Consider the following 144,179-nt stretch of genomic DNA (forward strand, 5'->3'; position numbering starts at 1 on the left):
TAAAAAACAAGCTAAGGCAATGCGGGGCGGGCGGGGACACAGAACCCTGGAAACTACTCTGCTCAAGGAGGCAGGGAACAACGGAAGCAGACCGCAGCCTCGAACCGCTACCTGTCTCAGATTGGACGGGGCACACGCGGCGAGGCTCAGTCGGCGGAGCTGCACGGGCGGGGACGTTGACTGTTCCCAGGCAGCCGCCCTCGTGCACGGATTCGCCCTGCCCCTTCCCGCCGCCCCAACACAATACCTTACGAGGCCTGACCGCCCCACGCCTCCTCCGTCGCTTACGGGCACCTGCGGCTAGTATTCCTCGGTGAACCGCAACCGGTGAAGCGACGCTCCGTGCCTGCTTCGCTTCTCTCGACGCGGCTGGCCCCCACGGGCTATTAGCAACCTCCGGAGCCTAAAAGGAAGCGAAAAAAAAAAAAAAAATTTATCGAACAATGGCGCTCTCTGCCCTCTCGACGACTCCCTCAGCACGGCTCTGGAAATGCCTGAAAAAGAAAGCAGGAGAATTAATAAAACAAAGAAGCCCCGAACGCGGGGCACAACGTTCAGCGAGGGAGCGTCCAGGGACAAGGGGGTCTCCTGGGCGCTCCCTACCTCTTATTCCCGAGGGGCCGGGTGGCCCCTCCTAACGCCCGCCCCCCCCGACCCGGAACCAGTCCATTGATTCCGGGTCAGGAGGGGCGCCAGCCAATCGGCGGTGGGCCGCGCCCCCAGGGCACGCCCCCACCGTCGAAGGACCCGCGGGGAGAGGGGGTGAGGCGGTCGCCGCGCCGCCATGCGTGCGGGGGGGCCGAGGGCCCCCCCTTTTCATGTGTGGAATTTCCACCTCACTGTTTGCCACTGGGATTTTGATTTTTTTAACTTATTTGGGTTTTGTTCCATGTTTCGATAAAGCTCAGCTTCCTAGCCTCAAACCCGTTGCGGTGTCCATTCTTCCACTTTGCCCTACTGGCAAATAAGCTAAAGTGCACACATATAGCAGCATTCACGAAATACCACAGTATTATGACTGACACCTTTGTTCATTTGACAGTAAACAGTCTTAGCAAAAACAGTTAAAACCCAAAAGTTTCCAACAATAGCTGAGAACTGCCATACCTTTACCACAGGAAAACTAGGTCCACAGGCTAGAGAGTTGTGAAACCCTATCAAATAGGGACATGAACCTGTTTGGGACTTTATGAGTGTCTCACACCCACTATCCCACCAGCTGCCATTTTTCACCCACCTTGCTGCACCAGACCTAGAGAAATAACCAGTACCCTAAGTTAATTCAAGCAATTCACCCATCATTTTTGTTCTTCAACAGACACTGTCAGCAGTTCTGACAAGTGGTGGAAAAGCAGCCGTTGTTGCCTGCCCCTGACAGAAGTTTCACCTTCTGGCCACTACCACTTTTCTAGGACTGCCTTGACAGCACAGCTATCGCCAAAACTTACCTTTTGTGCTCAACGAAAAAAGAGCTGTGAGAATACTACTGAAAGAGAGAGTCTTAGGCTCCACCCATATGTTGGCTTCCATGAATACAGCATTATGGGCCAGATATACAAAGGTTTTTTTCGGCATTTTCTGATGAGCCAAACTCTATTTCCGATTCAGTGTTCGGTAACCTACTATCGAATCGCAAATAGGGTTTGTGATTCGGTGTTAGGAAGGAGCATGTTTGGGGAGTCCCTTTCTAATATTAGTATGTAAGAATGATTTGGACTGGAAATACGGTTGCAAAACATTTGCAGTTATCATTCGCAAATGCAAAGGGGTCCCCAAGGGACCCCTTCCCCGTTGTGAATGTGGGTGACAACCTTTTTAAGAACAGGCAGAAGTCCCAAGGACCACTGCCTTCTCTTAAAAAATGAAAAGTTAGCTTTTCATTTTTATTTTTGAAATGCATCCAGTTTTTCTTTAAAGAAAACGGGTTGCATTACAAAAACAATATTGCTTTATTTAAAAAGCAATCACAGACATGGTGGTCTGTTGACCGAAGCAGGCCCCCATCCCTGTTATTGCAGCCATTCACAATGAGTCGCAAATTGCGACCTGCTTCATGAATATTGATGAGGCAGGTCCATTTGGGACTCACTGCGAATTGCTAACAGTGTCAAGCACACTATTGTACATCACAGATGCGATTTCCTAACAGCGAATCGCTAACATTTGCTATAAGGTAATCCCAAACACACAATTTCGTACATCTGGTCCTTGGTTAGTCAAAAATTGTGTGCCTCAGATGAAAAGAGTGCCTGCGTTGCAATTTTTGGCTTAACTATATGTTAAAGTCAAAAAGCATTTGAGGGTGGATTGTTATTACTCTGTACGAAAGCCTGCAGAGAAGGATTTTGTTGCATGGAATCTCACAAATTAATGTAGACGGCAAGGGTTTTTGTGTGGGTTACTCTCCATGACTAGCTGTTGATACAGAAGATTTGGTCTGTGAGAATCATTGCTAGGCTTTCTTAGGAGAGACAGTACTTTGATTAGCCAACTGTAATTTTGTATATCTTCATAATTTTATGACTGTGTGCCTGATGGCTGCCTTGAGGGAAACGGGCAGTTTGCTACATGTAATCCCACAGATTACTGTAGTAGTCAAGGATTTTGGTGTTGGTCACCCATTCCGATGAATCCTGGGAGTAGAAGATGTTCCTTGTGATGATTTCTGTTCGCCCCTATTGAGATGGGCTGTATATTGTTTTGACAACTGTAATTGTGCGCATATTTTTTATGTTATAACTGTATGCATGATAGTTGCCCTTTTATGAACACTTCAGTAGGCCTGTACTGGCTAAAGTGTTAAACTAGTAGTAAAGATTATAAGCATTATTTGTTCACTGGGAAAAGTCATGTCAAATTATGTAAGTATGGTCTATTTAGAACGAAAAGTTATGACAAAGCAAGTAGGCCTGATTTTCTTACACTGAAAAACATGTGTTAAAGGCAATATGCTCTCAAGAGTGGATTGTTAATACACTGTGCTATTACCTGTAGGCAGGCCTTTTGTTACACAGAATCTCTCAGATTACCACACTAGACAAGGGCTTTGATGGTGGTGGCACAAACGAACAAACCATTAGGCTCTATTAGGAGTGATCTCATATTGTGTTGACCACTGGCATAACGAAACTTGAGGGGCCCCCCTGCAAGGTACATGGAGAGGCCCACTCCTGACTCAATCAGGAACTATCTAGTCATAGTATTGTACTGAGGGGGCCCCCTGGAGCTTGGGCCCCCCACACTGTGGGGGCTGCAGGGGGCTGTGTTACGCCACTGGTGTTGACACCTGTCAATGGTATTGGAGGTGCCTTTGTATGAGAAGACGCTGCTCAGATGGAGAGGGGTCTAACTGCTTGTATTTTGTGTATGCAAATAAATACCTATTCCTTTTATGAAATAAAGCTCTGATTAGACATTAATTTCTTTGTATCTGCTTACAGTGTAATGCTACGTATGAATTCCTAAACTAATGACTCCACCTGGAGAATTTCTCAACATCTCGACCTTGCTATCCTTGGAAAGTCATATATATAAGGGGATAATATGGTCATCCAATGGGGGTGCAATAGTAGCTGACACCCAGGGATACTAGTGTTAGACAACAGTACACACTATGAAAATGACTCAGTAACCATTGATTGCCCCTGGTCCTAAGAGAAGACTCCTCACACTGATGTAGAGGTAGACTCTTGTGTATAGTAAAAGGTATAACTGGGGGCTGGTGCGTTTTTGCCCATGTGGAAGGAAACCCTATTACCTGTTCTGCAGAACAACCTTGGACCCTCAACGACCACTGCCAGTTATTGGTCAGCATCTGCATAACAAAATCATCCCTTTGAAAATCCAGACAATGATTCATCAGAAAAAGCTATAGCTTTTTTAGGCAATGTTTTACCAACCAGCAATAGAAAAAGATAGGCACATTAGAATGTACATTCACCTGAAAATCTGTGGTCACAACAAAAACCCTTTAGTTCAATATATTTCAGGAATGTATTTTATATCGTACAGAGCTTTGATGATGTCAAATGAGATATCTTTTGTGTGTATTTTTTAATAAAATGAGGTAATGATAAACGCCTCACACCAAGGAGCACATCAATCATACCATATTGTTTCAGAACGTGTTAACATGTTAGTATGCACTGTATATAAAAAATGTATATAATATATAGTGAAATCATAGGTCCTAAAGAAAGTTTCAGTGACCCTTAAAGGAAAAGAGGTGTCAGAAGAGCTTGCAGTATGAAAGTCGTGTGAATGTCACATCCAGTGAAGCATCTTTGTCATTTGAAAACTATCTCCAACATTTTATGTAGAACACTGGTTAAATCATGATCCTACAATTTGCTTGTTATATTCTCAGAGTATTTAATTAAAGAATTGATCGTGGGATCTCCTAAATCCACCTTTGTGTGCCTTGCTCTGTCATAATCCCTTGTAATCATCCAAGAATCCATTTATACTCCTGATCCTCCAAATCACTATCTGTTAATCAATTGTGTCATAGTTGCAAAACCCGCCCCAATGGAATTGCTTTAATTGGTGTTGGGACATTATTACCCTGCACTGTAACTGCATTTTCAGTGTAGGTTAACTTAATGTGTGCATCACTGTGCACGTTGCCCTTATCACAAATAAACTGACATCTCAAAACCCCTTCTTCACTGACCATTGTTTGAACAAACAGCAATTTGTCTACATGTCGTATAAAATTTAATTTAGCGATCTTTTAATGTAACCATTTCAGAGGTTACAATATTTCCATGATGCATCTGAATAAACAAAAGGACAGTGTTATCATGGCTTTGTGCTGGTGCACAGTAACAACAAGGAGCGACCTAAACCGGTGCAATGTCCGAATAATCTATTTACTTCTCAACGCAAATCTTTTTTTGCTTTGGAAAGTTGCCTTCACATCATTAAAATATTCCTTTGTGCTATTTTGCATTACTTTGCATCAAGGGTGCATTCCCTGGGTGGTACAATGGCATTCTCATACTACAACTCACGGCTTTTGATGAAAAGCCCTACATACAAACACTGGTAGATAGGTATTTCACAAGAAAATAACTTTGGCAGGTGTTAAGTTGGAGACATGTTTTAATGTTTTCATTTCTCTGACCTTTTCAAACTTGTTAAACAAATGTTTTAAAGGTATTAAAAATAGGTATAAGCATAGTTTTTCATACTGGGAGGGTAAACTTTTAGTACAAAACCTATGCTAGGCATCACACTCATACAGTTAAACCATAGTGTAAAAGTGTGTGGGTGGTGGTGGGCAGGCCAGCAATGGGGAAGGTAGCAGAAGCGACATATCTTTGTACATATGTGCTGCCCTCCTCTTACCTTCCAGCACAAAACAGTGCAGCAACACCATTGCACTATAAACTCTCCGCAGGGTATGTTAGAAAAAATGGATTTAAGTATATAATATAAAAGTAATCTGCGTCCCTAAAACTTTAGATAATGTGGATAAATAATTAACATAATGAAGTTGAAGGAAAAGGTGATGTCCTTTTTGAAGCATCTTTTTTCTCTTTTAAGATGAATTACTAAATAGCCATGTCTTACCCGGGTTCTTCCAAGATAGAACAGAATCTAAAAAAAGCAATCAAAGGCCTACAAACACTCTGGTACAGTTGTGTGACGGAACCACACATGTGATTGCCACGCATGCCAGTTCCATGCAAGTTTTAACCACTCATTTGCCTTTACCACGCATGCCTTTACAATGAAATATACTCAGTCTCGGGATCCAGCCCCCCCGTCCCCCCATCCTGGTTCTGATCATTCTTAACTAACCGTTCTCAATTAGTCTCCCTGCAGCCTTTTGTCTCCAGTGAAAAGCCGCTGAACTGCGGTGCCCCACTGGGCTCCGCACTTAGCCCTCTACTTTTTAACGTTTATCTATACCCCCTAGCTCAAGTAGTTGAAGCCTGCGGAGTCCATGTGATCTCCTATGCTGACGACACCCAGTTAGTGTTCTCATTCAGGGACCACTCTGAAGCTACCTTCTCTAATTTTCGTCGCTGCCTGCGCAACATCTCTTCCTGGATTGCCCTCAACACCCTCAAACTTAATTCGGATAAAACGGAGGTGCTATTCTTTAACCATACTAGCCCTCCCCTCTCTCCATTTGGTGGCCTCTAGAACTGTCCCCACCTCCTGAACCTGTGACATTGGCTAGGAACCTAGGGGTCGGATTCAACAGTGAACTTTCATGTAAAAATCAAATTGACCAAGTATCTGCAGCCTGTTTTGGAAAACTCCACATGATCTGAAAAATATTCCCCTTCCTCCCTCAGGACTCATGCCGTACTGTTATTCACGCACTCATCACTTCCCATTTAGACTACACAAAAAGCATGTAAGTAGGGGCTCCTGCCTACCTGATCAGATGCTTACAGATGGTCCAGAACACGGCAGCTAGGTTGATATACAATATTCCTTACCGACACTCGATATCCCCCTACCTGAAGAAGCTACACTGGCTCCCAGTGCCTAAAGGCATCCAATTTAAATCAATGATCTAAATCTTTAGCGCACTACGGAATACGGGCCCTACCTATGTGAGTGCTCGACTCACACTGGCCATATCTAACCGCGCTCTTAGATCCAACAACCTACGACTGCTCATCCGCCCGCTTTTGATGTGCTAGAATGGACGGCAGAGCCTTTGCGGTGGTTGCTGCCGAAATGTGGAATAGCCTACCCCTGGCTTTACGACTGACCAACTCAGAATCCATCTTCCGCCGAGACCTCAAGACTAAATCCGCATGCTTAGCCCTAAAAAGAACCCCGATCCCTGTCCCTGCCCTAAAACAGTTACCAACACACCACGCTGAGACCTAAAACTACCCCCTTCCTCCTGAAACCCAACCCCCTTCCCGAGCCCTAAAAACTACCTAACACCCCGGGCCCTAAAAACTACCTGACAACCAGCCCTAAAAACTACCCCAACCCCCGAGTTCTAAAAACGACCTGACCCTGAGCCCAAAAATCTTTGCTAACTCCCCATCCCTGAAAACAACCCCGAACCCCAAGCCCCGAAAATTAACCTGACCCCCGCAGCCATTAAAACGACCCCAACCCTTAAAAACCCAGCCCCACTTACTTCACAGCGGTCGCTTCTGATCCATCCTCTTCCTTCTTCTTACTCAGCCGGCCCATTCCAGCAGCTAGGCTGCTCACTGACTTAATCATGCATATGCGTTGCTAAGGCATATTTATTTATTTTTATTTAAACATATTTATAGAGCGCACAGCTACTCAGATGAGTGTCCCGGCGCTAGCGAAGGCAAAACGATAGGAGGGGGTGAGAGCATGGGGTGGAGCCCGAGTTACTGCTGAAACAGCCATGTCTTCAGTAGTCTTCTGAAGTGCAGAATATTTGGCGCTTGTCTGACTGTTATAGGGAGTTCATTCCAGAGGTGAGCGACCTGGACTTGGAAGGAACGTCCTCCCAAGCGGGCACGTTTGAATTTAGGCACACTCATCTTGTGTTGGTGAGATGATCTGAGGGCTCTACCGGGTATGTAGTAACTCACTCTTTTCCTAATATACGCCCCTATCTGTGTGGATGCGGTGTATATACGGGAAGGCAGACCGTCGGAGGAACACACAGGCTGAGGAAACGCCGGCGGTCTTTCTCCATACCGGTAAGGAGTAAGGGGTCCGGTTCTCGAGTTGGAGAATGGAACTTCCATCGATAACTTAAATACTGTTATTTTGGCCAGATCGGGGTCAGATTAAAGGAAAGGATGTTTTATTTAAGCTAAAAACTTAAACTTCGGGTATCGAGGGGGCAGTTCAGTGACTACTCGCAGTATTGAGCAGTTGGGTAATGAAAATAAAAGGGGATAACAAAGAAACGCTGCAACTAGAAGTATGAAAATTAAGCTGTTTCTGTGCCTCGAGATATTTGATAAAAAAGCATGTAATCATGTCATGTTTTACAAATCCCTGCAGTGAAAATACCGATGGGGAAGAAAGGGGACTCACAGTTGGACTCTGTTTAGAAGCACAAAAAGGTTTCTACCTCTCAGCTGGTATGCGACAAGATAGCTGACAGAGGGTAAATATATTGGAGCTATGTGCAATTTGGTCTTGCCACATTTCCAGCAATGCATTAGGCAGGGTGACAGCTAAATAAGTGTTGTATTTTATAATTTTTTACAGTTGTGAAGACGATGTATGTCCAAGGCAGTGGCTAAAAATACGTAGTGCCCTGAAGAAATTGCCAAAAAGTTAAGTGGCAATGAAACATGTCGGCAAATGGAGTATGGTTGGATAAGTAGTAACCACACTCATTTTTTTAATACTCCACAACCAACACTAAGGAGAAAGAATAAAATTGGAGATCTGTGTTGCTTGTGGTATTTATGTTGTTTTGACTTAAATTTTTGTCATTGTTGTTTGTTTACCCTGCATGTATTCACAAACACTACTTTTGTTTGTTGATTTGGACACATATTTCTGGGCTTGATGGCACCAATGATGAGAGCAGGGCAATCCTGGTGAGTACCTGCCAGGTTCCCGTTGGTGGTTCGCCCGTGAGGTGTCATCTCGCTCACACACACTTTTTTTCTTTTTGTCTGAACGTGACAACTTGGTGTGTGTTGTCTGTTGTCTCACAGCTGTTATTTTATGAATAGGGTCTGGGCAAATTTTATTCATGGCACAATGTGGATGTATCTCATACCCCATCAATTGAAAGAGGGGAGGCTAGTTGTAATGTTTTGCGACACATGATACACCAGTAAGTTATAAATGTAATTAGTGCCCAGGGTATAGGTTCTTTTTTTTTAAAGTTGTTGAGTGGAGGGCGACCTATGACCCTAATTCCCTCTTAGCTCCTTGTTGTTAGACCTAATATAGGTGGCCCCAAAACCATTTAGGGCCTTAAAAGCGATGGACAGGGCCTTAAACCTGATTCTGTGGCGGATGGGAAGCCAGTGCAGCTTCCTAAGGTGGGGCGATATATGGACTCTGGGTCCCAGCATAAGTATGGCTCTTGCGGCCGTATTCTGCACGACCTGGAGTTTCCTGAGAAGGCATTCCGGGAGACCCAGATAAAGGGCATTAGCGTAGTCCAGCCTGGAGGTGATAAGGGCCTGGACCACGGTCCTTCTGTGGGAAAGGGACAGGAGTGAAAGAAATCTCCGGAGCATTTTCAGGGTTTCATAACAGGTGCCGACCACAGATTGAACTTGGGTCTTCATGTTCAATGAGTTGTCCAGTTTGACCCCTAAGTTTTTGGCTACTCCCACGGAGGTCTGCGGGGGGGACATATCAGACGGCCACCACTGTCTCCAGACATCCTGGTCCGAAACTCCGAAAAGAATTACTTCTGATTTAGCTGAGTTGCACTGAAGCTGATTCTGGCAAAACCAGGAGAAGTTAATCCAAAGGGTGGATCCGCACACCAACGTTTCAATGTAAAGAGTCTGATAGTTCTACAAATTTAGATTTTTAGCGTGCTCTCTAGTTGTGAGGGGGCCTGCCCTGCTCCCTAACTATGTCAACTAATTAAATATGAGCCCGGGGGAAACCCGAGCTACTAGAGGCACAACTGCTGGGCCATGGGCCTTTACAATGTTATCACAAAGTTCCTCATATCTATATATTGTTGTTTGTAAGATTTTTATTATCTTGGTTTTAAACATTTGAAAAACGAAACAATGAACAGTGCAATCTATGCGCTACAATTTTTCATACAAAGTTTCCTATGTTTATGAAAAACATCAAAGGAAAACATATAAATCATTCAGCAAATTGAACAATTATATTTGGTGATCATGTTATATATCCACAAGATTCACATACAATATCCCAAAATCCAAATGCATATCGGGTTCATCCTGAACCCTTCATCAGGGGATAAGCTAGATAAATAGTCGAATCTTGAGTTAACAGCATCCTGTGGTGATGTTTTTTCAGGATCAGACGATAGTCCACTGTGGGCGCATGTCTATAAGCCAGTTTTATACAATATGACGATCAAGTTCCTCAATTTCAGATGACCGATATAACTAAAGGAAACACGAATTTTCAAATCACTCAATTCCACATATCTCTCCCTTCATCCGCCACCATGTGTAGCCAAACCCGAGTCCGCCCAACAGGTCCAGGAGAAGACCTGTCTTAAACAGTTCCTTATTTTGTCGCCATCCAGAGCCTCTCCCTTTTTACAGGTAAACAGAAGCTGGGTGTCATCAGCGTAAGATATAATCATGGCTCCAGCCGCTTCAGCCAGAAGGGCGAGAGGAGCCATGTAGAGGTTAAATAATAATGGGCTCAGGATGGAGCCCTGAGGGACACCAACCTCCGAAGGAGGCATGCAGGAGGAGAAAGGTGGGTTCCAAACTTCCTGCCTTCGGTCTTCTAAAAACGAAGAGAACCACTTCAACAACGTGCCCCCCACCCCACAGTCTCTCAGTCTCTGTAGGAGTCTCACATGGGGCACGGTGTCGAAAGCGGCAGATAAATCAAGTAGTATCAAAGCCGCACTCCTACCTAAATCGAGAGTCATTTTAATGGATTCCGATATTTCAAGGAGAGTTGATTCGGTACTAAAGCCAGCTCGGAATCCCGATTGGCTCGCGTGGAGACAGTTGTTCGACTCCATAAATTCGGTGGTAACAGAGTTTACATAGTTTTCAATGACCTTAGCAATGGAAGGCAGGAGTGAGATTGGTCTATTGTTAGACACTATTAGAGGATCTGCTGTAGGCTTTTTTAACAGTGGCAGGACTTTGGCATGTTTCCAAATGACTGGGACCTGGCCACTGCTCAGAGATAGGTTCAGTACCATATTGACCTCGTTATTAATCACCTCGGCCACCAATGCCAGTGTTTTAGATGGGCAGGGGTCTGATGGTGAGCCAGACTTTAAACTCTTCATGATTTTCAGAGATTGAGCTAACGTAATAGAAGGGAATTGGAGGAAGGTGGCAGTAGGTAATGGTTTGACGTGTGGAGGCAGTGTGTTAGTCAGTGTCAGAGGAAGGGTTGGGAGAAGTCTGTATATCGACTATCTTCCTATGGAAGAAGTCTGCTATTTGATGGGTCCAGGCTTCCAAAGCTTCGCAGTTGGAGGCTACTGCTGGAGGTGAGGTGAAGTGTTTTACGATTTTAAATATTTCCTTACTTTTATTGGATGATATCTCAATCTTAGTTTCAAAGAACCGTTTCTTTTCTTCGAGAATTTTCTGGTGGTACATTTTTAGTCCTTTTATGTAAAGAGATTTACTGTTGTCACTAAAGTTTTTCCTCCATGTCCTTACCAACTGCTTACAGACACTTTTACACTTGCGTAAGGTTTCATTAAACCATGGTGCAGAGCGGTGTATAGTCCGTTGGGACCTAAGGGTCTCGGGTGCTACGGTTTCTACACCCTGTTTTTTCCAGTTTTCCAAGCTGGGAGCATCCAGCGCTAATTTGTTACTGCTGACAAAGGGATGCGTCTGCAGTGCGGAGCTGAGGGCCTCCAGAGTTAGCTTATGGAGAGCTCTAGATTTGAGAAGGGGGGGTTTAGTGATGGTGTATGCTGGTTTCCTGATTTTAGCCATCTTAAGTCTTAGCAGGAAGTGATCGGTCCAAACAAGAGGAGTGGGCTCTTCGGTTTGGCACGGGGTGTTTGAGAAAATTTGGTCTAATATATGTCCCTTCTCATGAGTGGGTCTATTTATGAGAGTAAGCAGGTTCAGGGAGTTAAGGGTCTCATCTAATGTAATGTTCTCAGCACTCTCTAATTTGTCCATATGGACATTAAAGTCTCCTAGGACCAGAAATTGGTTATATTTTAGGGCAAGCGGTGCTAGGGTGTTGGTAATTGCTTTTAAGAAAGGTCCTGAGTGACCTGGAGGTCTGTATAGGAGGATACCCGCCAGGGATTGGTGGGCGGATAATGTACAGTAAAAACAAAGGCTCTCTGCACTCATGATTTCATCCATGGGGAGAATTTTGGCCGAGATGTCATTTTTAAAAATCATGGCAACTCCCCCACCCTTCCCAGTGGTGCGGTCCTTCCTAAGAATGGAATAGCCTATGGGTACTGCTATTGCCAAGGTGGGGTTGGAGGTGTCGGTGAGCCAGGTTTCGGTTAAGAAAAATATATCGGGTCTTAACTCAGAGATCAAGTCGGAGATATGCTGAGCATTTTTGTTTAAAGATCTCACATTGAGCAAGTAGACATAAAGTTTCTCCTGGCTCCTCTTATCACGTTCCAACGCTCTAGACAAGGGCCCGAGTGGCTTTGCTGGGTAACGGGAACTGGTCCAATTACACATGCTGCAATGCATGATTCGGTTGTCCCAACCTAACTCCACGTGGTTATAGCATTTATGGGGGGAGTATACTTTTTTTAGCGCAGCGCTATCATACCTTATATGATTGTCATGGTCTAGACTGGGATCGGTAGCGTTTCCTGTCCTGTCTGCCTCCGGGACGCGGACGGGCTTGCCTTTGGCGCGCCTTCGGCGCGTCCGCTGCACGGTCGAATCCTCTGTACCCCAATCCACTCGATGCTGATCCGCTGTATGCCACTCCACTGTACCACATTCCACTCTATGCCACTCCACTGTATTCTATTACACTCTACACCACTCCGTTCTATGACACTACACTGTACGCTGCTAAACTGTATGTTCATTTACTATATGCTATGCCACTGTACACTATTCAACTGTACAACACTACACTCTATGCTACTCCACATTAAGCCACTAAACTCTATGCCACTTCAGTATACACCAAACCACTGTATGGTACTACACTGTCCACCACTCCAGACTCAGCCACTCCACTCTACGCCACTCCAGAGTATGCCATTCCCCTGTATGCTACTGCAGTCTATGGTAATTCACTGCACAACATTCCACTCTATACCACTCCACCCTATGCTATTCCACTATATGGCACTCCACTCTCCATGCCACTGCCCTCATCGTTGTTCAATTCTACATCATTCTACTGTATGCTACTCCACTGTATGTCGCTCCCCTCTATGGCACTGCTCTACACCACTACAGTCTATGCTCTTTCGCTCTACGCCACTCCATTCTATGACACTCCAGTATACGCCACTCCACTGTACGGCACATCACTCTACACTGTTCCACTGTACACAACTCCACTCTATGACTCTATACTCTACATTATTCCACTTTATGACACTCCATTCTATGACACTCCACTTTATGATACTCTGATGTATTCAATCCCACTCTACACCAGTGCACTGTACCTCACTCCACTGTATGCCATTCGATTCTACCCAACTCTACTGTAAACTATTCAACACTACCCAACTCCATTTTACACCACTCCAGTCTACCCCATCCCACTGTATGTTATTGCACTATACGCCACTACACTCTACCACATGCTACTCTATGCCACTCCCCTCTACACCACTCCACTGTAAGCCACTCAACTGTACCCCACTCCAGTCTATGCTACTCTACGGCACTCTGCTGTCAGCTATTCCACTGTATGACACTCCACTCTACTCAATGCCACGCTACGCCACTCCACTTTATAGTATTTCACTGTACGCTACTGCACTGCTAAAGAGGCGAGTTGTAGTTAATGTAGTATGGCAAGTGCTGTGAGAAGGTTATGGACAAAGGTGTGCTAGGTATAGTAAATTGCAGGTTGTGTGTAAATTGTTATTGTAAGTTATAACTAGTGACGCGTAAATTAGAAATGTAAGTTTTAACTATAACTTTAGAATTTTTAAAGTTTGTAAAGTTTAAGTTGGGTTTGTATAGAAAGAATATATTAAGTTTCCCAAACTATTTGGAGCATTTATGGAAAATATTTGGTTGTTTCATATATGACATGGTGGTTTCACCTGTGATCTATCACTCATACAGGTTACTCAGGTTACTCACAGTGTCACTTTAAATAGCCTTATAGCCCGCCATAGAGGGCTATACCGGCTATTAAAGGCCCTCTTTAGCGTTAAAGGCCTTTATATATAATCCAATCCTGGTTCTGCAATCAATGAAAACAGGCACCGACTCCGTGGGTTGAGGATCAAAGATACTTTATTCCAAGAACGACCAGACGCGTTTCGGCGGACAAGTCCGCCTTGTTCACTACATCTATATATATGTATATATCCTCAACGTTTTAACAAAAGGTTAATACTCCTTTTGTTCTACACTTATCCCATTCAGAATCTTTCTTAGATTCCTATGGTGATACTCCCTTCTTGTTACATTTATGCTTTAGTCCAGGGGACTAGGAGTATATTCCTTTCACATATGTGAAAAAATCCCTCACTCTCTCCCTTGTTTATATATATCCTCAACGTGCCTGCTCATAAATACAAACAGGCTCCTGTAAGCTCTGACTCACTTAAAATAGCTTTATTGTGGCTACAAACATAGGTAAGGTGTTTCAACCGTAGCTGTGGTCTTTGTCAGATATATATATATATATATATATACATATATATATAAATATATATATATATATATATATATATATATATATATATATATACCGTTCCACTAATGGCTACCAAACTCTTACTAGGAGGGGGTCTCCATTCGTAAGGATGGAGCTCCCTATAAATTACAAAAATTTTCAACAGGAAAATAACGGGCACTCCTGGGTATGCACTGTTAGAAATGGGATTTTTGGCAGTCTAGGGCATTTGCCAAAGCCAGGCAGAAACCACCACTCTAGTCAGGATAAGGGAGTTACACTCCTAAAATAAGTCCTGCTCACCCCCTTGGTAGCTTGGCACTGACTCAGGCTTATCTTAGAGGCAGTGTGTAAAGCATTTGTACATACCAACAGTAATACAGTGTAAGCACTACAAAAGGACATCACACCAGTTTATAAAAATATTCAATAGGTGTATATACTTAAGACAAGACCAAAAACGAAAAAAATCCACAATTATCAAAATACGCTTTAAAAACAGTTCCTTGATGTCGATAGCTCCGTCCGGGGCAATCACGGCATCATGATCAAACAAATCCAAACAGTTCTGGCTGACCGCGGCGTTGCAGGCCAGCTACGGTGTCGGGAAGACCAGCAAACAGTAACTTTTAGTCACACGCGTTGCAGGTCGCTCTCTGTTGGAGTCAGGAGCGCTGGTGTCGGCAGGCATTGTGTGCTGCGGTGTGACGTGCAGCGATGCAGCATGCGGTGTCGTCAGCTTGCGGTCCGAGCAGTGGCTCGGTGGCGGCGTCAGATGGCATAGTCGGTGAGACCAGGGTCGCGGTGCGAGATGAAGGCGATGCTCGTCATGGTGCTGGAAGGTTACGGTGCAAGCAACGGCGTCGTCATTGCTGAAGCGCCCATGGAAGGTGGGTAGGAGAACAATGCAGGTGAGAGAGAGCAGCACAAGTAGGGGAAGAGAAAAGGATTCGAGACACAGCTGGAAACCACATGCACTTACATGGAGTGTTCAAACAAAAAGGAAAAAGTAACACCTGAAAAAGCAAGCAGTGTAAGGATGCAGTAAGGCATCTATGTTCCATTAGAGGGACAAACACAAGAAGAGGAAGGAAAGCCCTGATATGCTAATGAATATGAAGCAATCCAATGTGAGTGACAATAAAACCAAACAATGGTAAGCAATTGGGCAGCCTCTAAGCCCATTGTAAGCTAACAATATGTCTCACACCAGACTGCTCATGCACTGTCTAGTATGCAAGACCTAAAAATGAAAAAAAAGAGTAGGGGGAGAAGGTGAGGAACAGAGATACAGAGAGGTGTGTATTTCAAGGGGAAAATGTGCAAAGAGAACGATACAAGGAGTGGCAGAGCAGTATCCGAGAGACTTGATTCCATATTGTACTAATATTGGCCTTGCCATAGTGCCACTCCATTGACATCTCCCACCACCGAACCAGTCAGCGTCAGCGGTTGCCAACATTTGGCAGATTGCAAAACTTGTTTGGGGAACTCATGATCCAAGAGTCTAGGTGCTGCACCCTCCATGACCATTTCTAGCTGTGCTGAAGCGTTAACAACGTGGGGCCCAAGCAGAGCGAACAGCGTGGAGCCTTGTCCCCTTATGTATAATTTAATAAACCAATTACTTCTAATAAGAATTTTAATAAAATCGACTGTTTTGTACCTCAGGAGTCCTAAAGCTCATTTGATGAAAACAGGATGCAGCATAAACCATTTGTAACTAGTTAACTGGACTTTCCATTAAGTGCTTACTTTTACTAGTTTTAGTAGCTAGCAGTGCTTAGTAACAAGCTAAAAACACATTTTCATTTGTTTGCTTGAAAATAGCTGGTACTTCATTTATCAGTCAAACATCATCTGACGTCACTTTCTATGTGGTGTCTTGCAAGTACTCCTTTGTCTTTGTGCATAGGACCACTAGATCACTTATGATATCTACATAAACCGGGTTTGCATGGTTGTGCTGGGTATATTTTAAAATATATAAAGGAACAAGGGTACCTCATTAAAGAAATACAGACATATTGGCTGTGGGAATCTCAGATTAATATGTAGGTAATTACCCAAGTCCTATTGTTTTTCCCATGTCTGGGTCTCATGCACGTCTGGCCCTAGACACTTCATGCAAAGACTCCCTGTCTGGACGGATGGTCTACAATTCACTCCTACATATTATGGCAACTGTCTCTTCTTCCGTTTTGACCCGCCACACCCTTTTTTCCTCCCCCAACCTCATTTCTTTCATTTTAGTTGGAACTGGGTTACATATGACATAACCCAATCTTTTTCTCAGGCATGACTTTGTATGTCCTGATAATGATCCTAAAATGTCTCTATGGATCGAAACGTCATCGACTATGGTACTGGATTCATTGTTTAAATTGTTAATTCCTGTACACATGAGCATTGGTACTTATGGATTGTGACTACAACCATTGTGCTTTATCTGTCACAGTCATATGCCTGAGTTTGTAAGTCTTTTGTGACTCTTCTTTGTTTGGTTTCCCACACCATTGTTTCTTATTGTATCAAATAAATATTTATGATTGATCCATTTGGATAGCATACATGTATGTATGTCCATACATTCTATCTGTATGGTCATTCTAGTGTCTGTATTCCGTTAATAAGGGACCCTTGCTCCTTTATAAATACACATACCCCTGGTCCCTTATTCCCAGCGGTTTTCCTTGTTCTAGGAAAACACACTATATTTTAAAGGACATTAGCATATCTACCCAACAACATTTTTTAAAATACTTTTCTGGTGACTTACACGTTTCAATTTTTTTTGTCCAAGTGTGGTTCATTCATTCAAACTATTGCCATTTATTTATATGTGTGGTTTACTGAACCCCAGGTCTAGTGATTGTAATTGTATCCACATTGCTCCAAGCATATCAGCATGTGAACTTGTGACCCACGAGTTTACTCAGAGTTCACATTCATTCCACGCCTTAAAAAGCAGAATCATCTTTCTTCAAGTTTCTTTTTACTTTCACGGAGACATTCCTCCTAAAAAACTAATTGGAATTACAAGTACTTTTTTCTAAAACAACTTTTAATGCGAAGAGAAATAGGACAGCACACGACAAATCTATTAATGTGATGCTTTTCAGCGATCATGTGGAAATAATATATTGTGCTAAGGGCTTGCTCCTCCTTGACAGCAGCCAAAACCAAATACTGCCAAAATGATTGCGCCTCTGTCTGTGAGCTAGGCTAATTAATCTTCATAGTAGATTAACTTGATAAAATGTTGACCTAATTTAGGATTAAAAGATTACAAGTAACATTTCGGGCTGAAAGCTGCAACATGCCTCCTGTCAACGCAGCAATGACCGAATTAACTCTGAGCTCCGCAGAAGCCGGGCGGAGATGAATGTGTTGCTACTTGAACCGAGTTCATGGGACAATGGATGGCCTTTTAGAGTTGGACCTCACAGAAGGAAGCTTAAATGTAATTAAATATATCCATGACATAGCCCTCACGTACCTTTCTTCCCGGAAATATCCCTCCAAGCAATGATTTCAACCTGCTAAAATTTGCTCTGGGAAATTATTAGGTACATTTCAATGCATGCAGCATTCGGAATTCTTACTTTTCACGAAGATTACCTAGAATTGCAGGTATTTATTGCTCCTGGTAAATACTGCACAAAGCGGTGTTAATATTTATAGGATGAGGTTTATTCTCAAAGCCCATCTGTCCCACATCTTCTGACTTCACACCAAAATCTCCACTGCATTTCCACGACTATGGACTAAGACAACTTCGAGGGATTAGATCAAAAACACATGCATCAGTTTTAATGATAAATAGCGATTTACCATTCGACAAGCGAGGGAAATAGTAATTTCTTTAAAATCAGGTAAGGACAAATATCATACTGTCTTTGTTACTGACACTGCCACACTAAAAAATAAAGGTAAGGTCGTAGTAATAAAAAAAAACTTGGAACAAGTAAATTTGGGGGACTCATAACAAGTTATCCTATCTGGCAATCAGGTGTAACCTCAGATTGTGCAACTAAGGGCAGCCACTTTCCCTTACACATCTTTGATGAATAACAACCATATCATCAAAGTCCAAGCACGTGGACAGTTGCATGCAGAATCCTGAACATTTCCTTGGAACATGTCTGGGCACTATGGGTCATATTCTCAAGGATTTATCGCCGAGTTATCAGCACTTTATCGCAGCCAAAGTGGCGTTAAATTTATCGCCCCATTCACAAGCTGGTTCTAACAGCCGATATAACCAGTTACCTGCGATAGCAGCCGCCAAAAACATCGTCACAGATGACCCCGGCAACTATCGCTAATGAGATGCAGAGTAGGCGTTCCCGTGCAAAAAGCTGTGACAGCACCATTCCGCAACATTCTCAACGACCAGCCAGATCGGCGATAAGCTCCCAATAAGGTGCGTTAGCAGCAGAATTTAACCCCTGGTCTGACCTGGTGTAAAGTCGGACGACATCCTGCACCAGAAAAGGGAGCCCAGCCCAGAGTCACACCAGAAGAAGAACAGATGCCATGGAGCTAATGATCATGCTGCCCGGAGCCCCAAGAGGGCAACAACACCAACGGCCACCACACCCAGGCCTGCCACCCCCTCTCCCCCACCCACCACCCCCCTACCCCCAGACTACCAAAGAGGCAGCGCAGACCAAGACAGCGGACCTTCAGAAAACGCACCAGCCTCACAGACCCAACACAAGAGGATGTCATTGCCCACTACAGGCTCAAAAGGACAACCATCCTCCGCATCCTGAACATCATTGCCCACAGGCTGACGGTACCCACACAGCGGACAACCAACATACCTCCGCAGACAAAGCCGCTGACTGTGTTGCATCTGTTGGCCTCAGGTACCTTCTAACCAACAACTGCCAGAGTCGGAGGAGTCTCACAGTCAGACCTATCAAAGTTCATCACAACTGTCTTGGATGCTATCATCAGCTTGATACCCAAGCACCTTCACTTCCCCCACACTGCGCAGGAACAGCTGAAGACCAAGCAAGGCTTCTACGCCATAGCTGGCTTCCCACATGTGTTGGGGCAATTGACTGCACAAATGTCCTACTTGTGCACACTGCCGAGACTTACCGCAATAGAAAGCACACGCATTCCATCAATGTGAAGGTAAAAGTGGCCCACCGGGGGCTCTTCACCAATGTCGTTGCCAACTACCCATGCAGTGTGCATGATTCCTACATCTTCCGACAGTCCAACATCAACCGGCACATCCCGGATGGCACCTACCGAAATGCTCTGTCTGTTGGTAAGTACCAAATGAACACACCACACACCCCAACTACACAATCATGCAACTCACAACTTTGGGAATGCAGACATTACAAACTCACACACAACATGCCCACCCACCAGACACGACAGCACAACTTACTGTGGTAACCTGAGCTAGCCATGTACATGAGCCAACAACGGCATGGCACCCCAGCCACACTGTAGTAGAATGTGGGGAGAGGTGGGAACCAGGCATGTGCGAAGGAGGCAAGTGACCCATGAATGAGAATGTACACAATGCCTAGTATGGCGTGGATGTGCTGGACAGACTGCAGTATGCAGACCACATACATATCCATGTTGACATTCACTGCTGCTGTTTGGAGTGTAGTGGACAGTGGACGCAACCATGTCACCCCAGCCAGTGGGGAAGATCGCGGAAATGTAGCTTGTTACATCCTCCCCTGTAAGCATGAGTGAAGTGGGTTGGCCTGGTGTTCGCCAGGCTAGCGTAGGGGTTTGAATAAAAAGCATGTAGCACTGGGCGTGGTTCTCTCCCGGAATGCCCAACGTGTCTGCCAGGGCGGCGCCTCTCACCCCGCCACGAGGCCGATGCCGTGAGAGGTGTTGCCTGCGATCCTGTGCGCCTACTGCACTCCGGGCCACTGGTCCCCGATCCCGTCTTGGCCGCCCCTGCTCACCCAGGCCTCACTGCTCACCTGCCGACACCGGTGTGTGTTAAAGAGGGCCCACCACGTGCCGGTGAAGGCTCCACACTGTGGTCGAGTAGGTCACACATTTGGAACTGAGCCTTGATTTATTTATCAGAATGGCAAACCAATGAATAAATATAGACTCGATCAGTGCTATATTGATTGGACTTGTCCAGCCGGATAGAGGTCTAATATTAACTTATAAACAATTCTATTCAATGGTTACACACAAAAATACACAAAGTGGGACACAAGCCTGTGTCCTACTAAACCAACAAAATACAGAACAAGAAAGGGCTTAGGCAAAGCTCACGGTTTGTTACAAACAGGATTTTCTAAAATTGTTTATAAGTAAATATTAGACCTCTGGCCGGCTGGGCAAGTCCAATCAATATAGCACTGATCGAGACTATATTTATTGGTTTACCATTCCTAATTTCTCTAGGGACCACTGTTGTTTAAAATAAATGAAATCCCAAGGTCCCTGGTTGACTTAACTTGGGTCCCCTTGTTGCCTTAAAATATGTTTAGCGCAATCGCTTGATGGCAAGGGTTGAAACCTGATTCCCCTTTTTTCTGAAGTGGATCACTTTCCTAGCTCCCTCTATTCCCCTTTTTCTCCCCCCTCTGTATCTTTGAGTCCCTGTACCGCCGCGTTTACCTGCCATGTCAGACAATGCACCTTTATATTCTGATGATTACATCAAAAAGATCTTAGAAGGCCCTTCACTCTTTACCATTTCAGACGATACTCCGGGTAGCAACAGTACCAATCTCTAAGAAGAACTAGAGAAACAGAAGAAGAAATTTGTCCACCTTGAGTTAATGATACGCAAGCTCACTGAGTATCTTAAATCCAATACTATTCCTGGTGGTTTACAAGTTAGAAATATCCCTGGTGTGTTCACAGAAAACCCAAAATACATCACTAATTTCAGCTACATAGGCACCACAAGCTCCAGACACTGGATGGTGTTAGGCATTGACATTGCAACTGAAGAGCTGAGAAAACTCACTGATATAATCAACAACATTGAACAATAGATTAAGGACAGTAACACTGCACCTGAAGCTAAAAAACTAATAGAACAAATTGAGAAAACCATCGAAGAATTCCATTGATTAGAACAGAACAAGAAGTCCAATAAAGTCAAAGAGGATATAAAAGGCCTGCCCTTCACACAAGAACGTGTCTACCCCTACTTAAACAAGGACTTCTATACAAATAGGTGTTATAACAACCCCCAAAACTCCAGGCTGTAGTGACGTTTTAACTGACGTAACAACCTAGTTGGATTTTCAGGCACATCAGCCGAATCTTCAGACAATTCAGACGCAGTAGAAGGCAGTAGCACCTTGTCAAAACCTGATACCAAAATCCGAACCTTCCGCAGGAGCTGAATGGCTGAAGACACTCGATGAATATTTCCCAACTCCCCAATGCCTCTGCGCCAGAATAACTCTGATATCAGAATAAGGGGGGAAAAGGGAATGGGATTGAAAGAGAGACTGCCACACTGGTTTCGTCACTGGATTCCTTCCTGAGGGACCCCTGACTGCACCTGTAAAGAAGCACAGAACTAAGACACAAAACTCAAATACTCTAATTAATTTTTTTGCAAACTAACATTCTATCTGAACTATACCTTAGTGTATGTGGAATTTGCCTCTCTCTTATGCCAGTTGAAGAATTAAATAAAACATAGATAATTCTCAATGTATATATATTGCAACTAAAAAGACCTTGCAATCAGGAAAAATAAAGAATGTCTTTCTTGTCTTCTCTCACCAGGCATGGAAATCCAAAGAGACAACTGAAGCAACTGGTATGGAGGTAAGTACAAATATATATATATATTTCAGCTTACATGTAGACTGTAGAATAATTTCTGTACTCAGGCATTTAGTGTAATTTAGAGACTGTAGGAAATGCCACCGAAAAAACTGTCGAAGAAATTCAAAGACAAATTAGTAGAAGCAAGAATAAATGTTCAAAATGAAATAAACATTAATGCCTTCAAAATATGTCACCACCAGTTGACAATTTTAAGTGTGAGCAGATAGAGTCTGCTTCTTTAAATGAAAACGATAAAAAAAATTCAGGCATTTCACTGTGGCTCTGCTGAAATTTATACTTGCTTCACTTTTAAAAGATAGTTCGTAGTGCCGATGTTCCTTCTGGAAAGCAGCTGACAAGAAAATAATAAAACACCTCACCGGAAAGGTCGAGCTGAAGAATGCAAGCTAATTCACACTGACGCCGCATTCACCAAAGTCTCTTGAAGCCTGAAAAACGACGCTCTCTCGCTCCGAAGATTTTCTTTGGACATAAACAATAATTTCCTCAGGAACTCTGCATGCCATGTATAACCGGAGAGAAGCTTCAGTTGAAGTGCGCAGTTATTTAGTAGCACGAGCTACTTGCAGCTGAGCTGTCACTGAACGCTAACATTCACTGCCATGTTGAGTTAGGTGAGAATGATGAACAGACCTAACTATGAGTATGTAATCCCTGCGCAACCAGGTGACTCCGAATAGCTGGGACATGACAGAAAGAGCGACAATGTTTTAAATTGAAAGAGGGACTTTTACTTCTCAACTGGTGTGAATCTTGAACCATCCTGACACACCTCCACAAGAAACCCTAATACCCATTTTTTAGGGCGAGGCCAACCAGACCCCCCCAAAGAAAGAACATGTCAAACAACAACCACGTTGGTACAACCCCCAGGGGAACGCCAGACAAGCCAGAAGTTCTATCAATGGTAGCCTCTACGAAGGATACTAATCAGACTGATAATAGCCTGACTATTCTCATTTTTAATCTCTCTACACATTAACTGTCTAGTCATGAGGTCTCAATACTGAGCAAGGGTCTTTTGTCCCCACGACGTACCCCAACTTCTTGGACTTACAAACAGAACTATTACGTTTTTTCCGTAAGGTAAGATTACAATAACTTCTTACAGAATCCACGCCCTACCAACACATCCAACACGCCACTACGACCACCATCGACCTTCTCCCCCTTCTCAAGTATGATTCCTAGTGAAATTATCACTTTTTAGAAACTGGTCTTCAAAGAAGTAGCACGTTTGGCTGACTCACGTTATTACATGCCTTACAACATCACTAGAGAAGAGAAGTCAGCCATAACCACCTTGCACCAGAATGCTAACCTTGTGATCAAACCTACTGACAAGGGGGGAGGTATAGTGCTCCAAGAGATTAACATCTACAGAGAGGAAATTAACCGACAATTGGCTAACACCGACCATTATTGTAAATTACCTACAAACCCCACAAAGGAATTACAGACCATTATTCAGCAAATTACAGACGATGGTCCTGAGCAAGGGTTTCTCATTAAACACGAACATCAATTCCTTAATACCAAATCTCCACAAACATCTGTCATTTACACCTTGCCTAAGGTGCATAAAAGACTGGAAAATCCCCCTGGCCGACCCATTGTTTCTGGTTGTGGCTCAGTCTTAGAACCATTAGGACAATATGTCGAACACTTCGTCAAAGATTTTGTCCCACATACTGAATGCTATATCCGTGACAGTATGTCAATGATTAACTTCATTGAAAGCCATCTATTCGATCCCAGTTCTGACATTCTGTGTACTTTGGACGTGGAGTCCCTGTATACAAATATACCTCAAATTGACTCCCTAAGAGTGATGGAATTCTTCCTCAATAAAAGACCCCGGCCTCATACAGTCCCCACTAATTTTATACTCCAACTCTTAGAGGTTTGCTTAACCAGAAATTTCTTTTTATTTGAAGACCAGTTCTACCAACAAGTGAAAGGTACTTCAATGCAGGCTGTTTTTGTCCCCAATTGGGCCATTCTATTTATGGATTCATTTGAGACCAATCATATTCTGCCCCCCACCAAACCTTTCAGCACATGCATAGGCAAATGGAAGCGGTATATAGATTATATCTTCATGATTTGGCAGGACACTGATGTTACATTTGAATCATTTCTCCACTGGTTGAACAATAATTGTGGTGGGCTTAGATTTACATTGACACAATAAGGCCTCCATCTCTTTTCTTGACCTCAATATCAAACATAGAGACGGCAGACTCATAACCAGTCTATTTCGTAAACCAACTAAACGTAATACTTTACTTAGATATCACAGCCACCACCACCGGGCACTTCGAGAGTCTCTACCATACTGTCAGTTCTTCCGCATCAGGAGGAAAGGTTTCTTGAAGGAAGATTACTTCCATGAAGCCAAAACATTATGTACCAAGCTGACTAGTAGAGGATACCCACGCAGACTTGTTCGGAATGCTATGAAAAGAGCATGGTCCTGCCCTCGTGAGGTCCTACTAGAAGAGAAAATGTAACCATGTCTGAACTGTCCGGTATGCGTAACTACCTTCTCCCCAGTTTCCAATGCTGTACGTAAGACCATTATAAAAAATTGGTCTGTTTTAAGTGCTGGCACCCTAAATCTTGAGCACACAATATTTGTTTTAAAAAAAACCATCAAAGACCATTTGGTAGTGCAGCATTACCTAGTAAAAAATCTCCAAGTACTCTGAATGACCTTTGGTCGCTACCACCGCTAAAGGGTCACTCAAAATGTGGTAACTGTATAGTCTGTGATTTTACAATAGAATGCAAAGAATTCATGTTTGAAAATATTAAGACTGAACTTAAATCATTCACATATTGTAATACGTGCAATGTTATCTATGCAATTTTTTGCCCATGCAAGAAAATATACATTGGACAGAACACTCAAAAAATCTGTATGCGAATTTGTCAACCCCGAAGCAGAATTAGGTGCAAGACACCTAATGCCCCCCTTGTGGAACATTTTATTGAGACAGGACACTCGGAAGATGACATCCACTGGACTGTTATTACTGTGATCAAACTGCCCCCTAGAGGGGGAGACATTTCCAAATTACTAAACATAAAGAACTGAAATGGATTTTGAGAATCAACAGCCTTAATACAGGATTGATCCGCCAAGAAGATTGGACCACTCTCATTTAGGTTGCCAATTTCGAATATCATATAAGTTCTCTACTGTAAATATTTTTCTTTGCACAATTGTAATTACTTTTAATGAATTTAATACAACCTGTCTGTTACTGGTTGTACCCTGTCTCTTATTATTGCTTAGGTGTAATCGCGTCACTTCCATATAACACTGCTGCACCTGTTACCTTGCTCATCACACCTTCAAATATGGCCCCCACACTACCCACTACCTATCCTCACTTCACCTTTCCAATATGGCAGCGATTCTTAAATTGACTCCCTTTTCAGTTTCCATTGCCAGCGCGCTCTACCTGACCGATCGCTTCCAATCATCTTGTGTTTTTGGTCCATTTAATCTTAATATTCGGTATGCCGCCACTTCCGCACTGCTGGAGACAGACCCCCAGCTACAAAGCTTGTGGCCAATTCACTATGGTAAGGCACTTGTTCCAACTGCACTCGGCCATTAGGACGTAGCCTCTCTCGTTCCAGTATTTACACCCTCTTTTACTTTCAGTCCATCGCACCACAGGAGTACACAAACGTGGCTCCCACCGACCCCATCGTGGACTTTACCTCATTTTCCAAATTCGGTAAGTCCCCCGACCATCCGTCTTATAGCCCCTTTCAGTTCTTCAGTTCAATTACGACTTGGACTCTTAATACTGTCCTTATAGACACCTCCGAGAGCCCATTGCCGCTCCCGTATCAAGTCCCCTTATCAACGGATCTGCCAGTAAGCGAGCGTAACATCTCGCTCCCCCTTCCACACTTTTCTATCTTCGATCACCCTGCTCACAGCGTCCCCACTTTTCCACCATAGGAACGCCCTGCACAAGCCTAGGAACCACACGCACGTTTTACTTGCAATTGTGCCGGCCTTACTCCCAAGGGCTTTATTTACTCACGAAACCAACACTTTCAGGTCCGCACTGGCTGCCTTGCATGTCGCACGTCAGGTTTCCTATCCTGCCCCCGCACTCCACTCCGACATGCTAAACAATTGTAAACATGCAAGCCTTCCTTGATCGCCATGTCACTGCACTGAAATTCCTAATTACTGCAATTTTTCATGCTATGCATTGCCGAATTGTTGTTTCGATAACTACTATGTCACTATCATCCTTCTCACTCACAATGTGTTGAATCCAATGTCACTTTTGCACGGTACGCTGTAATTGTCTCAGATTAGCCCAAATGTTGTGGTTCTGCAATTTCCATCTTGCTGATTCCAAAGTCACACTTGCATGGTGTGCCGAAACCCTTTCCGATTAGCTTAAATGCGTTGGTATTGTAATCCTGAAGAAACTCTCCATAACTTTTTATTTCTGTGTTTTCCTCCCCTTTCTCTTTCTACCCAAAATGTAAATTATTCCAGGTAAACTAAGGCTCTACTATACGGGCATGTAATGAATATCCTGATGATGATCCACGCATTACCCCAATGGATCGAAACACCGTCGACACTATAAAACACCTTAAAAAGGTATTCCTTGCGTTTTGTCTTTTACACTGTGAAAATCCTGTTTGTAACAAACCGTGAGCTTTGCCTGAGCCCTTTGTTGTTCTGTATTTTGTTGGTTTAGTAGGACATAGGCTTGTGTCCCACTTTGTGTATTTTTGTGTGTAACCATTCTCAAAAATTGTTTATAAGTAAATATTAGACCTCTGTCCAGCTGGATAAGTCCAATCAATATAGCACTGATCGAGTCTATATTTATTTATTGGTTTGCCATTCCTAATTTCTCTAGGGACCACTGTTGCTTAAAATAATTTAATCCCAAGCAGAGTTTATATCATTGTACAGGCCTCATCGCAGACTGTATCCCCTTTCATCTCCGGTGCCACTAAGACTGTGCCCCGACATTCATGGACACTCTCTGGTTGAACTTTGGTGGCGTCTGAGTCTATGGACTGGGGGTTGTCTCCATCATCATGTCGGTGATACTATCTTGGTGATAAAAACAAGGCTGTAGCATTCCACTCCTCCATTTTCCGCTTCCTGCCGGCTTCTGCCCTCTGCATTATGCCCTGGAGGACACCTCCCACTGTCCCCCGTAACCTTCCGCTACATTCACCATCGACATCGATGCGGATCCGCTCAGCTCGCGTGGCCCTACCTCAGTGCACCGCAAGTCACCATCCCGTGGCGTTGTGCGTGTGCCAGCCACAGTGCATCCGGGGCCACTAACTCTGTGCAGCTCAAATCATGGACCCTGTCTGATAGAATATTGGATGGCCTCTGCGTCGATGGGCTGGGGGTCATCAACGCCATGTGTCTGTGGCAATGCACTGTCCGCTGACTCCGGCCTCAACTGCGGTCCACCTGGGCTCACACATCAAATCGAGTCCTGACCTGCCCGGACGTCGCATCACCGCAGGATACACGCGCCACAACCGCCAGGACCACCTCCAAACAACAAGTGCCAGAGTCGGAAGTGTCTTTCTGCCAGACTATCTCACACCTGTCGTGGGTGCCATCATCAGCTTGATACCCTGCTCAGCTCTTCAAGTGCCACTAACTCAGTGCTCCACAGCTCATGGACCATTTTTGATTGAGTTCTGTGCTGTGGACAGCTCTGCAGCAATGTCCCCTCAGGCAGTGTGGAAGACCTGGGACGATGATGAGGAAGATGATGCAGGTGTAACATATCCCGAAAGGACACAATGCTAGTCAATTTGTTCACATGAGCACGCTCAGCTCTGGTGCCCCAACCTCAGTGCACTGCAACTCACGGACCCTTCTGATTGCATATTGGGTGACCTCTGTACTTGTTCCGGCTACCACCATGATGCTTTGCAGTTGTTTCTGGTATGCTGGTGTTTTCTGTTTCCGCTTTCATTGTGATCACTGTTCAAGTTGTTGCCAGCACCAACCACTCCATGAGGGCTGGCTTACACTCACCCCACACACACCCAGCACAGGCATCAATGTACATGTGACCCTGGCAATAAAGGTGCCGGTCGCACGTGCCCATAGCCAGTTACACAAACTATCTGAGCGTGTCCGTTTGATCATGATGTATGCATGAGGGCCCGAGCCCTACAACATTACATTGTGCTGTGCACAGCGGACGCAAACATGTCACTGCAGGCAGCGGGTAAGACCTTCGACATGTAGCTTTGTCATCCCCCAATCAGTACGTAAGAGGAGAGGACTGGGCCAGCGTATGCAAGTCCAGCGTGGGGGTGTGTATGATTATCCCGGGGCTCAGGGCGTGATTCAGTACTGGAAATGTGCAAATGCCTGTGGCTCTGTCGCAGCGTGGGTCTCTGTTGGGGAGTGTGAGTGGTCCCTGATGGGACTTAGACACCCATGTATGTGATCTAGTTCGGGTTCCATGAGGTCGAACACCACCGCACCTGTTCGGCCACCTCCTTCTGGCAGTCTGACACCTGGTTTTGGAATGTGAAGTGTGCTTCGGTGGGGTGGTGGAAGCCAGCTGTGGTGGTGGGTGCTTCCAGCTGTGTGGTCTGTGCAGGGGGTGGGGTCTCCTCGATGCAGCTGAGCTGCCCTGCTCCTGGAGGTGAATTGCCTAAGATGTCCATGAACTATTGTAGGGGATCAGTGTCAAAGGTGTGGAGGTCCTCTTCAGCATCACAGATGAGTTGTCTGGTCTGCTCTGCTGGAGGTGTTGTTTGTCCCTCTGCAATGTGAAGGGGGGATGCATTTTGACATTGTGTTGACATGTATCTTGACGCATTGTTCACTTTTACATTCAGACTGCTTGACAATGTACATTGTGACTGTTTGGGAGGAGTGGACTATGTGATACGGGACAGTGGACATTTGGACTACATCACGGATGTGAGGTTGTACACGTACATTTTCATCTCACAGTTTCCTGCTATGTCAGGTGTGATTAGCCAGTTTCAACGCAGAAGCTGACCCAGTTGTGTCCACTGTTCTGCTGTATAAGTGTTGCACTTTGTACCACATTGTTGTCAATGTGGATGTGCTGTTATTGCTATGTGTGTGTGCTTCATTGTGGGGGATTCGCCCCAGCAGCAGTGATTTTGCTGCCCCTTATCCTTTTGAGGCAGTGTGCCTTTGACTTTTGTGCTTTTACGGTGCAGAGATGTTGGCGACTTGGGTCATTTGTGCTCTTAGACGGTTTTTGTTCTCTTGTGCATTGTTTGTCTGCAGATATATTGTTGACGTCAGGGGTTGTTTGTGCATGTGGATGTGTCAGAGTGTGACCTGCTCCTTTCCAGATGTGGTCCACCTCAGCCACCTCAGTGTTGTGGCGGGCACAATTTCATGATGATTATACTGCAGCCATGCGGATCGTCATGTAGTGTCACTTGCATTGTCAGTGTGGCTCACAAATACGCATCTTTCCTGTGTTACGCACGTGTGCATGTGTTGATTGTAAGATTGGTGATGTGTGGGGTGGGACCCCTTTGGGCACATGGTGGACGGGGGCCTACTTGGTGTTTGTTTGTATTCTGCAGTGTGCCATGGTGATCAGGGACATGATCCAGGGTCATTGTGGGTGTGCAGTGTGCTACACATGATTATGCATGTGTGCCATTGTGCCCATCTCCCCCTGTCCCCCCAGTCCCTGGTCATTACTCACCCTGTTGATGTTGTGTCAGATCATATAGAGCTGTGTCCGGACTCCCAACTCCTTGCACTGTCACCCCACTGATGACTGTGGCCACCATTTCCTCCAATTCCTCCTGTGGCGCAGTACTCCCACCTCCAGTCGCCGTGGCTGCCTTCCTGTTGGCAGCGGGTTTCTGCTTAGTTTGGCTTTTCACGTCATGCCAGCTCCTCTTGACCTCCTCGACACTCCGACTGCATTCACGTTGTTCACGATGGACTGGCATGTTTCCGTTTGTGTTGCCAATGACACAGAGGAGGTGACAAACAGCTGTTGTTAGTGTTCTATCTACTCCGTGACGAATATCCGGTTTTCCTGCGGATTGAACCCCAACTTCCTCTTCCTCTTCTCTTTGGCCCTCCCCGACCCCGGGGTTCCTTGCTGGTGGTCTGTGGAGCTTGTGGGGTTCGCGTTGGCCTCTGCATTAAGTCCGGATGCATCCATGGTGCTAAGCGGTTTCTTTTTTTCTCCCTTTTTTTTCTCTGCTTTTCTGGTGCATTTTTCTGCATGACGCATGGAAATTGCAGGTGTTATTGCAGATTTTTGTATCGCAGTTTAGGACATCCCTACTATTTTCGCGGTTGTGTTTCACGTTTTTGCGGTGTCGCGTTGATTTTAACGCGATCATTTGATGCGTTATCGTGAGACTATAGCATGGTACCGCCGTGTTGAGAATACCACGTTAACATGGCGTTATTTTCCCGGGATAGACTGCGATGTGAAGAGTTGCGTTAAGCTAATTTTGCGGTAATTATCGCACGTTCTTGAGAATATCCCCTCTGAATCTCATGATCTCCTTTCTAAGCCACATGAGTTCATTTCCAATCCTGTTTATAATCCCTTTGCACCCACCAATCCCTTCTTTGGTAAGCCCTCCCATCCGCGCTTGCCTTTACAGTGAAACATCGGGTGTGTCATGATCAGCACAAAGGTTTTAGCGATTTTTATACACAATTGTGCTCTTGCAGCATACAGCATCTATATGATCAATAATTTAGTTCATGCACAAAACCAAAGCTCCTTCTCCACCAGTGATGTATTTAAAGACTCTGGGCCATATGTAGGTAAATTATATTTACCGTTTCCTAAATACCGGTATTTAGGATTCAGTAAATGAGATGTAGATCACACCTAGTGTAGATCACACCTAGTGTTCCTAGACCTAAACATCATGGCAACTGGAGAGGCCTTGAAGACCACTACCCATTTTAAACCGACTGCGAGGAATTGCCTTTTAATCTATGATAGCTTCCACCCCAGACAGCTGAAAGAGAATTTGCCGTTTGGACAATTTTTAAGATTACGGCGTAATTGCACCAACAAAGAAGATTTCAACCAACAAGCAAACGACCTTACAAAAAAACTCATCAACAGACAGTATCCACGAAACCTGGTCAAAAAAGCTAAAAAGAGAGCTGCCAACAATAACAGAGAGGCACTACAAGAACCCAAAGTCAGACAAGAGGCAACTGGTGAAAAAAGACCTATCTGCATCACCACATTTAATATTTCCTCTGACAAAGTAACAAAAATCATTAAGAAACATTGGCGCACTTTAAACTGTGGCAGTCTCAATATTCCAACACCTATGTTCAGTCACAAGAAAGGTAAAAACCTGAGAGACTACCTAGTTCACACCCGCCCAAAACCTGCAAATAAAATCAACAGAGTACCATCACAACAATGCCCACAGGACACTACCCATGCAGCAACTGCAGTGTCTGTCACTTGACGAGCGCCACAAGAAAGATTGATTTCAACAACAAAATGACGTGGGAAATTCGAAATTTCACCAATTGTAACACTACAGGCGTAATATACATGATCACATGCATTTGTAATCTCCATTACATTGGTATGACCACAAGAAAGGGAAGTACAAGGATAGTGGTGCACAGAAGTAATATAAGATGCAAGAAGAATACAACAAAGATGAGATCTCACTTCATTGAAAAATACCACACACCCAATGACATGAAATGGGTGATACTTGAACACCTCAATGGTCATGAAAATCTTGAACAAAGCCTACTCCAAAAAGAACAACGCTGGGTGTACAAACTCAAAACTGACAGCAAAGGCTTAAATGATGCAATTCCATGGGGACAGCTGGCGAAACAACCATGATGTATCAACAAATAATGTCTTACATCCCCTCAGTGGAATAATCAAAGGCTTTTTTCTGTACTCTCTGCTTTTTCCTTCCTTTTTTCTTTCTTCCTCCCCCTTTTTTTCTGTTTTTCTGTCCTCGCTGTTTTTTGCAAAGTTTTTTGCAACCAATTGTTATTGAATTTTTGGTTTTTTACCAGATTTGGGTCTCATGTATCTAGAGCCTCAAATCATATATATTCCTTCATATGGAAAAATATTTTTAGGCATTTCTGCCACGCTCCAACCTGATGCAGACATAACAGTGTAACACCATTCTGATGACCAATACAAGTTCATTTAGGTTTGTTTTGTTTTATTTTACAAACATGTAATTTAAATGTACAACCTCCCATATGTAGTCTATTACAGGTCATTTCTTATTTTTATTATTATTTTTTAGTTCTTTTCTGGAACCTCTGGTTTACACACTAGAATTATCTACCAATTAAGATAATGATATAGTAATATTTTGGTATTGTCCCATCGTGTTTTAGTTTGTTTTTGTTGGGTTGTGTTTCGTTTGTTAGTTAATCACAGTCTTTTGTCCATTTACACTACTACATGTAACCTTAGCGTGTGCTCCGAGTTTTCCAAAATGGCCCCCTCATTGTTCCAATTGAGGGTGGCCATCTTGTGGAGGGCCCCGCTCTAGCCTTCCACTGAGAGCTGGGCGGGCACCCGTTTCCTTTATACTCGGCGTCCCCGAGCGAAACGGAATCCACCGGTCTAAGGGAGGCCGAGTAGGTTTACCGGCAGGGAGCTCCTCCGCACCAAGTAAGACTAACTTCTCCATCCCTATACAGGCACCACGGAGCAAGGGGGTGACTGTGTTTAAAATACACCGTACGCCCCTGCAACCCCGGTAAGATCCGCGTCTTACAGGAATGTAATTCAATCTTTTTTTCACTGACAGATGGACAACGCAGACCTCCTCTCACCCTTGTTTGACCTAGAGGCTTAATATAGCCTTTAAAAACGTATTTGTAATCCCGCATTTTTTTCGTTTTATGTCTGTTTCATGTACTTTTATATTTACATGTACGTGTGTCACCCTTTGCACTTAACTTCTTTTGGGTCTTTTTAATGTTTCCGCACACGTCTTCCTTATTACAGGGAATACGAAGCATGCGGTAGGCACGAGGGCAAATATGTATATATGGTGTTTTATTATAAAGTAGGGTTTTTCCTGATATAGGCACAATACTATGACATTTCCAGGAACCACATCACATGACAATGGAGCAACGAGGCTCAACAAATATTTCTTAATTTTTTAATCATTAATAGCTACCGTTAAGGAAAAGAGGAGACCCGGCAGACGGCGAGGCTCTGCACTCTAACCTTTGTTCTTCTCTTTTACCTACAGATACACGACTGAATTACTGAAGGGTCGTACGTATATGTTTAATCTCATTTAAATGCTCATTGTTAGGTATAACGTACACATTTTGGAGTGGCACTCACAGGGCTGGACCCTGTGACGTCCTGAAGAAGAGCTGAGGGGTACAGCTCGAAACTAGTTGGCACTCTACTAGGGTTCCGGTCTCATTATTTCACCGGATTCACCTAAAGTCCCACCCCACTTTTAATATATCTACTAGGAGCACGAATAAAAGTCATTTCCACCCACTAGTAAGATATTTTTAACTCGCACCACTCCACTCACATTTTCACACTGCACCACACATAGTCCTCACTTACCAGTGCTCCTACGTAGTTCGCAAGTCGCAGCACGCCTCAACCCACAGCGGGTTGGGATGGCCCCAATGATGAAGCATGTCACCGTGAGGAAACTCCGGTGAGTGAGGGGACTAAAGAAAAAGGGTATCCTTCCCCTTTTTCAAGGTCAAATCTATCCATGATAGTGATCTACCTCCACAGCTAGGTTCTCTATTCGATATTTCAGATTTTGTTGATACATACACTTACTTAGGAGGGTGAACCTAGCTACCATCCCTCTATCTCCCCCCTTGTTTTTGAATTTGGTAAAACGAAAAAATCGGTATTTACCGAATCGGTAAATACCGAATCGGTAAAACCAAATCAGAGATAAAAAAACAAGCAATTGAGGAATCAACCAATCTTGTGCATCCACCCCACCCCACAACCAGGAAGTGGCCACACCCATGCAAGTGCAGACAATCAGAACCTTCTGGAGAGTTGGGAGTGCAGAGGAGAGCAACTGAGCCACTGGCTGAACATTGCTGAGGAGAACTGCAGGATGGCATCCAATGAATCTGAGAGGGAAGGAGCAGAAAGGAAAAGGAAAATGAAGTTCAGTGCAAGTGAGCTTCTGGTCCTTGTGGAGGAGGTGGTGAAACACCACACACAGCTTTTTGGAAAGCAGTCCCTGAAGGTAGCAGAAGCAGTAAAAAAGAAGATCTGGCTGGCAATCCAGGCAAAGGTGAATGCTATTGGGGTGATCCCACGGGACATCGATGACCTCAAGAAAAGGTGGTATGACCTTCGGATCATCACAAAGAAGATGCTGGCTGCACAGAGGAAACAGACCAGTCTCACAGGGGGAGAAAGGAGAAGGGCACCTGCCCTCACTGACCCGGAGCTGCTGGTTGAGTCAACCCTGGAGCCCGAGAGTGTGTCTGGAATCGGGGGTGCAGACACCTCAGCCAGAGCTGCAACAGAACAAGGTAAGAAGCATGCACAGCAATCCTCCCCCTTCCCTATCCCCATTCCCCAATGTGGCTGTGTGACTCACACTCCAGTACAGGTTTTAGTATACACCAGCAATGCATTATGGGAGATGTAGTCAGTGAAATACCCATCATGACAGTCATCACACTAAACAACAAGGCATGCCACACACATCAGTTAGAAGCTTCAGAGGACATTGAAATAGTGTGACAGGAATGTAATTTAATATTGAAATGCAGGGCTGCAGGACCACTGAGCTAATGTCCATATCTGTCCACAGGAGAGTCATCGCGCAGGACTGCGCAGGAGAAGGAGGGAAGGGCACCCCGGAAGGAAAGAACAGAGGATGCCAGCACAAGTGCAGGTCATAGCACTCCACCACCACCGGAATCAACACCACAGGCAGCTGCACCAACAGTGCCAGCTGCAACACCAGAGCCAGCATCACCACTGCTGATTGACTCACCACCACAGCAAGCCTCAACACAACTCTCAGCCTCATCAGCAGAAACATCACCTGTAGCGGTAAGGCCCAGGAGGCATGCTGTTGCCACTCTCCATGTCATGGAGTCGTCCTCTGAGGACACAAGTGGAGGTGACACAGCAACTGGTCCTCTGGAGGAAACAAATGCTAGGCTGCAGTCCACCTCCGAGGGTGCACACACCGGTGCGAGACGCCGCAGGGCCCGGGAGCACAGCACAACTCAGCAGGGTGATGGGGTCTTCGGAGGGCTGGAGGCCAGTATGGTAAAGGTGCAGCGCCTGCAGGGGAATGCGATTCAATCAGTACAGAGACACATGCGGCACCTAAACCAGAACATGGTTAACATTGACAGGGGCATCAGCTCTATGGTGGAGGGCATCAAGGAGATGGCTGAGGGCATGCGGGACATGTCCCAGTCTGTGTTGGTGCTGTGTGACAAACTGGACGAGGACAGGGCAACAGGGCAAAAAGCCACAGGGAGAGGCAGAAAATGGAGCAGCACACCAGGGCAGTGAACCACCTGGCAACTGCCACTTCCCTGCTCTGCAGGCCCTCTGTGGCAATGCAAGAGGGGCTTGTGCACTGCTACACTGATGCCTCCAGGGGGATGGGGAAGGTGACATTCGTACTGGAAGTGCTGCTGACCACCCAGACAGCCAACGCTGGTGCTCTAGGTGTGGGGGAGAATGATGAGACCACCAGCAGGAGCAGCATTACCCCCTCTGTACCAGGCACCCAGAGGAGCAGCAGGCGGCATGCTGTGGGCCCTGGCTGAGCAGACAGTGAGGATAGCCAGCTGCAGGCATCCAGCACTGTTGTGCGTGGGCGCAGACGTTAATGCTGCCCACACATTTGTGAACATATTTAGGATGAAGTAACCCATGACTACCTATTAAGGTTGTCAACAATTGGACTGGCATGTTGTGCCATTTGTTCATTGTCGTAGTGCCCAGTTAATAAACTACGTCATGTACATGCAACGCCTGGCTGTGTCTCCTTACTTACTTAAAAATAGTTGCGTGTGATCTCTGCCCGTCTATGTCTCCCATCTGTTGCTGGCGCCACTCATGCTGTGTTGGGCTCAGGCTGTGCAAATTCATCATCATTATCCTCAATATCTGTTAATTCTACTGCTGTTCCTTTCCTAGTGGCAAGGTTGTGCAGCATTGCGCAAGTTGGAATGATTTTACAGCAGATGAGGGGTGAGTACTGACGTGCGCCTCTGCTTTTGTAGAGGCAGCAGAACCTGCTTTTTAACAGCCCAAAGGTGCGCTCCACGACGTTGCATGTAGATTTGTGTGCCACTTGTAACGTCTCTCACTCGGGGTTGATGGGTTCAGGTAGGGAGTGAGGATGAGCGGACGGCATATGCGCTTTTGCCTATGTGGAAAAGAGAGAGCCATTACTCACATGCACAACAACACCTACATCTGCAATATCTATCAGGGTGTGTCACAGTATTTTACCTGGCAGGTATCCTTCTCCGAATTCCCCCGCTGCCAGGCGTGTGTAGATCCCACTGTTCTGGAAGATGTAGGAGTCGTGGGTGCTTCCTGGGAATTTGGCCACGATGTCTGTGATTATGTTGGCAGCATCACAGATTACCTGCACATTTATGGAGTGGGTGGACTTTCTGTTCCTGTAGATGTACTCAGTGGCTGCAGGTGGGCAGATTGGGATGTGTGTGCCATCAATGCAGCCGATGACATGTGGGAACTGTGCCATTTGGTAAAAGTCAGTCTTGGTCTTTAGCAGTTCCACATGTGTGTCAGGGAAGCTGATGTAATGATGCATTCTCTGCATCATGGCCTCCAGGAACTTCCTGAAGAAATGGGGCAGGCAGCTCTGGGACACCCCACCTATCGCAGCTTTCACCCCCTGGTAACTGCCAGATGCAAGCAGGTGTAGGCTACAGAGCACCTGCACATGTGGTGGTATGGCGTGCGCCCTTGGTGTTGGGTGCTCCAGGAGTGGGTGCAGGTCCCTTATCAAGTCCAGGATGGTGTGGGGGTGTAGCCTGTACCTTTCATGGATCTCTGCCTCAGTAAGTTGGAAGAGTGTGATCTGCTGTATGTAAACTAGCTCCTCCCGTCTCCAGATCCTCTCTCCTGCTGCCTGTAGCCATAGCCGCCTTGCTATCACATAGAAAACCGCCATTCTGATCACACTGTTGCATTTTGGGGCTTGTTTTGTGGCCTGCACCTGGTTACCACCTGCTTTCAATCCATGGTAATTACCGACTCTTAAATACCGAATTTCATGAAATTCAGTATTTTCGAAGTTACCTACATCTCTATTCTCATTTTTACCGTTTCTTATTTACCGATTCGGTAAATAAGGATTTGGTCATTCAGATTCGGTAATTTAGAATTCGGTAATGATGAATCGGTATTTCCCGATTCATAATTACCAAATCCTTACTTTTGGCCTCCTACATCTCAAATGCCTAAATACCGGTCGGTAACGGCAAATTTACAGAATTTCGGCCGTTACCAACCGGTATTTAGCTACCTACATATGGCCCTCTATGACTTGTTGAAAGCCCTTGACTTATGTCTTCTCTCTTGCTTCAGCCTCCAGTCCTGATGTCCTCACCTTCTCTATGGCTCTTGCTGAAATGTCTTCTTTGCTTGTGCCTGGTCCTGCTGGAGTGCCTCTCTTGCTAATTTCCTTGTTGCCTTCTCTTCGGTGGCAATGCCTATTTGGACCCCCTTTGTGGTCACTACTTCTACCCCAGAAACTCTGAGGCCTATTAACACGCAGGCACAGCCTCCAAGTCGGTATCACATACTTGAAGCAACACTGTCCTTACAGTGGGGGTGTCTGTTTTGGTAAAGGCAGTCTTGCTTCAGCCAGAATTGCTCTCTCTGCAGTTTAGCAACTTCCTATCCCAAATCCCGCTGTGCTCCAATCCATCAAACACATTTTTGTGAGTTCTTGTGCTTTATATTCTTTCAGATTAGAACCTTAGGGTCTTACAGACTCTTGGCTTGAGGGCTTACCCTCGCCTTTCTCTGCAGAGCCTTCAGAGAGCCGGTCCTTAATCTGAAGCAATCCACTGCAGAACATTGGCATATAGAAGGTACCTTGCTTCAGTGCTCACTCCTTGAGAACGAGGTATAGAAGGTCTAACCACTTTTGAAAAATAAGCCTTATTGACAAAAATTTGGGTACCTGTCCCTCTGATAACTGTGGCAAGTTTGTCTGCCCTTACACATATGGGAGAATGCACTTGGTGGATGTGTGCAAATACCCAGGTTGTGTATCCCGTTTCCCCCTGTAAATCCCTCAGTGTTTGCTTGAGATCCCACCCACTATCAGTAGGCCTTTCCACAGGTATGGTTAAAGTGGACTGAGAGCCCACTGTTTATCACTGTCACTAACCTTGTCTGATGCATACATTTACCTTCCTTGTGATGGTTGAGAATGTGTGTGCGATCACGAGGACTTTCTCAAAGGGTTTTACTGTCCTTGTTGAGACTGTGTGCTTACTCCCCTCCACCCCTCTGGAGCCATTTTAGCATTCTAATTCTCTGTGTAATAGCTTGACAAATTTTATGCATTTACTGGTCCTTGAAAATATTGATGCATTGTCTAGTTCAAATTCTTCCTTTGATAGATTTAATTAAAAGTGTCCATAGTTGCTTTTCATGCATATATGCGATTTCTCACTTGTGCGTTTGTCCTACCTTTACAAATGACCACCATTTGTCATCCCTGACTCCGGTTTAGTAACAAAGATAGTCAACGTGTTCTCCTTTTTGTGCTGCCCATCTCTGTTTGTGTTCAGGTGATTGGACCACTATTTTGATAAGACAACAATACGAGGATGCTACCAGCAAATGCTGGTGTCTTCTGCAAGCAGAAGTATGGCCTCAGTTCCAAGGGAGGAGATGGCAGTATCTTACTTCACACAGGGAAGAGAAATATATTACCATCCATGATTGATGGAGAATTCGGACTGTTCCCTTGGTTCTCTGTACCTACCCTAGGGCATATTGCATCAATGTTCGCAGGAAGGGTAGTGAAAAGGGCAACCCTTGGTTGTTAGCTATACCCTTCGATGTATGCTACTTCCTAAACTCTTCCCTTGTGTCCTACCGTACTTTCTGGGGCTCATGTTTGTGCAAGTCCTCCAGGACTCCTTTGACGTAGTGTTTTATCCTCCAACATAATCTACCATTCGGTCTCTCTAAGTCATATTGCTTTTTTCTTCTGTCTCCTATACTTCCATCAACTGAGCAGACCTTTCATCAACCTTTCCTTATTCCTTTCACAGTAGTTTGTGTATCCCCACATATATGTTTGACTTTCATTGCCCCATTTGTGCACCACGTTTTTTCAACATCATTGCTACTTTTGTCTCAATCTCCCAAGGGACAACTCATTTGATTTGTATAACGTCAGCTGTCTGGTAACATCAGGCGGCATGTGTACCTGACTTTATTTCTCACCTTTCTTGATTAATCCAGCATTGCTGGAAACACTAGACGACTCTGCTCCTTTGTTGGCAACAATCATCCTGCATTTAACTGGCTCTTTGACTCCCTTTAATTATTTCAACTGATATATTGACTCTACTGCCTCTGGGATGAGTGCTAATTCCGTGCATTTCCTGTTGTGCTTGTGCCAGAAAGCAGGTGCCTGGACCCAGCACACACTTGGCACTGTTCCTCTTCTCTTTCTGCTTCTCTCTTTCAAGACACACTCTTCCCTCAACTAAAAGTGATTTTATGTAAGTTTGTTACATGTTAAGGACACAACCTTCTGCATCACCCACACTCAGCTCTAAACATTGAAAGGAGATTTTGCAAGATTTCTTTTGGGAGTAAAGATAAACTTCCTTCTGCATCCCCAACTGGTCTGACTCAGTCCAGCCTCTAAATGTCCCATGATCTCAAGAAGTGCACACAAGACATTTTCCCTATCAATCTTAGACACCTAAGACTGGATAACATTCCATCTGGCTTAAAGGTTGGCAACTCTTCCAACTTAGGACAACTGCTACTTAGAGGATGTTTCAAAGATGGTGACAGTAATTGTCTAGTCAACTTCATGGACTTTAACTTTATACATTGGGAGATCTCCATTGTCAAACTGTTGTAGATATGTTTATCTCAAATAGGGGTCAGTCTGTTCTTTGTGTTTCCTACTTAGGACCATAGCTATGTATAAGGTTCTTATATTCTATGCTGGGTTCTAGGACGGACAGTTGGAGCTTGGTCTGATGGTGGTTTGACCACTCGTATTCTGTGCTGCAATTAAATGCTACTTTCTATCTTTCTAACTTTCATTTACTACACAAACGTTGAACTTCTTTATTCTATAGATGACACTCCTGAGCTCATTTCCACCCTGCTCCTTTTCTGCTACCTGTCCTGCCATAGAATTGAACACTACCATTACTGTCTCATGACGACTTGGCACACTCTCTTGTTTTTCCTGCATCCATGTCTTGCCCTTTGACTAGTTCTACAGGGCCTTCTGTCTAGCTTACTTTTCTAAATGGCAGCCCTAAACCCTCTCCTCTGTCATCTATCTCTCATTTGGATGGTCTGTACTTGATCATTACTCAGAACCTCCTCTACTGAGGATCAAACAATATCTGTCCAAACTGCTTCTCTCATTTATACCTTGCGTCTTGCTATCTTCTGGCTCAATGACACGTTGTCTCTATGAAGGTGGGAGAGGCAGAGGCCAACACTGCTACCTAGATCACAGCCAGTGCCACTACCTTCATGGGGCACCTACATGTCAGGCTCTCATGTTTAAGAAAGGGTGCAGGGTCTTTGGTTTTCTGATGCTGGAGGGGTAATACTCATTTTTCTGTTACATTTGCAACATCACATAATTATTTTACTTCGTTTAATCAACTGAGAAATAATCTTCTTCAGAATACACAGCTTTTTTACAGATTTTCACATTAATTGGTGTACACACTGCTTCTAATTAATTGTTATACACACTGCTTCCTCTCCATCCCTTTGTAATACTGCTTTTTTACACAAACACCATCCTTTAAGTTGCTGGACCTAGCATTAATAAAGTACTCTGAGTTTAATGATTTACTGAGCATGTACAAGCCCATAAGCACTATAAAGTTGTTGGAAGGAATGGCTTGCAGTAGAAAAGCACTCTGTACAATATTTCTATTGCACTTTCAGTGTGTGAAACGCTCATATGTTCAAAGGAAGTAACACACATGGGAGCTATTTTTAGGTCTTTCCTAGTTTACACTATCTGTTGTCGAAAACCTATTGTGTGCCATATCAATACTTAGAGTGGGCTTTGGATTAGTCAGTTGCTTTATCATTCATTGGTTTACTGTCCATTTAATTTGCTAGTTCCTTAACTGATGGCTTTTCTTCCTCTGTTTGTGTTTGTCCCGCCCCTGAAGTATAGCTTCTTTACCATCCTTTTGACTCGATGACAACTTATATCCTTCGAGAACTCACATCAGGGAACTACTTGTACCTTTTCATTAGGACACTCAATGGAAGTGCATGTGTTTTCTTGCTCTCTCCCCATGTGCTGCTTCTCCCACACATCCCCACTCCACTCCCCCACCCTCTAACCTCCCATCTCGCCTGCAAAATCACATTAATAGGTGTATTTTGCCAGGTTATACTAAAGAAAACACATTATTGAGGTGTTTTTCTTTTGTCTCCTGACTTCAGTATTTTTCCAGAAACAACAGCAGCACTTATGGCGCTTGGGTAAAGGAAGGCTGCTGCACTCTCTCAGCCCACATTTGAGAGAGAAGGTGTACCTAGAGGGACTAAAGAAGTCTCTTCTACCAGAGAGAGTAGAAGCATTGACAAATCTTTCACTTGCATCATAAAAGGAGCAGCTATTAACTTTGCAATGCTTGTTGATGCACACATGACCTTGCAAGCTCAAGTCTCACCTGTTTTTTTTAAGAACTGTGTTTTTTGGTGGCCCAAATAGAGGAAGATCCTGCTGCTGCATCATAGGCCCATTGACTAAATCTTCATTAAATAATGTCTTTTATGGTGAGCAACCCAAAAACCTGAAAAACTGGAGGCTAAAGTTCATGTTATGGGGAACATCTTATTTGGGCTTATGGATGAATTATCATATTTCCATAGCCAAGAAGGCCATTCACTGCCAATAGAAGCTAGAGTGAAATTTAGGGTCCTGTATTTGTATTTCAATGAGTACGCAATCTAACTCAATAATACTATTCTAAATCTTCACAAATGTAACAGGGCAGACGTTGTATTCCTCTTACCCATGCCTTATCAGGGTCTCCATGTTCGTTGTTAGCTCCAAAGGGTCACAACTGATTTATACACTAATCATTTCTAGAGCATCTAGCTTCCACATCTGTGGGTTGAGTCTATGCTAGCTCTCTTTAAGAAATAACTAAAATACTTTCTTTTCTATAGCCCATATGGAGGCTGGCCACACTGAAGTAATCCATGTTTGAAACAGAACTGGCTAATTTTAGGGTTTGCTTAGCCATCCCATTCGCTGTCTTCAAGACATGCTGTTTACATATAGTGGGCTTACAGCCAGCCCAAAGTGCACCATTTTTGCCGGAGAAACTGTCCAGCAGATCAAGCAAGTGAGAAAGACTATTAAAGACAAAGCTAGGAAGACAATCATGGGTAATAAAAGCCAACCACAAAGATGGGTGGAACACTTTGAAGAATTGCTGAACCGGCCCATGCTGCAGTCTCCATCGGACACACAGCCAGCTGACCAGGACTTTCCAATCGACTGGAGCAGACCAACCAAGGAAGAAATACAGCAAGCTATCATACATCTGAGAAATGGTAAGACAGCAGGGCTGACAACATTCCTGCAGAGGTACTGAGGTCAGACATGGAAAAATCAGTAGACATGCTCTACCTTATATTTAGATGGATCTGGGACGAGGAAATGGTGCCATCAGATTAGAAGGAGGGATATCTCATCAAGACCCCAAGAAAGGTGACCTAAGTAACTGTGCAAACTACAGAGGGATAGCCCTTCTATCAAGCTTAGGCAAAGTGTTCACAAGAGTCATCCTGAACAGAATGAAGGGACCAGTCAATGCTGAGCTGTGATACCAACCAAGTGGCTTACTGAAAAGATAGATCCTGCACAGACCAGATTGCAACACTGCACATCATTATGTAATGAAACTTCCCCCTTGTTAGGTTTGAAAAACCCCATTCTCATTATATTCTTGTTTCGTGCCATTGTAGGTTAGCAGTGTGCGGCTAAATTAGATCTCATTTGTATTCACGTTATGCAACCCACTGAGTTATCCTTGTAATGCGCAAAGCTTCAGTTAGCGAGTGTGACTCCATTTTGTATTTCACAATCCCCATTAGGCTGTGTCTAAACTAGGCCCCCTTATTTCTTTTGTTTGCCTCTGCTGAACACTGTATTTAGTTATTATTTTCTTTTCTGTTCAAGGTTGTCTTCTGACTTACTAATGACTAGGCCATTCCGCCTTTGCATACCTATCCATGTGTGTAGCTCTGCTCCCACGTTAGGAGACGCTGAGACCCGGCACGACAACCTTGAAACTGTGAAAGCGTATACCCATCTAGCAGGTGGTAGCCCATCCTTCTGTGCCTTCTTTGTTCACGCTCGGCCTAAGCCAGTAACTTTCTACTGTTTGCGTGGTTGGGGGTTCTTGGAGGAATGGTTATGAGTTGCAGACTGCAGATATCTTAGGGTGCATGTCAGATTGGACTCCTCTGCAGAGTATTACTAATAAATGCTTGTTTGTATTCTGTACTGTCTGACTGACTCTTCATTTGGTAGAAGGCAAGTAGGAGGTTGTAAATAACCCGGGTGGCCCCTACCCGGTCCCGTATGTCATCTATGACATACGGGACCGGGTATAGGCTGTTTGTATGGCCCCCAATTAGGTTTTCAGTAATGTAACAACATTGGTGGGTTATCGGGCAGATTGCTCCAAAAGGTTTCGACGATAGGGACACAGCTCCCCATGAGGGAGGTCCATCCCATTTACTATCCAGAAATACCAGAACTGCGCAATGCAACAAATACAGTAATTAGGCCATAAGTCGATGCTTGGTTTCAGGAACAATGGATCTATACTCCTTGGAAGAGGAGTGATGTAATATCCCTTAAAGCTTGGTTGCCAGACCCACAGAAAAATCGGGCTGCGTACTACAAAGAGTTGACACAGGCGTCCTCCTCCACAGTGATGACGTTGGCTGATATTGAGTTGTTTTTTTGTCTATTGGTACCGGTAGACAAATGGAGGCAAGTGCATACACAATATCATGTAGTGGAATTGGGTGGAACATGGGATAAGATTAGGACATGGGACATGGAATCACGAGGCCTGAAACTTGTTGACCGCCAGAGTTGAGCATAGCTGAACTGAACCCTTATATCAGCAAGCTGCTACTCTTGTTCTGTTTTTAACCAGGTGGATAGCCAGCCTAAATAAAAGCCATTTTTGGACTATCCAACTTGTTTTAAACCACCATTTCTATCCTACATCTACACCACTAAGGCCCCTCACACGCACTGCACCATACGGCCAGGAACAAAAGATCTCCGCTAAAGAGCCCATTTATGGGTGCCCGTCAGGTCTGACTTATCTTTTGACAAGCTGTTTCTGTTCTCTCTTTGTCCTACCTGAGGAACTGCATACCCTCTTCTCCCACAGACCATCCTTCTGTGCCTTCTTTGTTCACGCTCGGCCTAAGCTGGTAACTTTCCACTGTGGGCATGGTTGGGAGTTCTTAGAGGGATGGTTCTGCATTGCAGACTGTTAGGGGGTCAGTCCCTTGCCAGACATCTTAGGGTGCAGGTCAGATTGGACTCCTCTGCAGAGTATTACTAAAAATGCTTGTTTGTATTCTCTACTGTCTGACCAACTCTTCATTTGGTAGAAGGCGAGTAGGAGGTTGTAAATAACCCGGCTGGCCCCTAAGGGCCACTTATCTTACCCTCCATGTCAACTTCATCGACTATGAGAAGGTATTCAAAACCATGCACAGGGAGACCCTTTGGAAACTCATCTGCCACTCCGGTGTGCCAGATAAAGTTGTTAGAATCATCAGGAACACTAGCAAGGTAATGACCGGCAAGATAGTTCATGGAAGACAGTTCATAGAAGCCTTTCAAGTGAGAACTGGAGTCCGCCATTGTTGTTTACTCTTGCCTTCTTTCTTCCTGCTGGTGATAGACTGGATCATGAAGACATCCACAGCAAGGAGAAGAAATCTGATCCAGTGAACACTTGGATGCAGTTTGATGACCTGAACTTTGCAGACTACATGACCCTACTCTGCCATACCCATCTGCAGATGCAAGAGAAGAACGATAATGTGGCATCCATATCAGCACAACTTGGCCTCAACATCATGAGGGTAAAAAACAAGATTCTGAAGGCTAACACATCCAGCACAACTACAGTCACTCTTGCAGGCGATGCACTGGAAGAGGTTAAGGCCTTAACCTCCCTGGGCAGTGTCATGAACAAGCAAGGCGGCACAGACACAGATGTCAACGCAAGAATCAGCAAAGCATGGGCTGCCTTCATTCAGCTAAAGAAGATCTGGAGCACCAAGGACCTAACGCTACAAACCAAGATCAGGGTTTTTACTACCAATATAAAATCGGTCCTTCTGCATGTAGCAGAAACTTTGAGGGCAACAGTGACCACAACCAACAAAGTACAGATCTTCATCAAGATCTGTCTGAGGAGAATCCTCAAAATTCCCTGGCCAAATACCATCAGCAACAATGTTGTGTTATGTTATAAGGGTTTTATATAGCGTGCTAATTCCAAAAAGGCACCTTGGCTCTAGCATCCTTACACCCTTGAGCACCGAACCAACCTAGATGAACAGAGTAAGGTAGAAGATCGCTATCATATGATAAAAGACAGTGCATTATGATCATCAATGTGAAGTTAGATTAAGGATTTAAACAACCAAGTTTTTCGATTTTCCTAAATTTCAGAAGGTTATCTTGGGTTCTTAGGGGGTCTGGAATCAGGTTCCACCATTTGGAAGCAGAGTAGGAGAACATTCTCCCCCTGATTAACTTTTTTATTCTGGGCACTTGCACCTTCTTGGCTGTGCTAGAGCATAGGGATCGAGGTGGGATGTACCACTTGAAGATGTCCGGAAGAAATATTAGACCTTCTTTGTGTAATTCTTTGTGTACCCAGCAGAGTGCTTTAATTTAAATGTGTGCTGGTATAGGGAGCCAATGTAACTCTTTTATAGTTTTAGTGACCGAGAATAATTTTGGAACATTTAGAAGAACTCTGACTGCTGCATTATGAAGCGTGTGAAGTTTATTGAAGACTCTTGATTGAGATCCTACAAACAATTCATTGCAGTAATCAAATATGGACGATATGGGAGAATTTTTCCCAAGATCCTCAACATAAACACGAGGCTGTAGCCTGATTAGAGTGTTCCACAAATGTTAATCGTCTATCGAACACAACACCTAGGTTTCCAACTTTGTCTACTGGTACTGGTAAGGGTCCTAAGTTAGGTGGCCACCAGGTCAAGTCCCAGAAGGTGTAATTGTTGCCAAACAACAAGACCTCCATCTTGTCGGAATTCCATTTTTAAAAGTTAAGGTTCATCCATTGGGCTACGTGGTTAATTCATGACTTAAACTGTGCAGCCACTTTGTCAGGCTCAGATGAGACGGATACCATTAATTAGGTATCATCTGCGTAGGAACACACCAAGAATCCAAAAAAGCAAATCAGTTGGATTAGGGGAGTTATATAAACATTAAAAAAAAGTTGGACTCACCGAAGATCCCTGAGGGACCCAACACAGGAGCTTAAAAGCTGAGAAAGTGAATTCCCCCAGAGAGACCACTTGTTTTCTATTCATGAGAAAAGATCAAATAAGATTGAGATTTTTGATCCCTTTTATGCCTAATCTTTCAAGGCGCTTAATGAGAGAGTGGTGGGCAAATGCAGCTGATAGGTTCAGTAAGACCAAGGCCGCACTGTTTCCTTTGTCCACAATTGACCTAATCACCTCTGTGGCTGCCAGAAGGGCAGATTCTGTACTGTGCCGGGGCCTAAACCCATGTTGAGTGGGTTCAAGGCAGTTGTTACTATCAAGAAAAATCATAATCTCTTGATTCATTACTCTTTCCAGAATTTTAGCTGGTAGTGGTAGGCGTGAGATAGAGCCTGTAATTTTTTTCTTCAGTAGGATCCAGGCTTGGCTGGTTTATTAGGGCTAATATTGGAGCTTTTTTCCAGAGTGCCGGAAAACAGCCAGTTTCCAAAATCTTGTTTATTAATAGAGTAAGCTGCAATGCAATAGTGTCTAAGGCCGAGTCGGCACCTCGGGAGGACAGATAAATCCTGATAGTTTTTAAACAAATAATTATTTGGTCTGCTGTAAGCTGCCTAAAAGTTGGGGAGAAGTCACTGTCATGTTTAACTAAGGGACCTATGGCAGCAGACTTTCCAACTCCCTGCTCATGAAGAAATCATAAGACGATGCTGGGGCTAGATAGGATACCCACCGCAAGCCCCCATCAAATACTAGCAGGCAAGCCTTGACCTGAAATCCTCAAGGGAAAAGGAAAGGAAGAAGGTCAAGAAACACCTGGTATCTTGGCCTTGAGTCTGACTTAAAGGAAATAGGTTACACCTGGATTCAGATTTTTAAAAAAGCACAGGCGAGAGATGGCTGGAGAGTACTGGTTGATGACCTATACCACAGGAGGGGTAGTAGGCATAAGTAAGTATAGCTTACCATTTGTTAGCTTCAGCATCACACTAATTTTCTTCTTCCCCATTTGTCACAGCATGCTGGCATCCTGTTCTCTTCTTCTGTTTTGGCCCTACCAGGGAGCATGAACCAAGTACTTATGCTTAGCCACTGCGCCCGTTTTTTGAGCTACTTTTTCCTTTGTGTTGAAGCACTCCATAGTAGTGCTTGTATTTTCAATCCGCCTCCCATATGCCCTTCCATGTAGCTTCTATTCCCTCCCACCTGTCACCCTTCCATATCGCTTCTTTTCCCTTCCTCTCCCTATACTGTACTCTATGCCACTGCACACTACGCCACTGCAATCTTCTCTGCACCGCTCTACTCTACACCACTATGCCATTGCACTCTAGTCCGGATCACTCTACTTTATGCCACTGCACTCTGTTCCACTGTACACCACTCTACGCTATGCTGCTGCACTCTACACCACTAAACTGTACATCGCTGTGCTCTTCACTGCACCACTCTACGCCACTGCACTCTAAGCCAGTGGTTCTTAACCTGTAGTGCGGGGACCCCTGGGGTGCATTACACCTAATATAACCGAAAATAAAAAGTATAAAATTGTATAAAGAAGCAAGATAGGCATTTGTTTGATGAATGCTTGTGCCTGCCCATAATCTTATTTATTGTTTTGCAGTTCAAATCATCGAAATTGCTTAGGCCTGGCTCCCCGAAATCCAAAAATGACTAAGTCGAGTCCCCTTTTTCGCACTAATGACTCAGTGGGTTCCCAGATTCCTGTAAAGATTAAATGAAGTCAAAAGGTTAAGAACCACTGCTATACGCCACTCCACTCTGCACCACTCTATGCCACTGCACTCTGTATCACTCTTTTCCACGCCCCTGCACTCTGCACCACTCTACTTTATGCCACTGCACTCTACACCGCTGTACTCTACTCTAGGCCCCTGCACTCTACACCACTCCGTTACTTTACTCTACTCTGCACCATTGCTCTTTACACTTCTGCACTCTACATCACTGAACTCTATGCCACTCTAATCTGCTCTAGACCACTCTACTCTATGTCACTGCACTGTATGCTACTCTACTCTATTTTGCACCACTCTACTCCATGCTACTGCACTCTACGCCACTGCACTCTACTCTGCACCACTCTACCCTACTGCACTCTGTACCACTGGACTCTACTTTCCACTGCTCTCCTCTACTTAACTGTACTCCGGTGCACTCTATGCCACTCTGCTCTGCACCAATCTAACCTATGATACTGCACTATACTCTGCGCCACTCTACTTTAGGTCGCTGCATTATGTGTCTCTGTACTCTACTCTATGCCACTGTACTCTACGCCACTGCACTCTATGCCACGGTACTCTACTCTCTAAAGCTGTGCTCTATGCCACTGCACACTATACCACTCAGCATCACTCTACTCTCGCTACAGCATTCTATGCCACTTTACTCAACTCTGCACTCTACACCACTTTACTCTACTCTACTCTGCGCCACTCTACTCTACACCACTGCACTCAATGCCATTGTACTCTACTCTATGCCACTGCACTCTCCGCCGCTCTACTATCTATCAGCAAAAATGTTAATCAAAGCAAATTGTTTGGGTGAGGTAATAATTTATGTATTTATGAATGAAAATGACCTATTGTAGTGCATGAGTTAAATATCTAGTTTGAGTAGACTTAAGCATCTGTCAGAATCTAATGTCTTTAAAGTGCAGAATTGTAATATAGAACAAAACTGAAAAGTAAAACAATATTCAGAATTAGAAAGTTTGCAAAACTAAATGTCATAAATGTGCAAGACACTTGTGCAATTTAAGTAAATATTGCACATCTGAATCTCAAACAGGTCATGTTGAAATCACTGATGTAGAACATTTCTGTGAAATATTGTGTAGAAGGCATCCTGTCTAACATTACTGTAAGGTATTTTTAAAGCATTCTGAACATGTACAGAAAATGCTGGTCGATGCTTCAAGTCACTCCTGGCAATAGAAACAAGCATTAGAAATGCAATCGGGCTAGGATTTTTTGAGTTTGAGCTAATGGCATTGTAAATGGTAATGTATTTTTGCTAAGTGTTATGGAGTGTGTTAATGTGGTGTGTAGTGGAATTATGTGTGTTAGATTGTAACTCTGCGCTCCCTATGCACTCTGCGCTCCCTATGCACTCTGCACTCCCTATGCACTCTGCACTCCCTATGCACTCTGCACTCCCTATGCACTCTGCGCTCCCTATGCACTCTGCACTCCCTATGCACTCTGCACTCCCTATGCACTCTGCACTCCCTATGCACTCTGCACTCCCTATGCACTCTGCACTCCCTATGCACTCTGCACTCCCTATGCACTCTGCACTCCCTATGTACTCTGCACTCTCTATGTACTCTGCACTCCCTATGCACTCTGCACTCTGCACTCCCTATGCACTCTGCACTCCCTATGCACTCTGCACTCCCTATGCACTCTGCACTCCCTATGCACTCTGCACTCCCTATGCACTCTGCACTCCCTATGCACTCTGCACTCTCTATGCACTGTTCACTCTGCACTCCCTATGCACTGTGCACTCTTCACTCCCTATGCACTGTGCACTCTTCACTCCCTATGCACTCTGCACTCCCTATGCACTATGCACTCCCTATGCACTCTGCACTATGCACTCCCTATGCACTCTGCACTCCCTATGCACTCTGCACTCCCTATGCACTCTGCACTCCTTATGCACTCTGCACTCCCTATGCACTCTGCACTCCCTATGCACTCTGCACTCCCTATGCACTCCCTATGCACTCTGCACTCCCTATGCACTCTGCACTCTGCACTCCCTATGCACTCTGCACTCTTCACTCCCTATGCACTGTGCACTCTTCCTATGCACTCTGCACTCCCTATGCACTGTGCACTCTGCACTCCCTATGCACTCTTCACTCCCTATGCACTGTGCACTCTTCACTCCCTATGCACTCTGCACGCCCTATGCACTCTGCACTCCCTATGCGCTCTGCACTCCCTATGTACTCTGCACTCCCTATGCACTCTGCACTCTGCACTCCCTATGCACTCTGCACTCCCTATGCACTCTGCACTCCCTATGCACTCTGCACTCCCTATGCACGCTGCACTCCCTATGCACTCTGCACTCCCTATACACTCTCTATGCACTCTGCACTCCCTATGCACTCTGCACTCCCTATGCACTCTGCACTCCCTATACACTCCCTATGCACTCTGCACTCCCTATGCACTCTGCACTCTGCACTCCCTATGCACTCTGCACTCCCTATGCACTCTACACTCCCTATGCACTCTGTACTCCCTATGCACTCTGCACTTCCTATGCACTCTGCACTCCCTATGCACTCTGCACTCCCTATGCACTCTGCACTGCCTATGCACTCTGCACTCCCTATACACTCCCCATGCACTCCCTATGCACGCTGCACTTCCTATGCACTCTGCACTCTGCACTCCCTATGCACTCTGCACTCTGCACTCCCTATGCACTCTGCACTCCCTATGCACTCTGCACTCCCTATGCACTCTGCACTCCCTATGCACTCTGCACTCTGCACTCCCTATGCACTCTGCACTCCCTATGCACTCTGCACTCTGCACTCCCTATGCACTCCCTATGCACTCTGCACTCCCTATGCACTCTGCACTCCCTATGCACTCTGCACTTTGCACTCCCTATGCACTCTGCACTCCCTATGCACTCTGCACTCCCTATGCACTCTGCACTCTGCACTCCCTATGCACTCTGCACTCTGCACTCCCTATGCACTCTGCACTCCCTATGCACTCTGCACCCCCTATGCCACTCTGCACTCCCTATGCACTCTGCACTCCCTATGCACTCTGCACTCCCTATCTACTCTGCACTCCCTATGCACTCTGCACTCCCTATGCACTCTGCACTCCCTATGCACTCTGCACTCCCTATGCACTCTGCACTCCCTATGCACTCTGCGTTCCCTATGCACTCTGGTGGTGGTAGTACTGGTTGTACTGATGGTGGTAGTACTGGTAGTACTGGTGGCGGTAGTGGTACTGGTAGTACTGGTAGTGGTAGTACTGGTAGTGGCAGTACTGGTGGTGATGGTACTGGTAGTACTGGTGGTGGTGGTAGTACTGTTGGTGGTGGTATTGGTAGTACTGGTGGCTGTAGTAATGGTAGTACTGGTGGCTGTAGTAGTGGTAGTACTGGTGGTGGTAGTACTGGTAGTACTGATGGTGATACTACTGGTAGTACTAGTGGTGGTGGTGGTGGTACTGGTAGTGTTAGTACTGGTGGTAGTGGTCTACTCACTACTCACTACTCTACTCACTACTCTACTCACTACTCACTACTCTACTCACTACTCTATTCACTACTCTACTCACTACTCACTACTCTACTCACTACTCTACTCAACTCACTACTCACTACTCTACTCACTACTCACTACTCTACTCACTACTCACTACTCTGCACTCACTACTCACTACTCTACTCACTACTCACTACTCACTACTCACTACTCTGCACTCACTACTCTACTCACTACTCACTACTCTACTCACTACTCTACTCACTACTCACTACTCTACTCACTACTCTACTCACTACTCACTACTCTACTCACTACTCACTACTCTGCACTCACTACTCACTACTCTACTCACTACTCACTACTCTACTCACTACTCACTACTCACTACTCACTACCCACTACTCTGCACTCACTACTCACTACTCTACTCACTACTCACTACTCTACTCACTACTCACTACTCTACTCACTACTCTACTCACTACTCTACTCACTACTCTACTCACTACTCTACACTCACTACTCTACACTCACTACTCACTACTCTACTCACTACTCACTACTCTGCACTCACTACTCTGCACTCACTACTCTGCACTCACTACTCTGCACTACTCTACTCACTACTCTACTCACTACTCTACTCACTACTCTACTTACTACTCACTACTCACTACTCTACTCACTACTCACTACTCTGCACTCACTACTCTACTCACTACTCACTACTCACAGTGCTGGTAGTACTGGTGGTGGTGGTGGTACTGGTAGTGGTAGTACTGGTGGTGGTGGTGGTACTGGTAGTACTGGTGTTGGTAGTACTGGTGGTGGTGGTACTGGTGGTGGTGGTAGTGGTACTGCTAGTACTGGTAGTGGTAGTACTGGTAGTGGTAGTACTGGTGGTGGTGGTACTGGTAGTACTGGTGGTGGTGGTAGTACTGGTGGTGGTGGTAGTGGTAGTACTGGTGGCTGTAGTAGTGGTAGTACTGGTGGTAGTACTGGTGGTGGTAGTACTGGTAGTATTGATGGTGGTAGTACTGGTAGTACTGGTGGTGGTGGTGGTACTGGTAGTGGCAGTACTGATGGTGGTGGTAGTGGTAGTACTGGTGGCAGATCTTGCCTTGCTTTAAATTATGCTTAGGTGCATATCAGGGTAAGCATTGCACCGCTTTGCATACAAACAAATGATACACTGCCGTACTAGAACATAAGCAACATGTTCCTTCCAACGGGATAAAAAGCAATTTTCCGACTCAAGTCCTTTTCCCTTGTCGTTCACACTGCTCTGACTTAGGGGTTTGCTCTTGTGTGGGTGGTGGTAAATTCAGGGGACGGGGTTGAGTGCTGGCTGTGTCCTGATACTCCCGTTATTTTCCTCTCCATCAACATATATGTGACCTTTGTGCTTCACTGAGCAATGCAAAATAGTTACCCTGAAGGACTGTTTACACCTGGAAATTATCTCGTCATGGTAGGTGGACTGCACAGGACGTTTGAATTTTTAACTAGTTGGTAACGGCAACTGCCTACTTGAGGCACCCCCTAATTTTCTTCCAACTAAACAGCTTCATGTTTTTTTGCTTTTAGTGGCAACGACGCGAGCTGCCGTTCTTTAATGTTCACCAGTATTGTGCGATTCATTTGCTGTGCACCAGATCCGGTGACCGATCCTTCTACCAATATGCACACCTAGCCTTTAATTACATAAAAACAAAAATGAACAGCATCATTTCCATCCTAGGAACAGGTCTCCGACTCTTAAGACATAACCAGGAGCTCTCCCCAACCTCTGGCAGAGGTGATGGAGCACACGCTGTTCCCTCGAAGTTGAAGTCTCAGTCCTTCGTCTCAATCATAGTCTGGATTATTTGCTTAGCACTGCTGAATGCCAGGGAAAGCTGCACTGCATGCGAGCTTCTATCTCACATGCACGGTGTCCTGGTGTGCAAGGTAAGCTTGCATTGCTGCTGCTTGCACGACCTCTCATCATCCTTCTTGGGTCTGCAGACTGCAAGAAGCCGCTGCCTGGCACTGAAGCCTAATCTGTGCTGTGGACGAGCACGTATGAGTCATCTTCTGTGAGCCTCGCCTGCTGCCTCTCCTCTCGTCATTTTACATTGGACGCGCTCACCGCTCAGACCATCTGGATTGCATTACACGGGCACTCTGACAGCTCCTAATTAAGATTAATAGTCTGCGGTGCGCGTAACCGCACAGAAAATGCCAACAATGGCGGACGCAAATTACATATAGCCTATCGCGTCACGGCTACTAAAAAGACAGCACAGCGAAGACGAATCACTATGCAGATGCTATAAAAAAAACTCGCGCACTAAGGAATGTTTCTGGCCCGAGCCCTAAAGAAACCTTTTTTTTTTTTCTTTCTTTAACAATAGGAGCTCGGAGCTCCGCCCCACTTCATGGTGACGTAGGCCGAGCCCTAAAAAGTGCTGGCAACGTTTTTGATAAATAAAGGGTGGTGTACATAATTATCTGGACACCTTCTCAGTATTACTAGTGTAGCCCAACGTAATTAAAAGAAATGTTTGTAATACTCTAGAAAAAAATTCAGAAACATATCCAGTACCCTGATTAGTGGACAATTTCATGAGTACTATTGTGAGGTTTTAAAGGACCCGCTTAATGTGAAGCGGTTGAAGTTAAAAGGGAACTGTTAAAGGAATGTTCAATTACAGGCAACGCAAATAGTATGAGCACTCGCTCAGTGAAAGACTTCTGAAGCATTCACAAAACATTCAATGCATTTGCAACAATATAGGAACACACAATTTAAACCTAACTAGACTGCACATAAGTGCTGTGACAGGTGAGATAAGGAGCACCATTCACAAATCATAATTCACAGAAGTTTGACTTATGTTTTTCCATTCCTGCGGTAAGTATTGGTGTACATTTGGACGTTTTTTCCAATATTTACCTATGTGGTTATATTTCCTGGCAATGTTATGCACTTAGGCAGTGTGATATGACTCAGACTGACGTTGGTATTGTGTATAGCCAGATATCACTATGATATAGTCCAGTTTAACATTCAGCAGCATAGCGTTATGTTGTGCTGCACAGTGATAGGTGCTGTGATCTGGTGTGATGTGCTGTAGTGTACAATGGATTCATGTAGCATGTTATACTGTTATACTGACACATGTGACATAGTTTTTATTTGTATTTAAAAAATAAAGTTGCATTCAACACAGATCTCGAACTATATTCTCATGGTCATTTTGCATTGAATGAATTAAGATGTATGATAGAAGGGAGGCTTACTCGTTACTAATATTGGAATCTTAGCTTGGTTCACAGTTACAAAATTGTATAACAAACACCAGAGCCGAGCACAAGCAAACTACTCGCTCAATAGACCACCATATCTCACAAGCATTGGCAAAGACAATAGGTCTCACCTATGCAAGATTTATTGGCTTTGCCTATGTGTTTTAGCCATGTTGTACGACTGCATGGGTGCTGTTTAGGATGGCTTAACGTTAGTGGCATAAGGAGAGTCCATGGAATGGAGTGGAGTGGTGTAGAGTGAAGAATGGTGTTATAGAGTGCAGTGGAGTGTCATACAGTGAAGTGGAGGGTTGTGGAGTGGCATAGAGTGGAGAGGAGTGTCCTGCTGTGTCGTAGAGTGTCATAGAGTAGAGTGCCTTGAATTAAAGTAGAGTGTAGTAAAGGTGAGTGTCATGAAGTAGAGTGGAGTGTCATGCAGTACAGTAGAGTACCATAGAATAATAGAGTGGAGTAGTGTGGTGTAGAGGGGAGTAGAGTGGAGTAGAGGGGTGTAGAGTAGAGTGGAGTGGTGTGCTGTAGATTAGAGTGGAGTGATTGTAGTTTGGATAGTGGAGTGAAACAATGAATCATAGAGCAGAGTGGCGTGGAGAGGCATATAGTGGAGGGGTGTAGAGTGGAGTAGAATAAAGTGCCAGAGTGGAGGGGCATCAAGCGGAGCAGAATGAAACAGAATGTTGTAGAGTGCAGTGGCGTAGAGTGGAGGGGTGTAGAGTGCCATAGAGTGGAGGGTCACAGAGCAGAGGAGAGTAGAGTGGTGTGGCATAGAGAGGTGTGAAGTGGCATGGAGTGACACTAGAGTTTCATAGAGTTGAGTGTTGTACAGTTGAGTGTCATAGAGTGGAATGTCATAGAGTGGAGTAGAGTCCTAGAGTGGAGTAGAGTGGGCAAGAGTTAAATGGAATATAGTTGTGTAGAGTAGAGTGTTGTAGAGTGGCACAAAGTGGAGTGGCATGGAGTAGAGTGGCATAGAGTGGAGTGGCATAGTGTGGAGTACGGTAGAGTGGAGTAAAATGGGATGGAGTACAGTAAGGTGAAGTGGCATAGTGTTGTGGAGTGGAGTGTCCTAGAGTGGAGCGTTATACAGAGGAGTAGAGTGTCCGAGAGGGAGGTGGCATAGAGTGTTGTAAAGTGGACTGGATATAGTGGAGTAGAGTGGTGTAGTGTGGAATGGTATAGAGTGATTAGAGTGTCCTACAGGTGAAGCGGTAAAGAGTGGAGTAGAGTGTCATAAAGTGGAGTAGTGTGGAACAGAGTAGTGTGGTATAGAGTGGAGTGACATAGAGTGGAGTGGAGTAGAGTGGTGCAGAGTGGACTAGAGAAGTGTACATTGGAGTAGAGTAGCATAGAGTGGAGTAGAGTAAAGTGGGGTAGAGTGGAGTAGATTGTGATAGAGTGGAGTGGCGCAGCATGGAGTGGTATAGAGTGGAGGGGGTAGAGTGGTACAGAGTGGAGTAGAGGAGCATAGAGTGGAGTATGCATGGTGTGGTGGTGCACTGTTGTTAGAGACAGCATATTTTCAATAGAAATTACCATTACATTTTCACACACACATTGTTTTACTAATAACACTATACAGCTCGCAAACAATAATGTATGGAAATGGCAACACCTAGTGTATTGATTTGTTTTGATCATATTCAACTATTGGTTTCTAGCACACTTCAGAATTACAAAAAAGTGTGCTTCGTTTGTGTTTTCCTAATTCTGAAATATTTGCACAATTCATTTGCAGAGAGTGTCACAGTGCTAACAAAATGAGAAAATCCCCAAAAGAATCAAAGAGAAAAAAACACCACCTTTCATACCCCCAGATTGTCAAATTAAAGTCTCTCACTTTGAAGTCAGAGAAAGAAAATTAAACACCAAGCTCCCTCAGAAGACAAAGCCTGCCATTTGACCTCTGTCTGAATGCACAGCAAATGTGACAAGATAAGAACAACATTTAAAGGTTTGTTTACAGAAAGGGAGCACTCATGGAAGACTACAGCAATAGGCTATGCTCCACGGGAGGGACAAATACATAGTGGATAGCTAAAAAACAAATAAAGCTGGAAAATAGAAAGAATGCAAATGTGAGTTACAAACCACAGAGAAAATACACAGAGAAAATAATAAGGAAGGAATGCATTCCATGGGAAGCTTTCCGAATGTCCCGAAGATGTCTTTAGCAAACTAGACAGCTGTGCTATCTGGTGAGGAAATTCGGTTCCGACTCCATTTTTGTGTTTCACTGCCATTTTGTGTTGCCCTCAATCAGGCAGCCTGGCGAACAGAAAACTCTTGCCCTTCGTACTGCCATGTATCAAATAACCCCTCTATCCTTGAGGTGAAGTCGATTTCAGGAATCAGTCCGACTCACTAATCCTTATCCAAACTGCCTGTTGGCCTCCAGTATTCTTGTCTCGACTCACTAATCCTTGTCTCAAACCATCTGTTGGTTTTCATTGTCCTTCTCCCCGTCTTACCCTACCTTGCAAATTGGCCTCTTTTGCAATACACAAACATGTCTACCACTGTTGATTAACTCAGGGACACCATTGTTAAATCACCTGTGGGGTTAGTCAAAACATGACCTAGGGGGCGGATAATTTAATCATGTGACGCTAGGCCCTTAAAGGCCTGGTTCTTCAATTGGCGCCCAACGTGGGGCTACTTCAAAGGTCGTGGTCAAGCCCGAGGGTCGTGAAGAGCTACGTGAGGAAATTACGGAGGAAGCGCACCTTATAAGTGACCCCTGCATGTCAAAAGTGGACCGAAGGTCTTTACAATGCGGCTTCTCCTTTCCGACGGCTGCTGATGACTGCTGCCCTGACCGCCGCCCTGCTTTGGTTCTCGTTGGTGATGACTGGCCTTTCGAGACGATAGACGGGCCTCTGTTGGTGTGAGAGAACAATTTGGTTAAGTAATTTTGGGTAGCTCCCACATCTTTGCTTTTGATTGTGCTTTGATTCGATTGTTGCAATAACCGAAGCCGAGGGGTGAGTACATTTGTACTATGCTAGTTGATTAACCCCTTGATGTTAGTAAGAGGCCAGTGAAATAACAATGCCTGGTTTCAGTAAGTTCAAGAGATGGTGTAGTTGTTGTTGTTTAAGAGATTCCCGACTAGAAGACACTTGTCCAGTGCCTTCAGTAGGGACTCCAAAATATGAAGTTTATTCCAAACATGGAACTGGTCCTATCATCTTTGTCGACCTTTGGGGAAAATACACTAAGAATGACGGAATTTTACAATGGCCGAAGGATGGTAGTTTTGAGCCATGTGTGTTGGATAATTTAGTGGAAAGACTATTTAAGAGAAAAGCCTGGCCGGCAATATTGACTCATTTCGCATTTGGCGAAAGGAATCAAAACAGAAAGAAATTAAACAAGCAAAAAGAGATAGAAAGGAAAAAGAAATGTCTGTTATACAGGCTACTCAGCAATTTAAAGACAATTAAACTGATCGTGCGATTGAGGTTTTAGATAAACAACATCGTATGACAGTAGATAAATGTTATCCAGCTTTGCCTACTTCTCCATCATTAGATGAGGAGAATGAAAAAGATCCTTTAATGTCCCTTATGTTGTCTGCTCCACCGCCTTATGTACCAGCCTTGGTTCCTCCACCAGTACCTGCTATATTACCTGTTATACCTCCACCTCCACCTCTGCCTGTGCCTCAACCTATGATCCCAGTTACTTCTGTGGGTCCTGTTGTAATACCTCCTGTAACGACGCTTGTTTCTACCCCTGTGACTGTGACACAAGCCTCTACTCCACAATCGGTTAGAAGGAAAGATAGTGGGTTCTTTTCAGCCGTTGCTCCTTTCATGAATAAAGTACGTAATTCTCCTATCATGAAGAGAACTCTTAGAAGTCAGAGCTATCTTGAACTTCATGAGTTAGCAGTACTCCAATCTCAGGCCCGAAAATGGATGACAAATGGTAATATGTATGGGTCATCTGATATCCAAGATTTAGCTACACAATGGTCTACACCCACTCAGCGTTATGTGTTTGATCTCATGTGTGAGATATTGACTCAAATGTGGGAGAGTGAAATTCAGAATGGCCCACCTAGGGGATTAATAGAATTAAGAAGGGAAGTAGCTTCTGGAGCAGTGATAGGACAAGATTATAAAGATGCGATATCGAATTTAGTAACGTATAGAGATCTTCTATCTTGTAAAAACTCAGGGGCAGGAGGAATTGTTACAACAGACAAATTATATCCTATGTGAGAGGTACAACCACTATGGCGTGAAGCTGTTGCAGGAGCTCATCCTGTGACTGCTCATTTCCAGCAACGCCTTCGGGAATTTTGACGGTGGTTCAATACTATGAGAATAGGGATTTAGAGGAGAAAGAGAAGACGGAAAAGAAAAATAAAGACCTCAAAACGAAGGTTCTTTTACAACAAGCTTATCCTCCTCGTTCTGCTCAGCATCCGTATCAGCCACTTCCCCAATTTCAGAGGCTGTTACAGAAACCTGAACCCTTTGTTCCAAGGTCTCCATTGGGTCCTAATCAATGTGCTTATTGTAAGGAGGGAGATCACTTCAAGAATAGTTGCCCGGTTTTGTTACACCGTACTGGTAATATGTCTGGGTCACGTAGCCGAGGTGGCTATCAGTCAACACCTAGGTTAGGGGACGAGGTAGATCATCTTATGATCAGCATCAGCGTTCTTTTTCCCCTCAAACTTCCATGAATTATTTTGACCAGCAAAATAATCAATCTGCTCAATACTACAATGATAATTATTATAACGAGAATGAGAGTCAAGATTTTCATACTAGCTAGGACAGCCATAGACAAAGTGAGGGAGTCATATCAGTTCCAGTGGATCAGAATGGGCCTTATGTTGAGGTAGTTACATTAGGTGTTTCAGAGCCATTTCTATTGGACACTGGTGCAACAAAGAGTTCTATCATCCACTCTAAACTCACTTGGGCACCTTTGTCTGGCTTAACAAATATTTCTGTAGGATTTTCTGGCGCCCCAGTTAAAAACCCAATTTCTCAACCTTTGCCCATCTCGATAGGTCCTTATGATCTAGAGGCTCCACTTATTTTAACAACTGGTTGTGGTGAAAATCTGTTGGGTCTGGATTTATTAAAAAGATTATATGCAACCCTACATTGTTCTCCTTCTGTTGTACACCTCACTTTAGGTAGGGAGTTGATTTCCCAGTGTATCTGTCTAAAGACAAACTTCCCCCTGAATTGCATTCTCTTCCTACTACTCTTTGGGCTACAGGTCCTAATGATGTTGGCCTTTTGCAAATTCCACCTTACGTTGTCACCCTCAAACCCAATATTAAGTTACCACGCATAACCCAGTACAAAGTTTCCAGCGATGGTGAAAAAGCTCTTTTGGCTAATATTTATGATTTGGTTAGAAATGTGTGATTGAAGAGACTAGAGAAAATATATGCAATAGTCCTGTTATACCTATTCTTAAACGTACTGATTCTTCCCAACCTCCCGTTTATCGCTTTGTGATCGATCTCCGGGAGGTCAACAAGATTGTTGTATCCCAATTTCCCGTTGTCCCAGATATCACTGCCCTATTGACAATGGTACCTGCTTCTGCTACTTGGTTTTCTGTTGTTGACTTGAAGAACGCATTCTTCAGTATTCCCATTGCCGAAGAAAGTAGAGATATTTTTGGCTTCTCTTCAGGAGGCCGAAGCTTCCGATTCACACGTGCTCCTCAAGGCTATTGTGAGAGTCCCTCCATTTATAGTCAAGCTTTAAAAACACAGCTCGATACTCTCACTTTACCTCCAGGTGCCACCCTTATTCAGTATGTAGATGATTTGTTGATTTCTGCTGATTCTGAGGAAATTTGTAAACAGGCTACTATTACACTGTTACGACACTTGGCTGATCTTGACAACAAGGTTTCACCCTCTAAGATGCAATATTGCCGCCAGAAAGTTACCTATCTAGGTCATCTCTTGTCAAAGGAGGGAAGACAATTAACACCAGAACGTATCCAAGCAATTGCTCAAATGTCTGTACCAGATACACAAAAGGAGGTACGTGCCTTCCTGGGCATTACCTCTTATTGTAGACAATGGATTCTGAATTTTTCTTTGTTAGCGAAACCTCTGTTAGCACTCACTCTTAAAGATATACCCCAACCTCTCCCTTGGACTGCAGAATGTCAGAAAAGTTTTAATGATTTACGTACTGCCCTGTGTTCTGCTCCTGTATTAGGTAATCCTGATTACAGTAAGCCCTTTACACTTTACGTCCATGAGAGAGAAGGTTGTGCATTGTCTGTTTTAACGCAACAATTTGAGGACAAACAACGCCCATGTGCATATTTTTCAGACCGAGTGGCCAAGGCGTTACCCAGTTGTTTGAGAGCCACAGCAGCAACGGCAGTTTCCATTCGACAGTCTGCTGGATTGGTGTTAAATAATGCTCTTATTGTCATGGTGCCACATGCAGTAGATATACTCCTAAATAGGACAAAGACCCAGAATCTTACGAGTGCCCGCTTGTCCGGGTACGAACTGACACTTTTGGCTAGTCATGTGCATATTAAACGATGCAATACCCTAAACCCAGCCACACTGTTACCGATCCCAGCAGAAGCAAATACTCAAGAACAACATGATTGTTTCTTCCGTACAGAGGAGGAGACAAAAGGCAGAGTTGATCTAAAAGATACTCCACTCTTGAATCCAGATGGAATCTTATGGGTTGATGGCTCTTGTTTTAAACTCCCCAATGGTGAGACGACCTCAGCTTATGCAGTTACGACTTTGTATACAATTGTAGAAACCACACGTATTAGACAGAATTCAGCTCAGGCAGCTGAATTGATAGCTCTAACTAGAGCTTGTGTATTGGCTAAAGGAAAAAGAGTGAATGTGTTTACCGATAGTCAATATGTGTTTGGAGTGGCCCATAGTTTTGGCCGCTTATGGAGGGAGAGAGGATTCCTCACCTCCCATGGTGCTAGGATACAACATGGCGAGTTGGTGAATGACCTTCTTGAATCACTTACCTTGCCTACTCAGACAGCAATTATCAAGTGTAGTGTGCATAAGAAGATTAATGATGATGTGGGTCAAGGAAATGCGTTTGCAGATCAGACAGCGAAAGAAACAGCCAGAGACGTTACAAGCCGCATGTGTGTTGCAGGCCCTGCTAGATTGGTCAGACAAGGAGGGATGTGTGAGGACACAATAGAAAGTGTGAAAATGATTCAGGAAGAAGCTACAGAGAAATAATTGAGTGAGTGGAGAGAGACTACAGGAATATTAGACGTAACAGGGTGTTGGACAGAATTGTCTGAACATCAGCGCTGGCTGCTACCAGATGCCTATGTGCTTCCGGTTGTTACCATGGCACATGGTCCAGCTCACATCAGTGCTAAAGGAAAATGCAAACTTCTGGCTCCTGTATGGCAGAATTAGGGTATTCCAAAATGTGCAGACAATCTAGTTAGACACTGTATTGTTTGTTTGATGCATAACCAAGGAAAAGGAACACCAATCCCAGCAGGTCATTTTGCTCCTCCAACATATCCTTTTGAGGTGTTGCAAATAGATTATTGTTGGACAGGCCCCACGAAGGGCTCGCTCCCTCCCCGCATGACAGGGCCCAGACACCGGCTCTCCGGGGGCTACCCGCAGAAGCAACCCGCAACCCGTCCCCCCCGGGACGCCTGCTCCCAGATATCTCTGTGTCACGGGCCCGGGCCCCCGGCAGCCCCATTGCCCGGCCCAGCCGCCATCTTGGACACTGCACCACGCGGCCGCGTGGCCTCAGCTCGACCCCAACCCTGGGCCCGGCCAGGCCCCGCCATCCCGGTACCACCATCCATCCAGGAGGTGAACGGACCACTTGGCAGGCTAATGGGAGAAAGAAGTGTCGATGGCTCTCCCCCGCCAGGTGCCGATCGCCCCCAGCCTCCCCGGGTGCTGGCTCCACCCCCCTGCTGGGTGTCTGGACTCCCTCATCCCGGACCTCCCGACCTCCCAGTGCGAGGGTCCGGACATCAAAGGGCGCCAGACCTATAACCGAGGAGCCCCAGAGCAGGAAGGGAGTTGTATCCTGGAGTCGAGAGACACCGAGAAGAACTCATCCTTGACGGACTGCTGGCGCTGCCGCAGCCCTGCCTTGTGAACTATCGTCCTGCCTGCTGGCGCTGCCGCGGCCTTCTGCAACCTTCATCCTCGTGGGACCTGCTGGTGCTGCCGCGGCCCGTTGTAACTTCCATCTTCGTTGGGACCTGCTGGCGCTGCCGCGGCCCGTTGCCACCTACGATCTCTTCGGGACCTGCTGGCGCTGCCGCGGTCCGACCCGTCCGACCGCCGAGCTCGAGGATTGTGAGCTACCGCCGTTTCACCTCAGTACCCGTAGGTACCAAGACTGTCCCGCTACCCCCTTTCCCTACTAGAGACTAGAATTGAGAGGATCATCGTGTCCTGATCTCCTTGTATCGTACTACCTTACTTCAAGAACTGCCTATAAAAGGTGTTACTCTGATCTTCGTGTGGTGTCCATCTGTGGGGGGGGGGAAGTTACTTGTCTGTACGATCGCTGGAGACGGCCCTCACCGGAGGCCTCTCCCCTTGTGCTCGGCCGACCCTCCAGGTCCCCGTCTAACATTGGTGGCCAGCGGCGCGATCCGAACCAACGCGTAACCGTACAGAGAGTAACTCACCCTACAACTAATCCACAATGACGACCAGAGAGAGCGGATCTGCAGAGAAATTCCAGATGGAAAAACTGGAAGAGTACAACCACCGAGAGCTAAAACAATTTTGCATAGAACTAGGCATTGCCACCACCGGTCTGAGCACGAAAGAGGACTTCAAACACGCCCTAGAATCCTGGGCAGAGACAAATATCGCCGGACCCCGGGACCCCGAAGCCCCGGAGACAAACACCACTCTGACAGAAGAAAGGAGAACGGATCTCTCCCGGGAAGAGATCCGAGAACGAGAGAAAAATAGACTACACGAGTTAGAGTTGGCACGGCTCAAATTAGACGGAGAATTGAAACTGGCAGAACAAAAGATGAACTTAGAACACTTACGGCTCCAAGAAGAGCGAGAGGAAAAGCAGAGACAGAGAGAACTCGAAGAAAAAAGACTGGCATACGAACACGAGTGCAAGCTAGCGGAGATAGAAATGCGCAAACAGAACAAAGACCTAGGGGTGCCCGAGCAACCGCGCCCCCCAGGTACTACCGAACAGAAGGTCCACATCCCCAAGGATGTGGTCCGTGAATACTATCGGAACGACGACATACAGCAGTGGTTCAAGGCCTACGAGATCGCCATGACTGCCCACCGGATTGCTCGAAGTGACTGGGGAGCCGGTCTATGGGGGAGATTCGTCAATGAAGGCCGGGATGCCCTGCTGCAGCTTCCGGACCATCAAATGACGTCCTATGACCACATGAAGGCCGCCCTCCTCAGTCGATATGGGCTGACGCCCGAGATGTACCGCCAGAGGTTCCGCAACTGCACCCGGATCCCGGGTACAACCTGGATAGAATATGTGAACTATTTCAGCCGAGCCTTCGAGGGATGGATCAAGGGTAGCAACGTAACAACCTACGAACAGCTCTTCAACCTCATTGTGTGGGAGCACCTCTCCAACAACTGCTTCGTCGAGCTCAGGCAGCACCTCCTCGACAGTAAATTGACTGACCCACGGCAGCTCGCCGCCGAGGCTGACCGATGGGAGAGCACCCGAGTGACCCGGAGTGGGCCAAACGAGCAGAACAGAACCAACCAAGGTCATCATCGTCCCCGAGGAGGAGGAGGAGGACAGGGCCGGGGCAGAGACGCCGTCCCGGCCGCTCCCGCCAACAACACCCCGCCCCCGGCCGGCCGGGGCAACCCCCCGATGCGCCCGGGGTTCCGAGCCAACGTTACGTGTCATCGATGCCAGCGAGTCGGCCACTATGCCAGTGACCCGACCTGCCCAAAGAACCAGACCCCCGGACCCCGCCAGGTGGCTGCCGCCGCCCTAGGAGAAGAGCAAGTCTCCGAAGAGCCTGAAGAGTATGAGCAGGAGCAGCCCGAGTGGGAACCTGCCGCCATGACCCTGGCCTGCCTAGGGGGAAGAGACCTGATCCCGCGGGCTCCCCTACCAGCCAACACAAGGAAATACAGCCAGTGGGTGAACATAAATGGGCGTAAGGCCGAAGCCCTGCGTGACACAGGGGCCAGTGTGACGGCCGTCCGTTGTCACCTGGTGACCCCAGAACAAATTCTGCCAAACGTTCTTTGCCCCGTCCGATCGGCCGACAATTCGGAGAGCCTGTGTCGGATGGCCTGCGTCCCCTTCGAATGGGGAGGAGTCTCCGGTATGTTAAAAGTGACTGTCAGCGACGATGCCCCCGTGGACTGCCTCCTGGGGAACGATCTCGAGAGTTCCCCGTGGGCAGCCGTTGACAGAAGAGAGCACCTGGGGATGTTAGGCCTCCCGGGCTGGGCGTGCGTAACAACCCGGTCCATGGCTGCCGACACCATCCCTAGATCTGAAGAACCCGAATGGCCAGCACCTCCTCCCCCGATCGCTCCAGAGGGAGACTCCATCCCTACCGACACCCCGGAACAAACCCACGAAGAGCCCGCTCAGCCCCAAGACCTTCCGAACCTGGCTCAGTGGCGTCAGGAAGGGGGGCCCACCCAAGAACAATTCCGGCAAGAGCAAAAGACATGTCCCTCCCTCGAGGGACTGCGACAGCAAGCGCTCGCCCAGGGCGCAGGAGACACCGCCGGGGCCCACTGGATCTATTGGGACAATGACCTACTGTACAGCGAACAAAGAATAGCGGAGCTGGGGGCCAGTCGAGTGCTGGTGGTGCCCCTCCGTTTCAGAGACTTCCTTCTGAACTTGGCCCATGATGTCCCCCTGGCTGGACACTTGGGGCAAGACAAAACATACAACCGCCTGGTGACTCACTTTTACTGGCCGAAAATGAGAAATGACGTCTCCACCCACTGCCGGTCCTGCCCGACCTGCCAGGCCAGCGGGAAGAGCGGCCGCAAACTCAAGGCACCTCTGCAACCATTCCCCGTTGTGACCACCCCGTTCGAAAGGGTGGGAATAGACATTGTGGGGCCCCTGGACCCCCAAACAGCACAAGGGCATCGATTCATCCTGGTCCTGGTGGACCACGCCACCCGCTATCCTGAGGCGGTTCCCCTTCGAACTGTAACAGCACCAGTGGTAGGTCGAGCCTTAATGGGGGTCTTCTCTCGAGTGGGCTTCCCCCGGGAAGTCGTCAGCGACAGGGGCACGAACTTTATTTCAAAATATATGAAATCCCTATGGCAACAGTGCGGAGTCACCTACCAATTCACAACCCCCTATCACCCGCAAGGAAACGGACTGGTCGAGCGATTCAACCGCACTCTCAAGGGGATGATCATGGGGCTGGAAGAACCCCTACGCCGCCAGTGGGACGTGCTACTACCGTGCCTCCTCTTCGCCTACCGAGAAGTCCCCCAGAAGTCCCTCGGCTTCAGCCCTTTCGAACTCCTGTACGGACACCCTGTTCGCGGGCCTCTCAGCCTAGTTAAAGAAGAGTGGGAAATGGCCCCCCTGAAGACCCCTCCAGACGTCTACAAGTACCTCCTGACCCTCCGTAATCAGACCCGGCGATTCAGAGAGCTCGCCAAAGCCAATCTTGAAGCCAGTCAGGAGGACATGAAGAAGTGGTACGATCAACATGCCTCCTCCATCGAATTCGAGCCTGGCCAGCAGGTATGGGTGATGTCCCCCATCGAACCTTGTGCCTTACAGGACAAATGGACGGGGCCCTTCAAGGTGATCGAGCGTAAGAGCCCCGTCACCTACCTCATCGACATGGAATCCCCCCGGAACCCCCTCCGGGTCCTCCACGCCAACAGACTCAAACCCCACTTCGTGCGCTCGGAGCTCAGCCTGCTGATGGCTACAGACAGTGGGGCGGAAGAGGACTCCGAGCCCCTCCCTGACCTACTGGGGGCCGGGGAAAAAGATGGTTCAGTGGACGGGGTCCAACTCTCCGAGGCTCTGACCCCGGAGCAGCGCCAAGACTGTCGGGCCCTCCTGCTGCAATTTGCAAACCTATTCTCCCTCACACCCGGGGTCACCCCCTGGTGTCTGCACGACGTGGACACTGGCGACAGTCCTCCTATCCGACACCGGCCGTACCGAGTACCAGATCGGGTACGCACCTGCATCCAAGAAGAAGTCTCCAAGATGCTCGCACTCGGAGTCATCGAACCCTCGGACAGCCCCTGGGCCAGCCCGGTTGTACTGGTCCCCAAAGCTGCGGCCCCGGGCACCACACCCGAGCTCCGGTTCTGCGTCGACTATCGGGGTCTGAACGCTGTCACCCGAACCGACGCTCACCCCATCCCCCGAGCCGACGAACTAGTTGACCGCATGGGGGCGGCCCGCTACCTAAGCATCTTCGACCTGACGGCGGGCTACTGGCAGATCGGCCTCACCCCCAGGGCACAAGAACGATCCGCTTTCTCCACCCCGGATGGACACTACCATTTCAGAGTGATGCCATTCGGCATGAAAAACGCTCCAGCCACGTTTCAACGACTTGTTAACCAGGTATTGGCGGGCCTCGAAGAGTTCAGCGCCGCATACCTGGACGACATCGCGGTGTATAGCCGCCACTGGTCAGACCACCTCCGCCACCTCCGAGGGGTCCTGCAGGCCCTCCAACGGGCCGGCCTCACAATCAAGGCCAGCAAGTGCCAAATCGGCCAGGGGTCCGTGACCTACCTCGGACACCAAATGGGGAGCGGTCTGGTGGCCCCCCTCCAGCTCAAGATCGCTGCCATCCAGTCCTGGCACCCCCCCGTAACCCAAACCGAGGTCCGAGCCTTCTTGGGGCTCACCGGATACTATCGGCGGTTCGTAAAGGACTATGGCAGCATTGTGGGGCCCCTCACGGAACTCACATCCAAGACCAACCCAAAAACAGTCAACTGGACTCCCGACTGTCAAGCGGCCTTCGAGAGGCTGAAGGCCGCCATGTGCACCGCTCCTGTGCTCCAGGCCCCCGACTACAGCCGTGAGTTCATCGTCCAGACTGATGCCTCAGACCATGGCATCGGGGCCGTCCTCTCCCAACTGAACCCCGAGGGAGTCGACCAACCAGTGGCCTTCATCAGCAGACGCCTCCTGCCCCGAGAACAGCGCTGGAGCACCATTGAGCGAGAGGCCTTCGCAGTAGTATGGGCCCTCAAGAAGCTCCGGCCTTACCTCTTCGGAACCCACTTCCGGGTACAAACAGATCATCGGCCCCTGCAATGGCTAATGCAAATGCGGGGGGAGAACCCCAAACTATTGCGATGGTCCATCTCCCTGCAGGGGATGGACTTCACTGTGGAGCATCGCCCTGGCCAAGACCACGACAACGCGGATGGCCTGTCCCGCTTTTTCCGCCTCGACGAGGAGAGTCCCCAAGAGGATGGGTGACTCTCCCCGCCTTCAGCTGGGGGGGACGCATGTTGGACAGGCCCCACGAAGGGCTCGCTCCCTCCCCGCATGACAGGGCCCAGACACCGGCTCTCCGGGGGCTACCCGCAGAAGCAACCCGCAACCCGTCCCCCCCGGGACGCCTGCTCCCGGATATCTCTGTGTCACGGACCCGGGCCCCCGGCAGCCCCATTGCCCGGCCCAGCCGCCATCTTGGACACTGCACCACGCGGCCGCGTGGCCTCAGCTCGACCCCAACCCTGGGCCCGGCCAGGCCCCGCCATCCCGGCACCACCATCCATCCAGGAGGTGAACGGACCACTTGGCAGGCTAATGGGAGAAAGAAGTGTCGATGGCTCTCCCCCGCCAGGTGCCGATTGCCCCCAGCCTCCCCGGGTGCTGGCTCCACCCCCCTGCTGGGTGTCTGGACTCCCTCATCCCGGACCTCCCGACCTCCCAGTGCGAGGGTCCGGACATCAAAGGGCGCCAGACCTATAACCGAGGAGCCCCAGAGCAGGAAGGGAGTTGTATCCTGGAGTCGAGAGACACCGAGAAGAACTCATCCTTGACGGACTGCTGGCGCTGCCGCAGCCCTGCCTTGTGAACTATCGTCCTGCCTGCTGGCGCTGCCGCGGCCTTCTGCAACCTTCATCCTCGTGGGACCTGCTGGCGCTGCCGCGGCCCGTTGTAACTTCCATCTTCGTTGGGACCTGCTGGCGCTGCCGCGGCCCGTTGCCACCTACGATCTCTTCGGGACCTGCTGGCGCTGCCGCGGTCCGACCCGTCCGACCGCCGAGCTCGAGGATTGTGAGCTACCGCCGTTTCACCTCAGTACCCGTAGGTACCAAGACTGTCCCGCTACCCCCTTTCCCTACTAGAGACTAGAATTGAGAGGATCATCGTGTCCTGATCTCCTTGTATCGTACTACCTTACTTCAAGAACTGCCTATAAAAGGTGTTACTCTGATCTTCGTGTGGTGTCCATCTGTGGGGGGGGGAAGTTACTTGTCTGTACGATCGCTGGAGACGGCCCTCACCGGAGGCCTCTCCCCTTGTGCTCGGCCGACCCTCCAGGTCCCCGTCTAACAATTATATTCACATAGAGTGATGTAATAATCTCAAGTATGTCCTTGTGGTGGTGTGCGCCTTTCCTAGATGGATAGAGGCCTACCCCCTAAAGGATAATACTGCTCTATTTACAGCCAAAGTCCTTTTGAAAGAGTTTTTCCCGAGGTTCGACCTGCCTCGAATCCTCTTGAGCGATAATGGAAGTGAATTCATAGGTCAGATAATGCAGAAAGTATGTGCAGGTCTTGGAATAAGACAGAAATTTCATGCAGCGAATCACCCTCAGTCAGCAGTCTTAGTGGAATGCTATAATGGTACTCTTAAACTCAAACTAGCAAAAATACAGGCCAGCACGGGTCTTGCCTGGCCCGATGCTTTACCTTTAGCACTATTGTCCACTCGAACAACTGTTCATTCCCGTATGGGACTCAGTCCCTACGAGGTTGTGTTTGGACGCCCAGCAAATGTTTGGGGAGTCCAAAGGCCAAAGAAATATCCCGAAATCGAGTACCCATTGTTATTTGATTATTTACATGACCTCACCACTAAATTGCGTGTCCTTCACCAACAGGTACAAGACGCCTTGCCCCAGGCTTCAACTGATCCTGGACATGGCATACACCCAGAGGACTGGGTGTGTGTGACACATTTTCAGCGATCAAAGAATTTGGGACCTCGCTGGAGAAGGCCTTGCCAAGTCTTGCTGACAACACGAACAGCTGTAAAGGAGGTTGGCAAGAAGAACTGCATCCATGGAGTGCATTGCAAAAAGGTACCCTTGCCTTTGCCTTATGACCTGTGGGCCCGCGAAGGTATTGGCGATTCTGAAGGTGAAAGGATCCCCCGATTTGTACCTTTTAGCGATGCACACCTGTATTGGACTCATTCTGAAAAAGAAGATGATGACGTCTTGCAGGAAGCTGTCCTACCACATCTGAGGTTGAACACAACTAATCCAGAGACACTTTTTCAGAATCAGACCGTGCCGAACAAAACTAGATACAATTTGAGATCTAGAGTAACTAAGGACAAATAAGAAACTTTTTTTGTGCTTTTTGTGACATTGACCATCTAATTAGGTTGCAGGGTCATGGTAAGAGCCTTAGTTAGTGACCCGAGTCGTGGCAATAGGTCTGCGGGACTTGCAGTGTCATAGGACGGCTGATAATCACGGCTAAGTGAAGGAGGAAGCCTGCCACGAGCAACATCTAGAAGATGGATTCTGCTATGTTAGAGATAAATGATGAAAAGAATATAATGAAAAAATATTGCAAATTATTATATACCAGATATAGTATAACATTGTGTGTTTTAATCTCTTTATGTATTATATTACCATGTGTGGGTTGGATTGTTCACACTGTACAGCACAAACATATATCTATCTCCCAGCCCATACCTTTCTGCACTACCTCTTCCCTACACCAATTTCGTACACTAACAGAGCATGAGCAAATTAGGAGAATGGAGTATCTCAACAATTCCTTCATTCAATTGTTACGCCAGCATCAATTGGTGATCAATACCACCGATTGCTGGGTTTGTGGACTTATCCCATAATACAGATAAAGGAATGCCATATTTAGCTCTACCCTTCTCCCTAAAAGGATATGCTTGGGCTTACACCTCTATGTTTGCCAATGCCTATGAGAACCAACATGGACATCCTGTTGGTCCGTATAGGGATGGAGTTGACGTTAGTCATAACGCGCTAATAAAAGGAATAGTGGCTATGTCAAAACACTACAACAAACTTAATGAATTCCCTACTGACGAATGACAAGCATACATTGATTGGAATGTGACACATTACGTCACTAGTCTTACAGACAGAGCCAAAAGGAAAAGATCCCCACCTATATATACTGTACCCCACCAAGGTCACCTATGTCTCCAAGGAAATGGTCAGAGTCTTAAGGCCCAATTGGGAAAGAGCACTTGTAACATTACATATACCTATGCATCCCAAACTTCTCCACCGCTGGTAGCATCTCAGGGAACATATTTTGTTTGCCATGATAGGGCCTATACATGGCTACCAGCCGATGTCTCAGGAACTTGTTATATACTTTTCTCCTCCCTCCGACATATACCGCTCCTTCAGGACATCATAGAAATAAGTACAAGGGAGGTTTCTTTGATCAAAAAGACACAGCAGGACAAGAGGAAGGCAACTTCCTCAAAGGATTCCTCCCATTTTGGGGCCCTATGGCCAATAGCAGAAACATCAGGCATCTCATTCGAGTAGTTGAAGCAACAATAAATGAAACTGTCGGAGCGCTGAGTAACATCACCGCCGAGCTTCAGGCGGATCGCCTTATGACATATCAGAACAGAATGGTGTTAGACATCATTCTTGCAGACCGCGGTGGAGTCTGTAAATTGATCGGTTCCAGTTGTTGTGTTTACATACCTGATAATGCACCTACAGTATACCAGGCCATCTCTAAATTACACCACATTGCTGAGTCCATCCACCAGGACGAAGGAAGTTGGTCTCTGATGGGATGGTTTTAGGGATTACTGTCCATATGGGGATGGAAGGTACTGACTTTTATTGGAATGATTTTAGCCATTGTCTTTTCATGTTGCCTCTGCCTACAATGTGTCCCCGCCATTTGTGGCCTTTGTGCCACCATGTGTGTGCCAAGACCTAGTCCGCAGAAAACAGAAAACATACAAATGATGTTGCAACAACAGCTTAAAGACATTATGGCTATTGAAATAGACTCAGATTAACGTGAGTTTATGTATTGCCTGCATAATGGCAAAAAAAGGGTCTGAGGAAATTCGGTTCCGACTCCATTTTTGTGTTTCACCGCCATTTTGTGTTGCCCTCACTCAGGCAGCCTGGCGAACAGAAAACTCTTGCCCTTCGTACTGCCACGTATCAAATAACCCCTATACCCTTGAGGTGAAGTCGATTTCAGGAATCAGTCCGACTCACTAATCCTTATCCAAACTGCCTGTTGGCCTCCAGTATTCTTGTCTCGACTCACTAATCCTGGTCTCAAACCATCTGTTGGTTTTCATTGTCCTTCTCCCCGCCTTATCCTACCTTGCAAATTGGCCTCTTTTGCAATACACAAACATGTCTACCACTGTTGATTAACTCAGGGACACCATTGTTAAATCACCTGTGGGGTTAGTCAACACATGACCTAGGGGGTGGATAATTTAATCATGTGACGTCTTGTTTTTCCAAAAAAACATATCTTTTCATTGGTTTAAATTTTGCGCATTGGGAGTGTTCTTATGCAGGTGTAAAAGAATATAAAAGACTGTGAGCCCCGGAGTAAAGGGGCAGTCTCCTGAGAACATATCATTGGTGTACTTCTAGGATCACTGTACATAGCTGCAGCTAATAAATCCTGTTGTCTACGCTAAACAGAGTGTCCCGTGTCTCTGTACAACAAAGCAGGTGAACTCGGAGTTTTAGGCGTGCCCTGCGCCGCTAGGCCCTTAAAGGCCTGGTTCTTCACTGACACTGAATGGGGCAGGGCTAGCAGCTGGGCTGATTACTAGAGGGATGTTGAAAGACGGGGTTTTGACTTTAGGCATAATGGCATAAAGGTTTTTGGGGAAATTTATATGATTTGAAATAACAATATTTCTAGATAACCAAGTAGTAGAACAGCTTAAAATACCACAGGTAGGGTTTAGACTAATTGCTATGGGATGTGTGATGATCTGGGTTTATCTAGAATTCATCCTGTTGTCCACACTGAGTTGTTTTTATAGTAATCAGTCTTACTCACATGATTTTTAGAAGACCAGCACATAATTATACAGAAATATTAGTATACAATAAAATACCAACGCATGTGTGCATGTTGTTGGTGGGTGTGTGTGTGTGTGTGTGTGTGCTGATTTCAGCATTAGAGCGTAACTATATATTATCATTAGCCAATTTTCATTGTCTCCAAAAAAGGTCATTGTTTACTTTTGAGCTCAAGAAGTCTACTGGATATGGCTTAAATATTTTCTGGGAAAACAACAGTACGGTGTCATGTGTTGGTATGTGGCAATGTATTGTGCATCATAGAGTTGGCTATAAGTTGTAGGCCATGATAATGTGCTGTGCATTGCATGGCATGACATGGTATGGAACACTGCATTCTCTTATTGTTTGATGTGTTTTTTTTTAAAAAGATGTCAGATGGCTTGATGGTACTGGCTGTTACTTGGACTGTGTAATTTGCTGTTGAGCTGATCGGTGTTTTATTGTGTGGCTTGTCCACCGCCTCCTTCTGGACTTTCAAAACAGATCTTAAAACTCTTCTTCTTCAAAGGCACTTCCAGGAATAACTCAACCCATTTCATGACCCTCACGGTAACCTGGCACTCACATGAGCTCAACCTTTTAAATATGTATTCCATACCTGTATTAACCCTTCATTTTTACAATCCTGATTGTATATGTAACTTGTTAGTGTGTTAATTCTATCATGTGTGCCTTCAGTAACTATCATGGTTCTTTTGTAAAGCGCTCTGACACCTTTGGGTAAAGTTTGCACTATATAAAATTGCATTAAATAAATAAATAAAATAAATAAATAAATGTTAGTAGAGGTACTGTACTATGTAGTATAGTGTGATGCATTGTATTTCATTATGATGGAATGTGTTGAAGACAGTGGAGGTATAATGGAGTATCATTTGGTTGTTTATGTTGTCTAATCTAATCAGCTTATTGTGGTGAAATTTGATTAGAAATGATGCTGTGCAGAATGAAATAGTACATTGGCATATGAAAAGATGTGTTGAATGTCTTAGGATAAAGTAAAATACTATATAACTTGGTATATTTGACTTGTTGGAGTACATTGTGGCGAAGTGGTGTTTTGGTATGCAGTGGTGTTGTATGGTGTGAGGTGGTGTTTGATCAAATGGTGGAGTGATATGATTGTGTCATGCTGCTATATTAATTTGGAATAGCAAAATATGATTACAAATGGTGTGATTAGGGGAGCTTAAATGTGATATGGTGAAGTGTGATGATGTTGGTGGGTTTGAGTTTCCATTTTCCGGCATTTGTTGATATCCCTCTAAACAACTGTAATTGTTGTGACATAGGAAATATTCTTATAAAAAAACAGCAGGGGAGGCAATCCTTCAGCAGCCCTGGTACCATCTTGACAGGAATATTAGGAATGGATGACCAACTGGGGTATGGGTAGGTTGCTATGGGCTTGCCACAGGTTTCGGGTACGACCATGTGTCGAAGGGTCAAAGCATAATTATCCTTAGGCCCTTTGGACATTTTCTTAAATGTCAGAGCAAGTATGCCTTTATGTAGGTTGTCATAAAAGAATTGTCTGAGACACTACTTGGGCACTATGATCCTGCTGTTCCTTTGAAGAATGTGTTTGGTCGGCTTAAGTTTCCAGATGGACTCAAATGGAAAAGGAGAAAAGAGGGAGCAAACCCACAATGAGGGTTTGTGGGTAAGGTGAGAAAGAGGGACACCCGAAGGAGAGGAAGGAGGCAAGATCAATATGAGGGTTAGAAACTGCGAGATACCAGGATATTTGAAAGAGAGACAAGGAATGAAAATGTCTGCAAGAGTTTAGGAATGAGGGAAATAAATACATGGCAACGAGGGAAAATGATTCAAAATCGTATGAAGGGTTTAGGTTTGAAGAGGAAAGAAAGGGTAAACAGTCATAATATCGATTCCAAAATATAGAATGGACATAATATCGAAGTAAAAATATAGAATGGACAAAATATCGAATGGACACAATATAGTGGTTAAAAATATAGAATTTAAGGTAAGTAATATCGATTTTCAAAATATAGAAGTCAAAATATCGAAGTATACAATATAGGCATTAAATATATCGATTTTTTAATAATATCAATTTTTTAAAGTGTTTTGTATGTTAGTATATGTGTGAAAAGTGTATATTAATTTTTGTAATGTATGTTTAATGTATTTTAAGTAATGAATTATATGTTATTTAATTTTTGCGTAATTTAATTCTGTAGCGGGTTGTGGGTTTATAGGGGAATAGGGTGGGAAGTAATTTAATTATATTTAATTAAATATTAATTTTTAGCAATTATTATTCATTTTTAATTAAATTTTGCTTTTTAGTTCTGTAGCAGGTTGTGGGTTTATAGGGGAATAGGGTAGGAAGTAATTTAATTGTAATTAATTAAATATTTTTATTTATTTATTGGTATTCATTTTGAATTTATTGTTATTTTTTAATTGGTAATTAATTTTTATTAATTGCCAATTAATTTGTATTAATTGATTAATTGTTAATTATGTTAGTTTTCTAAATTTATTTTCTGTAGCGGGTTGTGGGTTTATAGGGGAATAGGGTGGGAAGTAATTTAATTGTAATTAAGTAAATAATTTTTTTCATTTATTGGTATTGATTTTAAATTTATTGTTAATTAATTTTTAATTGGTAATTAATTTCTAATAATTGGCAATTAATTTGTATTAATTGGTAATTATTTTGTATTATTAAATATTTGATAATTATGATAATTGTATTAATGTATTTTCTGCAGTGGGGTATGGGTTTATAGGGGAATAGGGTAGGAAGTAATGTAATTGTAATTAATTACATATTAAAAATACTTTTTGTGTATTGATAATTAATTTACTGTTAATTTTTAATTGGTATTAATTATTATTATTAATTAGTTTTTGTTATTGAAAATTAATTAGTTGTTAAATAATTATGAATAGGTTATTAATTTTTAATAACTAATATGTAGTTGTATTTCTAATTAATTATTACATAATATTAAATTGGTTATTAATTTCAATTAATGTTTTATTGGTATTGATATTTAATTTATTTTTAATAATATATTAAATCATTACTTTCCCTACTGTTAAACTCACTGGAGTGGGAATAGTAATTTTCACCCTCCCGCTATCCAACGCTTTCCCTACTGTTGCACTCTCTGGAGTGGGAATAGTATTTTTTACCCCTACGCTATCCAACGCTTTCCCTACTGTTGCACTCTCTGGAGTGGGAATAGTAATTTTTACCCCTACGCTATCCAAAGCTTTCCCTACTGTTGCACTATCTGGAGTGGGAATAGTAATTTTCACACTCCCGCTATCCAACGCTTTCCCTACTGTTGCACTCTCTGGAATGGGAATAGTATTTTTTATCCCTACGCTATCCAACGCTTTCCCTACTGTTGCACTCTCTGGAGTGGGAATAGTAATTTTTACCCCTACGCTATCCAATGCTTTCCCTACTGTTGTACTGTCTGGAGTGGAAATAGTCATTTTTACCCTCCCGCTATCCAACGCTTTCCCTACTGTTGCACTCTCTGGAGTGGAAATAGTAATTTTTACCCTTACGCTATCCGACGCTTTCCCTACTGTTGCACTCTCTGAAGTGGGAATAGTATTTTTTACCCCTACGCTATCCAACGCTTTCCCTACTGTTGCACTCACTGGAGTGGGAATAGTATTTTTTACCCCTACGCTATCCAACGCTTTCCCTACTGTTGCACTCACTGGAGTGGTAATGTTAAATGTTACCCTCCTGCTATCCTACGGTAAAATATTGTACATTTTTTATTAATAACTTAAATTACATATATCTTAATTTTAAGGTTATTTGAGTATTTTTAAGTATGTTTTAGTTAATTATATTTATTATTTCATTAATGTTAAATTACTTTTAAGACATTTAAAAAAAATTGATATTTTGACTGACTATATTTTTTACAGACTATATTTTGGATTCGATATTTTTGTACTTACCTGTTTGTAGATAGGAATTCGATATTTTGGCATTCTATATTTTGGTGACTATATTTTGGTAAGTCTATATTTTGTCATTCTATATTATGTCAGTGATCCGAAAGAAAGGCATGGCAAGAAGAGAGGGTAAAGAGGGTTGAGAGAAATAGGGCCAGGCGAAGGTTGTAGATTGGGGGGGACAAAAGCATATTTTAAGGGAGTAGTAGAACACGTAGCCATAACAAGGGGCTAGGGATTAGCAGACAGAGGGATATTGATAGTGGGAGGGTTGAAGCACTAATATAACAACAGACAGTGAATCATTAGAGTGATATTGAAAATGGGGAGGAGTTAGCATAGACACAAAGGAGCTGGGAATGGGGGACCGGGATGCTGCATATGTGACTGGCAAGCAGGACTCAGCGGCTTGCAATGATGATCAAAGGGACATTGTATGTGGCAATTGAAAGCAATTATGAGACGTTCCAAGGGAGGACTGAGGCCCAACAGTAGTTTAGTGGTAAACAGGAGTAATGGACATTGGGGGTGGGGAGTAAGAGTGATGCCTTTGGAGCTAAGGGGAAAAGAATATCATTGCATGGGGTAAACATGACTCAAATATGGGGTTAGATTTGTGGGACAGATGGCTGATGTAAGGAGCAAGGAGGAAGTATGCCACAATAAGGGGCAGAAATTGTGGGGGACAGACAGTGTTTGCATTGGGAATGGGGTACATGGGGCCTTAAAAATTGGCAGTTTCATAGACAGATGAATATTGCAAGTGGAGTAAGGAAGCAGGAAAAATACATTGATCTGTGAATCAGAGGAGCAGATGAACGTTTCAAGGATGAAAGAAGGGAGAGAAGGCCATAATCAAGTATTTGGAATTAGATGATAGTGTAGCAAGCACATCAATGGTGAGATGGAAACTATGGCCATAATGGGGTGCTGGAGATTGGTTTATAGAGAAATTTCACAAAAACAGAAGACTGCTGTTAATGTAGTGTCTGAGCATTGGTGGGAAGAGCAAAGGATGAGGAGGAAGCCAAGTTATTATAGTGGAATGGAGACTGTGGGTCCAAAAGTAATTTTAATGGAAAGAGAAGCAGAACATAACAACAAGAGAGGGGTTATCCTGTGAATGAAGAGACATTGCAAGGGGAAAGCTGGACTTAAATGGGAATCAGGAGATGGGGTGGGGGAAGAAGAAAATAATAAGTGTTTGGAGACGAATGGGACGGAGGTACCTTACAATGGTGAGAGATAACAGCACGTCTATTGTGGAACACGATCTGTGTGACAGGGTCATTGGAAGAGGGAAGGAGAACCAGGGCCATAACAAGGTTTTAGAACTAAGGATGGACATGGTATGTGCAGTGGCATAAAATAGCCAAAATTAAATTTTGGGGTAAGGAGAAAACTGCTACAAGACAAAGAAAAGAGAAGGAGAAGGGTCACAATTATGGTCCAGAAATTAGGAGGAAAGATCATGGCAGTGGGGTGGGGAAATCAGAGCCACAATATTGAGGAACTGTTCAGGTGCCAGGACTGTCCAAGCAAGGGTATGGGTGAACATGGCATGGTTATGAGGATCAGCGGTAGGAGAGGGATGATAAGGTTATATATTGGTTTCATACACATCTTTCATGTGTTGACATATAATATTTTGCGGTATCATTGCAATCCCAAAGGCAGACCTATAACCACAGGAGCAAATCCAGAAGCATGAGTAACTCTTATATTTGAATCATTATTTTAAAGATTGTGTGACATTTTGAATTAATGATATGTCTTGATTGAGCTAAACTGCACATACTCATTTTGACAAGCTGTCATGAAATAACATAGGCATTTGAAAAGAAATTTAACTTCTGAATCAATTAATATTGCAACATATTTGTCAACCATAATGAAATTAAAATATGTGTTATGCTTTAAAAAAAGGTTTTTTGTGATCAAAACCTCTGGGTAAAGACTAGCTATTACAACTCAATATGACATTGATGCTTTCCTCATTTTAACTTATAGGTTGAAAAGTTCATAAATATGGTGAAATACTATATTCATATCTTATTTTTTCTGTAAGGAACAATAACTTTGATAAGTAGAATATTCAACCACTTAATAACTCATGATTATCCTGCCAACTGGTCATGGAACACCAATAGATATGAGGTTGTTTTAGTACCTCTCTTTGAAACATCTTTAAGCAGAGAAGAAGTAAGATCAGATAAATTATTTTATAAATACTTTAATCCCTCTGAAGAACATTCTTCCAAGACACTTTTCTCTCTCATTTGAGTCACATGTCATTGAAGATTAACTCATTGACCTAAAATCTTCTGGATTAAAAAACATAACTTCTTGCTGGAAAATAGTGAGTACAATGGAATATTTCATAATCATAGACTAAGCAGGTCAGACAATTTGCATCTTACATGTTGCCTTTCAAAAAAAAGGGGCCCAACCTCCCTGAGCAAAACTTGAATATGCTCCCACAGCTAAACCAATAAGCTGTAAGCCCTGTAAATCTTGCTGACTGTGTGATTTAACTGAGATGATCTGATCCCTTGACATGCTGAGACTCTAATTTAAAGGTTATAACTCTAATGTATGTAAATCTGCTGCACTAATGAACCGTTAATAATTTGGTTGCCATCTCTTAAAAGCCCAAATACCTCAACCATCAGAAGATAAAATCAAACTTCAGTGTAATGATCATAGCAATTTATCTCAAAGCATTAAAAAATGATGGCCTACCTCCCACCTCATCCTCCCTCTTTAGTTATTTGTGTGTTGAGGTAGATGTTGAGGTCCCCAAAGGTGCATTCTCCATCACTCCTATATTTGTACTTCTTTTAATCAGCACGTTATTCTATTAGAAACGCTTTGCGTATTATATGACAATAAACCACAGAGAGAAAAGGAAGTGTGATGTTGCTATGAACTTGTTTGTAAACATTAATAAAGTAAAATATAAGTCTGGCTATTTTATATTAGTTACAAGATAAATCTACCTTCAAAATAGAATGTTAAAAGTCTTATTGATCTTTTTTCTCCTTCTTTCGAGAGATAGGTAAAGCTTTATTAACCAACAATGAACATTTCTAGGCCTTTTCTTTTTGATCCTCCCAGGTTTCCTTCCTTCGGAAATTGTTATTGTTTTTTTTCATCAGGCCTCCTTTTTTCGTCAAAATGATTTTCATTTGTGTTTCTTCTTTTCTCCATTTTTGTGATTGTTTTGCTTTTTGTTTCTGTGTCCATCACTTCTCCTTCTTGCTGCAGAAATAACCCTCAACATGGCTACTAATGAAAACCACACAATTACACGCATTGTATTTCTTTACATGAAAAACAAAATACATGGCCCCTCTTTCATGACTGCAGCACCAGGATCTTGACTACTGGGAAGTATTTGAATAATTTACATCGATTTTATGGTGCATGTTAGCTTGCATCAAATCATGAAATAATAGTTAAATGGCCCTTGTACTAAGGCTTATTAGAACATTGGAATGTGGAGCACTTCATTGAAGACAATGGAGTGCTCCGTGCTTCTATGGGCCTGTAAAGGCCCATAAAAAAACATTCCAATGTTGTTTTCACAAAGGCCTCTTGGAGCCCGAGGGGATTTAAAACCCATCGAACTCCGAGGCCTTTGTTTAATTTGTTAGAACATTCTGCCCTGTAGTGGCAGAATGTTCTAATAGCCTTATAGCCCTTCGTGCTGGGCTATACCGGCTATTAAAGTCCCGCTCCCTTGTTAAAGACCCTCGCCTTCGACTCAGGCCTTTAATAGCCAGTGTAGCCCGCTACGGCAGGCTATAAGGTTATATTAAATCTTAGTTTCATTAGATGTAGTCTTTGAAATGATAACTACCAAAGTATTTGAAGATAAAATATGCAAAGGTGCCAGGGGGATGGGGGTAGTTCTTCATTAGAAACAGGGAATTATGTCTCCTTTGAACCTCACTTTTAAGGTTGTAGTCCTGGGGGTCAGGGTCTTTTTCTCAAGCAGCTTTCCACTCTTTGTGTGTTATTTAGATTTTCTCGTAGAAATATCTGTTTCAAAGGTCGCCAGTCTGTAAATAAAAAAGAAACAATAATTTTTCTATTTAAAATAGGAAATGTTTTAAAGCATTACATTTATTTGAAATATATTCTAACAAACTGTTTCAATTTTATATAAATGCCTTACTTGTTTTTAATGGATTTCAGTTGACATTTCCAATTTGTACCTCAAAATGACCTTTTCAATGTTACTGTATGCTATGTATGAGTGTCTGAATTTTCTTAAAATGTAAAGGATTAAGGAGATATGACTGTTTAGAATATCGAATAATTATTTGAATGTGCACAAGATTATTTTCTATTTCTTTTACGGAACTCCGAAACGATCCACATAAAACATTAGCGGACATACATAAGACATAAAAGAACAAATAGTCGATAGGTTCCTCGCAGAACATTAAAAGCCAAAACACCATAAAAACCAAAATACTATCCCCCAGATTCATCAAAGTCCCGTTTTGCGAGTCCTTAATAGCGATTATTAAGGAATCGCTATTAAAGACTCGCAAAACGGGATTCATGTAGAAATCGCAAAAATTATAGCGATTTCTACTGCCTCCTTATTTGCGATTCGCAAATTGCGAATCGCAAATAAGGAATGGCCTCCCCATTCATTCCTATGGGCCTTTGAATGAGGAGTCATTCCTTATTTGCGACCAGCAATTAGCGAATCGCAAATAAGGATGCGATTTCAAGGGTGCCAGGGTGTCCAAAGGACACCCTGTAGCACCCCTGAAATGCTCATGTACACTGGTGTTGCGCACACACATGTCCAAAGAATTAGCGATTACAAAACTATCAATGCTTGGCTAGCTACTGCTGTACAGACTATAGCTCCTCTTACACTAAGCAAACGCACTTCCTGTAATCCCCCTGCCCCATGGTACACTAAAAAGTTAAGTGATGAAAAAAGCAATTGTAAAAAACTAGAGAGGCTGTGGAGAAGAGATTACAGTCCTACTAATAAGGAAACCTATAAGCAAGCGCTCAATGCCTACCATCTGTCCTGTAAAATAGCTAAGGGTAACCATATTAAAGATACTATTCTAGCGGCACAGAGCAACTCCGGCACTCTTTTTAAAGTTTTAAAGAATTTGGCAGGAACTGCCCTTCAGCCAGAACCGCCGATTTTATCTACTAGGCAATGTAACCAGATAGCCAACTTTTTTAATGAGAAAATGACAAATATTTACTCTCAGTTTAGCGAAAAAGAGAAGGATACAGTCCCTGCAACTAACACCTCTCTCCCTGGCGAGAAAGCTAACAGGGTAATCTCCAAGGAGAATGTACTAACAAGCTGGCAATCTATGGACATGGTGACCTTTGTAGATATCCTTAACAGCATTAGGTCTGGCTCTCCTCAGGACCCTATCCCTGCGTCCATTCTAAAACAGTTGGATTCCTCTATTCTGGGCGTAATTAGATCTTTATTAAACGCTTCGTTAGAGGAGGCTGTGATACCCGATGACTGGAAGCATGCTATGGTTGTCCCTCTGCTGAAAAAGGCAGAGGGGGACCCAGAGATCTTTTCAAACTTTCGACCAATATCATTACTACCTATTTGTTCGAAGGTTTTGGAAAAGCATGTCAATAACCAGTTATCCAAATTTGTCAATGATAACAATCTGTTGCATTTCTCACAGTCGGGGTTCAGAAAGGGACACTCCACGGAGTCAACCTTACTAGGGGTCACTGAAGCCATCCGAAAGGAATTAGATGAAGGGGGCACGGCGGCACTCATTCTTTTAGGTTTGAGTGCCGTCTTTGACACCATCTCCCACCATACCCTGATTCGGACGCTGGAGGACATAGGAATACAAGGGAAAGCCTTGAGATGGCTGGAACAATTTCTTTTACACCGAACCTTCCAAGTCTTTTCCAAAAGTAATTCCTCTGACTTTCAGAAATCATTGTATGGGGTACCTCAGGGCTCTATATTGAGCCCACTTCTATTTAATATATATGTTACCCCATTAGCTAAGGTTGTGGAAGAAATGGGCCTCACTATTTATTCCTATGCGGATGACACGCAATTAGTTTTCTCCCTTGCATCCACAGACAAATCTGATTTTTCCCCTCTCTGCTCTGGACTTCTGAGAATGGCTGACTGGCTCTATGATAATAAATTAAAATTGAATGCGGAAAAAACAGAGCTACTCATTTTTGGTAATCACAAGGATCTTTGGGGCCCCATTCATTGGCCGGTTGAAATGGGCCCGTCCCCGGTTGCGGTCCAATCAGCCCGCAACTTAGGAATAATAATTGACAACAAATTATCAATGCGTGCACATGCCACAAAAACGGCCGCAACTTGCTTTGCCATCCTTAAATGGTTAAAGAAAATACTTTGGCAACTTCCTGAGGGGGCACAAAGGACAGTAATACAGGCCTTAGTAGGGTCCCGATTGGACTATGGAAACATTCTCCTCCTAGGAACCAATAATGACACTATTAACCGTCTGCAGATTGTACAGAACGCCGCAGCTAGGGTGCTTCTCCATCTCCCAGGGCACGCAAGCATCTCAGAACATCTGAAGAAATTGCATTGGCTGAAAATCGCCAACAGAGTGAAATTTAAAGCACTCTGCTACATGTTTAGGATCAGTGTGAATGAGGCACTTTCCTGTCTATGTAGATTGGCCCAGAAATATGTACCATCACGCGCTCTTCGATCCATGACACAAGCTAAATTTGTTGTCCCTAGATTTAAGCGAGCACGTCTGGGTGGATGCTCATTCTCTTACTTGGCCCCTGTCCTATGGAATGCCCTTCCACTTAAACTACGGTTAGTACCAAACGACCTCCAATTTCCCAGGGGAGTGAAAACTTGGCTTTTTAATCAGTAACTCTCCCTCTTCTAATTTTCAGTTCCCTCCAACAGATCCAAGGCGCCGGGAAACCCTCAGGGTAGCTGTCGCGCCATACAAATGCACAAAATAAATAAATAAATAAATAAATGTGTGTGTGTAACTTACAACTTAGAAAAATGCACTGAAGTGAATTTTTCTAAGTTTTCGCTATTTACCACGAAGTCAGACTTCGCGGTAAATAGCGGCCCCCAGATTTCGAATTCGCAATTTTTAAATGGTTCATGAATTGCATTTAAGGAATCTCCAATTGAGATTCCTTAAATGCAATTCTTCGCAAATTTGTGATTTCTACAAATGCGATTTTTGCATTTGGGATGATGAATCCCAAATGCAAAAATAGCGCTCGCAAAGGGCCAGATTCGCAGAATCTGGCCCTTTGCGAGCCGATTTACCTGTGATGAATCTGGCTGCATGTGTACAATAAGATTAATACAGATAAGCACTTAGAAAAGTTACAAATTCTGTATCAAAACATTTCATTAGGGGTACATAAAGTGACTAGTACATCTGAGGCAGAAAGTATGGATAACTGCAGACCAATGGGTGTCAACCATTTTCAACAGTATAATAAAAGTGTTCAGCAGACAAAGAGAATGTTGTTCAAGTCTTGGAGGTCATTTCAACATAAATTACATTCAGCTGGGATTCCATACCATTTGGCCAAAAGTGGAATACGCGGGAGCATGCCCTGTCTCAACAGAATCCAAAAGCTTCTCAACCCATGCGGCAAATTCCAACTAATATAAGGCTGATTTTTGTTTACTGAGAGGGAGTCTATTATATTCTGAAAGCCCCTTTAACCCTTTGGCTGCGGGGGTTATTCCCCCGCTGTGCTGAGGGGCCGGGGGGCGCGTACAGCGCCCCGGTGCTGATGACTAGCTCAGCTCATCATGAGCCATGGTCCTCGTGTGCTCATGCTGAGCTGAGCTCGTCACGGCCACACCCGTTTCCTTAGAACGCTCAGCACAGTGGGGGAATTATCCCCGCGTGTGAGCGTTCTAATGGCCATGACGAGCTCAGCTCGTCATCAACACACGAGCACCATGGCTGATGACGAGCTGAGCTCGTCATCAGCATGGGAGGGGTTAATGAGGCACGCCTCTCTGTCCAAATGAAAGCTTAAGGTCCATGTGGCTTGTTTTAAACTGGCTTTTAATTGAGGCATTGTTGTTAGTATGGGAACCTGGTTGGGATCTAATTGAAGCATATCAACAGCATAACAAAAGTTTCTACAAATTATTGATTTATCCTTATTGTCAACCAAGATTTTTTTCTTTATAATAGACTTTAGTGTATCATCTTTGCTCCACGCTAAACTGGCAACCCAGCATACCACCCCCTTCAGGCCCGAACAAAAGCACTTCTCAAGCCCATTTCCAACTGTAAGGCTGCCACTGGAGTTGCTGAATTAATAGAAGATACATTTCTGAGGAGTTGTCCTTTCTTCATATCTAAGAAGCCTCATTTAGTTACTTCAATCTGCTCCAGTCCATAGAGCAGAGAAGCAGGGATTTCAGCTCGACAGACCTCTAAAAGATGAGAGATGTGCCTTCTATCAGTCACACTATATAGAGCACCCAAACCTTTACCTTGCGACTGGGCTTTGCACATATTATTTCCTCTCCCTCACGAGGCAACACAACACCACCAAACTCAGCTTCCAGGAAGGAATAAGAGACGTTGCATCCTGGATGAGCATCCGCTGTCTCAAGCTCAACTCGGAGAAGACAGAAGTTATCGTCCTCTGACCCACCCCCTCACCATGGGACAACACCTGGTGGCCCTGTGCCCTTGGCAGCCCCCCTATTCCCATGGACCACACCCGGAACCTCAGCATCATAGTTTACTCCTACCTCACCATGACCCGACAGATCAACACCGTCTCCTCGTCGTGCTTCAACACTATCCTTTGCAAGACTTTCATGTGGATCCCCCCGAATACAGAAAAACAATCACCCACGCACTCATAACCAGCAGACTGGACTGCAGAAATGCCCTCTACGCTGGAACCAACAAATCCCTGCTCCCGAAAGTCCAGACCATCCAGAACTCAGCCGCCCAACTCATCCTCGCCATCCCACGACACAAACAAATCACCCAGCACCTACAAGACCTCCACTGGCTCCCCGTCGAGAAGAGAGTCACCTTCAAGCTACTCACTCTCGCCTAAAAATCCCACCACAGCACTGGACTCCCAATACTTCAATGAAAGAGTCTCCTTCCACGCACCCAAGAGAAAACACCGGTCCGCCGACCTTGCCCTTGCCAAAACCCCACGCATCCGAAGAGCCATAACAGGTGGAAAAGCCTACTCCTACATTGCGGCTCAGACCTGGAATGAACTCCCACTTAACATCAGACGTTCCCCCACTCTCTTTGGCTGATTCAGTGCTATAAGACCTTCCTCCCCCCAGCGCCTTGAGACCCTCACGGGTGAGTAGTGCACTCCATAAATTCCAAATTGATCCAAAATGATTATGTCGTCCATATATAATAAGCAAACTATTGATTTTATGGCAAGCCCCGGAGGCTAATATTATGCAATATTTCCTTTATTGCCACCACCCAGTAGCATATTCAAAGCTTCTAGACTTTAGAACTTAGAACATACAAAACATTCCAAAATGCATAAAACCCCCCAGCAACCAGTCCGCTTCCTTCTTTATTGCTGCTGCTCACTGAGATATTTACAGTTCTTTGATTTATAAGATTATTTTGATGAATGGTGTTTAAATTGTGCCTTTTGGGGAGGCTGTTATTTATAGTCTGTTTGGGTTCGTTTGGTGAACGTTTTGAGAGTTTTTATGGGGAATTTATTGCTCAATTTTTTTCTCCGTTTTTAAAAATACGTATGATATTTTGTTTTTATATCTTCCCTTATCTCTGGGCTTTTGTTGTGATTAATTTGAGGTGCTTGTGTCTGTTGTTAATTATTGAACCAATACTCTTGCTCTGAGATAGATGGTCTGAGTTAGGAGGTCTGAGATATATTGACAAAAAGTAGCGGGCAGCCTTGTTTTAGACCATTTAGGGTGGGTATTTCTTGAGAAAGGCCCCTGTCACTACCTAGCAGTACTCTGCACCAGGTGGAGGAGTGGAGGGTAATAAATAGATCTAATAGGGTACCTGGCATACCCAATCTTGAGAGCTTTCTCCACAGCAAAGACCGATCTACTTTATCAAATGCTGTAGAGAAGTCTATAGAAGCTGCATAAGTCACACCTCCTCTTGCATATTTCTCATTAATCACCTGGAGAGCCACTGTTATCAAAAGTTCCATGTTTTCTACTGAACCCGGTTTGCTCCATTGGTATATATTTTTTTCTTCCACCTACTCGCTTATCTGAGTCAATAAACATTCAAAAAAGACTTTGCCCGCCGCGTCTAAGACGGTGATCTGACGATAATTTCCTGGTAATTTTTTATCTCCCTTCTTGAATAATGGGTTTATAATGCTTCCCATCCAAGGGGGGGATTTTTGTATTCTCATAACAGCTTTAAAAAACCAGGAACAATATTTTAGTCCACAGGGGTGCTTCTTGTTTTATTACTGAGATTGAAATTACATCTGGCCCCAGCGCGGCCGAGGGGTGCTTTCCTTGAATGGCTAACTCAATCTCTTTTTCAGATTGAGGGTCATGGGAGGGTCTACCCCACTCTGAAATAGACCAATCAACCTCTGCACCTTTTGCCGCATATAGATTAGAGATGCAATTATTCCAGCTAGCTTCCTCAATGGCCGAAGGGAAGGATCTAACTCTTGACCCACATCTCTCAACAACCAGTTTCCAAAGGGACCTTGTCTGACCCTTTATTGAAGTTTCCCTTAGGTCGACTCAAAGTCTATCACAAGCCACTCTTTTTATGCGGACCTTCAGTCGACTGCTTCTCCTTTTTAATAGTAACACCCTAGTATTCCTCTCAGGGGTGTATACCATATATTGTTATTTAACTAGGGCATTTATTTCTCTGTGTAATAAGATAATTGGGTGGGGAATCGACTTAAACTTGCCCGCTGGAGTTTTTTAACTAGCACTTACTAATAGCTGCTTCATAAACATACTAAAACTTTCCAAATTATCTCCCACTCAGGCTTCAACGTTTTAAGTGTAGTCTCTTGTTTACTATTTAAAGCCTATGATCATGCGTCCCACTGTGTTTTCCCTGCTATTATCAAAATGTGGTTGAGGACCCTTCCAACCTCCACAAACCAATAGAAGACATATTTATTTAAGTCCAGGGAAAAAAACAACAGACAATGGTCATTGATGGGGGTATCTATTACGTTTAGGTTGCCCAACAGAAAAAAAGAGGTACAACCTACCACCATATAATCCAAAATTGCCCCTCCGCTTGGAGATTTATGTGTGTATAATGCTGGGGAATCTGAGGGTAGTCTTCCATTAGCTATACTACAATCATTGTTTTTCAAATGATCAAAATTGGAGCTTCCCACTCCTGTCAGGTATTATGTTTGGGGGAATGTGCAATGCTTCCTCTTTTTCATCATCACATAGTTGGTGCAAGCCATATTCGGATATTTTGCAATTTAGATCCCCTATCAATACTACATCGGGAACCCGCTCCTTGTCAAGAGATTGTTTTAATAAAAGAGAAAACCTTATGTAAAAGTACATTATAGGTTACATCAGGTGGAATGTAAGCATTTACAAGTAAAAGGGGGATAAACACAGCTACCCTCCTGAATTGAACAGAGTTACTGCTATAAAATAATTGCTGGGGTCTCTATAACATGCATACTTCCATTTAAGCCTTTTGGACAACAGGAATGCCACTTCCCCCTTTGTATGACCCCTCCTGGAGGACCTAGTTTTAAAATCCAACATGAAGCAATCTTCGCACAAAAACACCCCATCACACCATGCCTCCTGGAGTCAAGTCACGTCTTTAGCGAACTCAGGAAGTACAATTTCTCCCTGATGTTCTTTATTCCTGCTGCCCTCCAGGAAACTACCTTAAGTCCATTGCTAATTCTAAGGCTGCAGATAAATACTGGTCAAGCAGGCATTTTTAGAACACCAGGTAACCAGTTTCATCTAGATATTTCATCATTTATACCTTAAACTGTGGAGTTTGTAGGTTGCCTGAGTGACACCCATCTGTCATTTTTCCCTAGGTGAACTTTCAACCCCTGATAATCAACTTCGGAACCACCCCTGGGGGACAGAGGAAAAAAGGAGACCACCCACTACCCCTCTTGCCACTCTGTTTCAAAAGACCATACCTACATCGTGTCTTCCCTTCTCCTCTGGTTTTGGAAAGACATCAATACCCCAGCATTGCAAACATTCAGAATTTTGTAATATCACATTGGCAAGGAGTTTAGAATAAAAGGTCACCCTTGGTTTAGATCCCAACCCTGAGTGCAATAAAGAAACCAAATAATATCATTACTTCGGGTTAAAATAAAAGTCTCACTGTCCAAGAAGAATTTAAGCAGAGAAGACCTACTCAAAATTAAGTCTGCATCAAAGAAGGGGTTAAAGTCTAATATGCAGGCATCCACATTACATCGCATGGAGCTTTTGCTTCTGGTTTCCATGAATCCGATGGACGCGAGGGACCCTTCTTCGTGCTTGAGTCCACAAACGGGGTAGCCATTGGATTTAGAGAAGAAGGCTTGGAAGGTGGTTGGACAGTAGAGGCCTTTACCTCTGTCACCTCTAAGATCCACTCATTTGTCACGTAATGCACTCAAATAAAATCCAACCAGTGAGAGCGCTAATATCCCACCTTACAGAGTTGAAATCTTTCCACTCTTACTACATGCATCACACCCCTTATTTCTAAGTAACTCATCTCCAATTGGCCAACACCATCTTTTCCCTTTAGACTCTTTTACCTCACAAGAAATCAAACTCGAGCCCTTAGACACCTATTCATCTATTCAACAAAGTTGTCGTCATGGACACTATATAATTTGATTTATAGAATGGTCCTAGTTATACACATAAACAAGAATCCTTTATTCTCCAACAACCCTGCCTTATTTTTAATATTACTATGGGCTCTTTATTTTTTTCCAAAAAACACCTATAAGAGTCAGATCATTTCTACATATTCTTATCACCTGTTTGCTAAAAATAAATCCCTGTCGCCTTCACCATCATCACCAACATATTCTAATCTCAATTGACTGACATCCTTCTCTGTCAGTATATACTCAATGGGCAACTTCCATTTGATTATCATCTCTGCTAATTTTGAAAACATCTTTTTCTCATTTTCTACACCCAAAAACATTTGAACCCTATTTGGCTTCCCAGTGATGGCATGCTTTATTTTCGGCTACCCCACAATATCAGCATCCTTTTTACCAGTGAACTAAAACTTTCTGCATTTACCACCCACCCACCTTCTCCACCCATTACCCAAACTAAACGGCTACAGAATCTATCTACCCATCAACGTTCACTCTGCCAAATCCCTATGTAGTGCCACATACCTCATGAAGCTTATTAGTAGGAAGGTTTCCTAACTGGACTGCATCACTTCTCCTTCACAAACATTTCACCTTGTACTCCGCCCCCCCCCCTCCCCAGCCACCCACCCCCGAACCCACTGAAGTGCACAGCATTAAAGATCCTGTTATTTTTGCATAACGATGTTTCCTCCGGGGTGAACAAGTGCTTCATAAAAAAGTATGGTTTATACATTTAGGATTAGATTTTTTTCAGAAGGCTTTCCGGAGACAACCTTTGCTTTTAGTCTGGAATGGTATTATCTGTACATGATATATAGAATCTTATAATTAATGTATGCCTTAAACTATCAATTATCTCAATGTAACGATATTTGCAGAATTTAAAAGTGCCAGTGTTCACTAGTATAAAACTACTCCTAATCTATGCAGGACTGGTATGAGATCATATGCAAATTGCTTCAAAAATGCTAAGTGTGGGAGCCAATGCCTCTTGTTGGGGGCATAGATTCACTGAAATATTGGGCCAGATCTACCTTAGAAGCTGCCACTGGCACAGGTCAGAAAGAGCAGCAGCCATCTGATCCTCACAATACATAACACTGGGACATGGGAAGAAGAGTAAGCATGGGCGGATTTTGCGGATTGGCAATCCGCGAACTTGCGTATTTACGGATTCGCAATCCGCGAAGATCCGCGAACTCTAGCGGATTTGCGGATTTTTCCGTTTTTTGTGTTGGCGCGTGTTCGCGCCGATTTTGGGACAAGTTCGCAATTGCGAACTTACTTTTCGGCTTGCAACGGCCGCGACTATGTTGTTTCTACGTCTGGTTTATCATCACAGGTTCACAGCACCCTCTGTTTCACCACTGCCACCCTCTGGGACACCCATGCCACCCTCTAGTACATCCTCACAGGCACCTATTAGGTTTATTTATTACTGTAGATTATGGTGGTTGAAAAAAGCTAGCACACCTGCCCTTCTTCAACTGCCATCAATTAATTTGTGTTTCATTAATGTGTCAGTAATTTTGAAAGTTCCAGTCTGGCTGGCACCTGCTTCCTTCCTTATCTGTAATTTGCTTTTTGTTGCAGTGAAATTTTTTTTTTACAGGACCTTTATGGTGCTATTCTATGAGCCTGCTGTTTGGGTCATAGCAGGGTCATAGAATTGTTGCAAACTCTGGAGGGGCCCATCAGGAAGCACTACCTTGAATGTTACTAATGTTAAGTTTGAACTTTTGCACCTGCTCATTGCTTTCATTTTAGCTAAAATCGTTTTTTTTGCAATTTCGCGCGTTATTTGGGGCGCGAATCCGTGCGAGATCGATTTCGGAAGCCGCGAATACGTGCGAATACAAAATTGTTTTTGTTGCGACGTGTATGTTCGCGTGATCTTGCGCGTGTTCGCGAGGCGCTTCTAGCTATTCGTTTGCCAAGTTACCCTATCGGTCGTACACGGGCGCGGCCATCTTGTTGGCGTGACGTAATTCTGTTTCCGCCCGCTATGTGTAATCTCGCAAAGTGTGCTGCTCGCTAGTACAATTTCGCGCGTACTCGCAAGGAAAATCTCGCGCGAACTTACCCACGCGGTCGTGAACGGGCGCGGCCATCTTGTTTCTCATTCATTGCTATGGTTCTGGGCATGCTTTCTGTATCCTCTCTCAATCTCTGCCATCCTTTGCTTGTTTGAAGTTTTTTTGATCTAATTTTACTTATTATCTAACCCTCTATTTTTCTAGCTCTATATTTTTGTGTTTTCTGCAGCTTTTATTTACTTTTAAACTACTTTTTTAAACTCTTTTCTTTTCTTCTTCACTATTCTATTTCTTCTTTATCATTTAAGTTTATTTCTGCCCAGACCATGGTAAAGGGAGCCGGGAAGCACCCTGAGAAGGGGAAGGGTCCCGCACCCCGTGCCCGGCTCCCGTGCGGGCGTTTAAGGGGGGAGCAAGTGGTCCCGAGGGAGATCTTCAGCGCGGAGGAAGTGGCGGCACTGATCTTCCATGTCCAGCGCCGCCTCCCCAAGACGATCCTGGGAGGCGGCAAGATCGCGACCGGCTATGGCATCCGGGAGCGCCGCCAGCGGTGGGAGAAGGTGTGCCGGGCCATGTACAAGATCTCTGGGGTCCGGCGCACATATAACCAGGCCACCCACCGCTGGACCGATGTCATGGACCGGGAGCGGGACTTGCTGGACGCGCTCGGCGTAGAGGTCCCCGGGCTTGGTGAGTAGTAGTAGTAGTACATTTACTACTCTGTTTTATCCTGCTCTGTTATTTGCAAATCTTTGTTCTTTACCAAGAGCAATAATGCTGCCGATTACATTGAGGTAAATTATATTTCAAAATCTTCTATGCATTTCATTTTCAGGTGCACTGCTCTCCTTCTCAGTAGCCTTGCTTGCTACTATGCTTCTTTGTTTTGTATGTTGTGTTCAGAAGCATTTCATTGGCCTGAGAAATTATGTATGAGTGTACTGTAAAGAAAAGAACTGCGTAATGCTAGACAGTAAGGGTCATATTTTCAATTACCGGCGCATCCCTGCAAAGTAGCAGGGATGCGGCAGTAATTGTGTGCCATGCCACCACCACCCATTGGCCCAAAACGTCACAGAAGCCTTACGCATCTGTGCCGTAAAGGCAGCGCATTGCTGGAGTTGCGTGCCAACGATGGCGCAGCTCCAGCAATGCTCTGGGGTACCCTATCTCCCCAATGCTGCATCAAGCCGTACGTCGGCTTCAAGCGCGCAGGGTTTGAGTCATGCATCATTGTCCTAAAAATGACTGATTGACATCTTGTAGATTTCCCTCAGCCACTTTTAGGATTCGTTCCTGCGCAGGTACGCCCTCCCTTGCGCCGGAACGCCCCCTGATGGCGCAGGGCTTTACAACGTGATGCATCGCCCATATGCCCATATGTGTTTTTTTTTTTAATAGGCACGCAACAATGGAGGAAAATCAGTCGCAACTTCCGCAAGGGACTTATAAATCAGCCCCAACAGACTGAAGTCCAGTCCTTCCTTTAGACAGTCACATGGCTATCAGAAGAAATAGTGGCGGTGGTGGCGGGTGGATTGATAGTTTGAGTATTCACTGATCTGCAAGCAGGATGGACTTTGTCTGTCACGTGTTGCGCACTGCTGCCTGCAGTGCCAGGCCTAGGCAAACCTCTTTAGTAGTCTGTTTATTGAGTTACATAGGAACTTTCTAAGTCAACGTTCCGCAAATCAGGCAATACGAATAACGTAGTATACCACATGAGATAGATCCCGTGGAATAGTTGTCTATCTATTTGCTATTTTTCCAAAATATGTTGTTATTGTTCTTTTGAAATGTTTGATTTGGTTGAAAAATCTCATCCATGTTTTATGGTTTTTCTTTCTTTCATGTTGTACATCAGCTCCCCCCAAGGGCAAGAGGACACAGGAGGAGGGTGCTGAGGATGCAGGCCAGGATCGGGCAGGCGAGGGCTCCTTTGCTGGCCCCAGTAAGTTTACATTTTAATAAACAGTACCTATTTTTTCCTAGCGTTCCTCATTCGATTTTTTCTAAATCGTCTTTGATCTTCTTGTAGACTGGATATAAATTCTTATCCTGCCTCGAATATGACTCCCTGTGGTATTACTAGACTATTCTTATTAGTCTGTCTGTGTAGCTAACTAAGATTGGACATTTGGCAATTCCATTGGACTCCCATTATATTCAGCAATACCTCTATGCACTGTCTCCTTACTGACTAGATAGTGTGGCAGAGTCATTCAGCTCCCGAAGTCACCGATTATAGATCCCCAATGATCTCTAGATTATCGTACGCAGGACAAGAGAGTAGTACGGAGTCACAGCACAGTCAAGAAGTGTCAGAGGCACTCATGCTTGCAAAAATTCCAAAACCTTTAGCTCATCCACTCTAGTCTAGAGGAACAAAAACCACAGAGTCTATTTAAGTGTAAAAGCTTTATTAAAAGTAAACACATTTATTAAAATCTACTTTGTCATAAAACTATTTAACTGTAAACGGAAAAGTGGTTAGTGCTGACGATTAATTGGACACATTTCTTGTGGTCGAGCCGAACTCTCACCTAGTTTGAACTTGATCCTGGTCGTGTTCTTAGGACTCAGGAGTCAAGCTTCTGTCTGTTAGGAGAAAAAGTGGTGCGTGTTAAAAATCAAAAGCAAGCATTCATCAGTTGTGCATAAAAGTGCAGCAAGACAACAGCCTTCCCTGGAAAATGGGACATTTTTACTATGGAGTAGACAGTCACAAATTATTACATTGTATTCTGTTTTTTTAACATTTCTCCTAGACCAAATATTATATAGTAGTGAGTGGTGTATTCTAACTTTCTTAAATGTACTTTGTCGGTGTAACATCTGGTGACGGGGCCAGCGCGGAGGTGGCTGTGTTGGACTTGGACTCGGAGGCCTCTGGGGAGGAGGCGGCGTTAGAAGAGCTGGTGGCCGTTCCTGTGGGGGATCAAACGGTGGTGGCGGAAACAGGTAAGCTATATATTCCTTACTTATTGAGATTGAAGACTGCATAGTGTGCTTTCTGCACGGGTGTATTACAATTACAAATCAACCAGGTAGTAGCCTCCTCGAAATGTACTTCGACTTAGCTGTGAAGTTTTTGGTGAGAAGAATCCCAATAAGTTCTTAGACGAACGTGATGGATGGGATGAACGAAAAGCGAAAGAAGGGTGTAAGTAAGTGGGACGCAAACTTGTATGATGGCTGGCAAAGAAGAACGATATGTGTTTGCTTGGACCCAGAGGTGGCTGGGAAGGAAAGAATATGGTATGGTGCATGGCTGGGTCAATGATGAAGCAAGGATGGGTGGAAGGACAGCAGCCTGGGTGGGTGAAACAGAAACTGTATGTGTGCGTATACTTTGACTGAATGGATGCCTGGAGCATGGTATTCTCTGACTCTTACATAGCACATGTGTATCTAGAGAGAGTAGATGGTCGCCAGGTGAAGTAAGTGTTACCTTGAAGAGCATGTACCACCGCACCCGCACGTCCGTCCCAGTGCAGGGAAGGCAAGGAAAAGAAATTGTAAATGTGTCCAATACTACCATGAATAGTAGCAGTACTTTGTATTGCGTTTGCATTCACAGCATATATCTGGTTATTACGGTGGACACTCCGTACCTCTCTTAATAACTTTAGTTTACTTGTAGTACGTCATTCATGTGTGGGTGTATCACTGTTCACTCAATATTAAGCAAAGCACCTAAAGTCATCTCATCTGTCATTAAATACGTCCCATGTGAAGTGATAGATAATCAAATTAGTTAGCTTCTTCAGTTTCCTTTTCTAGTACTCATTTGCACTGTAGGGTGAAAGGTAAATTAATTAAGCAGTAGCCCTTGTAACAGAGTATTCTCAGTGCCACCCGTAATAGAAAAGTAATAGCTTCACCACCTGCATGTACTGGACCGGTACAGTAACGCAAGTCTGTCTCCATCATCATGGTGTGCAACTTTTTTTCTCGGGTGCAACTTCACTGTGCTGTGTCCATGTCATTCTGCCGGCTTGCATAAGATAACGTACCCATTTCCCTAAACAAGAGAGAAGAAGAAGAATAAGACTGGTGTACTGTCATAGTCGACTGTAATGGAAGTCCATAGTGGTCGTAGGATTAGTTCATTAAACTACCACTACTGTTAGAGCAAGGATGCAGAAGTGGGAGGTTACATAGATACTGTCCTCAATAGTTATGTACTGTGCTTTCAATTTGCTACTTGTACTCTGTGACCCAACTTTCGGCTCAATCACTTTGTGTTATTAATAAGGAGCATTGGTTACAGACTATGTCTTTCTTTCTTCATATAGTTGCTCCTTCCAAATCAACAACAAGGAGGGAGCAGGCTAGATTGGCCCGGCAACGGAGGCTGGAGGCCACAGTCGCCGAGTATCGGCGGCTGGTGGCCCTGGAGGAGGAGGAGGACACGCAGTCGAGCGGGGCAACATCTTCGACTGTGACCACTGCATCCTCCTCCGTGACTAAGCCAGCGGGACCGAGCCGGGCTAAGAAAGCCGACCGCCACCGCCAAGCAACCGAAATACCAGCTGCCCCCCACAGGAGCTGCAAGGAACGCCAACGCCGCCTACGAGTCCGCATGTCCAACCTGGAGCAGGAGGTCCTGAGGTATAAGACCTTGGTTAAGGGCCTCCGCTCCGAGCTTGCCACCCTCCGCAAGGAGTATGATGCCCATGCCGCATCATGCACCAGCACCAGCACCCTCCAGTAGTGGAGTGTCCCTTGCCCTTTTTTTATAGACTTTTGGGGGGTGGGATTTGGGAGTTGGGATCGTTTTGGGACGTTTCAGAGACAATCGTTGGGGTTAGGGTGGGTGAGGGAGATTATTTTGTTAGGGATAAATAAATATATTTTTCAACTTTATCTGACCATACCTGTTTTTTACTGCTTTTCAGTCTGGTGGGTGGGGGGCGGGGGTGTAACAGTAACTTTGTTTTCCTGAACAGTCGTAGGACTTTAGTAGTACAACCGTCAATCTCTTGTCTACTCCGAAATAATACTCCATTATACTACCTCCCACCAAACGCTTATCTTACCTGTAATTTGTGTTAGAAATTAGGGCTAGGCCCAGGGCTGGCTCCAGGTGAAATGGGGATTAACGTTGTCATTCCTGGGCGGGTGACATTTCCTCATTGCGGTGGTACTAGTGGTGTGACACAGTGGCAGTTGCATGCCTATGGAAAAAAAGAAAACGAAACCTTGTTTGTACTCCTTACTGTAGCATTACAACGGTTACGGTACGATCGAGAAAATAGCAGGTGACAGTACACTAGAACAGTGCCATAATGTAGCCTAACAAATGGTAAAGTATTGCAAGTATAACTAGTACTTGCGTTGAATTTATTTGACATTGGCTACTACTACTAGAAGATATAGTACTGAAGCTGAGTAAGTCTAGAAGATATCCTCGTATTCCTTCACCAGCCTGTTGCTGCTATCACCTTATCCTCCCCAGCAAGTGTGTGGAATTATTGATGTCATTTTAGTCAGACATCAAGCAAAACAACACAGCCCGGGGGAAGAGGGTTAGGGTTTGTAAAATGGATGGGAATGGGGGTTTCTTTTTGGGTAGGTTTTGTTGAGAGAAGAAAAAAAAAGCAGAGCATGGACAAACAATAATTGAAGATACAGAGTTTACAGACAATCTTTGGTTACAAACTAAAGGTAAGCACATGCAGTCACACTCATAGAATAAAAGACAACAATGGATACTGTATCTGTATTGCGTATGTTGTTGGAGTTGTCCTGTTGAAATTGGTAAGTAAGTTGCATGCAGCAAACAATTCCTCTTATTGGCGGCACTCCTCCATTCCAGCTGACGCTTCGTCCATCAATGTGGTGGTGACCACTGACAGAAGAGACACCCTGTCCACTGCCTGCCTGGCGGATGTTGACTGAAACCCGGCCTGTAATTATTGAACGGAAAACAGGAAGTTCTATTACAATACCACTGATAAATAAATAAAAGGTATGTACGCTGTGTGGTTCAAAAAGTGACACTTTGATTTCCCTAATAGACAGTACAATATTTTTGAAATTGCGTGCTCTGTCTGAGTCACCTTTTTAAGGATCAATAAGTATGGCCAAAATATTATAGCGGATCTTTCCCCTCAAGGTGGGTGTACTACTGTGTTTTAGAACAAAATTTGACCTTCCCAGCAATGCTCCCACCAAGACCCTTACTAAAGCCAGTCGCAAAAATGTAGAAGAACCCAATCATATCTCCAAAAACGATGCCTAGCAGAAAAATGGTTACAAAACGTACTTTGAAAGTAACAGTAGACCCAAATACAGACCGTGGATTGTATTCAAACCACTTGCCTGCAAGCAAAAGTATCCATAGCCAGCATCGCTCCAACAGTGCTCTACAACAACAGAACCGCGTTGCAATAGAACCCCCCTAAACACATGCAATCCTGCTGCTAGGGCTAACCCTAACGAACCCTAACTTACAAAAAGTGCCAAAACTGGTGTTTCCTTATGGATTTTGTCCAACAAACTTCTAGCCGGTATTAGACCTTCCCAGGAATGCCCCAGCCAAGACCCGCCAACCCACCCGCAAAAAAACACGCGGCAACACCCCCAAACAGCGAAAAAGCTAAATCTCATACTTACAATATCTCTCGGCCTTCGGTCCAAAGTAACGCGCTGTGCAGCTAGGTCATCATCAATCATCATAACTCCTGTTTTCCACCACGGATTTCCTGAAAAGCAAATGCAATCAAGATTAGACTGTCGCAGCAGTGCTTCGACAGAGACCCCGGCCGCAACCCACCCACGAACAGCAGGAAGCCCCCCAAAACGCTACATTGAGCAAGATGTCTGAAGAAATGGCAAAAAAAAGGCTTTTCCTTAAGGATTTTGTCCAAAACACTTCTATCCGGCATTAGACCTTCCCAGGAATGCCCCAGCCAAGACCCGCCAACCCACCCGCAAAAAAACACGCGGCAACACCCCCAAACAGCGAAAAAGCTAAATCTCATACTTACAATATCTCTCGGCCTTCGGTCCAAAGTAACGCGCTGTGCAGCTAGGTCATCATCAATCATCATAACTCCTGTTTTCCACCACGGATTTCCTGAAAAGCAAATGCAATCAAGATTAGACTGTCGCAGCAGTGCTTCGACAGAGACCCCGGCCGCAACCCACCCACGAACAGCAGGAAGCCCCCCAAAACGCTACATTGAGCAAGATGTCTGAAGAAATGGCAAAAAAAAGGCTGTTCCTTATGGATTTTGTCCAAAACACTTGTATCCGGTATTAGACCTTCCCAGGAATGCCCCAGGCAAGACCCGCCAACCCACCCGCAAAAAAAACCCCGACACAACACCCCCAAACAGCGGAAAAGCTAAATCTCATACTTACAATGTCTCTCGGCCTTCGGTCCAAACGCGGCGCTGTGCAGCTAGGTCGTCATCATCATCAATCATCATAACTCCTGTTTTCCACCACGGATTTCCTGAAAAGCAAATGCAATCAAGATTAGACTGTCGCAGCAGTGCTTCGACAGACACCAAAAATTACACACAAACCCCCGGAACCCCGCCAAAGAGCACCTCAAAGGCAAGCAAGTCAGCAAAAACGGCAAGAAATTTCCACCTCATATTTGGTCCAAAACACTTTTGTCCATTATTAGAGCTTCACAGCAATGGGCCCAAAACCGTCAACTCACCCGCAAAGAAGTACAACACCCCCACAAGTGCTGAGTTTTTCTTCATTGTGCGTAATCCAGCACTCTGCTTGGAGGGAAATCGCAGTCTGGAGGAGGAGGATAGAGGAGCATGTTCTTCAGAACTTGTGAACCTGAGGAATGTAGACTGCGGCACCTTCAAATCAATAAGCAAACAAGTGAAGACAGTTCTGATGATGGTCTTGTTTTTGGGATTAGGTGATTAAAGTTTGAATTAAATTAACTGTGCAAAACAAAGAAAGAGAGACACAAAGCACACCGGAATAAAAGTGAATAAGGACGAAAAAGAAAGTTCTTGATTGATTGTCTCATTTTCAGGGCTCGGTGTCAGGGAATAAGAACAAGATTTCGTCATCATACTCTGCGAATTCAGGCTGGATGAGGTCAGTGGCACCGAACAGAGAAAAAATCCCCTCATCTACGTTGCTGTCCTCCTCGTCTTCATGCGGCGTGCTTTCTCGTACTTTGTAATCTGGTGGTATGAGGTGCTGATTCATCTTGATCATTGTCAGCCGCTCCACATTTTTGGGCGAGAGGCGGCTCCGTTTGGGAGTTACAATGCCACCAGCAGCACTGAAAACACGTTCAGAAGACACACTTGCGAGTGGGCAAGACAAATAGTTTATAGCCAGGTTGTAGAGCTGTGGCCACAATTGTTTTTTGCCATGCCAATACTGCAATGGCTCCTCATTAAGAAAGACCACTGTTGAGTCATTCAGATAGTCCTGCACCATCGACTCAAGGTCATCAACTGTTCCTCCACTTTGCTTACTTTTTGCTGTGCTGGCTGTGACATTTTTTCGAGAACCATACCCCATCAAACTTAGCCAATCCTCCTCCCCAGCCACTGTTAGTGTTGTCATTGTGTGTGGTGCAGATTATCCAGTTGCCGGTGTCTTTAACGGCTGAGAGGTCACTTGTGCCCCAGCCACAGGTGCAGAAGTGGATTCTTGTGACTGCGGATGGCCTGCTGATGCTGATGCTGATGTACTGGCTTCTCCTTCAATAACCTGCCGTTCTTTTTCAAACCTCTTGGCTGACCAGGCTAACCAATGTTTGTACTTTTGAACATCTGCATCAGCGAAAGGAAAGAATGCGTTGTCTGCCAGCGCCTTTTTGTAGCGTGGATCCAGAATAGTAGCACAAATGTAATGCTGATCTGAGTTGATGTTTTTAAGACGTTCATCACCACGTAGGCGATGTAATAATTTCTCAGACAAAATGAAATGGGTTTTTTTTTTTTCATCTTTTTGAAACTCAGAAGAAACCGCCATCAGTTGGTGCTCCAGTATGCACAACAATGGGATAGCTTTTCCCAAATTACAGTCCTCCTGGCTGACTGCACGCGTGAAGAACTCAAAAGGACGAAGCATGTCTGTCAGGCTTTTAACTATGGCCCATTGCACCTTACTCATCCGCAGGTCCTCCTTCTGAGATGTAGCCTCTGTCAAGAAATAGTAATCGAGTACCGTATACTGCTCATACAGACGCTCAAGCATGTAGAAGGTTGAGTTCCAACGTGTTGCCACCTCCTGGATGAGTGCTTTCACTGGCATTCCACGTTCAAGTAGCAGTCTCCGCAGATGCTTCCGGGCCTTAAAAGAATGGCTGAAATGGTTGCACATTTTGCGGCAGGTGGCCATTACCTCGAACGCTGGACTCTCTTTATCACTCAAGAATTTTTGAACTACCAGGTTGATACAGTGCGCCAAACACGGCACTCTAACATGGTCACCCTTCGACATGGCCTTAACTACATTGGCGCCATTATCCGTGGAAACATAACCAATCTTGCGTTTTAGGGGGGATAGCATTGTCAAGACCTTTTTGTTAAACTCTTCCAAAAGGTTTTCTGCTGTGTGACTTTTCTCCAAGCCAAACATGGCTAGTGTTGCATGTTTCCGAGCAGCTTTGAAAACTTGGTCCGGGTCAACACCTGCGTTTAGCTTTGCTATAACACCTGAAAAAGAGACCCAGTGTGCAGTGATGCACATGTAATCATCGCCTGGGCCACTGGTCCACATGTCTGTTGTCAGATGTATTGTGTGAACAGCACTCTTCTGCAAAGCTGCCCCAATCGCCTGCAGCACATCTTCATGTAGTGCTGGAACCGCAACTCGGGCAAAATAGAACCGGCTCGGAACCTTCCATTTAGGGCAGAGCGTTGCAACTAATTCAAGAAAACCTACCGCTTCTACAAAAGAAAAAGGTAGAAGGTCCACAGCTAGCATTTTAGCCAGCTTAGTGTTATACAGACGCGTCAGTGGGTGGTTGCGTTCATATGGCACGTCTGAAGTAAGCATTGTTCTAATGTTGGCCTGGACCAAGCATTTACGGGCTGATAATGACTTCGTTGACCCAATTTTGCTCGCTGGTGAACTTTTGTGCGTTGGTGTCTCACTCGCTCCAACACTCTTAGTGTGCCTCACATTGGGTGTGCTGCTGACAGGGGTACTGGGTGTAAGGGAAGTGTTTGACACGTCTTCTTCCTGCTCGTCAACATCAGATGAAACATCAACGTTTCCTTGATTTTGGCCTTTCTTGATCGCAGCTAGGTGCGCAAACCATTGGACAGCGTGCTTTCTCTCAAGATGACCACTCTGGCCGCCGGTACCATAGTTGGTACCTGACTTACCACGACTAACTGCAAGCTTACAAAGGGTACAAATGGCAAACTTTGGATTTTTGGGACAAACAGTAAAGAAGTCCCAAACTGGGGACTTGAAGTGTCTGTGGGACCTGGAGGAGGCGGCGATACTGGTGGTGGTGGTCATGAAGCTAATGCCAGATGAAGTGGAGGATCTGGATTGCCCAACTTTTGTACGTTTTCCACTTTCACCGCCACTAATTAAGGTCGAGGTTGACGCAGGTCTCTTCTTGCCAGAAAGAAATATGGAAGCGGGACGAGTTGGTGTACTACTTAACTCCAATGATTGTGGTGTTTCCACTGCCTCCTCATCGACAACATCATCATCATCATCATCACGCGCAGCAGCTCTTCGGGCTAGGGTCAAAATGTCTGTTTGCTGCATGCCCGCTGGGGCTGCAGTGACCTTTATGATGACTGGGTCGTCGTTGGCAGAGTCTTCATCAGCAGCAGTATCCGCCACTTCTTGTTGAGCCTCATCACACTCCATAAGTCTGAGACTTTGGACGAGCTTCCTTTTACGCTTAAGTACCTTTGTTGGATCATGGTGTGCCTCACTCTCAGACGGCTGTGGTGCTGGTTCCCAAGTTTGATCCGTATCATCAGAAGGAGGTGTGCTTGAAGAGGATGTAGACACCACCCTTGATCTCTTCCTTGCTAGGGTTGTGGAAGACAATGAAGGATCAGCAGGAGGAGTGGCTTCCTCAAATGATACCTCGCCTTGATTGTCGATTTCCTGATGTGCCCCTACTTCGGGAGGAACAACTATTGTGGGCACTTGTGACCCTCCATGCACCTCTGCTTGCGCATCTCCTTGCGCTGCCTCTCCTTCCACATGTACTTGGGCTTGTACTTGCACATGTGATTGTTGTTGCGGCTGTGGTTGTTCAACACTCGTCAGATGAGCTACAACAACCTGTGTTGATTGAGGGACATTGCTGCTGCTTTCTTGCGATGAGCCAACATCACTGGTCGATGGTGATTGAACAACTATACTGGCTGCCTCTGCAGCACTCAAGGGCTTGGACTTAAGTTGGCGTGGTGGTGGTGGTGGCACTGAGCCCAATGGAGCGGGGGTGCTGCTGCCAGCTTGGTCCCCAGCAGATCCCGCTGCTGCTGCTGCAGGCATACTTTTTTTTTTACTCCCAAAAAAAGGGGCGGGCGGCACACCAGTCTCCTTGGTAACTTGCTTCTTCTGCTCCTTACTGGCACCTTTCTTGCTAGAGGAGCTACGGGTTACTTTTTTTGGGGCCATCCTCTTCAGAGCAGGTCAGCAGGCAGCAGTTGCACGAGTTGCAGAGGGTTCTGTGTCCAGACGTGACGTCGCGTGACGTTATGCTGCACACACCGCTGCAGGACTTCTTCCTGGCACTGGTGGTTCTCTTGAGTCTTCTTGTGCACCTAAAAGCAATGGAAGACAGAGGAACATCAGTTCAGTTATACACCCCAAAAATTCGACAAAACACAGAAAAATGAGCACAATCCCATGCCATCCTTGATGTTTACATTGAAGACACCCCACAGAAAGACTACGGACATGCAAGTATGCAACACTCACTACCCCTGGGCATAATGGATGAAAAGTAGGCAAAATAAGTGCAGGCCTCAGACACTGCCTCTCCTCAAAATGGCCCCTTACACCCCAGGCACATGTTGCCTGTACCAGCCAGCACTCAAGATGGCCACCACCACCACCACCCACATGGCCAGTCCACATCAACAGTACACCCCCAAAAAACAGAAAAACAGCCAGAAATCACCACAATCCAACGCCATCCATGATGTTTACATTAAAGAGAGTGAGACCACACCACAGGCACACTCAGTCCATGCACCACCCACCACCCCTGGGCAAAAGGCCACACCAGCAGCCCCCCAAAAACGACAAAAAACAATAAAATAAGCCCAATCCCAGCCCATCCATGGCCTCAATTATGTTTAAATTCAAGAAGACACCCCACAGAAAGACTAGGCCCATGCAACACTCACCACCCCTGGGCAAAGGGCCCCACCAGCAGGCCCAAAAAAACGACAAAAAACAATAAAATCAGCACAATCCCAGCCCATCCATGGCCTCAATGGTGTTTAAATTCAAGAAGACACCCCTCAGAAACACTAGGCCCATGCAACACTCACTACCCCTGGGCATAATGGATGAAAAGTAGGCAAAATAAGTGCAGGCCTCAGACACTGCCTCTCCTCAAAATGGCCCCTTACACCCCAGGCACATGTTGCCTGTACCAGCCAGCACTCAAGATGGCCACCACCACCACCACCCACATGGCCAGTCCACATCAACAGTACACCCCCAAAAAACAGAAAAACAGCCAGAAATCACCACAATCCAACGCCATCCATGATGTTTACATTAAAGAGAGTGAGACCACACCACAGGCACACTCAGTCCATGCACCACCCACCACCCCTGGGCAAAAGGCCACACCAGCAGCCCCCCAAAAACGACAAAAAACAATAAAATAAGCACAATCCCAGCCCATCCATGGCCTCAATTATGTTTAAATTCAAGAAGACACCCCACAGAAAGACTAGGCCCATGCAACACTCACCACCCCTGGGCAAAGGGCCCCACCAGCAGGCCCAAAAAAACGACAAAAAACAATAAAATCAGCACAATCCCAGCCCATCCATGGCCTCAATGGTGTTTAAATTCAAGAAGACACCCCTCAGAAACACTAGGCCCATGCAACACTCACTACCCCTGGGCATAATGGATGAAAAGTAGGCAAAATAAGTGCAGGCCTCAGACACTGCCTCTCCTCAAAATGGCCCCTTACACCCCAGGCACATGTTGCCTGTACCAGCCAGCACTCAAGATGGCCACCACCACCACCCACATGACCAGTCCACATCAACAGTACACCCCCAAAAAACAGAAAAACAGCCAGAAATCACCACAATCCAATGCCATCCATGATGTTTACATTAAAGAGAGTGAGACCACACCACAGGCACACTCAGTCCATGCACCACCACCCCTGGGCAAAAGGCCACACCAGCAGCCCCCCAAAAAAGACAAAAAACAATAAAATAAGCACAATCCCAGCCCATCCATGGCCTCAATTATGTTTACATTTAAGAAGACACCCCACAGAAAGACTAGGCCCATGCAACACTCACCACCCCTGGGCAAAGGGCCCCACCAGCAGTCCTAAAAAAAAGACAAAAATCAGCACAATCCCAGCCCATCCATGGCCTAAATGGTGTTTAAATTCAACAAAACAGTTGTATCATGCACCCCTAACCAACCCTGGTCCTACTGGATACTGTGGCTACCCACAATATAATTTATTTAATGTTCTGAAAAAGTTCCAAAATTTTACTTGCAGCAACTGTAATGCCCCAAACAAACTTACTTGTGAAAGTTGATTTCTAATCCAAAAGTGATCCAAAGACAGTCAAAAAGGCCTCAAATCCAAATATCCAGCAGCACCCACAAAAAGTAATCCTTCCAGCTCCAGATCCAAATGAAAGTGACCAGGAGATGGACAAAGCACTGGGAGGAGCCTGCTGGACAGGAACAGGAAGTTGGAGACTGTGGGGCACTTCCTTCCTCCCCCCCCCCAAAATGGACTCCTTGCAAAAAAAAAAGGCCATGCAAATGTCAACCTGAGGAGTGATTCTGATAAAAATCATAATTTTCTGAAGGTTTATCCTGTTTGCTGGTGATTTTCTTGTGCGAAATTGCAAAATCTCTATTTCGCAAGTGCGAGATTGTTCCTTTCCGCCGCAACTACGTGTTCGCAATTGCGAACTCTCGCGAGGTGTGCTGTGCAAGGTGGCAAGCCGCGAGTACGTATTCGCGGGCGACAAACTCCCGCGGGAACACGCAGCAAGATCTAAAATGGCGCGTCACTCGCAAAGAAAAACAACTCGGCAAACGCTAATATGACGGAAAGTGAACGCCGTGCACCACGCCGCGCGCCGCAACCAAGCAAAAAATCCGCCGCGAGCGGATTCACGGATTTTCGACAAATTCGCGAGCGTTCGCGGATTGCGGATTTGCCGAAAATCCGAAAAATCCGCGAGCGGAGCGGATTTTACGCCCATGCTTAAAGAAGAGCAACACCCTCTGGTACACACCTCTCAAACCTTGATCTAGCAACTTCAACACAAAGCATAGAAGGGATTCATGATCATGGACATAAGGGAAGGACAGCAGTGACTGACTGGCACCAATCTCCACCTACTACAGCAGCTTTCTCACCTATTGCCACTGACTCCAGAGAGGACAAACAAGATTTGTGGCTCGTTATCTACCCCTGACAACATGGGGCCCAATGGTGCCCATTGACCCACCGACATTTTCTCATTACAAGCAAATTAAAGAAGTAAATGATCCATATTACCCAGTTACCTTCACTACCATTAATCCTGCTGGAGACATATAAAATCAGGATTAATTGAATTATTATTTCACTGATTGGTTACACAGCTGTAGTGTTACAACATCTTGGCGCTGGATAGACTCCGGGCAGACCCAGGAGTGAAAGTGCTTAGTCAGCCAGCTCCACTTGCAGGTGCATCCAAATTAAAAGGGGGCTGTTTGAAGGCAGCTATTTAGGACCATCAATTTCAAGTGAATTTTTTATGAAGTGCAGTCTTGAATAGGATCTATACAAAAAAGTATCTTCCAAATCTAGGACTATCAAATAACAGGCTCTGATGTGAAAAGGAGGTAGTCAGACATCCACCTGGGTGTTACAGACATCAAAAATCTCAAAGACTTCCAAGGTCCAGGTTGTGATAGCCAATGACAGGGGCTGTTGAGCTTGTTGGAATTGCTTACAGGTCTGTAGCGCGTTCATCAGTGCAAGTTTACCTTCTAAGTAAGGGAGTACATATTATGGTTCCAGTAAAAGCAAAGCCGATCTAGGCCTCTATATATTTTTGAAGGTTATAGACTCCACTGCAGAAGGGATAAGAAGGATGTGACCGTGTCACAAATCTGGGAACCCAGCCCTTCCATGCTGCCTTGAAGTAATCTGTGCTCTCTGAGGTTCAGGACTGTTTTCTCAACTGTGCTCTGAAGACTGATGTAGGGACTCTTGTATCCAAATTAAACTTGTGTAAAATGTTGCTGATATATATTTAACTGAAATGCAACTGTTAGTCAAATAGTCAAATAATCCCCAAGAAGTGCATTATTAGATGAAAATGAAAAAAGAAATGCTTTAAACTGCACCTAAATATCCAGTAATCTTCTCCCCGGGAGAAAGCACTTTCGTGTTAAACGATTCGGCAGGTTATTTTTTAGGGGGGGGGGAGCACAAAAATGACTGCAATGATATTTGTCATTTGAAAAAAAACCTTGGCAGATGATTTTTTGTGGGATGTCTAGAATTTATAAACGCAAGCTTCTCAACTGAGTATAATGATGCCTCATTTTTGGACTGATTTAAGAGTTTGCAGGTCAGTATCGAGCCCTTTGAAGAAAGAGTAGTTAGCTGTTCATTACAAAATAATATAGAGCCCCACCTGCATAATGTTTCTGATTTCTGCATACGGAGACAAGGAGAAAAGGTGTATCCCGGCAGGGCTTTAAGTGTGATGGGAAAACTGGGGGGTCTCTCATAGGGGGTGGCCGATGTAATTAAGGGCGTGGCTTAAAACACAAGCTAAAAATCTGTACTTAGGATAGCGTGCTACCCCACTGGTATTTTTCTGCTTCTGTCCATTCATCCAGATATATAACACAACAAGTAACATTACACCTTCAACAAGCCAGGACTATTGGCTTAGTCTATGGTTGTAAATTGCATTAGATATATAGGCAGCAACTATGACTTTGTTGTATATAATTTTGAAAATGCTTTCATTCTTGTGGGCGAGGTTGTGGCTAAGGTTAGAGCTGCCGACTTTCAAACTGAGAGAGCCTGTTCGAGCCTCACATCAGCTCAACATTAAGCCTGGGCAGAGTTCCGCTACGCAGAACTCAGCGAATTGGAAAAAAAACCTGTGCCGCGCTCCGCAAGCGGCGGAGTTTCTTTAGATAAATGCTGTTCACAGTGCTTTTCAGTGCCAGGTGCATGTCTGCACTGTGCATTCATCGCAAACAGCACCATGCACAGCAGACTCTGCTTCCTTTCTGCCGCTTGAGTAGATTTTTTCTCGAGCAGCAGCTTTCTCAACGAGAATGGATGGCTTTTCAGCATGAGCTGTCGCGAGCATAAGCGACCACTCGCAATGAGAAATCTGACCGCCCGTGTTGAGAAATCTTGCAGGGAGGTTGATTTTCACGCTCGCGCTCGCCAACTTGATGTTGACGATCCTGAATGAGGAAAAATCTCGCCGGGAGGTGGATTATACTCGCTTGCACTCGCCAACTTGACGTGATGAACGCGAGCGAGGGGAGCGGAGTTTTTCGGAACCTCGAGAGCTAAGAGTAATGCGGAGTGCGGAAAACTCCACAAAGTCCACGAGCGGAGCAGAGTTCACTCCCAGAATTACTCAACATCCTGTGAATCAAAACATGAATATGTCCTTGTATAATATAACTTGTTTGCTCCAGGTTTGCGGTATATAAAACTGAAAAACAAGTCTTTTTGAAGTTACATCAAAATCAGTGACTGATAGTACTATTGCAGAGTTACGTTTTTTTTTCACCCACCCTGAAGGTAAAAACGGAGATCCCAATAGAGACCCGTCTTGGCACCTGCTTTTAAGAACTGCCGGTGCTCAGCACCGGCAGGACCCAGCCCACTTAAAGCTTGTGTCCCGGACATAATTGCCCACGATGTAGAAGGCACATAGAGCTGACTCTTCATTAGTTGTGGGGACTGGGACTTCTCTTTCGTTATCTGACTATGACAGGGATCAAGAGAGAGAAAGGCAGAAAATTGAGACAGGAGGAGGAAGAGAAAGACAAAAAAACTATGGCAAAGGGAGAGCGCAGGGATTAACAAGAACGGGCGAGATAAATAAAAAGAAAGTGTAGGGTTGTGAAGAAAGAAACATAAAGTAGAATTAAACTAGGCAGCCTTTTTGTCCCGAACCATGGTATTTGGCAGTACGGTGGCCTTGAAGACATTGAGTCCCTACTCTTACAAACAAATGTTACGATACATACTTTATTGCATAAGTGTATGGAATCACCGTCAGGTTGGACGACACAAATACCAACTAAAATAAAACATTTCCCAAAAATTAGGCATATGATGTGACTTATTGCAACTCATCAAATATGGCTGCCTGCATTCTTGCTATGTTTGGAAGAAAGGAGTAACAGTACCTCTCTTCATAGACTCTGCTCTTGTATCCCTTGCTCGTCCGTTTTGAAGAGATCAGCAGAGGGCCTTCTCCTGTTTGCGCCTGATTCAGGCCACGAGTAAAGCCAGGTGCAAAGCCCTTGAAAGGACTGGGACTACACGAGCCTAAGGAATCCTTTGATAGCTTGACCTGTGACCCGTTGGCAATGGACAAAGACCTTAGTTTGCACAACATGCATGCCTGCTTCTGCTGACTGTACCAGTGGGAGCAGGACATGATGAGTTGACCTCGACGTGTTACATGCCTCTCAAAACCCTTAGCTGCAATAACTGTCTGCATTGGTAAGCCCTAGTGATAAAATATGTACTAGAGCTGTTATTTATTAGCCCTATATTACAAGTAGGCTAATAAACCCGATTGGGGAGAAAGCTGGAGTTTGACCCAAATCGATATTATGAGGCATGCAGTAATTCGTCATGTAGTATTACCACATGTGAAATTACCACTGGTAATCCAAGGAACAAATTAGGCAGGGCAAACCTGATGGAATTTATCAGCACACAAAAGGCCTGGAATTACAGAATAAAATGCGAACTGTGTGTACATTCCTCGTCATTTGAATCTCAGAACTATACACAGAGTATTGCTGAATCTAGGTGCAAAATTACCACACAGGTGCCACAACCGTACATATTATGCTGCGTGATGAGAGTACCCACCCTGAACACGTGAAAGAAATTGGAAACGCCCACTAGGGGAGCTTCCATTGATGCAGCAGGTGCCGTCATACCTGGGCCAACGGCCTGAAGAGGCCCAACGAACCCTGATTAATGCTGCATTCTAAAATTCAAACAGCAGCCTGGGGACTCATTTTCTCCCTTGCCCTAGGGTCCATGACACACAGGCTACGCTGCTGCACCCCATTGGCTTATGTTGCGGCCACTTTAGTGTTATAACCACTTTGAAGCAAACTTACGTTTTGCTGGGTAAGATGGCTCACGTAAAATATGGGGGCAGCGCTGCGTCAATGGGAGACAGTGGCGTAGCTGGGTGAGGTGAGGGGGGGACAGTCCGCCCTGGGCAGCCGAGCTTTGGGGACAGCTCTTATCTGCCGACTTGGGGGGTTCATTGCAAACAACCCCCCTCAAAGTGAATGCTGCAGGGAGGCAAACTAAGAAAACTCGCCATCATCCCCCCCGCAGTTCACGGCGGCCGCCACAGGTCAGCAAACGCAGGGACAACCATGGACAGCCAGTGGGCTACCTAAGCCACTGCAGGGAGAGTACACCAGAGTGCCATATCTACAGAGACTACCCTGCTCTCTCCCTACTTCTGGCGCAGAATTTTGCTGTTGAGTGCCACGCACATACATGTGCACCATAGTGCAAGGGTGTTTGCATGAGTCTAGCATAGGAGTTGTGCTGGAAGGGTTTCCTTCCAGAACAAAATACTATGTTTAGACAAGTTTGAATACTTTTCCTACTTTGTATGTGTGGTGTACAGTGCGACACATTTGCAAAGTTAGAAAAGAAAGGAGAAATGAAAATATTTCTCCCTGTAATGCCTGCTTTCCAGCAGTGTTAAGTTTTTGCTGAAAACCCAGCCTACTAATGTTAATAAATAGGATTGTGTGTCAAAAAGCATGGGTGGTTGCATGTACCCCACATGGAATGACTTTAGTGCTAAGTAATGCAAAGAAGTGCTTCGCACTGGTTTGCGTTACTTTTCCTTACAAACTAACCTTACAAAGAGACGCATACATCAATTTGTGTTGGTTTGTAAATCTCCAGGATGGTTTTGCATCTGGTTTACATTAAACAAGTAACATAAATCTGATGCAAAACTTTTGTAAATATTGGCCTAGGTTTCTTCTCCGCACCTACAAGTAGATTACAAACCATTTATAAACTTCCGCAGCAGGGCGGATTAACGTTCAGCAGCTTCAACACAATGGCAGTCAATGTGTCCAGCACTGAAGTTCCTACAGAGTTGTCTTAGCAACCATTCTAAATAAGACTTTCTTAATTCTACCATCTCTAAGAAAGACCATATTAAGTCCCAATGTAGACAAGGCACTGTGCTTCATTTTTCATTAACTAGTTTGGAATCCCAGTTGACTGTGATGTTCATAAAAGTAAAATATGTTTCTCTGAATGTGGCAAAAAGACACTTTCTATGAAAGAAACTTGATAATGATAGTAATGTAAATTATTTAAATTTTTTGTTTTATTTTAGTTAATATCTAAAGGTGGCAAAAGGTAGCAAGAAATGTTTAGTGACTAGATAAACTTAATTAAACACGGGCTTTAGATTGCTGACATTAAATTTGGATCTTCTTTCATTAAAGGAAACTTGGCTCCTGGATCTGCTGTTTATATGTTTTATTATCGGTTTCCTCTCCATTATAACATTTATAGGGGTGAGTGCCAGAACAGGGTGGTGGGAGGAGTGTCTATTATAAGAATATAAGCGTCTTTTTAATTTACTAGACACCTCAAATGTTGCCACTTCATCTTAAGTTATATCTGAATTAATTGGTGATTTCTCTTTGAATAATGACATTATTATTACCTTGGGTAAACGTGATTATCATCTGGAATTTCTTGAAGGACCTGCTCTAGGGTTCCTTAAGAGAGAAGAGATCTGTAACCTCACTTTAATTATTAAGGAACCCGCACACAAGGCGAGCCACAGTATTGCACTAATTGTCAGTTCCCCACACATCCAGTGTATTTCTGAACTCCTTTTCCCTCTGGCTTGGACTTGTGGTTCTGAAAATCTGGATTCATATTATAGTACTGGACTCGAGAATAAAAACTTCGTCGAAATAAGACCGAGAATGACGAGTACATCAAGTACATGTATTTTCGGCATATTCGAGTGACGATTTCACCTCGAAATCGTCATTTGCCTTCTGAACCCTTAGTTGCATGTTGCCCTCTACATAGGCCTTAATCCAGTCGAATTTGATTCCACAAGGACACATACTCCTTAATCGACTTCTCTCTGACCCCAGTACAAGTTAGAACCATTGCCCCAGGCCGAGCTCGTTAGGTCAGTTCCCTCCCAGTGGCCGAACAAGATAGCATCTAGGCTCAACCAGCCATAAAACCATTTCAGCACGCACACCTGCCATATCTCGCTCACATCTTTCTTCACTCCTTTCCTTCATTTGCTTTATGATGGGGAGGTGACCATTTTTATTAGGGGTCCAGCGATATCTGATGAAATGTTGGGCCTTGCCGGATGATTTGTTATGGGCAGCACGACGTGAAATATGTACATGTCATCATGACTCTGCTTTCTTTTGTAATCAGTAACCATAAATGAAATACCGCGAATCCAAGGAATGTTTCGCCCAAGGGAGAATATTGTGTATAAGAAGAGAAGCCTAACTTTGTGAAAGTGTGCAGTCTCCTGAATATACTTGTATCGTACTTCTAGGACCCTGTCACCTTGGTTGCAGCCAATAAACGAATCTTTGACTTCACCTGAAAGACTCTGAAGTTTCTGTCGGTCTGACTCAGGAGAACCCGAGGTCTCTGGTGTGTTGATCCCCTGGCACCGCTGGGTTACCGGTTCTGTACCGGTTCTTAAAAACCCAGTACCTCATTTGGCGCCCAGCGTTTGGGGCGATTCCAGTGGTACCAATCAGCTTGAAGATCGTGAGGAGCTTCGTGTGAAAATTCCGGAGGAGGGCCCACCACCTCATCGACCCCTGCATGTCGACGTGGTCCGAAGGTCTTTACTGCGAGGTTCCCCGCTTCCCGACGGCTACAAGGTCTGCTGCCCTGGTTATCGCCCTGATGTTGGACCCTTGAAATTTTCGGTAGAGCGAAACGCTGAGACGAGTCTTCTGGTGAAGCCATCGATATTTTTCAGTTAAGTATAAGTGGAGCGTCTCCCAGTCCTTAGTTGGACTTACTTTGTGGTATCTTGGAGATACATAAAGGTTTTTATTGGTTCTTGCAAGCACCATAACCGAAGGACTCGTGTTTTCACGAGAAATATCGTAGTCGATCAATCCTTTGAAGTTTTGGAACTAGACTAGAGAGAAAGGATGCCTAGTCTTAGACTCGGGAATTGGTTTTGTCTTGGTAGTAATAAAAGGGACTCCCGATTGGAGGACTCATGTCCGGTCCCTCCAGTTGGAACTCCGACTTACGAGCTATACGTTAAACATGGGGTAGGCCCCATCGTTTACAACGAGGTATGGATTAAATACACTAGGAAAGATGGTGTTTTAAAATGGCCCCAATATGGTAGCTTTGATTCTGAAATCTTAGACAACCTTGAAGTTAAACTCTTCAAAAAGAAAGCCCGGCCGGCGATGTTTGACTCTTTCCGCATATGGCGCAAAGAAGCCAAACAAAAAGAAATTAAATTAGCTAAGAAAAATAAGAGAGAAGGGGGACTTTCAGTCATGCAAGCTGCCGTGCAGTTTAAAGATAATGAGGAAGAGCAGATAAATGAGCAATTGCACAGGCAACGTAAAATGGCAATAGATAAGTGTTATCCAGTTTTGCCGTCTCTTCAGCAAGGGACCGCAAAAGAGCGTGAAAAAGACCAATTAATGTCGCAATTATTAACTTCGCCGCCCCCCTATGCGCAGAATGCTACAGCACCCCCGCAACCTTTAGTTGCACAAACTGCGCCTCTGGCTCTTCCACAGCACTCACCAGCTGTTCTTCAGCTGGCTCCTACTTCTTCGGTGCAGCCTCCTCCAGGCCCACCGACAACTTCTGTTTCACCTGTGTTTTCTACGATGTTGCCTACTGTACTTTTAACGTCTCCTAATGCTCCCTCTACGATTCTGCCTAGTACCCCCTCTATTATTCCTCATACCTCTTCTGCCATCTCTACCCCCGCCTTATCTCACCCCGTTTTTTCCTCTGTTTGTTCTTCCATTTCACCTTCCCTTCGGCAGAAAATGGCTAGCACTGTTACTAATCTTCTTTTACCCCTTTTCGGGTCGCCTGCTACGACCCCTAACATAAGTAGAAGACAGTTGCGAAGCCAACTGCCTGATTATCAAGAGAGAGATTCCCTGAATAGTTTAGCTCGGAAATGGGTCTTGGACACTGCAAAATATGATTTACAGTCTGTCATGGAAGTTTTTCATCAATGGGAAACAGCGACACAGAGATATGTGTTCGAACAGATGTGTGTTTTTCTTTGCGAGGATTTAGAAGACAATGATCAGGATTGCCTCCCACAAGAGATGTGTCGTATAAGGTTTAAATTTAGTCTAGGTATGATTGTAGGTCCCGATGTGGAAAAAGCAGTTGAAATGCTATTATCATATCGAAGTAAGGGAAGCAGTTCTGGGTCACCATCAGAATCTAGTACATCTAGTAAGAAAAAGGCACGACAATACCCTATGAGAGAAGTTCCCCCACAGTGGAGAGAGGGTGACGCGACAGCTGTCCCACCTGTCCTGCCCCACTTTCACCGCGTATGGGTACATGTCCCATGGAAGCGAGCTGAAGTTTTAGCACTCAAACAAACACTACCAGATCCGCGTAAAAATCCTGCAGGGTACTATAAAGAATTGTCGCAAACTGCTGGGTCATGTATAATGAATTTGGCCGATATCGATATGTTATTCGGGAACGTTGTTCCACAGCCCTTATGGGGAAAAATTCGCCATGTCGATCATGACCAGGAATTAGGTGACACGTGGGCTAATATCACTGCTGCAGACGCACGACAAGTTGGTGGTGCCAAGCCTGAGCCTCTGATAGCGGAACTACCTGGTAGAATAGTAGATTACATGAAAACGATAATGCCTGCGATACGCGTAAATTGGGATAAGTTATCTGCATGCAAGCAAAAGAAAGAAGAAACTGTTTCAGATTTCTTCACCAGATTTGAAGAAACATTCATTGACCACAGCGGTCAAGATATGACCACAGAAGGTGGTCAGAGATTGTTTGTCGATAAGTTTGTGCACAATCTACTTCCAGACTTGTGTAGGAAATTAAAAGATTCGGAAAGTTCTTGGGCAGTCTCATCTTCAGCCCAGATATTAGCTACCGCACAGTACTACGAGAATAGAGACAAGGATGAGAAAGATAAAATAGAAACGAAAACTAGAGAACTCAAAACGAAGGTTTTGCTACAGCAAGCCTATCCTCCACGTGGTGGTGGTAATAAAAATAATAATGGTCCGAATCACTACCAGAACACTTTCCAGCAGCCTCAGAGAAACTTGCAGAGATTTGATTACAATCAAAACCGCGTAGGTCCCAACCAGTGTTTATACTGCAAACAAGAGGGTCATTACAAATATGACTGTCCTGCCCTGCCACAACGTACAAATGAATTCCCTGGCGTAAGAGGTCGTGGTAGCCAGCAAGCGCCTAGAGGTAGAGGGCGTGGAAACGCCCCTCAGGACGCACGTCCCCTTCCACCACAAAACTCTATGAACAGGTTTGACCAGCAAAATAACGTATCTGACAGGACAGCTCAGTACTACGTTGACGAGTATTACACGGAAAATGAGCAGTGGGAGAGTAATGATTGCTAGGACAGCCTTAGACAAGGAGAGGGAGTTGTTTCAGTTCCAGTAGATCAGAGTGGACCATACGTTGAGGTGATTACATCGGGTGTGTCAGAACCTTTTCTGTTGGATACTGGTGCTACAAAGAGTTCTATTATGCACTCCAAACTCCCTGGCGCACCTTTGTCTGGCGAAATGAACGTTTCCGTAGGTTTTTCTGGCGCCCCGGTTAGAAATCCGATTTCTGACCCTTTATCTCTTTCTGTTGGTCCTTGTGAATTCGAAGCACCCCTTATTTTGACAACAGGTTGTGGTGAAAATTTGCTAGGATTAGATTTGCTAAAAAGATTGTATGCGACTTTGTACTGTTCTCCTTCAGGAGTACAACTGACTTTAGGTAAGAAAGTGGTTTCTCCCATGTATTTGTCGAGGAATACGCTTCCAGCAGAATTGGTACTTCTTCCAGATATTCTTTGGGCTACTGGTCCGAATGATGTAGGTCTTTTAGAAATTCCACCATATGTTGTAACATTGAAGCCGAATGTCAAAATGCCACGAATTCCCCAATACAGAATATCCAATGAGGGCGAAAAAGCTTTGCTAGCGATTGTTTACGAGTTGATTGAGAAAGACGTAATTGAAGAAACACGGGGAAATGTTTGCAATAGTCCTGTTCTGCCTGTTTTAAAACGAACTGACCCTTCTCAGCCACCTGTGTATAGATTCGTGATTGATCTTAGGGAAGTGAATAAGATAGTGGTGCCACAATTCCCAGTTGTCCCCGACATTACAACATTATTGACTATGATTCCAGCCTCTGCCTCCTGGTTTTCGGTGATTGACCTGAAGAATGCCTTCTTCAGTATCCCGATTGCTGAGGAAAGCAGGGATATTTTTTCCTTTAGTTTAGGTGGTCGCAGCTTCCGTTTTAAACGCGCTCCTCAAGGCTACTGTGAAAGCCCCTCAATATACAGTCAAGCTCTGAAAAGTCAGCTCGACGCAATGGTTTTGCCAAAAGGTTCCACTCTCGTACAGTACGTGGACGATTTGCTCATCGCTGCGGATACTGAGAAAATATGTAAAATGGCCACGTTGGAATTACTGCGTCATCTATGTGATCTGCATCACAAGGTGTCACTTTCCAAGCTTCAATATTGCCGACAAGAAGTGACCTACTTAGGTCATCTCTTATCGAAGGAGGGAAGGAAACTGACCCCAGAAAGAATTCAGGCAATAGCTAAATTGAATGTGCCAAGAACGCAGAGAGAAGTACGCGCTTTCTTGGGCATTACATCGTACTGTAGACAGTGGATTCCAAATTTTTCGTTATTAGCCAAACCCTTATTGGCACTAACGTGTGCAAATACACCCAATCCCATTCCTTGGTCTGATGAGTGTCAGAAAAGTTTTCTCGAATTACGCACAGCATTATGTTCGGCCCCTGTGTTAGGTAACCCCAACTACAGTAAACCTTTCACATTATATGTCCACGAGAAGGAGGGTTGTGCATTGTCCGTGCTGACTCAGTTATACGGAGATAGACAGCGGCCATGCGCCTATTTTTCGTCAACTTTAGATCCGGTAGCACCAGCATTGCCAAGTTGTCTAAGGGCCACAGCAGCAGCAGCTGTTTCTATTCGACAGTCTGCAGGACTAGTAATGAATAATACACTAATCGTGATGGTCCCGCATGCAGTAGACACGTTGTTAAATAGGACCAAGACACAGTATTTAACTAGTGCTCGACTGTCCAGTTATGAATTGACGCTACTAGCGAGCCATGTGCACATCAAAAGGTGCAGTACCCTGAACATAGCCACATTGTTACCAATTGCTGAGGAATCGGATGCTTCAGAACAGCACGATTGTTTCCTCAGAACGGAGGAAGAGACAAAAGGAAGAGTTGATTTATTCGACACTCCTCTTGCTGAATGTGATGGTACATTATGGGTGGATGGTTCCTGCTTTAAACTCCCAAATGGTAACGTGACTACAGCATATGCTGTCACAACTTTGCACACAATCGTTGAAACCGCGCGAATACCACATGGTTCAGCTCAAGCCGCTGAACTCGTGGCATTAACAAGAGCATGTGTGTTATCCAAAGGAATGAAAGTGACTGTCTATACCGACAGTCAGTATGCTTTTGGAGTGGCTCACAGTTTTGGACGATTGTGGAGAGAACGTGGGTTCCTGACTTCGCATGGAGCTAAGATTCAGCATGGTCAGTTGGTGAATGAGCTTCTTGAATCACTGACGTTGCCCCTGAAAGTAGCGATCGTGAAATGTAGTGCACACAAGAGAGTGATTGATGATGTTGGTCGTGGAAATGCATTTGCTGATGAAACTGCTAAGGATACTGCAAGGAATATGATGAGCCGAATGTATGTTGCGAGCCCAGAAAGATGGACTGGTGATGTTGGAATATGTGAAGACACGATAGAAAGTGTGAAGTCCATCCAAGCTGAGGCCACGGAGAAAGAGTTAAGCATGTGGAGAGAAAGTACAGGGAGAGTGGATGCAAATGGTTGTTGGATTGAATCGACAGAGCAACAGAGATGGTTGTTACCCGATGCATATGTGCCTGCAGTGGTTACAATGGCTCATGGGATGGCCCATATCAGCGCGAAAGGGATTTGCGAGTTGGTGGCCCCAGTGTGGAAGAATTCAGGGATTCCCAAGTGTGCAGAGAATATTGTCAAGAATTGCATGGTATGTCTGAAGCACAATCCTGGTAGGGGAACCCCAACTCCAGCTGGTCATTTTGCACCTCCTACGTATCCGTTCGAGGTTTTGCAGCTAGATTTCATACACATGGAGAGGTGCAACAACTTAAAATATGTGCTCGTGGTTGTTTGTGCCTTCTCAAGATGGGTAGAAGCCTATCCCCTAAGAGACAATACGGCCTTGTCCACAGCGAAAGCCCTTGTGAAAGAGTTCTTCCCCAGGTTCGGAATGCCTAGAATGGTCTGGTCGGACAACGGAAGTGAATTTGTGGGTTGTGTGATGAAAAGAGTGTGTGAAGGGCTAGGCATCAGCCAGAAGTTCCACGCTGCAAATCACCCCCAATCAGCTGGATTAGTGGAATGTTACAATGGCACGCTTAAACTTAAATTGGCCAAAATCCAGGCGAGCACAGGTCTTAAATGGCCTGACGCTCTACCCTTAGCACTCCTATCCACCAGAATGACTGTGCATTCGCGAATGAAACTCAGCCCCTATGAAATAATCTTTGGTCGGCCAGCCAACATATGGGGAGTGCCTAGGCCCATGAAGTTTAGCGAGCTGCAACACCCAATTTTGCTTGACTATTTGTATGAATTGACGGCTAAATTGCGTGTTTTATATCAACAGGTCCACAACACCTTGCCTCCGGTCTCTGAGACACCGGGTCACTCCATTGACCCTGGTTCCTGGGTACTTATCAAGAATTTTCAGAGGACAAGAAACGACCAGCCCAGATGGACCGGGCCACACCTCGTCCTCCTGTCTACAAGGTCGACCGTTAAAGTGGAGGGGAAGGCCAATTGGGTCCACGGGATCCATTGTAAGAAGATACCCTTCCCTCTGCCACATGACCAATGGGTCCGACAAGGAGGCACTGACTCAAAGCGCACAACTGATGAACGCGTAAAAGAAGCTGAACGTGATTGTGAAAGTGGGAACATTTCTCAAGAAACTACGCCGCCATCAGAACAATTGAACTCTGTGGAACCTGAGCTACTATTTCTGGACCAGACAGTACCCGGGAAAAGACGCTATAATTTACGACCAAGAAAAAGAGACTAAAAATAAAAGTGATTTATTTTATGATCCGAGAGAAAAATGGGGACTAATGTAAAATGTGTTTTCTTTCCCAAAAATCCTATTTTTGAAAGTGCAGATTCTCCCATCTAGGTAACTTGCTTATTTTTGTTTTTTCTTGAACCGCCATCCGGGTTCCGCTGCTAGGGTCGCGGTTGATTAAAGACTTTTGGGTGCAGCTGACGGCAATAGGTCGCTGGTTCCAGTCGGTCAAAGGGAGCCACCCTAGACTGACGGAAGCATCCTTTAGCAGAAACAACCTACCGCCGCGGGCAGCACCTTAGAGAGGATGGAGTTTCCTGATGTGGAGAGAACTGCCAAACAAATGAACTTTAAGCAGAGACTTTTGAAAACAATAAGGAAGAGAATTTTTATAATAATGTGTATTTTTATGCTATTTAGCGTAATGGTCTTTTTGATAAGCTATGTTTTATTCTCTTTCCATGTGGCATTCACGCCCACTACATCACCCATACCTCCCCCTACTGTTTCCTCTCATTCTTTCCACTCCTTACCTGACCACGAATCAAATAGGAGATTAGAGTTCATTAATAATTCCTTCGTTCAGCTATTACACCAACACCAACTTATAATGAACACAACCAACTGTTGGGTGTGTGGTCTCATGCCCCACACCACGGATAGAGGTATCCCCTATTTGGTCCTGCCATTTAGTCACAATGGGTCAGTATGGGCATATAGGACAATGTTCATATATGCACGAGAAATCCAACCCCTACGTTCTGTAAAAGACAACCTCAAGACTAGCGCCCTAGTCAAGGGTATAGTTGACATGATCAAGGAAGTAACTTCTTACGAAGATACCCCGGATGATGAGATACTTGCATATGTAGGTTGGAATGTGACCGGATATGGCACTACAGTAAGTGAGAAACAGCAAGCCAAGAGATCGTCCCCTATCTGGATCGTACCCCATCAAGGTCACCTGTGTCTGCAAGGTATTGGTAGGAATCCCAGAGCTCTGCTAGGGAAGAGTGTCTGTACAGAAACGTACGTTTTTGGATCTCAGACCTCCCCTGCCTTTTTAGCCGCTAAGGGTACTTATTTCATCTGCCATGATAGAGCCTATACATGGTTGCCCCCTGACTTCTCGGGCTCATGTTTTGTTTCATTTCTGTTACCTCCCACCTACACTGCAGTGGCGGATTACCACCGGACAAGGGTAGTTAGAGGTGTTTTGAGTAAAGAAGACACTGCAGGTCAAGAATTCGGTGACTTTGCAATGGGTGTTCTGCCGTTCTGGGGAGCCATGATTAACAGCAGAAACATAAGGCAATTGACAAGGGTAGTTGAATCCACCGTGATCGAAACTGCTGGTGCCCTTAGTAACCTGACTGCTGAGCTCCAGTCGGATCGACTGATGACCCTTCAAAACCGGGTCGCTTTGGATGTGATACTGGCGGACCGAGGTGGAGTATGCAAATTGATCCAGTCCAGTTGTTGCATTTTTATTCCTGATAATGCTCCAACAGTGTACGGGGCCATCTCCAAACTACATAAGATTTCCGAATCTATTCATGTGGATAAAGGAGATTGGTCATTAATGGGATGGTTCTGGGGACTGATATCTGGCTGGGGATGGAAAATTCTGATGGTCATTGGGATGGTCTTAGCCATTCTCTTCCTGTTCTGTCTATGCATACAGTGTGCTCCTGCAATATGTGGCCTCTGTGCTACATCGTGTGTAAGGAAGCCTGTGTCAAGACATGAGCTCAGCACTAGAATGATGTTGCATCAACATCTCAATGACTTTAGGAATATAGATCTGGACTCAGATTAACATGAGGATAGATTAATTGCCTATGTAAGGGCAAAAGGAGGGTCTGTGGTTCTGAAAATCTGGATTCATATTATAGTACTGGACTCGAGAATAAAAACTTCGTCGAAATAGGACGAATTTGGTATCAAAAGACCGAGAATGACGAGTACATCAAGTACATGTATTTTTGGCATATTCGAGTGACGATTTCACCTCGAAATCGTCATTTGCCTTCTGAACCCTTAGTTGCATGTTGCCCTCTACATAGGCCTTAATCCAGTCGAATTTGATTCCACAAGGACACATACTCCTTAATCGACTTCTCTCTGACCCCAGTACAAGTTAGAACCATTGCCCCAGGCCGAGCTCGTTAGGTCAGTTCCCTCCCAGTGGCCGAACAAGATAGCATCTAGGCTCAACCAGCCATAAAACCATTTCAGCACGCACACCTGCCATATCTCGCTCACATCTTTCTTCACTCCTTTCCTTCATTTGCTTTATGATGGGGAGGTGACCATTTTTATTAGGGGTCCAGCGATATCTGATGAAATGTTGGGCCTTGCCGGATGATTTGTTATGGGCAGCACGACGTGAAATATGTACATGTCATCATGACTCTGCTTTCTTTTGTAATCAGTAACCATAAATGAAATACCGCGAATCCAAGGAATGTTTCGCCCAAGGGAGAATATTGTGTATAAGAAGAGAAGCCTAACTTTGTGAAAGTGTGCAGTCTCCTGAATATACTTGTATCGTACTTCTAGGACCCTGTCACCTTGGTTGCAGCCAATAAACGAATCTTTGACTTCACCTGAAAGACTCTGAAGTTTTTGTCGGTCTGACTCAGGAGAACCCGAGGTCTCTGGTGTGTTGATCCCCTGGCACCGCTGGGTTACCGGTTCTGTACCGGTTCTTAAAAACCCAGTACCTCAGACTGACCATTTCAGAGCCTCTTTGTAGGTGTGACTTGCGACGACGCACGTGCTGCATGCACTTTCGCTTGTAAGAGATATTGTATATGGGGGGCTTGCATCCCACCCATTGCAAAACATTTGTTGGCTTCATTTTGACTCTTATTTGTTACCTTCCAATTAGCCAGCTCGTGCTGACTTGACTTCCTCTTCTTTCGGCTGGAGTATGGGACAAGTAATGATTGCTGCAGCTTGATTGCTGTCCTTCCACTGATCACGCTGTGGTTGAGGTACTGCTTTTATTTTTTCTTCTTCCTAGTTGTCATTGTTAAACCACTTGCAATTTGTAGCTATGTTTTACTATGCCACACTGACTTCAAAGAAGCCCTTTTCTCCTTTGAAATCGATGTTTATTGTGACAACGGATGTCATCAGCTTTTATTGTGACAGCAGATGTTAGCTTCTAAATGCATTTTTCACTAAGATATTGAATTAGGCACAATTGCTTTCTTCATGTGATACGCTTTTGGACAAAAGCCTTTTTTTTTCACGCATGGGGAGTTTAACTGATTTGCTCAAAAGAACAGGGGTGTTGTGCCAAGAACTAACAAGGATTCACAAAGCCAATTAGTTTCCCCTTTGAGATTATTGGCTCTGATATAGCCTTTTGCTCCTGCTGGTCGCTATGGTCATTGTCAACTTTGACGATCATTTTTAGCCATTTAAAAAAGCATTTACATCCAGCGCTAATGCTCTTTTTTTAAAGTGCATCAACCTTGGGTGCTTCATAGCGCTTTTTAAGTTACAGCCTGCTAGGCAGCACAGCTGTCTGTTATGCAAAAGACATATTGTGGAGTTTCCGAAAGTAGACCTGGGAATGCATTCCGCCCACCGCTTGCCATTGGTTTTGTGGTTTGTAACTTATGTTTTCTTGCTTCTCATTTGCTGGCTTTATTTGCTTTAGGCTGCCCAGCTTGAGTTCGAACCTCCTCATGCGAAAGCTGTGCTTACAGTATTCTTCCATGGACTTGTTTCCTGTAGTAAACAGGCCTGTAAATCTTGTTCTTATCTCGTCACATTTGCTGGGCATTCAAAGACTGAGGTCAAAGTCAGGCGCTGTCTTCCGAGGGAACTTGTTTTTCTTGTTACTGAAGCCTACCCTCCTCCTCTTGTTGCTATGGTACCTTCGTGTCTGTAGGAAATCCTTTGAATTTTTGGTACAGTGTACAACTATTTATGGTTTCCTTTCGCCACAGAAGCATAGGAAATATGACAGTTTGTGTTAATGCTGCGTTCGCTTCATTGCATGTTTTGACAAAAAATGTTGTCATTGCTTAATTTAAATTGTGAGTTCATATTGGAATGTATGCCAAGATTGCAGTATTTTTTTAATTACCCCATTTGGTTGTTGGTGAATGAGGAAAATACAGATATAATCATATGCTGTACATTCAAAGAGAAGGTGGCATAATGGCAAACTAGTCAGTTTATCAGCTAGGCTGGTGCCTCTAAAAGGCCGCTAGGTGTCCTATGTCAGACTCAATACATATGACTGACTCAGTCCAGCCTGTTTGGGCTTTCCACAAGTCACAGATCAGTTTATGTGCCAGTGTGGCTGTGAGTACATCTATGCAGACTGCTGCTGAGCTGCTGGGTTTACCACATGATGATGGAGCATATCACAGAAAGCTGTCTTAAAGTAGCATATCAGTGTCTCCACAAAAGGTGTTCCTCGCCATAAAGGAGTTCGTTGAGAGACAGTGAGTTGTTTGTGAGCTGTCAACAAAGATGCCTTAATTCACCCATTTCCTTCAACTCCCCTTGCAGTGATGAAGCTACATCGCTTTTGGCAACCGCCATCGCATATGCCATAGACCTCTCACATTTAAGCAAAGGTGATGGATGGTGGGGGATTTATACAGATTAACAGATCATTTTTAGATCAATACAGATGTGCAGGAACCCCAAAAGGAATCCTAAAGAGCTGTGTGCAGTATGCTGTGATTAAAAGACATCTCCTGTAAAATGTCAAATATATGCCTTTATTTATTTATCACGGACAGTGCTTTGCATTTTGAATGTAAGCATCACCCTGTAGTTACGTACCACTTAGTGACGGCCCTTTCTATAGTTTGTATATAGCCAACCAGTAATCCTTGAAAGATTTATTAGAAGAACACAGAGATCAACCTCTAATGCTATTTTGAGCAAAGTACCCAGCAAAAACCTCACCAAAGCCTGCATGTCTAAGCACTATTCGTTTACATGTTGGTAGCCTGTTCAATGGCGTAGATGTGTTCGCTCAATGAAAACAGCATTGGCAAAGCCAACAGTTCACATCTATGCAAGAACTATTGGCTTTGTCAATGTTTTTCTTGACCATATTGTACAGCAGCGCTGGCTTCAGTGCAGCATGACTGAAAGTCAACTAAAAAAAGCGATATGACGTGGTCAGCGCAAGCTGTGTCATAAAGCTATTTTTTCTTTACTTTCAGTCATGTTGCAATATAGCTAAGAAACATTGGCAAAGCCAATTGATTTCACATAGGCGCAACCCATTGGCTTTGCAAATGCTTGTTTAAATTAGTTTTAGCCACACTGAAAAGCTTCTGCGCTGCTGTAAAGCATGGCTACAAAACATTGCCAAAACCAATAGTTCTCACAGGTGAGACTTTTTGGCTTTGCCAATGCATGTTATTATTGGAATCCTAACTTTAAAACAATTAGATAAAAAAAAAAACTCACTTACCAATACGGGCTGGATAGCCTTCTCCATATAATATTCCATCAGTGCGATTCTGCTCGCCTTTACTACTGCCCATTGCCAGATTGGTGTAAACAATATTGAAAGTTCGTATGAATTCATTAACCTGTTAAGTGCACCCGTCGGCCAACGACAGTTGCGAGCACTACCTCGGTAGTGCTGCACACGTCCATTGGCCGACGCGGCCCCGCCCACTCGATAGAATGCCCCGCGGACGAATTTGTGCCGGGTTAATCATATACTAACCAAATTTGTAAACATTATTTTCCTGAAAGAACCCCGCTCAAAACTAGGGAATCCTCCCCACATACAAAAACCTAGATGTTCACCAAAGCTTTAAACCCTGAAATTGAAATCACAGAGAGCCAAAAGACAATGGTACCATAAATGAAGAGACAAAAAACTATCTTGTCGCCCTCACAAATTACAAGTCAGAAAAACCAAAATAAATGTCAATACTGCTCCTATCTAACAAGCTCGAAACATGCAAAAGAATAACTTTAAGATCAAGAAAAACTATTGGTTCCATTGGTACGACCAACCAAGTTGAGCCTTTCCGAAACGTTTGAGAGAAACTTGTAAAGTTTTTTTTCTGTTAAAAACTAAGCAGATTCGTTCTCAGATCGACTTCGATTATGGAACATTTATGATACCCCAACCATAAGTATCATTCAGGCAAAATCAGAATAAGAGAACTCTCTTCTCAGAAATTACTGAATTTCTGTTGGCCATCCCTACTTCAAACCTTAATGTTTTCCCTCATTATTTGCCCCGTGAACATAATGAAACTTTTATTCCCATGGTCATTTCTGACACTGTCACATAATTCAGCATGTTGATAAACCAGGGCATGGCACCCAAACGTCGAAATATCTAGGAAATACTCTCTCTCCTGAGTTCACATTGATAAAGACAAAAACAATGGATGTGGGTGTTCTCTTCAAGGACACTCTATGTGCCGAGAGAACATCAAAAACTAAGAATGGTTGTCTAAGTCCCTCCAAACTCCAATTGAGGCACAAATTTCTGTTTATTTTTCATTCTTCATTCTTTGTGCATCGCCGGATTATTAAACAAAATCAGAAATATCTCTGAATGTTCGCACACATTACCAACGACAGCTGTTTTTCAAAGTGTTTTTTATTAAACTTCTTATAATATACTTCCACAATAAGTTTCTAACTCGATTCTGGTGCATTTTGATTTCGTACTACAGATTCCATATTTGTTATTCATACCTGCAACGACACTCATCCATATAAAGGAAAAAGAGCCCAAAAATGTAAGCTTTTTCGGGTAAGAGAGGCAGTGTGGCCAATTATAAGGAATAAAATACCCCCTGCCACATGTTAAGGGATTTACAAGTTCCCCTAATTCAATTAGAATATAAAGGAACTTAGCATTCAACCACAATCCCCTGTACGGCCACCGAACTTCTCTGTGACTTGCAATAGTAGTGTAATATACCATAGAGGACACTTTATCCCATGAATAACATCTACCAATATTTTGTCTAGTGAAGAGCAGTGGTGACTTTTTCACTGTTCTTTAAAAACAATGTCACGTGAGAGGTGGTCAGCAATACTAATTGTTACCTTTGGTGCCATTGTTTCCATCTGAATCACAACCATTGCAGCCGATTAAATAATTCAAAAACACCATCTTTCCACGCAGGGTCCCCATATGCACAGTAAAGTAAACAGTACAGGTTCATATGCCGGTTATTCACCTCTTTAACTCAGTCTAGCCACACTACTCTTCACTGAGAGGATCATAAAGGAGTCTGAAGACACTCATATGCAAAATACATAACAACAGCAAAGCAATTGCCACAATATGCCACCTTGTCAGCATACTCACACTGGTGGGTGGTACATGGGAAGATCTTGGAAATTTCTGTGGTGATAACTCACCACCAGAAGATTGCAGTCAGTCTGACAAGAAACACACAGCAAAAAAGAATACTCATTCACTAAATAAATGTCAATAGTGGATGCAATAAATGCACAAAATAGCAATACTCTGTCATGCAGCACTTTATTAGGGTTATCAATACATCGACATGGGTCAGACCGAGGATCTCACAACCTCACATCTCGTGGAGTAACTCTCTTTTGGGCCAACACATCATCAACCTGCTAACACCGAAGCAGTGCCTAGTGGCTGTTGGAAGAGGTGAAAACTATGCAGTGTGCTGGTATTTATATACCAGCAGATGCATTAACGTAGCCTTTTGCTATTCCTAAATAGAGATTTTTAAGGAATCGCTATTTAGGAATAGCAAAGCCTATGCATGTAGGAATCGCTATTAAAATAACGATTCCTAAGCATTCCTTAATTGCTACTCGCAAATTGCTAGTCGCAATTAAGGAACGCTGTACCATTCATTCCTATGGGTCTACAGGCCCATAGGAATGAATTGGAGATTGCATGAGCAATTTGCGAGTACCAGTAGGTACTCGCAAATTGCTCATGCAATTTCAAGGGTGTCAAAATGGCACCCTGTTGCACCCCTGAAATTGATCTCGGCACATGTGTTGCACACATGAAACATGATGTATGCGCAACATGAAACTTTGAAAAATGCACAAAAGTGCTTTTTTTCAAAGTTTTAGCAAATTACCATGAAGTTCAACTTCATGGTAATTTGCTACTCCTATTAGCGAATTCGCTATTTTTTTTACTTTCATGCATTGCATTTAAGGAATCTCAATTTGGGATTCCTTAAATGCAATCGCAATTTAAGGAATCTTAATTTAGAGATTCCTTAAATTGCGATTTTTTACATTTGGGATGATGCATCCCAAATGCAAAAATACCGGTCGCAATCTGCCCATTTGCGACCGGTATTTACTTTGATGCATATGCCTGATTGTGCTTTCCACATCCCACGTGAGACATGAAACACTTGTTTGTGCGGTGCAGTTGCATTAGTTGAATAATGCTTCATACTGCTGTTAAGGCTGTTAGTTGCTCAATGTGCAATGCGTTCCCTGGTTGCCATTTGGAGTGCATGGTTGGTGCATGGTTTGATCTATATGAGACATGGTGCGATGGGTGAGGATCGACAGCACGGTGGGTGCACTGGGTGCTTACTGATGCTGTGCATGAGTGTTGCAGAGAACGAGGGATTAGCAAAAGCTGCACGTGCAGGTATTCATTATTATTTCTCAAGAAGGCAGAACGCGGGCCCCTTTTGCAACTCTATTCATTATTCAACGTGTATAGCTGGTGCATGACTTATGTGACAGCAGCAGAAGAGGGTCCTATTGTAACCCAGTGCCTCAAATGATGGTCTATTTCCACCTTGAGAGGAGAACACACGTGTGTTTTGAAACAATTGATGACCACTGGAGTCGTATTTCAAAGACGCCTAACTTCCTAAATTCGGATTGGCAGATGAGACTGCCCTCTTCCTAACCCCCTCGCGCGCCTTCGCGTCCTGGCATGAGATTGTTGGTTTTAGCTTGGCATACACAAACCCCGAGGTTTTTGTTTACCCTCTGTTCTTTCATTGTATGTGATCATTCTCCTCAACTGCTACTTTCTGACCTTTACGAAAGCAGCACGAGGCAACAGTTGCTCTTAAAGCGGTCTTTCCCATTTTCATATTCTCATATTCTCACTGCTTGTCAATAGACCTGTCGGACTCTCATCGACTCCAGCGTCATGAGTTTTTTCTCTGAAGACCAGTATTCAAAGTTGGAGGTTATCATGTTTTGTCAATGAACGCGATCGTGATTTTCTGGGATTCTGCAACACTTAAAGACTTTGGCTGTTTATGTATAAAAGGAAAAAGGATTTCATGGTAATCTGTAGGCAGAACATTTTGCATGACTTTTAGCTGCATTTCACAACCAATCGGGTGGCTACAGACCTGCACGGCTACAGTGAAAACCTAAACACGCCATTTTATTTTGTGGCCTGGGTTTGACACGTGTATTATGATTTTTACAGACAGAGAGATTTTTTAAGAACGTTGCGTATGTATGTCGTTTCCCAATAATATATTTTTGTTGCATGACCATCCAACTCAGAAAACTGATTTTAGTAGTAACTCGTTTTTGGTGAGATTTGTCAGATGGTAAATGGGGTATCCGCTTGTGATGAGGCAGCGCCATCTTGTTTTATCCGTGATGATTCGTGCTGCGGCCCCAAGGCCACTTTGGTATTACAGAAGGGGGCCGCAAATGCTTGTGCAGCCCCTTCTGTAATACCGATAGCACTGGTACACAAAAAGCGCCAGCGCTATCTTCAGAGGGTGTTCCCTTATTTGCATTGGGGCCTGCCCCATGCAAATGAGGGAATCTCTTTGCCTCTGCGCCCGCCCTGTATTACAGACGCAGGGGCAGTGGCAAAGAAGCTGTCAGGACTACAGCCCTCTGGAGGAGGGAAGGGGATCCAATGGACCGACCAAACATGCCCTTGCAGGCAGGTGCAGTCGCTCACTGCACCTGCTTGCAAGTGGATCTCTAATCCCCTTCAAAGTGTAGGTGGGTTGCAGCCTGCACTGTGAAAACCTGAAGCAGCTTCAAAGCAGCCGCTCCATTTTTCAAAGGAATGCACTGCACCCAGGGCAGCACGAGTTTGCGTCTGCCCTGGGGGCAGCGTATTCACTCTAATATGGTGGCACACGTTTTAAAAGGTGCACCCAATGCAATCAAAGAAAATGTGCTGTATGTGTAATACGGTTGTTAAAAGCCTTTTTAGATGAGGCAGTTTTGACCATATTTAGTTTACATGGTTAGACTGCAATTGAGTGGAAAGACTTCAGGTATCTTAAAAGGGCATTACAGTACAGTGTGAAGGGAATTGGTTAGGAGGTCAGTTCATAAAAGGATGCAACAAACTGGCCTTTTCCCACATACTTTTATGCCAAAGTAAACACAAATGCCTCAGTAAGTGTTATTTTATGCCAAACCAGTGGATTTACTCTACCAAATCTGTTACTTGAACATACACAACCACAAAAATATCCTTTTTAATGAGTGAGGGGCATAATTTGCATAGAAAGACACACGTTTTGAGGAGGAGGAGCCAAAGTTACACCTTGCACTGTTCCTAGGGCACAGCACGTATTTGGCACCGCACCGTCACAGCTTTTGCACTAGAATTTCTATGATTCAGGCAAATCTTTTGCCTGCACTTTCAGACCAATTTGTTTGTTTCCTCAATCCTACATGCTATAGTATAAGATTTTAGAAGGATGGGTTTAATATTTTCATCAATGCACTGCCTGTACACATTGTTCACTCATGATGGAAATATGCAACAGATACAGTGAAAGGGTATTTACATCTATTTCAAAATCCAACACAGCAGGTCACTCAGAAAAATGCTGGTCTCATTTGGACACGGTCCACTTGGGACATGGTGTAGGTAGGGGGGGTGAAAGGCCTCCAGTCGGAAGACCAGCATCTTCAGCAGTGCTCAAGGAACCGTTCTCAGAACAAGAATCATGATTTTAATTGTAGAATTTAACAAAACAATTACGGTCCTCAGGCATTTTGGAAAATAGACTTTTAGGTTGGTTTCAGGCCTATCAATGTTTCCAACTATTCAACTCTACTGCCTTTAAGTAGCAGAAGTGAGAAAGGTCGGTGCTAATGCAGAATGACTATGTGTGTACCAGAAAGCATTTTTTTACAAGAGGAACTCCTAGCTCGCTGGATGCGCTACACCACTGGTCACAACACACCCAGGCTCTAGCTGCTACACAGTGTATGTGGGACCATTTCTGGGTTCCAATACTCATTGAGGAAATGAAGCCAATCCGGGTAAAGAGGCAAACTATTTATACCCTTTTCGTGGGTCAAGGGACTAGTCAGACTACACAATATGAAAAGTTCATGTTAATGGGCGATATAGGGCTAAATTGGTTTAATTGGTTTCCCTTTCAAATTTTTGGAGGAACTATAATGAGCCATATGCAATAATAAAGGTAAAACAGCAGAATAGAGAAAACCCACAATGTTAGCCTACTTGTTAACTCATTCCAACATTTCTGATACTCAACATAAATGCTCTAAGGAGAAAAGATCCAATAGAAGTGCCCTATACATTCTGTTAGAAAATAAATTAAATATGAAAACACAGCACAACAGCAGACAACAGTAGAGAGCATTACACAGCTATAAGGGGAGACGAGTTGGCCTAACGACTAGGGCGGTCAACCTCGAATCTGGGTAACTAGATTCAAGTATCGGCAATGACGCTGAACATCAGGTGATTCTGGGCAAATCACTAAATCTCCCTGTGCCCAACAAAAAAATTAATGTGTCCTCATGTAACGCAACTTGTGCTATGTAAAGCTCTCTGATACCCAATACCTTCGGGTCAAGTTCGTGCTATAAACAAAAAAAATAGGTGGTGAAAGAGCAGTGCAGGCCCAAAATCTCTTGCTGATGTGAGAGGTAAAGAGGTCACTTTAATGCATGACCTGTAAGGTCGTAGCTAAAGGGAAACATGAGTTTGGCAAATGAAGGAATTTATGACCTTAGCACACAGGCAGTTATTCTGTGTTCTCAGTAGACTGAAACATGATTAAACATTAGGAGCAGGAGATTAAATTAGCCAAGAACACATGGAATCTGATAAGAGGTTTTGGTAGCACAATGATAAAGCACACAAGCAAATACATATACATTCAATAAATACACATGCATTCACGAGTAGAATAGTAGTTCGTTTGTTATGCATTGTTATAACTGCGATAAAGGATGTGTAGAGAATTAGGTTAAAGTTTAGGAATATAGAAGATGAAATGTTTCTGTGACAGATGTGTAACTTTCAAGTAACTTAATGTTTAATCTTTTCTAACAAGCATTGTCTGGCTATGTATTAAAGAAGCTGCCTGTGAAGCAGCAAATTGAGACTGGCTGATTACCTGTGTGGGGATAGTCGCTCCTGTGCCACGACATTAAAGAGCATTTTTTACAATGCCAAGAAGAGTCTGTCTTTTTCTTTGTTTTCAAGTTACCCTGAAACAATTCTGTCAACAGAATTTTTCAGAGGATAGTGAGTATGATAAAATAATGAACTATCTTCAGAACTCCTGTGAACGCGCTTTGCCTGGTTGCACTTTGCAGCACATATTGTTATATAATAGATGAAATATGGCCCACTACCAGTTTCGAGTATCACTTACCCAAGACGGTCCACTATACAGGTAGAAAGTCTCACCTTTCTGAGCTGGAGTTTAAGCATTGAATGGGAGCAAATCCCGGCTAGAAACTGCCATTTACTTTGCATAGTGCAATGCACAAAATCTTGCCCTTGACAAGGTTGTATACTTTCTGTTCATAGATTCAACTATACCAGTTGTTATTCCAATCGCATGGTGTAAAGGTACAACTCACCTTGGTTGCCCTTGTGGTAAGGTCCATGGCCAGAGGATATACGTAGATGTTGAAAAGAAGTCATGAGAGGGATTATCTATCAGGAATGCCACAATACACTGATCATGTAGATCTGAAGGTTCACATACAACTGCAAAACCACCAACACAGAAAAGCAAACCAGTGTATGGTCAGACCACTCCTTTGTCTCCTTCAACCTTGCTAAGCTAGCATAAAAACTAACAACTGCATCAGAAATAATACCTCATATTCACATTAAGCACAGAGGTGTTTAAGCCAACCTACAATGCCTAAACACCTAAAACCAAACATCTGCTAAAGTAGACCCTGATACCCTGCTTGACAATCTCTACCTTGACATGTCATCCACACTAGAGATTGATGTTTCTGCCAAAACCAGAAAACGTAAGATGATTTCAAACAAGTGGGTTTACAGAGTACTTGATGGGCTGAAACGTGCCAACTGAAATCTGGAGCTACAATGACGCACATAACAGACCACAGCTACCAAAAAAATTAAGAAAGGAACACAGGCAAGATTCTACAAAGCCATCAAGAAAGTCAAAAGAGATTATTGTGCCAAACAAAGAATCAAAGCAAAAGACCCACAGAAAACGGATGGAATGCAGAGCAAATCAAACATTCACCTCCAGCCAAGAGTTCTGGGTTAAATACATTGTTCTTTTGCTCACCATACCACCCCAGTTTAGACCCAGCCATATGCAAATCAGTCTTGACCTTGTGCCTAGTGGGAACAGTCCAGCCCGAACTGTCAAGCCAGGCCTCCCTGTACCGGAAACAAGCATCCTGGGATCAGTTTCAAGGCATCACCCCATATCAGCCAGGCTAGCTTGAATACAGTGGCATAGTGAGTCCGGGACCCACGTCTGGGCATACCCGGCGCATTTAGGGGAAGAAAGCAAAAGACACACCGATGATGGATGAAATGCAGAGCAAATCGAACATTCACCCTCAGTCATGAGATCTGTGTTAAATCCATTGTTCTTTTTCTCGCCATGCCTCCCCAGTTTACTCCCAGCCATATGCAAATCAGCCTTGACCCTGTGCCTCATGGGAATAGTCCAGCTCGAACTGCCAAGCCAGGTCTTCCCTGGACTGGAAACAAGCATTCTGGAACCGGTTTCGAGGCACCACCCCATATCAGCCAGGCTAGCTTGAATCTAGTGGCACAGTGAGCCCGGACTTACGTCTGGGCATACCTGGCACACTTAGGGCAAGAAAGCAAAAGACACACAGATGATGAATGGAATGCAGAGCAAATCAATCATTCGCCCCCAGTCAAGAGATCTGGGTTGAATCCACTGTTCTTTTGTTCACCTTGCCACCCCAGTTTAGACCCAGCGATATGCAAATCAGTCTTGACCATGTGCCTCCTGAGAACAGTCCAGCCCGAACTGCCAAGCCAGGTCCTCCCTGTACCGGAAACAAGCATCCTGGGACTGGTTACAGGGCATCACCCCTCATTAGCCAGGCTACCTTGAATCCAGTGGCACAGTGAGCCCGGGACCACATCTGGGCTTACCCGGCGCACTTAGGGCGAGAAAGCAAAAGACAAACAGATGATGGATTGAATGCAGAGCTAATCAAACATTCACCCACAGTCAAGAGATCTGGGTGAAATCCATCGTTTTGTTGCTCACCATGCCACCCCAGTTTAGACCCACCATGTGCAAATCAGTCTTGACCCTGTGCCTCATGGGAACAGTCCAGCTAACAAAGAATAAAGGCATCCAATCAGATAAAGGTAATCTTCAATTTCTACCAAGAACTCTCCTTCCCGGCCCTTAAAAAGCAACTGTTGCCTAGTTCATACATCTCAATGAGCTCTTGAAATCTAAATTTGCCAAAGCCTGCGAATTTTAAACCAGTGAAATGCCTGCCTTCAAAACAGTGACCCTCCCCCTTTCTCTAAAGTCTGCTTTCAAACTTTGAAAGCTCTGAAAATGACTAAAGTGCTACACCTGCCACTCAAGACAAGTGTCCAAATCTCATCAACGCTTATCACCTGCATCCCTCAAACAATTCTTCCCTCTGACATTTTTCACAAACAACATTATTAACACCTCCTTTCTATCTGGAATCATTCCTGGTCCTCTCAAACACACTGTTATCTCTCATCTGTGGACCTAAGAATACATGCCAAATAATGATCTATCTCCAACCTCCCTTTTTTCAGCAAAAGTACATAACATAAGAGGAAAAGACATCATAAACAGTATGTAGAACAAAATCACTTTCTTCACAGTCCCCAGTCTAGATTCTGCTTTGCAGGGGTTACAGAAGACACCTTGGCCATCATGAGGGAAGAAATCCTTCCATCCCTGGACAAGGACAAGATTGTTTTCATTCTCCTTGGCCTGGCAGACTCTTATTACACTACTAGCCATTCAACCCTCCTAGAAAGAACGGAACACCGAAAAGGTAAACCCAGTACAGTGCTGCAAGGTGGAGGCTAATTCTCAATAAACTGCAGCTAAAAATTAAGAAAGTTGTGAATTATTTGAAAGCCACAAACATGATATCTAAAGAAGAACCCTGAAGCAGACACCTCTCCGTAATCAGCAAGTTTGCGAATATGTGCATGATTGTGTGAGTTACATACTGGGTGGAAGGAAGGCTGCATTTGTGTAGTAGACTATGCTGCTAAAGCAATCCCTACAATGACATGAACCCAAAACCCATACAATAGATACCATGAAGACCCTTCAAGAACACCCAGCCACATTAATCACAGTGCATGAACAACACCATCTACACCCAAAGACCCTATGATAAAGATGATAAATATGTTTGTTATATGTTATACGCATATCCCTCCCAGGTTCCTTACAATGTTTTGACACTCGTCATTACAATTGTAATGTACGGTCATTGACTGATTATGATTGGACAGTTGACATTACAATCTTACTGTATTGTGAATGACTGTAAATGACTTACGATGTTGTAAAGCACTGGGTATCCTTGTGTATTGCCAGAGCTATATAAAACTCTTAAACAAACAAATAAGCAAAGTGTTTGCTAAGCACAAAGCCAGTTAGGTAGCTTCAAAGCACAGTTCAAAATGTTGTCACCTACACACAAATGTAATTTTTCAGACCTCAAGGAATTATCAACTACATTCAAACACCAATAGAACTACATTCATAGATATGTCAGCTGCACACATACTTTATATGTTGCATGCCATTAGGACGCATTAACTGCACCGAATTCACTACACCACATACCACAAACAGTAACTTTGATATTCAAATCTCATATAATATTCATTTCATCCGAGACACCAAAAAAAAACAATCCTCAGTACACTCAAAACTTGTTGAAAAAACACAGAAAGAAAACATCATCTGCAACTGAACAATGTGTGCAGTCCATGATGTCAAAAAAAGTAATTGTCTGCACTGGCAAAAGTCATGGTGCACTCATTTGCACCTATGTATAAATCAAAACGAAAGGATTGAACATAACAGTCACCAGAATAATTCCTAATAATTTATTATGTAACTAGAGATGTCAATCTCTGTAATCTGAATGCGGTTTTGACACGTTAGTTGTTTTAGATTTGAAAGATAACGTTTATAGTTTTGCGAAGCAAGCTCAGTGAATCTGGAACATTTTCAATGAATAATTTATATTTTCAAGTAACTAATGACTGATTTTTTAAAATTAATTTGAATACTGCAACACAAGTGCATCACTTTTGTAGGCCTATGCAAAACTTTATTTTAATTTCTTCTGGATTTTACTTGAGGAATGTAGAGTTTGTCCTGTCACCGTTGAAATTCTCCAACATGGCCATTGACACTCAATTGTATAGCTACTTGGCATTCACAACAAAAACTGAAAGATTTAGGGACTGATTTCGAGAGTCATGGAAAATCCTTCAAGTATTTTATTTTCTGGGAAAATGCGAACATGAAGCCACCATCCCCACTCGGTCCTTACACCCATCGCAACCCTATAGTATGATGATGCTCTTGGCGTTTAAGTAGGGAAAACATCCCTACTGATCTTCCACTACTTTTTTTGTTCACCGGGTGTGTTTGGTCAGTAGTAGCAGTATTCCTTCCTGTAAAAAACGTGTTAGGCAACTGCACGTCACCAATTCCCATTGTTGCTCTTCTGGAATCCTTACACTCATTTGACAGCATCTCTGACTGTTGCATGTTACCATAAGGATTAGAGGGCCTTCTTTGATTTCCCCCTTGTTGGTGAACATGCACACAGCATTGTGCTCAACTTTTGGCTATATGTTTGAGGACTTACTACAGTTATAATTTGCTAGTCTATCTCTGAAACACTTGCATCCATCACACTTCCCTGAGATGCATCCGGTAGCACGATTACTGCACCCTGGAGGCCATCACACATGAAAACACTTCACACTTCCCAGATAGACTCAAAACAAAAACACCCTTCGAATTATACATTCTTCATGATGTTACTTGCTGTGCATTTCTGCAAGCAATTTAGATCTCCACACATAGATAGTAAGTGGTGTACAAATGCTATAATACAAAACCTGAATTTCTTCACCCACAGTAATAGTGACCTTCAAGAAAACACGGGTGCATTATCTTCGGTATTTAGCTCTTCCTCCAAAAATTGCAGGATTTTCCTTTGCCACCAAACTTTACATCAGGCTCTAATCTAAATTCTTAACTAAGAGTAAAAAAGAACGGTTCCAGTCTATGCATCCCCAATCCAAACCTGATCATCGGTGCTGATCCTAGCAAATTCCTTCTATCCTCAGTGTCTCGGTTACCATAGTTACCAACATTTAAGAGAACTTAGAAAGTAACTAAAACTACAATGAAATGCTGTACACCTAAGTACCAACTTTGAATACTTCCGGGGCCAATGTCCATGCTGACATTTTTTTTCTAAATTATCTGCATGTTTAATTCTCATTGATTTTGAGGGTACACAAAATTCATTAATGAATACATATTTATCATTATTTATGTATGAGAATGAGAAATGGCAGTCACAAAAAATGAAAAACTAAGTTCACCCTTTTATTTTATAGCTCTGTCGGGTACGTCTCGTCGAACATAGCAGGTACTAAAATAAAAATTCCTATTTCTATCTGCCTTTCAGTTTCCCTTGAAGGTGCAGCTTAAAATATGTCTTGCCATCTGTCACCATGCACAGCCAATATACAGCGGTGGCATATTCATGCTAGAACCCCTGCTTTGGAATGACAGAAGAGGAACAAGTAATGGACAGGCATTCTCAAATTATTAATGATTTTTCTTGTCATTTCTTGAAAAATGAAAGCTAAGCACAGCGCCTGTCCCCCCAAACAGATTGCATTTTATTCCTCTGCAGTTTGTCCGTCAGGCTTCCCTCTGACAACATAATCCGGGACTAATCCAGCGCATTCGCTTTTCCTTGTTGGCTCTCATGCACACTGCTTAGACAAATCCTGCTACCTGTCAGCCCTCCCGTGTGTGCCAAGCAGGCAGTCAGGTCCCCCCCTAGGGAAGGCTGGGGACCTGCAGACTTAACCCCTGCTTCCCTTCCAATAATCCAGTGTAAACACAGGCGGCGTTAACCGGGTGACTGTCGTAAATCGGGGCGGGATCCCGCCGAACCTGCTTTCATACACCGCCGCTAAGAACTGTGGGGGCGCGTCGGGGCTGCGCGTGTTACGTAAATCCAAGCTGCGTCTCGAGCCGCGCGCGCGCAGCAGAAGACTAGACAGATGGGCAAGAAGGGACTCCAAGAGTTGCTAATCCTGCGGAACAGCTTGGCGCGCGCCGAGCGAATATTTATGTATACATATCAATGCGCGGGTGTGCATATGCATGAGCGTTATAATAACTGAATGTCTACCTCTAAGGTCCTTCAAAGCAACAAAAAAAATATTGCAAATGGTGCTCATGTAAAGCGCTCCAATACCGTCGGGTCGAACGCACTATATAAATCTGTAAAAAAAACAAAAAAAAAACTTCCTGAGCTTTGTGGTATATTATAAAGTCGCCAGCACCACCAATAGCTTCAAATGAATATAACGGGGCATTAAGCAGTCTCTTCTGATAACTGTGACCTGCTGCCCACATCCCTAACTGGGAGAGCTCAGTTCAGAAGCTCGTTGATGAGGTCGGAGCATTTAAAGCATGTCTCCTAGCTTAGCTAGCCATAGACAACTCTCCCATTGATTTAGTTTCAGCTGGTCAAGTGCTGGTTGGTGGCGCGCCCAGTAGCTGGCAGCTAACTAGCAGTACAGTTTGAAGTAGTTATTACCTTGAATGTTCCTGCACCCTGGCTTGTTCCGTTTCCCAGGCCCTTGTGCGCAGACCCAGAGTTTTCAGTACATGTCATCATGGATGCCAGCAAGATGCCTCGATGACTTAAGTGATGGGTGTGAGGGCTGGACAAATAACCAAAATCAGCCCTGACAAAAGTGTGTGAACGTGGACATCTGTACGTGAGGTGCAACTCGCCAGCTTGAATCCTGGCAGGGCCGGTTCCGCGTTTCACTCTTCTGTGGTCGATACAATGAAGATGATTTAATTTTGTGATGCTAATATCTGTCATTTATTGTGGGTAGAAAATATAAAGCGGCAGTTTTAAGCACAGTATTAAGGTGCGACTGGTGCTGCTGCGCCTTTTGCCTTTTTAAATTGGCGCGAACCACGTGTGGAGTTTGTTAACACTGATAGTATAATTTAGAGTGCTACAAAATAATAACACTGCTGTGCGTGCCAAACGCTACAATAATACCAATTATTAATATTATGAGAAGGTATAAGATAAGGCTGTAACTTATTTACGACTAAAGCTATTTCTCCCCTGCTGTGGTAAGACTCACTGGAACAGGAGTTGTTTCTGAGGAGATAGATTTTAAGATAATACTTGCCATTCGACGGCCTCGTCTCCATCGGCATTCCGGTCACGCCGCTGTATCCGGCGGCGCAGCATCAGCAGCCACAGCAGCAAATCACTTGCATGGGCACGACAAACAAGGCAGCACTGGGAAACACCGCTAAGCCGGCCACGGGAGAGCTGCCATAAAACATTGCTGGGCGCGTTCTGTCTTTGGATGGATGGCAAACTTGTTCAAGATTACGTCTGAAGCGAGCGGTGGGGGATGGAAAAGAGGGCCGGGGTGTGGGGGGCACAGGAATCCGGTAGAGGAAGGATTCCTAAACCTCGCAACAAACAAAACCGGTAGCTTCAGGTAGAGCATTTATTTTGGTTGAAGTAATTTTCAAGGGGCAGGTCGGTTGCTTTTCATATCCTCACCCCCTACTCGGTGCTTCAATGCTCCACTAACTCTACCTGTGCCCCCCGCACCCTTCACCCATGCCTCTCACCTGCTGCCCTCCTCCTTTCAGCATCTCAATTTCCAAATACCCGCTTTATCGACCGAATCACCTGCCTCCCCACGCTCCACTTTTATTAAGGAACATTACAAGCCAGGGGTCAATGCACGCCGTCTTTGAAGAGAAACCTTTGATATGCTTGGATGGCGACCAGATACTGACACCATCGAAATGTAATGCACTTCACCGATATCCTCGTCGCCACAGATCTCTGCAAAAGTATGCACGCAGCACTTAACAATGTATTTGTATACATTTTATTTTTTCAGAAATTGCCATCACAATATGTACCTTCCCCCACTTAAAGAACCACACTGCAGTACAAAGTGCGTTTATATTAGGACGACAGTCCAAGTTACAGCATTGTGTTTCGTCGCATGCCGCTGGTACTATTATAAAGAAGTGACTGCCTTCATTTATTTCCAGCTCATTTTTCAGACACCGCAGAATTGGGTGCTGTTGCCCGAAATCTTCACCAGTTTTTAAAGGGGAGAGGGTCTAATCTGGGAACAACATTCACAATCGTCCTAAATTGTACTTAAACAGTTCCCGTACTTTTCTTAAAAAATAACAGCTCCTAAATGCTTAATATCGCCCTTCGAGTGTCTCTGACTGAACGGGGAGGGAAGGGGGTCTCCTACCTAAACAGTACCCAACAATATCACTGTATTCTCTTTATAGATGCCATTGCAAAAGGCCAGTTTTATTAATGCCCAAAATTACAAGAGTGTGTGATCTGTGCCACTGCTCCAGCATATTTATAAGGTCCCTCTTGGGCTTGGACTGAAAAGTCTCAGCAGCCCTGAACGTGTTCTACTATGATACATATGCTCTGATGAGGGGCCAGTGAGTCTCCGACACCGGATATTCATTGGCCTTGTGCTGAAGATGGTCCTCCTTTGTGGGGATGCTGGCTGGTCTGGGGGGCCTCTCCACCGCTGGGGCATGCCTTGTTCTTTACATTGGTTCGACAGAATCAGAACTGGCCCACAGTAGCAGGAACTGTACTGATAGGAACAGATAATATGTTTTTTGCAGAACACATATGCTATAGGTCCCGATTTTCAGGAGGACAAAACTAGTGCAAGAGGTTAAAACAATCCAGACTTTCACAAACACCTGCACTGTGCCCACTCCAACTGGCATGCAAACCATTCCTACTACATACAATAAGTTGCCAAAACGTGTTGTTATATTGTGGTTGATGTTGGCCGCAGTTTTATTTGCAAGGCATGAATGAAATTCGCTCTCAGCAGTGCCCTGGTCGTACTATATGACTATGGCCATAAATCATCTTCATGGACTGTCATTCTAAAAATCTAGACTTTCAAAATGAGTGGACAAAACATGAGGTGATTTTCGTTTCCTACAGAATAGTTCTGGAGAAACTGATAATGATCTGGGTAAAGCAGTTCAGTCGCGGACGGCACGGCTCACGCCTGGGGGGCGGGGGGGAGGGGTGGGCATGGGGGGTCACAGGGGAGAACACGCGGGGGCGTTAATGAAAAAAAAGAATAATTTAAACTTATCTCGAGGCCTGGTCCTGCGTCTTCTCGGCTCTTGCTCTCCTGCCTCCGACAGGAACAGGAAGCAGGCAGCCAGGCTCCCTCCCCATAGCCAATCACAATGCTGCAAGCAGCGATGTGATTAGTCGGGATGGCGCCCAGCCAGCGGCTTATGGGGTGGACATGTTCTCCATGCCGTCTGCATTGTACCCTGCATGAAGAAGGGCAGAGTGTGCATGACAGGTTTGGGCGGCCTGAGAGGGCTGACCAAACACTCTTTGCACACTCAAGAGTGGGCACACCACTCCTCCCCTGCTCTGCTCGGAGAGCAGAGCAGCCAGCCCACCCGCCCACTCGGAATGCGCAAACATAAAATGGTAATACCTCTTAGTTATTACCATTTTATGTTTCAGTGGGGCGACGCTCCTCCAGCATAGCGGAGGAGCCGCCCCGGGGGTAAAGAAAAAGTTATTTGTAACTCCACTCTACGCCCAAATAACATTTTCCTTTACTGATAGCATATGCAAGCTGCAAAAAGTGGATGTTCTGTTCCTGTCAGCACAGATTCCCAACCTATTTTTTCAAAGGCAGAGGCCTTTATATGCTTATGTTTTCTTTACCTGTATTGTTATCATTTCTCTTGGTGATCCTTTCAGTCTTTGTGCTGACTCTTGTTAATACTTTGTGACTCAATCCTCCATGTTGGTTGGTACCTTGATCCCACACACTGACCTTTAGATGAATTGCAGAGGCTCAACATCACAGAGGCACCTGAAAGAAGTCAGCAAATATCCGTACAATCTGAAAATAGTGTAAGAGTAACGTGATAGGAAAATTTGGTTAGCATTGGACAAACGATTGAGAATAATAACAAAGAGGCCATGTGACTCAGAAATAAGCAATGCAAAACAATTGCAAAACTAATTTGAAGCCAATTCCACCCACTTAAAGCGCAAACAACTAAATGTAGATTGGGCAGGAATAGTTTAAGGGTTAGGGTGCGCTTTATCCTAAGAGGTGCTGAACTCAACAAGTAGATTGGATAGAAGAATCCTCATTCAAGATGCGTAACCACTGCAAATTGAATCTCATGTGTTGTGGTAAAGAAGCGCTTCTCGAAGTGCATGCATATGAATGTAAATGGAGGTGAACACTACATCTGGAGGTCACTCTTAGCTGTATTATAACAGGTAATGGGCATTATTAGCATTTTAGCATCAACTCTCATTAAGAGCGTCTCTGAGATTGGTGGCACCGTTTGTTTGCGTACATAGGCCTAATTAGAACCCCCCACATTACAGCAGGTTTAAAAGTGCAACCTTCACTTCCAGCGCATGCATAATGCATTATACAGGTATGAGTGACAATGCCACACATCTCTTGTACACATATTATTTGCAAGCAAGACACTGCAGGGAAATGTGCTGCAGCAAAATCTCCTACCAGTTCCTTCAGTATCAGGTAGATGCATAAAACATTGGCGTGTGGCTCCATATTACAAGCTTCAACTTCACAATCATCTACTTCTAGTCACAGGCTTATTTTTGTATCTTCAATCCTAAGGTTTCTTAGCTGACAGTGACAGCAGATGCCCACAGTGACAAGAGATGCGAACACCCATGGAATAATGGACCTGATTGAGGGCAAGGTGCACAGCCTGTCCCACTGATGCAAGACTTTTGAAGGACATCTAGCGTAAGTACAGACACCTTCATGTCAAGATGTGTCACAAGAACAACAGTGACGCTACACGTGGCTTCGATGTTCGGAATGTT

This window comes from Lissotriton helveticus, chromosome 2_1, assembly GCF_964261635.1.
Source record: "Lissotriton helveticus chromosome 2_1, aLisHel1.1, whole genome shotgun sequence".
Classification (NCBI taxonomy): Eukaryota; Metazoa; Chordata; class Amphibia; order Caudata; family Salamandridae; genus Lissotriton; species Lissotriton helveticus.